Source organism: Bos indicus x Bos taurus, chromosome 11 (genome assembly GCF_003369695.1).
Source record: "Bos indicus x Bos taurus breed Angus x Brahman F1 hybrid chromosome 11, Bos_hybrid_MaternalHap_v2.0, whole genome shotgun sequence".
NCBI lineage: Eukaryota > Metazoa > Chordata > Mammalia > Artiodactyla > Bovidae > Bos > Bos indicus x Bos taurus.
The window spans coordinates 18,456,071-18,600,249 of record NC_040086.1 but is presented as its reverse complement, the minus strand read 5'-3'; the positions used below and the strand labels follow the sequence as shown (position 1 = coordinate 18,600,249).

General features: G+C 40.0%; 1 non-coding gene and 2 pseudogenes across 1 annotated transcript; 1 reads left to right on the top strand and 2 right to left on the bottom strand.

Annotated features, from left to right (window-relative positions):
- Positions 1–28,333: 28,333 nt before the first annotated feature.
- On the top strand, positions 28,334–34,217 carry LOC113900696 (annotated as a pseudogene).
- A 3,258-nt stretch (positions 34,218–37,475) lies between these two features.
- On the bottom strand, positions 37,476–142,581 carry LOC113900695 (annotated as a pseudogene).
- Positions 94,697–94,769, bottom strand: TRNAM-CAU. The gene has a single exon. It is a non-coding gene; the product is annotated as a tRNA-Met (tRNA).
- Positions 142,582–144,179: the final 1,598 nt, after the last annotated feature.

Genomic DNA, 144,179 nt, shown 5'->3' with positions numbered 1-144,179 from the left:
TTCAGAAAACAAAGATCATGGCATCCGGTCCCATCACTTCATGGGAAATACTTGGGGAAACAGTGTCAGACTTTACTTTTTTGGGATCCAAAATCACTGCAGATGGTGACTGCAGCCATGAAATTAAAAGATGCTTATTACTACTTGGAAGGAAAGTTATGACCAACCTGGATAGCATATTCAAAAGCAGAGACATTACTTTGCCAACAAAGGTCTGTCTAGTCAAGGCTATGGTTTTTCCAGTGGTCATGTATGGATGTGAGAGTTGGACTGTGAAGAAGGCTGAGCACCGAAGAATTGATGCTTTTGAACTGTGGTGTTGGAGAAGACTCTTGAGAGTCCCTTGGACTGCAAGGAGATCCAACCAGTCCATTCTGAAGGAGATGAGCCCTGGGATTTCTTTGGAAGGAATGATGCTGAAGCTGAAACTCCAGTACTTTGGCCACCTGATGCAAAGAGTTGACTCATTGGAAAAGACCCTGATGCTGGGAGGGATTGGGGGCAGGAGGAGAAGGGGAAGACAGAGGATGAGATGGCTGGATGGCATCACTGACTCGATGGATGTGAGTCTGAGTGAACTCTGGGAGTTGGTGATGGACAGGGAGGCCTGGCGTGCTGCGATTCATGGGGTCGCAAAGAGTCGGACACGACCTAGTGACTGAACTGAACTGAAAAGTTAATTTGGGTTTTTTCTGTAAGATCTTAGGGAAGAACCTGAATGAACATTTTGGTCAACCCAATATTTATATAATAAATAAAAATCTATCTATATATATATGAATCTCTAGCACTTAGCTTCTAGCAGAATGTATGTCATAAGCCATATATTAAATACTTAGATTGAGGTTGATTGACTATGTTATGAACTTGGTTACTAACTTATCATAGTAAAATTTTAAGCTATTATGTTTTCCAAATGAGTTTTTCTTTGTTAAGCACTGTAATTCTGTGTTTAGTTAAAATTATGCCAAAGCAAATTTATTTTCATGAACATGTATTTTTTTATTGGTAATCCAAACTCCATTCTTTAGCTTCAAATGAGTCAAAAGGATTGTATGAGATTTTCAAGATCTTAAACAAGGTCTGAAAGATTCAACAAAGATATTAATACAAAATAGCAGTTATAGGATAAAATTTCCTTTTGGGAAAACATAAAATAAAAATATATTTTTAAGGAAGTCATTTGATAATTTTACACAGTTGGTGATCAAACTTGTGGAAATGTTCTGAAAACCTCACAAATATGGTAAATAATGTAATATTTATCTGAAAGTTAAAGGAACTGATGTCAGAAAAAGAAAATGATAATTATGAAGCCATGAACTTTGCACACAGTTGCTCAGTTGTGTCTGACTCTTTGCAACATCATGGACTGTAGCCCTCCAGGCTTCTCTGTCCATGGGATTTCCCCAGCAAGAATACTCAAGTGGGTTGCCATGCCTTCCTCCAGGGGATCTTCCTGGCAGGGTTTGAACCCATGTCTCTGGCATCTCCTTCATTGGCAGGCAGATTCTTTACCACTGAGCCACCAGGGAAGCCCTTGTACATACAGTTGCTCTTAATGATCTAATATTATTTTAAGACAAATTAATTTTAACTTTGAACATATGGACCGTTATTTAATAAATTTTAGAAAAAATAAAAGAATTGAGGAAACAAAGGTGGTGGGGGATAGGGAAGTTCATAATACCTTTTGATTCTCAAAAATAATTTGTGGTGCATGAGGTTATGTTAAATGAATGAATGCAAATAGCATGTTTATTTTGTTACTATCAGAAAAAGAGCAAGTATTTCCAGTATAATCATAGAGTAGTCAATTCGAAATTCCATATACCAAGAGCCATGAGAACATCACTGTATTAAAACCAAGTATGTTATATTTGTTTTCTGAGACTGCCATAATGGTTTTTGAGGCCAGAAGTTGGCAGGGCTGAACTTCCTCTAGAGCCTCTAGGAGAGACTGTTCCTTGTCTCTCTCAGCTTCTAGTGCTATTGGCATTCCTTGGCTTGTGGCTGCATCATTTCGCATCATTTTTGCCCTGTGTGTCTCTAAATTCCATCTGCCTCTCTCTTGTAAGGATATTGGTGATGGCATTTGGTGTTTACCCAGATAATCCAGGATAAACTCCTTTTCTTCTCCCTCAAGAGTCTTAACATGATCACATCTTTTGCCATATTAAGTAATGTTCATTAACCTCAGATATGCAGATGACACCACCCTTATGGCAGAAAGTGAAGAGGAACTCAAAGCCTCTTGATGAAAGTGAAAGTGGAGAGTGAAAAAGTTGGCTTAAAGCTCAACATTCAGAAAACGAAGATCATGGCATCTGGTCCCACCACTACATGGGAAATAGATGGGGAAACAGTGGAAACAGTGTCAGATTTTATTTTTGGGGGCTCCAAAATCACTGCAGATGGTGACTGCAGCCATGAAATTAAAAGACGCTTACTCCTTGGAAGGAAAGTTATGACCAACCTGGATAGCATATTCAAAAGCAAAGACATTACTTTGCCAAAGGTCTGTCTAGTCAAGGCTATGGTTTTTCCATTGGTCATGTATGGATGTGAGAGTGGGACTGTGAAGAAGGCTGAGCGCCTAAGAATTGATGCTTTTGAACTGTGGTGTTGGAGAAGACTCTTGAGAGTCCCTTGGACTGCAAGGAGATCCAACCAGTCCATTCTGAAGGAGATCAGCCCTGGGATTTCTTTGGAAGGAATGACGCTAAAGCTGAAACTCCAGTACTTTGGCCACCTGATGCAAAGAGTTGACTCATTGGAAAAGACTCTGATGCTGGGAGGGATTGGGGGCAGGAGGAGAAGGGGACGACAGAGGATGAGATGGCTGGATGGCATCACTGACTCGATGGACGTGAGTCTGGGTGAACTCCGGGAGTTGGTGTTGGACAGGGAGGTCTGGCGTGCTGCGATTCATGGGGTCGCAAAGAGTCAGACATGACTGAGCAACTGATCTGATCTGATCTCTGATTCTTTTGCCATGTAAGGCGCTATTCACAGATTCTAGGGATTAGGATGTTGTATTGATTTACATCTAGGGTTGCCATATCAAAATATGGCAGATGACATAACATAAACAACAGAATTTTATTGTTTCATAGTCCTGGAGGCTAGCAGCCTAAGGTTAAGGTGTTGGCAGGTTTTTTCTTTGTTTGTTTTTATTTTGGCTTTGCCAGATATTAGGTTCAGCACTCCGTATCTTTTAGTTGCAGCATGTGGTATCTTAGTTCCCTGACCAGGGATGGAACCCACAGCCCCTGCACTGGGAGGTCTGAATATAACCACTGGACCACCAGGGAAGTTGCTGTTGGCAGATTCTGTGCCTCCCAAGGCCTCCCTCTTTCGCTTGCAGACAGCCCCCTTCTCATCGTATCCTCCTGTGTTCTTTCCTCTTTGCAGATGTGCCCCTGGTGTCTCTTGGTGTGTCTAAATTTCCTTTTGCTGTATAGATGCTAGTCTGATTGGCTCACCCTAAAGGCCTCATTTTAACTTATTTTCCTCCTTAAAGACCTTATCCCCACATATAGTCACATTCTGACATACTGGAAGTTTGGGCTTCAACATGTGAATGTGGGGGGGCCCAATTCAGCCCATACTATACATGAACATATCTTTTGGGGGCCACCATTCAGCCCATTACAAATGTGTAACTTTCAATAGAAATCATAAGGGAAAAAGCTAAATATAATCTACTATGCTCTATGCACCAGTGCAGGCAAGTGTAATACATTTATGAGGTAGTCTCATTAATATAGTTAAAATTTCAGAGAAAAACAACTCTATCAGGAGTTTCTGACAATTAACTAGAAAAATCACTTACATTTCTCAGTGAGGTAAGATTAAATGTTAGCATATTGCGAAACCTCATGCTGATATTTATTTGGGAATATAAAGAAAAGTTTCCTCTTTCATTTATGGGTTTATAGATATACTTGTGAAGATTGCAATTGAAAAGAATCCTCCCTTGGCTAAAGGAAAACATGTAATTTAAGTTGAGGTGTAATTTATACTATACACTGCAATTGCCTGACTTTAATGAGAAAATAAAGTAAATTTCAATATACTTTCTTGGGAATCATTCCAGCTCTCAATAATCTGTTACAGTGGGATGCCAGGAAGTGGCTGTTCACAGAGAGATGGCCCAAAGTCCATGTCCATACACACAAGGTAGCTGCTTTCTTGGTAGCACTATCTTTGATTATAAAGAAAGTGAACTACTGCCATTATATATATTTGCAGAGATATCTCATGCACATACCATGTACATGCTACCAGGACATTTAAGAACATAAAATTACAAATATAAAAAAATCATACTAATTTTATAGAAGGTCATTGTTTTTGTACTCTGCTTCCTTTATATTAATTTATTCCTGTCCAGACCTCAGGCTCTTCTGTTTTGCCTATATGCAGTTCCACTTTCCTTTTCATTTCTAATCTGTATGGTTCTTTTATTACCTTCAGAATTATGAGCACAGACTTGGGCTGCAAGTATAGAGCAAACCAATTTAGTGTGTTTCAGAATTCATGATAATTTAAACATGTACAGGGTTGAATAGTGTCCCCAACCCCCAACTGTCTACCTGGAACCTCAGACTGTAAAGGAAATAGAGTCGTTACAGGTGTAGTTGGTTAAATTAAGATGCAATCATACTGGATTACGGTAACTTCAGGGACTGGGGGCCTTGTAAGAAGAGTAGAAAGAGAGAGCCACACTGGAGAGAAGGCAGTGTGACGACTGAGGCAGGGATCTAAATGATGGACCAACAAGTCAAGGAATATGAAGGACTGACAGCAATGACAAGAAACAATCTTCCCTCAAGCCTTTGGAGGGAGGATGGGCCTGCTGATGCCTTGATTTCAGAATTCCAGCCTCTAGAACCGTGAGACAATAATATTCTGTTTTAAGCCACTCAGTCTGTGGTAGTTATGGGACACCTAGGAAACTAATATATGAGCATGATAATTTGAACTTATTAAGAAAGTGTACTCCAGATAAAATTTATTAGAGAGATGAGCTTAGACAAAATATAATTAGTATCAAACGGAAGCAGAAGCATTATTTTTGCAACTTATGGAAAAGAAATGCAAAAAAGCAAAATGGCTGTCTGGGGAGGCATTACAAATAGCTGTGAAAAGAAGAGAAGTGAAAAGCAAGGGAGAAAAGGAAAGATATAAGCATCTGAACGCAGAGTTCCAAAGAATAGCAAGGAGAGGTCAGAAAGCCTTCCTCAGCGATCAATGCAAAGAAATAGAGGAAAACAACAGAATGGGAAAGAATAGGGATCTCTTCAAGAAAATTAGAGATACCAAGGGAACATTTCATGCAAAGATGGGCTCGATAAAGGACAGAAATGTTATGGACCTAACAGAAGCAGAAGATATTAAGAAGAGGTGGCAAGAATACACAGAAGAACTGTACAAAAAAGGGCTTCACAACCCAGATAATCACGATGGTATGACCACTCACCTAGAGCCAGACATCCTAGAATGTGAAGTCAAGTGGGCCTTAGGAAGCATCACTATGAACAAAGCTAGTGGAGGTGATGGAATTCCAGTTGAGCCATTCCAAATCCTGGAAGATGATGCTGTGAAAGTGCTGCACTCAATATGCCAGCAAATTTGGAAAACTCAGCAGTGGCCACAGGGCTGGAAAAGGTCAGTTTTCATTCCAATCCCAAAGAAAGGCAATGCCAAAGAATGCTCAAACTACCACACAATTGCACTCACCTCACATGCTAGTAAAGTAATGCTCAAAATTCTCCAAGCCAAGCTTCAGCAATATGTGAACTGTGAACTTCCTGATGTTCAAGCTGGTTTTAGAAAAGGCAGAAGAACCAGAGACCAAATTGCCAACATCCACTGGATCATGGAAAAAGCAAGAGAGTTCCAGAAAAACATCTATTTCTGCTTTATTGACTATGCCAAAACCTTTGACTGTGTGGATCACAATAAACTGTGGAAAATTCTGAAAGAGATGGGAATACCAGACCACCTGATCTGCCTCTTGAGAAATTTGTATGCAGGTGAGGAAGCAACAGTTAGAACTGGACATGGAACAACACACTGGTTCCAAATAGGAAAAGGAGTACGTCAAGGCTGTGTATTGACACCCTGCTTATTTAACTTATATACAGAGTACATCATGAGAAACGCTGGACTGGAAGAAGCACAAGCTGGAATCAAGATTGCCGGGAGAAATATCAATCACCTCAGATATGCAGATGACACCACCCTTATGGCAGAAAGTGAAGAGGAACTCAAAGCCTCTTGATGAAAGTGAAAGTGGAGAGTGAAAAATTTGGCTTAAAGCTCAACATTCAGAAAACGAAGATCATGGCATCTGGTCCCACCACTTCATGGGAAATAGATGGGGAAACAGTGGAAACAGTGTCAGATTTTATTTTTGGGGGCTCCAAAATCACTGCAGATGGTGACTGCAGCCATGAAATTAAAAGACGCTTACTTCTTGGAAGGAAAGTTATGACCAACCTAGACAGCATGTTCAAAAGCAGAGACATTACTTTGCCAACAAAGGTCCATCTAGTCAAAGCTATGGTTTTTCCAGTGGTCATGTATGGATGTGAGAGTTGGACTGTGAAGAAGGCTGAGCGCCTAAGAATTGATGCTTTTGAACTGTGGTGTTGGAGAAGACTCTTGAGAGTCCCTTGGACTGCAAGGAGATCCAACCAGTCCATTCTGAAGGAGATCAGCCCTGGGATTTCTTTGGAGGGAATGATGCTGAAGCTGAAACTCCAGTACTTTGGCCACCTCATGCAAAGAGTTGACTCATTGGAAAAATCTCTGATGCTGGGAGGGATTGGGGGCTGGAGGAGAAGGGGACAACAGAGGATGAGATGGCTGGATGGCATCACCGACTCTATGGACGTGAGTCTGAGTGAACTCCGGGAGTTGGTGATGGCCAGGGAGGCTTGGTGTGCTTCAATTTATGGGGTTGCAAAGAGTCGGACACGACAGAGCGCCTTAACTGAACTGAATAGATGGTCACCTAACCCCATCCAGAAGTGAAAGCTTACATTTGGGTGAAGTTCTAATTGTTAGAATTAGTGACCTAATGTCTGCTTTCCTATACTTCTACTGATTCTAGTTGTTCCCTTTAGTTAAAATTCTTGACCCCTTTTTTAAAAAAAATTTAATGTGTGATATAATTCACATAACATAAAGCATATTATTTTAACCATACTTAACTATACAGTTCAGTGTATATTTCAGTGTTTTTGTTGTTATTTAGTCACTAAGTCATGTCCAGCTCTTTGTGATCCCATGGACTGCAGCATGCCAGGCTTCCCGGTCCTTCAGTATATATAATTGAGTGTATAGTGTAGTGTATAGTCCAGTGTATATTCATATTGTTGTGCAATTCTCATCATCATCTATCTCCTGATGGGTGTATAGCAAAAGATTAATTAACCAAGTATACAAGGTGCAGGGTTAAAAACTTTAAATTTCACCTTAAGCTTCAAGAAAAAAAAAAAATGTTATGCCCAAGTTACAGGAAGAAGTAGCTTCAAACTTCACTGGTCTAGTCAAACTGATCACAGAAAATGTATTTGCTCTTCAAAAGAATGTTAACCAAAATAAGGTGAACTGAAACAACTACCTTCTTAAACGGAAACTGTCCCCGTTAAACACTAACTCCTCATCCTTCCTCCTCACAGCCTCACCTCTCCAACCCTTGGCATCTACCAGTGTACTTTCTGACTCTTTGAATTTGAATATTCTAGGTACCTTGTATAAATGGAATTAATAAGCCTGTACCTAATGTTTGTTGGCCTGGAGAAGGGAATGTCAGCCCACTCCAGTATTCTAGTCTGGAGAATTCCATGGACAGAGGAGTCTGATGGGCTATAGCCTGTGGAGTCGCAAAGAATCAGACACAACTAAGTGACTAACACTAACACACTAATATTTATTGGAATGCATTTTTAAGGTTACCTTAAAAAGCATATTATAAGCAGAGACATTGCTTTGCTGACAAGGATCTGTATAGTCAAAGCTATGGTTTTTCCAGTGGTCATGTATGGATGTGAGAGTTGGACCATAAAGAAAGCTGAGCACTGAAGAATTGATGCCTTTGAACTGTGGTGCTTGAGAGTCCCTTGGACTGCATGGAGATCAAACCAGTCAATCTTAAAGGGAATCAACCCTGTATATTCACTGGAAGGACTAATGCTGAAGCTAAAGTTCCAATACTATGGCCACCTGATGCGATAAGCTGACTTATTAGAAAAGACCCTGATGCTAGGAAAGATTAAAGGCAGGAGGAGAAGGGGACAACAGAGGATGAGATGGTTGGATGACATCACCGACTCAATAGACATGACTTTGCGCAAGCTCCAGGAGATGGTGAAGGACAGGGAAAAGTGGCATGCTGCAGTCCATGGGGTCCCAAAGAGTTGGACACAACTGAGTGACTAATATCTGAGGTGATTGATATTTCTCCCGGCAATCTTGATTCCAGCTTGTGTTTCTTCCAGTCCGGCGTTTCTCATGATGTACTCTGCATATAAGTTAAATAAACAGGGTGACAATATACAGCCTGGACAAACTCCTTTTCCTATTTGGAACCAGTCTGTTGTTCCATGTCCAGTTCTAACTGTTGCTGCCTGACCTGCATACAGATTTCTCAAGAGGCAAATCAGGTGGTCTGGTATTCCATCTCTTTCAGAATTTTCCACAGTTTATTGTGATCCACACAGTCAAAGGTTTTGGCATAGTCAATAAAGCAGAAATAGATGTTTTTCTGGAACTCTCTTGCTTTTTCCATGATCCAGTGGATGTTGGCAATTTGGTCTCTGGTTCTTCTGCCTTTTCTAAAACCAGCTTGAACATCTGGAAGTTCACGGTTCACATATTGCTGAAGCCTGGCTTGGAGAATTTTAAGCATTACTTTACTAGCGTGTGAGATGAGTGCAATTGTGTGGTAGTTTGAGCATTCTTTGGCATTGCCTTTCTTTGGGATTGGAATGAAAACGGACCTTTTCCAGTCCTGTGGCCACTGCTGAGTTTTCCAAATTTGCTGGCATATTGAGTGCAGCACTTTCACAGCATCATCTTTCAGGATTTGAAATAGCTCAACTGGAATTCTATCATCTCCACTAGCTTTGTTCATAGTGATGCTTTCTAAGGCCCACTTGACTTCACATTCCAGATGAAGAGGAACTAAAAAGCCTCTTGATGAAGGTGAAAGTGGAGAGTGAAAAAGTTGGCTTAAAGCTCAACATTCAGAAAACAAAGATCATGGCATCCGGTCCCATCACTTCATGGGAAATAGATGGGGAAACAGTGGAAACAGTGTCAGACTTTATTTTTCTGGGCTCCAAAATCACTGCAGATGGTGACTGCAGCCATGAAATTAAAAGATGCTTACTCCTTGGAAGGAAAGTTATGACCAACCTAGATAGCATATTCAAAAGCAGAGACATTACTTTGCCAACACAGGTTCGTCTAGTCAAGGCTATGGTTTTTCCTGTGGTCATGTATGGATGTGAGATTTGGACTGTGAAGAAGGCTGAGCGCCTAAGAATTGATGCTTTTGAACTGTGGTGTTGGAGAAGACTCTTGAGAGTCCCTTGGACTGCAAGGAGATCCAACCAGTCCATTCTGAAGGAGATGAGCCCTGGGATTTCTTTGTAAGGAATGATGCTGAAGCTGAAACTCCAGTACTTTGGGCACCTCATGCGAAGAGTTGACTCATTGGAAAAGACTCTGATGCTGGGAGGGATTGGGGGCAGGAGGAGAAGGGGAAGACAGAGGATGAGATGGCTGGATGGCATTACTGACTCGATGGACGTGAGTCTGAGTGAACTCCGGGAGTTGGTGATGGACAGGGAGGCCTGGTGTGCTGCAATTCATGGGGTCGAGAAGAGTTGGACACGACTGAGCGACTGATCTGATCTGATCTGAGCGACTAATACTTTCACTTTCTTTCACTTTTAATATGTCTTGACCTCTTTTTTGATGTCTTTTGAAATATTTAAAAAAATGTTAAGTTGCCTCTTATTTTTCTTTCTTTATTGGTTAATCAGTTCAATCTCTTCCAATATATGAAATGGATATTAAACTACTAGCTACTATGTTTTTCCTCCCCTGTGTACACTTATTATGGTAAACATACTTTTGAGGATCAAATGCATTTTTTGTGATGCTGTTTGACTGGACTAGTGAGGCCTAGAACTAATTCTTCCTGTAATTTAGACATAAAAATTTTATCTTGAAGCCTAAGGTGAAATGCAAAGTTTTTAACCTGCCTTATATACTTGGTTAATTAATCTTTTATTATACAATTAATACATGAGTAGGTTATTTTGGTAAAAGTTCTATACCATAGATAAATATGTAGATTAAAATAAGAGAGATCCTTCTTTCCACTCCTCTCTCCTAAATACTCTTTCCAAGAGATAAACGTTCAACAGTTTAGGTCCTTATTTTATGTATTTAAGTATGCACACATACATACTTGTTTGTGTATATATGTATTAATATATATATACATTCGTAGTCTTATAAAAATAGGATATTGCTTTGGGTGTTTTTTTCTACATCTCAGTTAATTCCCTTATACTTTTCTGAGTTAAATGGTTTGCCTGGAACATTTTAAAGCCACATACATTCTTATTGAAAGTTTGGTACTAGAGTAAAAATTTTGGTACTAAATTCAAGACATTTTAAAATGCCATCTTTTTATGTTTTCATTTTGTCAATGAAGATGAAATGACAGCACTGGTTGGGCAATCAGTATCATTTAAAATTTTAACTTCTGTGTCTAACATATTGATTATCTCCTTTAGTTTTGTACTTGTTAAATTTGAAAAGCATACCTCCTACCCTTTGCAGAGGTCACTGAAGAGAAATATTGACCAGAATTAGACTAAGGGTAGTTCCACTATTAGAGATTTACTTCAGGTATTACTCCATCCTTAATCAATATTATTAACACACAGTTATTTAAATAGTGTCAAATCTAGGTATCATGTAGTTAGTTATATCAGTTCAAGGTTCTGAGATAATGTGATTTTACCTTTCTGGCCCTTGCCCTGTGAGCTAGTGCAGAAAGATCTATTTGTGCCATTCTTTCTCAAAATAGGACTAGAAGACCTGGGCCCCAAATACTCAACCACTTAAATGCCACAGCAAATTGTGAAAAGTGTAGTTTAGTTTCACAGATCTTTACCTGTGATTTGCTAAAGTCAAAGTAGGGAGGCAAATGTAGTAAAATTTTAGTTTATAAGAAATGGTTAAAAATTTGAAAAAGCAGGCATATTTTCTCTATCATGACAGTTCTGGGAAAAATCTCTCTTAACAGTAATGTCTCAAAATTTGCTTCTTGAACCATTGAGGAAGATGATTTTATACCTACATTCTGGATGGATGTAAATGATATATTTACATGTTTGTTTCCTGAATGATGAACAGTTTCTCCACACTGGGTTTTGCTGCCAAACTGATTTATTTAGTAGTGATAGAAAAACTTTCTATGTCAGTTAGGAATCCTGGATGAGCTGTCAGACCTGACTGTGAAATTATTGCAAGGCTATTGGAGGGGAGGGAAATACTCATGAGAAAAAGGGGCGAGTGCTAGGTAGGGATGCTCTCTAAAGAATCAAGGAGCATAGAATACTCTCCACAACACAGTGACCAGGGCAGAGCACTGCTTCTACTGCTAACCCTGCAGCTTGTATCATGAGCTTTCTCCCAGCTATATCCTGAAGAAGGATTCGTTCTTCTCTTCTTTCATAGTAGGAAGTAGAAACCTGATTACATGAATTTTCCAGGGCTGTAGTTATAAAATATTATAGCTTGGGGTAGGGGCTTAAGCAACAGAAATTAATTTTCTTGAAGTTTTTGAGGCTAGAAATCCAACATCAAGGTTTCAGCAGAGTTGATTCCTTCTGACGGCTGTAATAGAAGAATCTTTTCCAGGCCACTTTCCTTGGTTTGTAGATGACCAGGTAACTGAGTGCTTAAGAATTGATGCTTTCAAACTGTGATGCTGGAGGAGACTCTTGAGAGTCTCCTGGACAGCAAGGAGATCAAACCAGTCAATCCTGAAGGAAATCAACCTTGAATATCTATTGGAAGGCCTGATGTTGAAGCTGAAGCTCCAGTACTTTGACCACTTGAGGCGAAGAGCCAACTTACTGGAAAAGACTCTGATGCTGGAAAAGATTTAGGGCAAGAGGAGAAGAAGATGGCAGAGGCTGAGATGGTTGGATGGCATTACCGACTCAATGGACATGAGTTTGAGCAAACTCTGGGAGACACTGAGGGACAGGTAAGCCTGGTGTGCTGCAGTCCATGGGATTGCAATGTGTCGGAAATGACTGAGCGATTGAACAGCAAAGTTTCTCCCCATGTCTTCACATAGTCTCTGCTCTGTACATGTCTGTGTCTGAATGTCCTCTTCTTAGAAAACATCATATTGGATTAGGGCCAACTCTAATGACCTTATTTTAATTTATGTCTTTAAAGACCCTATCTCCAAATATAGTTACCTTCTAAAGTACTAGGAGTTTAAGACATCAACGTATGATTTTTGTGTGTATGTGTGGTGGAGGGGAGGTGCAGTATAGCCTATGACACTGGCATTGCCCTTCTACTGACAGTCCAGCGTGCAGGAGAAGTGACTCTCCCAGAATAAAATTGGGGCATTCTACAAAGAGGAATGGATTCAAGGCAGCAAAAAATGATAAATGTCTTTCTACCTTTTTTTTGGTAACCGTAGTTATGGAAGTTAATTTTTTTTAATTACAAGAAAATACTATGTACAGAAGACTTGAAAATCTAAAAAAGGAATCAACCACATGTAATATTCAGTGTTGGTAAAGGTACAAGAAAACGAGCATGTCTCTCTGCTGGTGGGAATGCAGGCTTTTATCCACCTGGCTATCATTCTGCTTTTATACGCTGCTGAAGTGGAGTTGTGCCACTTAAATCTCTCTTCAAGAAAAAATTTGCTATTCAGCTGCAAGGAGTGCAGTTAGCAGACCATTTCCTGCTGTTACTGACTTCAGGATTCAGTTCAGCTTTCATGCTATGGCTCTGCTCTTTCTGGGCAGCTTCTCGCCAATGAGTGATGTGGCAGGGTACTAGGGCGTGGCTATTTCTGTCCAACACTGACCTCCCCTAATAGGGGTTCAGTACTTTGGAGCTGCTTTTTGTGTCTCAGACCTGGTCAAATCTGCATGGTGATCTGAGCTTTACTTTGCCCAATCATGCTGCTTCCTTCTTTAATCTTTTATCTGCATTCATCCTGCCCCAAACGTCTTGAGCTCCCCATTTTGTCTGCCTGCATCCCAGAGTGCTCAGCTTACTCATGCATGGCACATATATTTAATAACATTTTATTTTTGCACTGTCCTTATTTTTCATAATTTTTTATTATTCCAGTCATGGGTTTGCAAATCTTTGTGCTTTTCAATGATACAAGCCCTGTGGTTTTATTGTAATATTTGTTTTCTTGCACTATATTATGCTTAATGACATCATGGAAATTTTGTTGTGTATCTACCTGAAATCAGTTAAATTATATTATTGGCAGTTCAATATCTTCAAGCCTAATTCAGCTTACTTTCTAAGGGAGAGAGATTGAGGCAAGCAGAAAACAGGGAGATGTCTCCCTCTGAGTATTTGTATGGTAGAATTTAAAACTGAGTAACTACTGGTGACTGTGGTCTGTACTGTGAACTCATGAGCAGAAGAATGACAGCAATGACAAAGAAGAATCAGGTAGACAGAGAAAAGCAGACTGAGAGATGGAGTCTCAGAATGATTCTCATTCCCTACAGGACTAAAGGACTCTGGTTCAGCCTTTGTCTCAGTCTGGGATAGGACACCCAGTGCCAGCTCCGTTCCTGAATCTAGGTTGATCTTCACTCTGGGTTTGGTGCAACCCTGCAGAAATCCTCTAATGAATTCCCTTTAAGTTGCATGAAAGTGAAAGTGTTAGTTGCTCAGTTGTGTCCAACTCTCTGGAACCTCATGGACTGTAGCCTGCTAGGCTCCTCTGTCCATGGAATTCTCCAAGCAAGAATACTGGAGTGAGTTGCCATTCCCTTCTCTAGAGGATCTTTCTGACCCCGGGGTTGAACCCGAGTCTCCTGCATTGCAAGCAGATTCTTTACTGTCTGAACTACCAGAGAAGTCCTAGCATTGCATATATTAGTTCAAATTAGTTGCCATGATTTGAAACTCAAACTATCAGAGCATGTCAGCACTTTGCATAATATACTAAGCATTCAGAAAATTTGAGTAAAATCTACATCTTGTAGCACTTTTTAGGTCTTTTAACTATTTCTTCTTATTGGCTTCTCAGTGGTCACAAAACCTCTTCTACTGCTTGAATTTTTACAGACTGAAGCTGTAGATATGTGATAATGCTAAGCATGGTATCCTGTAACCTGTTGTCACTTACATTAGCAAAAAGACTAACAGGGATGGGGGCAGAAGGAAAGAGTGAGTTTTTACTCTTGGTCTAAAGGAAACATTGCTTTTCATTAAAGAATCAGATTTTAGACAAAGAATTTTTGTTTTTCTGGAGGGTTCATTTCCCAGTTATTCTTTGGTAGGGTAAGGTTTTAGGTTTACAGTCAGGCAGGGGAACTAGACAGGCACAGCTTCCTTAACTGAGCTCTGAATATGTACATAAGAGCAGCAGAGAAATTGTCAAAGGAGTTTAAATTATCTGAGAAGGAGGATGGTATCCTTTTATTTGGATGAGGTCCCTAGGTCACCTGGGAACATAGGATTTTCCATATATTCCCAGAACAGACCATGATATTCCACAGAGAATGCTGGAGGCAAAAATCCATAGGGATTAAAATTGCTAGACATGGGTGAGTCCCTTTTTAACAATGATCCAAATATACTGAATACACTTAGGTCTCTGAGGATATAAGTGCTTAGTTTGATCTCAGATACCATGAGAGCATCTTTTGTCCTGGGCAGTAATCCAGGGTATCTTTCCTTCCCTAGCTGATATCATGCAAGATTTCCTCTTCACTTCAAAAATCAAAGCTCATCTCTTTGATTTTTGCCCTACTTTTTCCAGGTGTCCCACACTCATATGCCAATCTGGAGCCTTCATGTTGATCCCTGAGGGCAGGCTTCATCTTACATCTGATTTCGTGGATTGACTGGAAGTCCATGCTCTGACCATATGTCTTGGAGTCACCTTCCAAGTTCTTTGAGATGGCTCCTTAGCATCTTGGCAGCAATGTCTTATCCTTTTTAATCTTGTCACTTTTTGCAGCAAGGCACAGGGGTCCTGAACTTGTTCTCTCAATCATTTTGTTGCCATTAGGAAATGAGTGAGCTCTGTCTTTCTGCCTTTTTTTTTTTTTAAAAAGCTGTTGATTATAATGATTCCAGACTTCCTCTCTGATCCTGGAACCTGTCAGTGGAAAATGTAAGACTATGCAAAAATAAAAGCCAGCAGTGTTTTCCAAGTGTGTGTGCAGGCTGTATTTCATCCATTAATTCATGATGATGGTGCCTACAAAGCCAGAGGAATCTCCACATCATCTACAAGCCCTTTTAACAGCTGACAAAGATCAGATCTTCTAAGTAACAAAGAAGATAGTATTTTCCATATACAATCCATGCAGCTCATACCCAGTGTCTGTGAGATTTCAGCTGGCATTATCTTTCAGTTATTACATTGACACTACATATTAATACTGTCACTTGGACATTAATAGAAAAATGTGTACTTGATTAGACTCTGAAGTATAATGTCTAAGACAAAATTATTGCAAACAAATCTTACTAATTCTTGATTACATATTAATGGGAGAGAACAAGCAGATGGTTTATTTTGGGGAAAAAAGTGAATAATGCATCATTCTGTAGTGCCAATAGCTCATACAAGCAGTAAGAAAGAGTGCTGGACACAGGGCTTTGGAAATCCTTTCCCCTAACTTTCAGTTCCAGTTTTGATCCTGTCTGATTGCATGACTCAGCCCCTCTAAACTGGCAACAGTCATCCCTATCTCATAAGGTTTTTGCTAGAATTACATGTGATAATGCCTATAATTTAAAAATATTTATACTATTACATTAGATACCCAAATAATTATAAAATATCTTGCATATTGTTTGGTGCCTGATAGAGGGTAATTTGTTCATAAAAACTTCCTGAGCACATACACCGCATACACGTATTTTGTTGGTGCTGGGGATGAGAGGACAGGTGAGTCAAAGTTCTTGTTTCTAGAAGGTTCCAATCTAATCAGAGAGACAGGTATATAAATGGACATTTTTAGTGCAATGTGGTGAGGGCACTCACAGAGAGAGACATAAGGAAGTTAGAAGCACAGAGGAGAGACATGGAACAAGGCTTGAGATGGAGGTGTGATCAGGGAAGGCTCTGGGAATAAATGCCTGAGCTGAGAATGAGCCAGAAGATAATGAATCAAGATATGATGTGTACATTTTCAAGATGATATCACATTCATATGTATGTCTTCTTTACTTTTTAATTTTTTAAATTCATATTGAATCACCATCATTTTTCATTTTTTGGTCAATTATTGGTGGTTCCAGAGCCCTGTTTGTTGGTGTTAGGAAAGGAGGAATCGAATTTGTGGACCATTGTGGTAATTCTTCAGATTGGTCTCTGAAAGACCAGCCACTGAAAGACTAAGAAAGAAAAATAAGACTAGGAAGAATTAGAAGTGGGAAATACCAAGTGTTATGAAATTAGACTCTGGGAAGTATAAAGTGGAGGGAAAATATGACTCGTGTGTCCACATGTTTTCAATCTTGCTTTCCTGAGGTGGAAGCTGTCTAGAAACAGAGGCACCACTAGGCCCACTCTCTACAGCTGGTTAATCTTTTCTTTTAAGGATGGATTTGTTGAGATCAGGATTTACAGCTTAGGAGGACCCTGTCTTAGAGTAGGTTAGGAATTACTTATAACTAATGGCTTTAAAGTCCTGGAACATGCAGAGCCCAGAAGACTCAAGGTAGAACTCTGGAGTCAGTTAATAACATGCAGTTAAATAGACTTTTGTGGACTAAACTTGGAACTTTACCATCCTTTATAATTTTTGTTAATGGGTTGTTGTTCAGTCACCAAGTTGTATCCAACCCCATGCACCGCAGGGTGCCAGGTTTCCCTGTCCTTCCCTGTTTCCTGGAGTTTGCTCAAACTCATGTCCATCGGTGATGCTGTCTAACCATTTCATCCTCTACTGCTCCTTTCTTCTTTTGCCTTCAGTCTTTCCCAGCATCAGGGTCTTTTCCAATGAATGGGCTCTTTGCATCAGAGGGTCAAAGTATTGGAGCTTTGGCTTCAGCATTAGCCCTTCCAATGAATATCCAGGGTTGATTTCCTTTAGGACTGACTGTTTGGATCTCCTTGCAGTCCAAGGGACTCTCAAGAGTCTTCTCTGGAACCACAGTTTGAAAGCATCAATTCTTTGGTACTCAGCCTTCTTTATAGTCCAACACTCACATCCATCCATGACTACTTGAAAAACCATATCTTTGACTATATGGACCTTTGTTGGCAAAGTGATGTTTCTGCTTTTTAATATGCTGTCTAGGTTTCTCATAGCTTTCCTTCCAAGGAGCAAACATCTTTTAATTTCATGGCTGTAGTAAGACACTTACTCCTTGGAAGAAAAGTTATGACCAACCTAGATAGCATATTGAAAAGCAGAGACATTACTTTGCCAACACAGGTCCGTCTAGTCAAGCCTATGGTTTTTCCTGTGGTCATGTATGGATGTGAGAGTTGGACTGTGAAGAAGGCTGAGGGCCAAAGAATTGATGCTTTTGAACTGTGGTGTTGGAGAAGACTCTTGAGAGTCCCTTGGACTGCAAGGAGATCCAACCAGTCCATTCTGAAGGAGATCAGCCCTGGGTGTTCTTTGGAAGGAATGATGCTAAAGCTGAGACTCCAGTACTTTGGCCACCTCATGCGAAGAGTTGACTCACTGGAAAAGACTCTGATGCTGGGAGGGATTGGGGTCAGGAAGAGAAGGGGACGACAGAGGATGAGATGGCTGGATGGCATCACCGATTCGATGGACGTGAGTTTGAGTGAACTCCGGGAGTTGGTGATGGACAGGGAGGCCTGGCGTGCTGCCATTCATGGGGTCGCAGAGTCAGACACGACAGAGCTACTGAACTGAACTGAACTGAACTGAGTCACCATCTGCAGCGATTTTGGAGCCCAAGAAAATAAAATCTGCCACTGTTCCATTTTTTCCCCATCTATTTGCCATGAAGTGATGGGACCAGATGCCATGATGTTAGTTTTTGGAATGTTGAGTTTTAAGCCAGCTTTTTCAGTTTCCTCTTGTTAATGGGTAAATTCATTCTAACTACCAACAGGGCATTCAGAAAATTCACCCATAAGTTATAGTAACTTAACCACATATTTTCAGGCTAAGATATTAGTCTATGGAAGTCTGGAGTTTGTACCTAAAATGTATTAGTGCCCTTTAGTGATCATTTTTTTCATGTTTGTGTCCTATTGTTAACACATTTCCTGAATATTGCATCTCTAGTATCCTCTCAATGCTTTTTTTTTTCTTCCTTAAAAATACTTTTTATTTTGTATTGAGGTATAGCTGATTAAAAACATTGTGATAGTTTTTGGTGAATAGCAAAGGGACTCAGTGGTACAAATGCATGTATCCATTCTCCCCCCAAAATGCCTTTTCAATTAACAATTTGGTTGAATAACAAATCAAGTAGCATTTGTGGGATTAAGTGTATAGGGCACATTGCTGAATAGGTTTATAAAGTAGAGTTCTGAATTTTAAGATGTTTGCACTGTAATATCTTTCCAAGAACAAACCAACACTTGGGCCAGGCCTTCAGGAAATCCAAACATCTGGATTAAAAAATATGTCAGGAACAATCAGTCATCCAGTTTTGTCAACATAATGCCAAAGGCCTAGATTACTGAAAATATTTCCAACCAGATGTTATATAGTCTACGGATGTATCTAGAATCAAAACTGAAAATGTAGACCAAGGAGTGATGTGCATCAACAGTTTTCCATTTCAGTCCACTGCATGCATTTTTGCTTCTTGAATTGGAACAAGAAGAAAGTTCAGAATTTGTGGAGATGATGGAGGTTTTTCCTTACAGTATCCTGCAAGATAATCATTGAAGAATGGGTATGGAATATTTAGATATATGTTGAAAACATACTAGGTGCTAGTGGAAAGCTATAGAGAACTTTGGGACCTTGCATATAGATTATTTGGGATTGTGTAAGCATATTGAAAAGCAGAGACATTACTTTGCCAACAAAGGTTCGTCTAGTCAAGGCTATGGGTTTTCCTGTGGTCATGTATGGATGTGAGAGTTGGACTGTGAAGAAGGCTGAGCGCCAAAGAATTGATGCTTTTGAACTGTGGTGTTGGAGAAGACTCTTGAGAGTCCCTTGGACTGCAAGGAGATCCAACCAGTCCATTCTGAAGGAGATCAGCCCTGGGATTTCTTTGGAAGGAATGATGCTAAAGCTGAAACTCCAGTACTTTGGCCACCTCATGTGAAGAGTTGACTTATTGGAAAAGACTCTGATGCTGGGAGGGATTGGGGGCAGGAGGAGAAGGGGACGACAGAGGATGAGATGGCTGGATGGCATCACTGACTCGATGGATGTGAGTCTGAGTGAACTCCAGGAGTTGGTGATGGACAGGGAGGCCTGGCGTGCTACGATTCATGGGGTCATGAAGAGTTGGACATGACTGAGTGACTGAACTGAACTGAACTGAAGCTGTCTTTTTACATACAACAAATGGATTTTTTTTGTTTTATTCTAGTTTTAAACAACTATTTTTGAAATGTTTTTAAATAAAGTTAGTAATGTTATAATAAAGCAAAAATAATTTTAGTGAAAATAGGTATGGTTTATTGAGCACTTGCTAAGTGGCTGGCCCTGCACTAAATACCTTTCCTGAAATAAACCCAGGAAATAGGTATTGTTATTACCCTCCTTTTGTAGAGTAGAATGCTGAGGCACTGAGAAGTTCAATAATTACTCAAGTGTTCACAGCTTATAGATAGTAGAGTTGGGATTTGAAGTCAGGCAGTTCATTTCCAGAGCCTTATCCACTCAACCAGATGCTCTCTATTCTAGCAGCCCTGTCCTGGGGCAAATCTGAAGTAAATTAACAAGGTCTTCAATAGAAAAACAACTGACAGCAACAGTAATAATGCTTAATTAATCAGTTCATTTCAGTTGCTCAGTCGTGTCCAACCCTGGACACCATGGACTGCAACACGCCAGGCTTCTCTGTCCGTCACCAACTCCCGGAGCTTGCTCAAACTCAAGTCCATGAAGTTGGTGATGCCGTCTAGCTATCTCATCCTTTGCTGTCCCCTTTTCCTCCTTCCTTCAATCTTTCCCAGCATGAGAGTCTCTTCTAATGAGTCAGTTTTTTGGATCAGGTGGCCAAAGTATTGGAGTTTCAGATTCAGCATCAGTCCTCCAATGAATATTCAGGACTGATTTCCTTTAGGATTGACTGGTTTGATCTCCTTGCAGTCCAAGGGAGTCTGAAGAGTCCCAAAACTACAGTTCAAAAGCATCAATTCTTTGGTGCTCAGTTTTCTTTATAGACCAACTCTCGCATCCATACATGACTACTGGAAAAACCATAGCCTTGACTAGACAGCAAAGTAATGTCTCTGCTTTTTAGTATGTTATCTAGGTTGGTCATAGATTTTCTTCCAGGGAGCAAGTGTCGTTTAATTTCATGGCTGCAGTCACCATCTGCGGTGATATGGGAGCCTTAGAAAGTAAAGTCTGTCCCTGTTTCCATTGTTTCCCCATCTATTTGCCATGAAGCAATGGGACTGGATGCCATGATCTTCGTTCTTTGAATGTTGAGTTTTAAACCAGCTTTTTCACTTTCATCTTTCACTTTTATCAAGAGGCTCTTTAGTTCCTCTTCACCTTCTGCCATAAAGGTGATGTCATCTGCATATCTGAGGTTATTGATATTTCTCCCAACAATCTTGATTCCAGCTTGTGCTTCATCTAGTCCAGCATTTCTCATGAGGTACTCTGCATATAAGTTAAATAAACAGGGTTACAAATATACAGCCTTGAGGTACTCCTTTCCTAATTTGGAACCTGTCTGTGCTTCCATGTCTGGTTCTAGTTGTTGCTTCTTGACCTGCATGCAGATTTCTCAGGAGGCAGATCAGGTGGTCTGGTATTCTCTTTAAAAATTTTGCATAGTTTGTTGTGATCCACACAGACAAAGACTTTAGCATAGTCAGTAAAGTAGAAGTAGATGTTTTTCTGGAATTCTCTTGCTTTTTCTATGATCCAGTGAAAGAAAGAAAGAAAGAAAGAAAAGAAAGAAAAAGTCTCTCAGTCGTGTCTGACTCTTTTCGACCCCATGGAGTGTAGCCTGCCAGGCTCCTCTGTCCATTGGATTTTCCAGGCGAGAATACGGGAGTGGGTTACCATTTCATTCTCCAGCGGATCTTCCTGACCCAGGGATTGAACCTGGGTCTCCCATACTGCAGGCAGGCTCTTTACTGTCTGAGCCACCGGGGAAGTCTGGTGATCCAATGGATGTTGGCAATTTGATCTCTGGTTCCTCTGCCTTTTAAAATCCAGCTTGAACATCTGGAAGTTCATGGTTCATGTATTGTTGAAACCTGGCTTGTAGAATTTTGAGCATTACTTTGCTAGCTTGTGAGATGAGCGCAATTTGCAGTAGTTTGAGCCTTCTTTGGCGTTGCCTTTCTTTGGGATTGGAATGAAAACTGACCTTTTCCAGTCCCGTGGCCACTGCTGAGTTTTCCAGATGCTGGCATATTAAGTGCAGCTCTTTCACAGCATCATCTTTTAGGATTTGTTATAGCTCAACTGGAATACTATCACCTCCACTAGCTTTGTTCATAGTGATGCTTTCTAAGGCCCACTTGATTTCACATTCCAGGATGTCTGGCTCTAGGTGAGCAATCACACTATTGTGGTTATCTGGGTCATTAAGATCTCTTTTGCATAGTTCTTCTGTGTATTCTTGCCACCTCTTCTTCATATCTTCTGCTTCTGTTAGGTTTGTACAGTTTCTGTCCTTTATTGTGTCCATCTTTGCATGAAATGTTCCCTTGGTATCTCTAATTTTCTTGAAGAGACCCTTAGTCTTTCCCATTCTATTATTTTCCTCTATTTCTTTGCATTGATCACTGAGGAAGGCTTTTTTATTTCTCATTGCTACTCTTTGGAACTCTGTATTTGGATGGATAATATCTTTCCTTTTCTCCTTTGCCTTTTGCTTCTCTTATTTTAAGGCCTCCTCAGACAACCATTTTGCCTTTTTTCATTTCTTTTTCTTAGGGATGGTTTTGATCATGGCTTCCTGTACAATGTTATGAACCTTCTTCCATAGTTCTTCAGGCACTCTGTCTATCAGATCTAATCCCTTGAATCTGTTTATCACTTCTATAGTATAATCATAAAGGATTTTATTTAGGTCATACCTTAATTAATATTGAGCATTAATATGTTACAGTGATTTTATCATTATCTTTAACTTTCAATACTCCTCTTATGTTCATACATTGTACTGATAAGGAGGCTACAGTGTGGAGGGACTGGGTAATAACCAATGTCACCAGGCTCTTAAGTGGTAGAGTTAGGAGTGATTCCTGGTCTGGATTCAGATGATTGAAGCACTAGGTTCGTGTCTTCACATCCTGGGTTCTCACAGTCTTTTGGGTCCTCTGTGACTCAGGTGCTGGAGAGATGTTCTGGGTATCTCCTTTGATTACTCTTCCCAGTCCTCCTACATTCCTTTTAGGCAGCTCTTTCTCTGCCCCTGTTCATAGACTGAGTTTGAGGAGAGTCTTACCCCATTTCCTTAGGGCTTTGTGCTTGAAAAGACTTCAGTTGCCTGGGCTTGGATTTTCCTTCAAGGTAGAACTTGATGTTCAGCTATGGCGAGTGTGGTCAGTGATAGCCTCCAGCTGCTAATGACTATAGGATCCACTTCAGTTTTCTAGATGAAGCTATGCTCTTCCTGGGCAATGACTAGCCAGCTACTGAGCACAGAGGTACTAGAACCCAGCCTTTGGTACCCAATAAGTTATGTTCCACTGCTCCTCACTGGGTTGGCAAAACTTTGTCAGATCTGTGTGGTGATCTGATTTTCTTCCTGTCCCATCGTGCTCCCTCTCCTTTTTTATTTCTCATAATCATGACTCGACTCCTTCTCTAATCACAACCCAATAAACCTCTTATACTCCTAACTTCATCTCAGTGCCCACTTTCTAGGGGACCCGCTGGCACTACAACTAAACTGAGTGATCTATCCAAGGCAGAGATGAGTTTAAGGAGACTGGTGTGCTTCCCATCTGTGGTAACACATTACTCACTGACAGAAGGTTTCTGTCATTAAGCACAGAGTGGGAAATATGAACAGAAACATTAGGAGGGTGCTGGGGAAAGAGAGAGAAAGAGAGAATAAACACGTGTGGGTGGTGAGCTCAAATGAAGACTTTTAGGTAGATATCTTTTCTAATTATCCATGGGTCTGTCACTTAGCCCTTCTTTATTTACTCTTAAGCTATAATTTTGAAGAATATTGTAATTCATAGGTTGATATAAGCACAAAAAACCTTACCCAAAATACTAATTTTGGTTTTATTTTTAATATAGTGAGTTCTCGGAGAAGGCAATGGTACCCCACTCCAGTACTCTTGCCTGGAAAATCCCATGGATGGAGGAGCCTGGTAGGCTCCAGTCCATGGGATCGCTAAGAGTCAGGCATGACTAAGCAACTTCACTTTCACTTTTCACTTTCATGCATTGGAAAAGGAAATGGCAGCCCACTCCAGTATTCTTGCCTGGAGAATCCCAGGGACAGAGGAGCCTGGTGGGCTGCCGTCTCTGGGGTCGCACAGAGTCGGACATGACTGAAGCGACTTAGCAGCAGCAGCAGCAGTGAGTTCTCAGTAAATGGTTGTTGAATAAATGAAAGAATGAATCAAATTTAAAAAAATTCAACACATTATACTTTTGACCCAATAAAAAGAGTTATCCTGGATGGCCAATCATGACAGTTGTCCAGTAGGTAGAAAATTTTCAGGCTGAATAAAAGGCAGACTTTGTTTTTGCACAAAGTCACTTATCATAGCCAGACGGTATCCCACAGCATAGTTAACATCTGAAAGTCTGTATAAAGAAGTAAAGTCAATTCCCACACTCTGGAACTTTCATTGTAATAGGACTTCCTGGTTAAATGAAAAGTCAAGTCACTGTTGCAGCTGAGGAACCAAGGGATGTTTTAAAAGGAGGGGAACCCCCAAACAATCTGAATGTTCATATAATCTAAGAACAATAGCAAGCTTTCTATGTATGCTGGCCTCAAGTTGTACAACTACCTTCTCAAATCAGAGAGCTGCCCAGAACCCCTTCCTATTCAGAAAATCTGGGGGGCCCTTGCATTCTTCTAAGAAGTATATATTACCTGAATGGGTTGGGGGTTGTGCTGGCAGATTTGAGAACTATCAGGGAAGCACCTTGCATTCTCAAGGGGAGGCAATTATGAGATTGTGATTAAAGTCTGGAAGGGCTGTGATTGGCTCACTTGGGAGGCTCGGCTGACATTGCATTAAAGTTTGGAGACACAGCTGTTACTAATGTCCCTTGTAAATTATAACTGGTATAACTACTCCTATGCAAAATTTCTCATATAATCTCATTTTCTGTTAGTGCTTTGTGATTTGGTGATGCAGTAGAAGACATAAGTATATCTTATCCTACCTGAAAAAAAATTTGGGCAACAAATGGAAGCAAATTGCAGTTTGAGGAGGCCAATGAAAATGGTAGAGAGGATAAAAGATAATGGTAGAGAGGATAAAAGCTAATGGTGAGTCAGATAAGATGGAATAAATATGTTTTCATTGTATCAGATTGGAAATCACTAACATACTAGTCCTTACAGAATTAAATAGAATGTTCTTATATTAATTTATCAGATTGCAAAATTATTTTTTGCAGTTTGAATGAAACAAAGGTCTCATTGGTGAGGAAAAATGGGATATTTCAAAAGAAAAAACATTGGCTAAAGAATATTAAAAAAGGATATGTGAACAATAATGAGGGATAGTCAAGTATGGCAAAATTTCATTCCAATATAATATAGCAAAGTTGATTTAAAGGAAATTGATAAGAACAAAATAAATTTAAATCTGAGATGTCAATCTTTAACACTGTAATTTAAAAAGTAATGTCAACTAAATGATTTGTTACTGATGTCAGAACATTCAGGTATTTGGGGGAAATGTCATTTTAAAAATTATGCTTCTACTAGGTACTGGTTATGAATTATTCAGCAAATATGTGGGGGTGATATTGTTTACAACACATTTCCTGCCAACTTCTGTTTTTCACTAAATTTTTTTTTTCAAACTTGAGGCAGCTTTACAATGTAATCGGTAATAGAAGCAGATGGTACTTCTTTGACCCTTCTAGGCAATCAGTTATTATATGCAAGATATGGGAACAGACAATATGCATTAAAATTAGCCCCATTTTTTTAGCTGCCAAAGAGTAGACTTGGTCATAAAATTTGAGTAAAGACCCTGAGAGATTTAGTTCAGTTCCTGTATTTTACATGTGAGAAAATGATTGCTTAGAGAGGTAATAAATTGATCAGCTCAAGGTTGTATAAGAAGTAAATAGGACCACATCTCAGCCACTTCATCTAGTGTGAGAGGTTCTTTGCCCCCACTTCAAGTATCAAGGCTGTCTTTTCTATTTGGGAGATTAGAATAATTATATATTACATAATATATAAAAATTTAAAACATTTTACACATCTTGAAAATGAACAAGAATAATATAACTCTGGAGTACTTTCTCATGCAGTTGTCAAAACTTAAAACATTGCCATATTTGCATCAGCTTTTAAAATACATATCATAATATAGTTTGTCTTCTATTATGGATCAGAACCACTACATTTAATTTACACTGAAATGATAGCACATTAGCCATGGATTTTTTTGGTAACTCTTTAAAAATTGATTACATAAACACTATATGAAATATTATTACTGATATTAGTAACAAATAGACATTATCACTCTACTTCCTCTATGACAGGCACTTATTTACATGTATTATTTTATAAAAAGTCACATTCTGTTATTCCTCTAGGGCTCAACTCATTTTCTTCTAGACAAAATTATCTATCTTTTGTCATTATTCTTTCTCACTGAAATCAGTTCAGTTCAGTCGCTCAGTCGTGTCCAACTCTTTGCCATCCCATGAACCGCAGCACGCCAGGCCTCCCTGTCCATTACCAACTCCCGGAGTTTACCCAAACTCGCGACTTAGCAGCAGCAGCTGCAGCATGTCCATTGAGTTGCTGATGCCATCCAGCCATCTCATCCTCTGTTGTCCCCTTCTCCTCCCATCCCCAATCCTTCCCAGCATCAGGGTCTTTTCCAGTGAGTCAACTCTTTGCATTAGGTGGCCAAAGTATTAGAGTTTCAGCTTCAACATCAGTCCTTCCAATGAACACCCAGGACTGATCTCCCTTAGGATGGACTTGTTGGATCTCCTTGCAGTCCAAGGGACTCTCAAGAGTCTTCTCCAACACCACAGTTCAAAAGCATCAATTCTTCAGTGCTCAGCTTTCTTTATAGTCCAACTCTCACATCCATACATGACCACTGGAAAAACCATAGCCTTGACTACACGGACCTTTGTTGACAAAGTAATGTCTCTGCTTTTTAATATGCTGTCTAGGTTGGTCAAAACTTTCCTTCTGAGGTCCAAGCGTCTTTTAATTTCATGGCTGCAATCACCATCTGCAGTGATTTTGGATCCCAGAAAAATAAAGTCTGACACTGTTTCCACTGTTTCTCCATCTATTTGCCATGAAGTGATGGGACCAGATGCCATGATCTTAGTTTTCTGAATGTTGAGCTTTAAGCCAACTTTTTAACTCTCCTCTTTCACTTTCATCAACAGGCTCTTTAGTTCTTCACTTTCTGCCATAAAGGTAGTGTCATCTGCACATCTGAGATTATTGATATTTCTCCCGGCAATCTTGATTCCAGCTTGTGCTTCTTCCAGCCCAGCATTTCTCATGATGTACTCTGCATATAAGTTAAATAAGCAGGGTGACAATTACAGCCTTGATGTACTCCTTTGCCTACTTGGAACCAGTCTGTTGTTCCACGTCCAATTCTAACTCTTGCTTCCTGACCTCCATACAGGTTTCTCAAGACGTGGGTCTGGTGGTCTGGCATGCCCATCTCTTTCAGAATTTTCCACAGTTTATTGTGATCCACACAGTAATGTATTATATAGGCCTGTTTTTTTTTTTTTTTTTTCTGTTGCTACTAATAGCCTTAGTAATTTATTTGAATGGGAAAAACCAAGTGTTTTATTTTGAGGGTGATGCCACCTCCTACTGATCTCCTCAACTTTGAGAGCAGACTGGTGCTAGATTTCTGCTTCTACCTGTCCCCTCAGCCTGGTGCTCTTTGCAGGGCCAACCCATATACTTTATGGTGGTGACTCTGATGGCCAGAAAGAGAGGACTCTCTTTTTGGTAAGAAGTATCATAAACACTTGAACTTGATTTTCGATGGGCTTATTGAACTTATGTTTGAATACTGATTATACACAATGATATTCTGAAAATTCACATCAAAGAGAATGAGGAAAGCCCTGTGAATGAAGGTTGGATTGAGGAGAAACTGGGAATCCATCCTGATTTTTCTTGCAGAAATCAAGCTTTCCGTGGAACAGATGCTAAGTTAAAATGGTTAGATTTCAGAGCACATTACTCCTGAGAATGAGATGGACTGAGTGCTGAAGTGACTGAGACGAAAGGAGTATGATGTTATAGGGTAATAAAAGGTGTTATAAAGGACTGGATGTTACAAGGTTCTTATCCACCTCCAATTATTTCTCTATAATCTCCCTCCTGAAATTTCCCCCACAGAGTAAAATAAAGTTGTGACTGTCCTCATCGCCCACCACGTCCACTGTCTTGTATTTCACCCATCTTCTCATCTTTTCCCAAAGCAGTTAGAGACCTTTCACATTTCCAGTCATTTATTCATGCCACTTATTTCCTGGCCCGAATTTCCTTTCTTTACTTGAAAAACTTCTACTGCAGTGAAGTTTTAGGAAACACAACTCAGAGATAGAGTAGTTAAAAATAAGTGCAAATATGGAGAGATAAACAAAACTACATATTTTGACTACTCAAATTTGGACCTCAAAAGTCTAAACTCAAAAAAGTATCTGGTACCTAGTATGAGCTCAAGAAATGTTAGTAGCCTTTCCTTATGGTGACACATGGCAGCAAGACAGTGGTACAGATTTCCAATGTGGAGAAGTTTGTCACTGATAGCATCTTCAAAGCTGAACCAAATGGGTTTCACATTCAGCAACTGACTGAAGATGACTACTGTGGAATGGGAAGGTCTGAGTTACACCAACCAGGACAGAAATCATTATTCTGGCCACCAGGATGCAGAACGTTCTTGGTGAGAAGGGCCAGCACATCTGCAAATTGACTGCTGTGGTTCAGAAGAGATTCGGCTTCCCTGAGGGCAGTATTGAGCTCTAAACTGAAAATGTGACCACAAGAGTTCTGTGCACCATTGCTCAGGCAAAGTCTCTCCGTTACAGCCTCCGAGAAGAACTCGCTGTGCAGAGGAGGGTCTGCTATGATGTGCTGCCTATTATGAAGGGTGGGGTCAAAGCCTGTGAGGTCACACTACTAGGAAATTCTGAGGACATAGGGCTAAGTCCACAAAGTTTGTGGATGGCCTAATAATCCAGGACTCTGTTAAATACCATGGTGACACTGCTGTGTGCCATGTGCTACTCAGACAGGATATGCTGGGCATCAAAGTGAAGTCATGCTGCCTGAGGACCCAAGTGGTAAGACTGGCCCTAAGAAGCCCCTTCCACCCCCATCTCTGAACAGAAGAGTGGGAAGCTGGAGCCACCTACCATGCTCCAGCCAGTACTCAACTATAATAGGGTGTCCTTGGCAGGATCTGGAGTTTGGATGTTGCTCTGTAAAGACCCTTAATAAAATATTTTTTAAAAACTTGTGGCCTGACTAGGCTATATTATCCAGTGTTCAGACTGAGGGTTGGGTCGCTCCATGGGGGAACTACTTGATTGATTCTTAGGGCTACCTGGATCACAGCATTTCTTTGCTTTCCTTGAAATCCTCTTGGTTTCACCTGTACCTGTGAGGCAAGGGCCGGAATGGGAGGACCCAAGCAGAGTAACCAGAGAAGTACCCTGTTCAGGGGTAAATCTGGTGATGATGAAAACTGATTATAACAGGGAAGTATCTTGATTAATTCATCTGTAGTTCAGAATTATAGCTTTAGAAGAGGGATATGTTTAAAGTGTTATCTGTAGATAACAGATGCATGTATAAAATTAATACAATAGCCATCATATTTTGGGGTTGTATGAAAAATATGAGTAGAATGAATGAAGTAAATGATGTTTTGTATGTTTAAGAGTCTTGATAATTTTTGTTGGACTATCAGGTCTTCTTCTGAAACCTTTTATCTGCAGTTAGGTCCTTGTGTATGCTTCCATCCAAAAACTTTTGAGATGCCATGCTGCTGCTGCTGCTGCTAAGTCGCTTCAGTCGTGTCCGACCCTGTGCGACCCCATAGACGGCACCCCACCAGGCTCCCCCATCCCTGGGATTCTCCAGGCAAGAACACTGGAGTGGGTTGCCATTTCCTTCTCCAATGCATTAAAGTGAAAAGTGAAAGTGAAATCGCTCAGTCGTGTCCGACTCTTCGCGACCCCATGGACTGCAGCCTACCAGGCTCTTCCATCTATGGGATTCTCCAGGCAAGAGTACTAGAGTGGGGTGCCATCGCCTTCTCTGTGAGAACTGAAGTGAGCCTCATTGACTTATGTCACATGTATTAATAGTATGTGTATCAGGCCCTGGTATGCTTAGCTAAGCCTGGTCCCATGACCCTTTTCTATCTAGCCAGGAGCTAAAGGTCCTGCTTCCGCAGATGGGCACTGGGATTTGAGATGCCCATGGCTTCTCTGACCTGGAACACTCCTGGTCTGTACCATAGTTTGGTGGAGAAGGACACAGGCCCTGGAGTCAGATAAACCTGGGTGGATTCTAGTTCCTTTATATCTAAGTTTAGTGAAGGTTCTCAACATCTCATTTGTAAATTAGAGCCAACAGTAAATTCTCATATTGTGAGCACTATATAATAATCTAGAAGACACTCAGTATGGTGCACACAGAAGTGATTACTACCTCGTTGACTTCTAAGATTAGAAACACCATCCAAGCCAGCTGAACATTGGCTATTGGGATGGCCTACTAGGATTCTGGTTATTGATCTTTACGTGTCAGACCTACTGTTAAGTGAGCAATTCTTGCAGTCTATATTCCTTTTGTTTCTCTGTTCTCCTTTAGCGAGGTGCTAACAAGGAAGGGATGGGAGGAGCCGGAAGCATCTCTCCGTCTCATAATTTGCCTTGGCTTTGGCTTTGGTGAGGCAAAAGACATCGATTATTTTAGAGCACAGCAATTAAGTAGGCAGGGTACAAAATGCCAATAATATCAACAAGACAATTCATTAAGCAGAGTAGGTGCTATTGGTTAATAAACGGGCTTTAAACAAAGATTTGCCCTGGGTGAGCCAAAATCTTGCATAATATGTCTAAAAATAGCAAGAGTTGACTCTAATTGTCAAGTATTTTCATAACAGCATGAAATAAGTATTCTTGGAAATGAACCTAGGGTTTTTTTCTTATAAACTGTGACCATTAAAATGATGCTTAAATTCTGAGGAAGTTGCACTTGTGTTAAGCGTATTTCATTGACTCACTCCAGTGATGTGGTAAAATGACCATAGACTTTTGGAGTCAGACAGACATTGTTTTGAATTCTACTGTGATACTAACTTAATATCACTGAGACATAGTTTTCTCTTAGGTGAAATAGCTTTAGTTTCCTCTATTTTGCAAGATGGCTGTACAGATTAAATGTGATAATGCATGTCAAGTGCCTTGTGTCATGCCATGCCCAATTTCTGTCTTTATCTTTATCTTCCAGAGCTATATGGAGAGCATACTTATGTTAAATCAACTTAGTAAAAACACTCAACCTCTCATCTGCTAACTATTCGGCATTCATCCCCTCATACAAGAGACATCAGTGTGATATAATGCTCTAAGATAGAACTTGCTGACCATCTGATCTTTTTTTCATTTGGGCAGTGCAACTCAAATTATGGATAGGGAAGAGGGGAAGTGAATGATTGAATTTGTTGACTTAGATAAATAGGAAAGGGAGTGCTACTGAGCATATGTTATCATGAATGAAGTTACCATGTACTATTTTTATTTTTAGTTTAGGCTATATTTTTAATATTGTTAAGTTTCCTGGTTGTGTAATTATATATATACAAGAAATAGAAAATAATTTTATTTAATTTTAAATTTTTTTCAAAAATGAATTTGTTTTGCTGGGTTGTAGGAACCCCCAAAAGAATAATGACACCTCAAGTACATGATTAAATTGCTACATTTGGCAGATATGTGTGTGTGTGTATGCTCAGTCACTCAGTCATGTCTGACTCTTTGTATCCCTATGGACTGTAGCCCACTAGGCTCCTCTGTCCATGGGATTTCCAGGGCAAGAATACTGGAATGGGTTGCTATTTCCTATTCCAGGGAATCTTCCTGACCCAGGGATCGAACCTGTGTCTCCTGCATCTCTTGTATTGGCAGGCAGAGTCTTTACCACTGAGTCACCTGCAAAGTCTATAAATATACATATATCCCCTCTTTTTAGAGTCTTTTCCTATATGGGTTATTACAGAGTATTGAGTAGAGTTCCCTGTGCTCTACAGTGCATTCATATTAGTTATCTATTTTATATATTGTAGTATGTGTATGCCAGTCCCAATTTCTCAATTTATCCCTCCCACCATGTACTAGTCATGGCACAAATAACTATTAAATGGTTAGTACAAAGGGGCTGACTTAGGTGCTAGGGGTACAACAGTGAATGAAATAGGTCAAGTTCCTGGCCTCATGGTACTTAAGTGCTAGTGAGAGGATACAGAGAATAAATAACTCAGTAAAATATATAGTGCTATAGACAATGGTCATGATGTAGAAGAAAAATAAAGAAAAATAAGTATGGGACTTCTATCTTGTGTGGGGTGGCCATAAAAGGACTCTTCAATAAGGTGACATTTGGGCAGCGATCTTACGGGAGTGAAAGAGGGTTTGCAGATGTTAGCCTGACCTGACTGATATGGGCGTCCTCCATGAGAAACCAAATTAGGGCTTACTCCCGGTCCTGATCCTTCCCACCAGGGCACCATTCTCTGATACCCTCCCTATTCATCAAGGAATCTGCTAGGATCTGATATAGCACAACCACTTAAATCCCAGTTTGGAGGATGCTGTCTATCTATAGTTCCATTTACCTTTTGAAAATTTACAGACTAATAGAGCAAGCATATGGAGAAGGCAATGGCACCCCACTCCAGTACTCTTGCCTGGAAAATCCCATGGATGGAGGAGCCTAGTGGGCTACAGTCCATGGGGTTGCTAAGAGTCGGACACGATTGAGCGACTTCCCTTTCACTTTTCACTTTCATGCATTGGAGAAGGAAATGGCAACCCACTCCAGTGTTCTTGCCTGAAGAATCCCAGGGACGGGGCAGCCTGGTGGGCTGCCGTCTATAGGGTTGCACAGAGTCGGACACGACTGAAGCGACTTAGCAGCAGCAGCAGCAGAGCGAGCATATCAGTCTGTTCTGAAAGAAGAACACTCTTAACTGGATCTTTTAAAGACTACACAACTGATCCACACAGCAGCCAATGTGGATATAAAACAAATAAAATTCCACTGCTTTCCTCCACCTGAAATACCATGTCCAGTTCTTTCTGCATCTCCTGGTACCACTATTATTCTAATAGTTGGTAGAATTTCAGCTCGCCCTGTAATCTCTTTCATCTGACCCATGGATACCACCTGCCTGGGAGGAGAACAGTGGGATGTACTTGTGGCGATCCACTCCATCGTCTTCCTCACATGCCTGCATACCAGTCCTGGGCTCTCTGCTGAAATTCTGTCAACTACACTAGAACCTAATAACTAGTGCTGATTTTCCCAAGACAGCCAAAATGTGCTTTAAAGAGTTCCTCAGCTCCATTGGCTTCATTTTATGCATCAGCAGTAAAGGGTAGAGACTGCAGAACATACCTGAGAATGTACCTCTGATTTAGGAGTGTACCAGCCTGGACAACGGAGAAGGCAATGGCACCCCACTCCAGTACTCTTGCCTGGAAAATCCCATGGATGGAGGAGCCTGGTAGGCTGAGTCCATGGGGTGGCGAAGAGTCGGACACGACTGAGCGACTTCACTTTCACTTTTCACTTTCATGCATTGGAGAAGGAAATGGCAACCCACTCCAATGTTCTTGCCTGGAGAATCCTAGGGATGGGGGAGCCTGGTAGGGTGCCGTCTATGGGGTTGCACAGAGTCAGACACAACTGAAGCGAGTTAGCAGCAGCAGCAGCAGTAGCCTGGGCAAACGCACTCAGCCTGGCTAGGGGAGGGATTCTCCTGTAGTGAGTCAGCTCCATCTATGGACTTTAAAATAAATCCCACCATCCACCCAATACATTATGCAGTTTCCTCAAACACCTTCCTGCTTACCTTCAATTCAGGCCCTGCTTCCTACCTCTGGGTCTCTTTACATCAATATAAAGACCTATGCCAATGCATCTCTCTAGTTTTAACCAGAGTCATATTATTTAGGACAGGAGCTTAAATGACTCCTCTGGCTTTTGCACCTGCAGGTTTAGGTGAGAGGGGCTTCTGCCTCCAGCCATCACCCTGGGCAACCAGCTTGTGTGGACTCCCAGCCAGTGCATGCGTACTAGCTAGTCCCGAAGTCACTCTCCTCAGTGGTGTCAGAGCCGATCAGGGCTCACTAATAGGCCAAGCTTATATTTCTCACTTTTGTAGGTTAGCTCGACCTGAAGCCAAGAGTTCAGACATGTACTCAAGCTATACTCAGGACTATTTGCTTTTAAATGCATCCACTCTAAGCAAAATAACTCAGGACTTCCCTGAAAGACAGACAGGGAGACTAACACCTTTTGAGAACATTGAGGTCATGATGTTCATGTTTTAAACCATATTAGGGCAGCCAGGATTCTCCCAAATTAATGGCTAAGAAATTGCCCCACTTCTCAGTGACTTTTCAGTGCCTTTGTAAGGCAAGCGCATAGAGGTAATCACAGCTGTTGTGACCACCCAGCACAGTTGCATCTTCCTTACTTAATACAGCATTTCCATGCTAGGAGAGGGGGGCTAGAAGACCAAGATAGAGAGGCGAGCTTTCGTGTCCTTGAACACTTCCTGAGAGTAACTACCAACACACTGGATATAATTGCGATTAGGACACTTGGGAAATTGAACCAGGAAAGTTCATCCTCCGATATTGAATTTTAAGGTGATTTCCAGGCATGGGGCAAGAAAAAAGGTCATTCTGAAACTGTGATCACATAGGAATATTGGTATGAGGTTTTCTAGGGCAACTTATTTAATTGGGAGTTTATCTAGGAACCTTCTAATAAACAGTGGATTTTTAGAAGAGGGATATGTTTAAGATGGATTTCTGTCTTGCACGTAGAAAATGAATACAATAGTCATTATATTTTGGGGTTATGTGAAAAAAAGAAACATTAGAATGAATGAAGTAATGATGTTTTGTATGTTTGAGTCTTGATATTTTTTTTGGACTATCAGGTCTTCTTCAGCAGCCTTTTATCTGCAGTTAGGTCCTTGTGTCTGTACACAAAGACTAAAGAGAACAGGAAGTGCACTTTTCCTTCATTATCAGTCAATTATGGAGACAGAAACATTCAGATTCAGGAATTCTATATTCTTAATATCCAAAACTTAATATCCAGGATTTTGCTAGCTTCCAATTATAGAGAAAACAGATCAAATAAACTAAATCTCTAACTCGCCAATGACTTCTGTTTTATTTTGTGATTTGCCTGGACTCCAGCAAGCTGCTTCTTTCCCCACATTTTATGTATGTTGATCCAGAATCATTTTTTGATTATTGTTAGATTGACTGAAGATTTTCATTAAAAACATGAGGAAAAGAGAAGATGTGAGGCTGCAGCAGGAGTGATAATAGAAAGCTGTCTTCCTGCAGCTCAGGTATGTGGTACATTTTGTTTCAGTTTAAAATAAAAAATTGAAAATAATTTAATTCTAGTTCACATCTCTCATCTTTACTATGTGGGGTATAACTGAACAAATGAAGCGGAGATGCATTATTCATTAGTAAATGACATTTTGGCTAGATGAAACTCTATTTATAAATAACGTGTGTGTGTGTGTGTGTGTGTACACAGAATCCAGTGACTTTGCACCATATGACCATGATGACATCATCTCCCCCTCAAATTACTCAACAAGATGAATTTTTTGTTGATAATAATTTCAGCTCTAATGGAAAGAAATATTTATCTGACACACCATGGCACCTTAGAATTGCTAAAGGAGTAACAACTGGAGATCAGGACTTGTGAGTTCAAGTCCCAACTCTGATCTTGATTGCTGATAACCTTGCCCAAATCACTGAGAACACTGACCCTCAGTTTCTTTATCTGCAAATTGGATGTGATAACATTTCCCTTATCTGCTCCGGCCCTCCTGACTGGTTCAAGCTCTCACGTGTCCATCTCACATGCCTGGATTTTCCTGTGCTTGATGTCTGTTCACACAGAATGTCCTAAGTGCTCTCCTGCCTACTTCTGCTCAACAAACTCATTTGCAGCATTAAGACCCTGGTAAAGAAACTCTTTTTTTTTTTTTTTTACCCCAGCCTCCCAAGTGAACTTTCCTGTGCCTTTCTTAGAGACACTGTGTATCATCTGTAGAGGAGATTCCCTGACATCCAGCAACCGTCTTTACACGGTTGTCTCCTGGACTAATCCTCCACACTCCTGAGGTTAGGAGTCACACATTACCCTACTCTTGTCTCTCCGTAATGCCCAGCAAGGCACCTGGCCCACGGTGGCACTAGATACATGTTTGTGGGTTTAACCAATGCACACCCAGCTTGTCCCAGGGCCGCTGTTGGTTGTTTTAAAAACCACAAGAAAAGAGACAGAGGTTCACAGAAATAATACTAATACTTGGAAAATATCTTTGCCACTTCTGGATTTCTGCTTGCAGCGCTGTATGGACGGGTGATGGCAAATCTCACCCATCTTTCACTTTCAGATATAAGAATCTGGTGCAGTCATGTAGCTTTTTCTTTCAGGTTAAATAAGCCCCAGTTCCTGTACTCATGATTTATAGGCCCCATTTTCCAAGTCTTTAATCATTTTCATTGCTTTTCTCTGGAACTATTCCAAGTTCTCTATTCACTTAAGTTTCAGGCTCCAAACTGAACATGGTATTGAAATACTGTGTGAAAAAATCATCTGTGTATTCCTATAGTCAATATTCTTATTTATACATAAATATTCCCTCCCCCCCATCAGTCTATAAATATTAATTGGACACTTATGCTGTACCTGGCACTGGACTTCAAAGCTTTTGGTAATTTTAAACATTCTGATTTTTCTCTGTGAGACAGGATTTCTCTGGTGATGTTACATGAAAAGTGTTAGTTGCTCAGTCATGTCACAACCCCATGGACTGTAGCCTGCCAGGAGATCAAACCTGGTCTCCTGCATTACAGGCTCAGATGGTAAAGAATCTGCCAGCAATGTAAGAGACCTGGATTCAACCTCTGGGTCAGGAAGATCCTCTGGAGAAAGGAATCACTACCCACTCCAGTATTCTTGCCTGGAGAATTCCATGGACAGAGGAGCCTGGGGGGCCATAGTAAATGGGGTCATAAAGAGTTGGACGTGACTGAGTGACTAATACTTTCACTTCTTTTCATTGCATGGAAAACATATTTGTAAGTGTTTATAAAGTAGTTATTTATGTAACAGTGAAATGGCTTTCCATGTTAATAAGTATGCTACCTCTTATCTGGTTTTTTAATGTGACATTAATTTAATAACTCCTGTGTTCCATGAATATAGCAAGTTTATTAATCACCCCATATTACACTGTAAATTGAAGAAGCAGAAAATTATCTAGAGATATTTTTTCATTATACACTCTGTTTTTGGTTTTTATCTGATTTTATTTATTTGTTATGGGTGGCTCAGTGGTAAAGAATCTACGTGCCAGTGCAGGAGACCCATGTTCAATCCCTGGGTTGGGAAGATCCCCAGGGGGAGGGCATGGCAACTCACTCCAGTCTTCTTGCCTGGAAAATGCCATGGACAGAGGAGCCTGGTGGGCTACAGTCCATGGAGTTGCAAAGACACAACTTAGTGAAGAAACAACAATTTATTACTCTTAGAACATCTCATTTTTGACTGTACTCAGAAGTTCTCAGAGAAGACATTCTCCATCTCTTGGCAATCTGTTCCCCGTCTTTCTCTTTGGCTACCTTCATTCTCTTGGCCAAAAGTTTAGCATGTTCTGCAGCCTCTTTCTTATTTTGCTTGATGTGCTGTTTCTCCAGAGCGATACACCAATGTTTACATTGCATAACATGGCGTAACAAGACGGTGAATGTTGGGTCTTTGGTTGTAAGTTTCTTCTTTGTTTAGGGGCTTCCTCACAACACAGTGGTGGACATCATCCTCTTTAGAGAGATTAAAAAGTTTGTGGATTCTGTAGCTCTTTGGGGCCCCAGGTGATAAGGCACGAAAGCATCAGAGAGTCCAGAAATACCCTTCTTCCCTTCTTCATGCTGACAAAGTTGAGAACACTCAGGTGGGCATTTATAATGCAATCTCGCACAGACTTGCACTTTCTCCTTGGTCTGTACCGGGAATGCCTCTCCCTCAGAAGCAAGTGTGCTCTGCCATGGGTCAACACACCCTGCTTCATGGGGAAACCTTGTCAACACTTCTGATGCTCTGTCTTTTTATGATAGCCATCTCAGTGAGTGCTCAGTGGTTTCTCGTTGTTTTTCAAGTGAATGTCACTACGGGTAACCATGTTGAGCATGTTTTCACTTGCTATTGGTTACTTTTTTTTGAGCAATGACTGTTCAAATATTCTCTCCATTTTCATTCAGGTTATAAGTCGCTTTACTGTTGAGCTCTAAGAATTCTTTATGGGTGCTGAATATATCCCTTGTCATATACTGTATTGTTGTTCAATCGCTAAGTTGTGTCAGACTCTGCAATCTCATGGACCACAGCACACCAGGCTTCCCTGTCCTTCACTATCTCTCAGAGTTTGCTCAAACTTATGGCCATTGATTTGGTGATACCATCCAACCGTTTCATTCTCTGTCGCCCTCTTCTTTTGTCCTCAATCTTTCCTAGCATCAGGATTTTCTCCAATGAGTTGACTCCTCGCATCAGATGACCAAGGTAGTGGATTTTCAGCCTCATCATCAGTCCTTCCAGTGAATATTCAGGTTTGATTTCCTTTAGGATTGACTGGTTTGATCTCTTTGATCTCAAGAGTCTTCTCCAGCACACACACTGCATATGATTTAACAAATATTTTTTTCTCATGCTGTGGGTTGGTTTTGTTATTTACCCCAGGTCTGTGCTCTGAAGAGTATTCAGGGTTGTACACTTTCTCCCAGTCCTGTAACGTCAAGCCAACCTGGGATATCCGTGTGCTATCTGCAAGGGTTTGTAATGCCCTATGCAGAGGCTCCCATACACGGTCTGTGGAGGCTCACGTGCACCGTCTTGGGAGGATACAAGTAGCCTGCTGGGCCACATGCCATCCAGTTTGGGGGGTGGCTGCCAGTGGGGTGTCTGATGGGGTTTGGGGGCCAGCCTCTAGGGTCTGTGGTCAGTTTTTGAGATCTGCACAGTGGTTTCTGTGACCCCAGCCCTTTTGCCCTGCTCCTACTCCCCCCAAGACCATTCGGCCAGGCGGATCCCCTCGATGCTCTGGATAGGGTAAGGCAGAAGTGGGCTTTGGGGCCTATGTCCCACTAGGCTGGGGAAGATGGGTGCTCATTCTGCTCTTACTTTTCCTTGTGGGTAAAATCATGGGTTGAGGAGTCTCTCCTGGCATTGAGCTGTGAAGCTGTGGAGGATGGTTGACACAGGGAATGTGAAACTCTTCTATTCTTCAGTGCCTCTATCCTTGTTTGTTTGTTTATTTTATCCTCAAAGGAAGTGCTCTAAATTCTCCCCTGGACTTCCAGGTTCCCACAGGGGTATTCCTGTCCATGAACGGTGACTAAAATTGATGTTTCTTTGGGAGTATGAGGGCTTGAATCTCCTACTCTGCCATCTTGCTGACATCCTGCATCTGTATTTCCCCAGAGCAAATTTGATAGGCTTTTCCTCTCCCATGCTGGGAGGAGAGGCCTCTTAGTTCTTCCCATATGCATGTGGGCTCAGGGTGGGAAATAGTGGCCCTTTCTTTGGACACTCTTCATAACAGATGTGGCTGTAGTGAGATCTGGATTCTCTGCAGAATGCAGAGAGAAAAGGGGCCTTTCCCTCTGTCATGATACAAAGCGCAGATCTTTCTGGATGTAAGAAGCATGGTACAGACTTGCAGCAGTGTCCAATAGAACTTTCTGTGATGATAGAAATGTTCTATACTTATGTCATAGGATACTGTAGCTGCTAGGCACATGTGGTATTCAGCTCTTGAAATGTAGCCAGTATGAGCGCAGAACTAAATTTTTAATTTTAATTATGTTTGAATGATTTAAATTTATATAGCTACATATGGATAGTGGCTACTGTACTGAAGTGCTGGTCTAGAAAATCTCTTTCTCTGTGTGTATGTTGTAAGCAATGGGAAGCAGTTTGAATTGTTGAGCAAATATCTAGGTAAAATATTATCTCGGATAGTTAGTCCTTAGTGTCTTAAAAAAAAGTTCTGGTGGTTGATCTAAACAAAAAAAGGGTATGCTTGAAGGTGAAAGAATTTTAAAAGTTCAGATTGTTATAAATCTATAAGCTTGATTTAATCTAGCCATCAACTCTCAAAATAAATGAACATAGATTTAAAGCTTTTCAATTTAAACCATCTTGAGTTTTAGATGTGTTATCTTTGAGAGAGGGATGAAAGTCTGGAAATTTTGTCTTCTTTTTGACATTTAGAGGAGATAGTTGCTAATACTATTTTTTTCCATTTTGCCTTGAGAAAACTGTATATAAAACTTATTTTTAGTATTAGTTAGTGGTCTTTTAATAAATTTTGATTAAGTTTTTAGGGATTTTGGTAAGAGATTTTTTTGAATACTATCTTAGGGGGAATAAACATTGTGAGTTGATTTTTTTTTTTTCCCATTTCTGAATACCCTTGAGCATTTAAAGAGCAGCATTGCATGAGAAATGCCTCCCCCTTCACAGGCAGTTTTTAGTCACTGGCCAATATGAAGAGTTAAATGTCTACCTGACTTTGGCAGCACGAGGTGCAGTCTCCTCTGAATTCTGCTATTCTTTGATTTCATCAAAAGGCATATTTGCATATGGACTGATAAGGCACCTTGGCACTGAGATCCTGGATTTCATACAGGCACACACTTGGCACAAGACTGATGAAAACTCAATTATGATTTATGTCTATGCAACAGAATTTCCTATTGATTACCTGCCAGAACCATGATAAAGCAATGTTAGGCCTGAAGCCAATTCTTCCCAGCTGTAATCTCTTCTTAGGTTTTGTACTCTATGCCTTTGCTGGAGTTTTCTGAGCATTTGTGAACAAAAATGGTTCACAGCAATGATCTTTAGATATGCAAACTAGTCTGCAATAAAGGATCCTCTTCTTAGTGTCTTGGTTTACTTTGTATTTACCTTTCAACCATTTGGGGTTTATCCAGAACCTGCTTATATTCTTTATATTGTTCTGAGTTTTATAGGATGTAGAAGAAATGGAAAACATGGAACTTGTCTATAGTTACCTGGAGGAGGTCAGTTGTCCAGAGATGAAGATGTTATCCAAGAAGCAATTGCCTTCTATTATTGATACATTGGTGAAATCGAGCGACATGACAGAGTGATCAAAGTGGAGCCAAAACTAGACTGAGAGGCTTCTTGGTACATGATTATTAATGGAGAAAAGACATTAAAAATAAAAGAAATTACAACTAGGTAGAGAGAATATGGAATGAGGGTCATAAAGGGGGTTCTTGTGGGAAACCTAGCTTCCTTGATAGTTTTCTATTGAGACGTGAACATTTTATTCCTCATATTGAAAAATAATACATTTATTTTAAATATTTAACTTTGAAACAGCTTAAAATATCTAACATTAAAATAGTGCTCCTTGGGTGCTTGGCCCTGTTCTAAGCATTTCATACATATTGGCTCATTTGAATCTCAAAACATCTCCATGAGGAAGTTCTATTATTATCTCCATGTACAGGCTAGTTAACTGCAGACCAGAGACAGTAAAAGACTTGTCTAAGGTCCCACAGCTAGAGGTGGTGGTGCTAGAGTTTGAACCCAGGCAGTGGGGCCCCGGGCTCTGCGCAATCAACCACCAATCTGTACAGCCTCTCATCAGTGGAGAACAACAGAAAGACACACTCCATGGCTTATGTTGTGGCTCCTCAAACAATAAGAGAGGTGTCCCTTTCTCATGATGAGGAATAGAAAGGTCACTTCTTTAGGTACATGGTCACTTACAGTTGGATGGGCAAGGTATCCTCATTACTGCTTAAAGCTGCCAGTTTTAAAGAGCCTTCAATTCTGTAGAATAAGTTCAGGACTGTATAAGTTAGAATACGTTAGGACTGTATCGTGGGTTGAATTGTGTTCCCTTGAAAAGATGTGTTGAAATTGTAACCCCCAGTATCTCAGAATATGACCTTATTTGTAGATAGGGACATTGCTGAGGTAACAAATTTACTTTGTTATGGCAGGTCTAGGGAACAGGTTGAAAGTGGTTTTCAGATATTTGATGTGGCATCCTATTAGTTGAGAACTATTTAAACTCTCAAGAGGGGATCCACTTTCTGCATATAGAGAGTAGAACAACTTAAAACCTCCACAGGGAGATTAATGAGCTATCACATGTACTAAAAATCTCACGTGACAGATTAGAACTTCATACAGTTGAAAACTTATTTCAAATTTTATCACTACTTAAAAAACAGTTCACATCAGAATCTGTGTTAGGCTACTGTACTAAATAATGTATAGTTAGATTCTAGGGAAGTAATTTTTTTCCTCCAAAGATATTCAAGGGCCTTTCTCCTCAACTTTTCCACCATTATTTATGCTATAGGTACAGCTTCACTTGATTGGATGAACAGTATAGTTTATTTTGTACTCTAAGAGGATTGTATTTCCTGTCCTAAATTATGTTTTGTTATTGTTCAGTCGCTAAGTTGTATCTGATTCTCTGCACCCCCGTGGACTGGAGCACACAAGGCTCCTCTGTCCTCCACTATCTCCCAGAGTTTGCTCAAATTCATGTCCGCTGAGTCAGTGATGGTATCTAACCTTTTCATCCTCTGCCGTCTCCTTCTCCTTTTGCCTTCGATCTTTCCCAGAATCAGGGGTTTTCCAGTGAGTTGGCTCTTCACATCAGGTGGCCAAAGTATTAGAGCTTCTGCTTCAGCAACAATCCTTCAGATGAATATTCAGGGATGATTTCCTTTAGGACTGACGGGTTTGATCTTGCAATTCAAGAGACTCTCAAGGTCTTCTCTAGCACAACAATTCGAAAGCACCAATTCTTCAGCATTCAGCCTTCTTTATGGTCCAACTCTCACATCCGTATGTGACTACTGGAAAAACCATTTGCGGGCAAAGTGATGTCTCTGCTTTTTAATATGCTTTCTAGGTTTGTCATAGCTTTTTTTCCCCAGGAGCAAGCATCTTTTAATTTCATGGCTGCTGTCACCATCTACAGTGATTTTTGGAGCCCAAGAAAATAAAATCTGTCACTGCTTAATAAGTTATAGCTATCCTTTATTGGACAATAGCCCTAAACTGTATGCCAGGTATTTTATTATCAAATTAAGAGTTTAGTTTTCATAGACTAATGCTTTATATGTGGAACAGTAAACATTAAGCAAAGTTTATTCCTTTAAAGACCACCGCTAACCTCTTCAGTCTCTCCTAGATAAATAGATATGTTAGAGATATTGAATTGTTGGTGCACTTATTGAAAATCCCTTGCTCTTTATCCTTGTATATAAGATTTGGCTGTTTGAATAGCTCAGTGTAGACAGAGCCTCTCTGTATTGTGGCTGTGTGTGTACCACTAGCCTGTGTCAAGACTCATTTTAATAAGCAGTCCTGTGTATCTTGTTGTATGAGTGGTAACAAAGTTATAATGATTGCTAATTATACCATCTATTTTGAAGATCTCAGGGAAAGTTTCTGCCTGCTCTGAGTACAAGAGCAATTTTATAAAACTTCCCCTATTATGGTTCTGCTCAGATCAGAGCCAATAGGAACAGTCTTTCAACATGGCAGACGATAGCTTTTGGGATTATAAAGGATTGTATTTAGTTTTTCCTTCTTTAAAACTTGGCTCATAATGATCCGGTTAGGCTGACTTCAACCCCCCTCTCTCTTGGCTATAGAGAAAACAAGCAAACACTCTTACATGAATATTAAAGCTCTATTATTTCAAATAAGGAGTGGCCTGAACAAGCCTCTGACCCCACTGGCCAATTATTGTCCAAAAGAAAGGCCACTTGGCCTTTTCTTCTTTTTTCTCTTTCCAAACAAGTTACTGTCTTTGCTGGATAGTCTTATCTTTTTGCGGATTTATAAATAAATAATAATCCCCTACAACTTGTTTCTATTTCCTAGATGTGCATTTCATAATGGTTTGTCATGGAACACACAGAAGTAGTCTGCTCAAAGCTAAAAATGCTTTCAGGGCTTTGTGCATGTTTTATTTTGCCTGAAATGGGAGTCTGGTTATCTTCAACTAATTCAGACTAATGCTATTTTGTCCATGCTAATGGAACTGGGACATCATCTGCCTGTTCATCTGGCTCTACAATGGGTTCAGAAGAATTTTCTGGGAATCATCCTGGCCTGCCTTGCTAGCGCTTCCTCTGCTCACCTTTTTGGAGGGCAAGTGGCCTGGCTGTGCATCAGACATTTGTCTTGATGGCAAGTCTGCAGAGTCCCCACCTTCTGGAAAGGATACGAACTCTAGCCCCAGCTCTGGGCTCTGCTTGGATACCAGAGGATGACTCAATGGCACACAGAATGCTTCTCTCGATGCGTTTGCTGTCACCACACAACATTAATCAAAAGCTGGGAGGAACAACATTTAGAGAGGACTGCCAAGTTCATCCACCTCCTGAAACTCTAAATTAAATTCCTGAGTCAAAACTGATCAGTGAGTCTGGAACACTCTTTTGTTGGGTCGGCCATCCCTGCCTTCTCTTTCTACTTCTCAGAAGGGCAGCTTTTCTCTGTGTTGTGTCTGTGCATGTACCACTGGGCTTGCGTCAAGACTCATTTTAATAAGCAGTCCTGTGTATCTTGTTGTATGAATGGTAACAAAGTTATAATGATTGCTAATTACACCATCTATTTTGAAGATCCCCAGGAAAGTTTCTGACTGTTCTGAGCACCAAGAACAATTACACTTTGTTGGGAAATTTGGCATGGACACTGAATTGAGTGACTGATGAGGTTTCTCTTTTCATGTTGGCTGCCAGAAAATTTAGGGCTAGATTTATGTTCACCTATTGCACATGTGCAAGTTGCGGTGATATGCATTTTTAAACTCATTCCTTGCTGTGTTTCAGCTCCTCTCTGGTTTTACTTTCTTCTCTTGCCTTACTTTTAACTGTTGCTATTACATCTCCTGTGTGTCATTTTATAGGCTGTTTCAAATCTTTTCAAGAATAGAGAAAAATATGAAAATAAGCACATATACATAAGCAAGATAATATCAAATAAGGTTATGAAGGATGGTTGCAGATTGGTTAGTGGAGACAAAATGGGGATTTTCAGATGTAGGGAGCAACATGGACAGACATACAAAGGTAAAGTGAATGGTTTTGTCAAGGGATCTGATAAAAATCTTCGTTATTACAGTAAAAATGATGTAGCAAACCTGCTCAACTGAGCTCTCTAAACTAGAATATGGAAAAGAGATGCATGATATAAAAATGGAATTGCTCTTAAAATCTCTCAGCCTGATATATTTTATTTCAGAAATAAATTTGTGGAAATATTTCAGTTGCTATACACTGGAAAGAAACCTAGAAGCACTCAGAAAATAAAGCACATTGAGATAAGAAAATTGTATTGGTATCTTTTAGCTTAATACATCTTCCTTTTTTATTTAAATATTTCAGAAAGAGTTAGGTGATGACATTTTTCATTAATTATCCCTTCCAGAGATCCTGCCTACATCTATTTGAGAAACAACATGGGGAAACACTAAACATTTTAAGGTAAGATTAAGTGTAAATTGGAAATTCAGTTGAATAATGATGGCAATAATTTAAATACAGACAAGAAACATTATGGCTACTTTCTTTACCTAGGAATCTTCTAATATCAAAGTGTCATTTTCATTGATTAGTTCCATGAGGTTAAGGAATTTTTGTCTAGTTGATTACTGCTATATCCCAGGTATTCAACCCATTTACCAGAATGTGATAGATGATCAGTACATATTTGTTGAATGAGTGAATAAATGAAATGCAATATTTAGACTATATTTGTACAGTCAGGATGAAATTATTTTTAATAGGTGATTAAAAAATATATTTACTTATAATTGAAGGATAATTGCTTTACAGTATTGTGTTGGTTCCTGCTATCCATCAACATGAATCGGCCATTGGCCAGCATGTCCCCTCCCTCTTGAACGTCCCTCCCACCTCCCACCCCATCCTACCCCTCTAGGTTGTCACAGAGCAGTGAATTTGAGCCTCAATCGGGATAAAATTGATTTGAACTTGGGGAGGCAATGACAGGGACTTAACTTTTAACCCATTTGGGGAATATAGACTAAGGTAAAATTCCTTTTAGAGTTAATATACTGATAGCTATTCAAATGTTACCATTCAAGTGATTACTTGAAGGCGTTTTCCCTCCACAGTTTGGAGCCTACCCCAGAATGATTGTTTTGTGAAATAATTGTCCTGTTGGTGATAGAATAATGAATGCTGGTGATGTGAGGACCTTAAACACCAGGAACCCCTCCCTGCAGAGGTCAGGGGACAGTCATTGGGAGGTGATATCCCTGGTTCAGATCACTTAGCCATATTCCTAAGAGATTACATGGCTCTGCAGTGATGCACACTCACTCTGGAGATGGTCAAGTCCCTACTAGAATGCTATCTCATCTGTTAGATGAGAATAGTAGTTCCTACTTCATAGGATTTTTTTGAGAATGTGATGAAATAATGAATGTATTTAGAAGAGTGCCTGGTATAATTTAAATCAAGAGTTCAAAACTATGGCCAAATTATAGCATTAGAAAGTAAGGCACAATTTGCTTGAGAGTTCAAAGTCATCTTATATTAAATTTTCCCTGATGCCCAAGTCGAATGGATTACTTCCTTCTCTACAACACCTATTTAGTGTTTTACAGGCCTGTGACTACTCACCTCTCAAATAGTACCCCTTGTAAAGGCAGAGTGTGCCTGCATGGTAGGCAATTTGAAATTGTTAATTTTACTTGAATGCTTACCAGTATTATCCTTCAATGAAATTAATGCAGTGGTCTGAAACCAAGGCATTCTATACAGAGACACCTTTAATGATTAGTCCAATTATTCAAATGATGAATCTTTCAGAGAGGAATAATTTAGTCATACTGGCTATTTGTCTAGATAAGGGTTTTTCAAACTTGGCACTATTGACAGTTTGGGCTGGATAGTTTTTTGTTATGTGGCAGTGTCCTGTGCCTTGTAGAGGGGTTTAGTAGGATCCCTGACCTCTACCCACTAAACATCGGTAACTCCTGCCTGCCTCACCAGTTGTGACAATAAAACATGTCTCTAGACATTATAACAAGTGTCCCATTGAGCAAAATAATCCCCAGGTAAAGAACATTGGGATAGATCATAACAAATAGTTGCTTCTCTTTATTACATTTTATAATAATCTATGGAATATATTTTAAAATAAGATCATGGAGTCTTCCAGAGGCAATTAAAAATAAAGAATGGTAATTCTCCATTCTGTAATGTGCAGAGAGTTGGAAACTTTTGATGTAGCTCTCGGTTCTCTGGATTGAAGATACAGAAGTTCCACAAGCCTCTGGGGAAGCCCTGCTTTTGTGCCCATTTAAACAGTATATGAGCTTCATGTTTGCCCTTCTGTGATGTATTATATAAAGACTCTCCAGCCAAAATTGCTGGAGAATAGGTATAAATATTGCTTCCTTTCAAATTTTTTTTGCATTGTTTGTTCATTAATTTCCTGTGTACACATTTGCCTTGTCCTTTGCAGGTGTACAAAGCATTCTAGGTCATTTTCTGGGTCTATAGGATAGAGTAGGACAGGAGGTTTGAGGTGACCGTGACTCACATCTCAGGGCCTTTCTGCACATCGACAGTGGCTAACACACCTGGTGCTTGGAACATCTCCTAGCATGGCTGCTGGAGCAGACTTTCAGCACCCACTCCATTGCTCTCCAGCTGCCCTGCCCCACAGACAATCAGAGCATTGTGCAGAACAATCCTGGTGCTGTTCAGAGAACATAGCCCAGGGCCCAGGGGTTGCTGTTTATTTGTGGCACTAGATCAAGAATGATACGGTAGTAGCTTCGTGGATATGCTTAGGAAAGACTTGTATCAACAGCACCTGAGGCTCTGGCCTCTCTCTCAGCCCTCTGTTTCTGTTTCCACTGAAAACAATGCCATATGTATCCGAGGAGTTGGATCTGTTCTGAGAAAACATGCACTAGGAATACACCCAAGCCCACGGTGGGCTGTTGCCACATCCCTTGGTATTTCTCTGTCTCATGTGAGGGAGAGTAATGTTGTGCATGTTTTGTTAGGTGCCTGTTGACTTATAGATCAGGGTGGGGATGGGCAGTGATGGGAGGATAGAAGGAAGCTGAGATGGCTCTGAAAGAACCAGATGCCCCCTGTCTCCATAAAGTACCCCCTATCTTCAGCTGAAAAAGAGTTTATATGAAGACTGTTTCCATACTTTGGTCATGCTTCAATCATGCATGTGACCAGATTAAAAAAAATCACACTTAAGTGGTGGAGGTACAAACTTCAGTTTATCTGAACAGAAAATAAAGGTGGAAAAATATTAGTGACAAGGAAGATTGGCTAAAGGAAGGGCAACAATAAATGAACCATAACTTTTTCCAGATTTTTGTGAGAAGAAGGCTGAGCGCCAAAGAACTGATGCTTTTGAACTGTGGTGTTGGAGAAGAATCTTGAGAGTCCCTTGGACTGCAAGGAGATCAAACCAGTCAATCCTAAAGGAAATCAATCCTGAATATTCATTGTAGAAACTGATGTTGAAGTTGAAGCTCCAACACTTTTCCCACCTGATGTGAAGATTTGACTAATTAGAAAAGACCTTAATGCTGGAAAAGATTGAATGCAGAAGGAGAAGGGGATGACAGAGGACGAGATGGTTGGATGGCATCACCAACTCAATGGACATGAGTTTGAGCAAGCTCCAGGATTTGCTGATGGACAGGGAAGGCTTGTATGCTGCAGTCCTTGGGATCGCAAAGAGTCAGACGTGACTGACTGAACAACAACAACAAATAGTTCTGACTTAAATACAGATAAAGCAGAGTTGTGAACAGTGTTTAGGAAAAACATACAAAAGAAATGTTGTCACTTATTGAAGTGCTTTTTAACACTAAGTTTATATGAAGCATGGAAGAAAGCATAATTTGAACATTAGTGACTTGAGTTGGCACAATGTTTTTTATTGACTATTATTCAGAGCTATGGCCATTATATTTTCCTGTTCTGATTTTAATAAGAATATTTTCAAGCACATTTTTACTATTTTATGACCAGAGTGCTAACTCTGGCAACAGGAAATTTGTAAAACTGTACAATACAGCCCTTCCAACATGGTTCCATCAGTTATACACCAATAAATAACAGTGATTTCAAGGATGATTAATCATAATCATTATAAAGCACTTTGGCCAAGCCAACATCTGTTTCCATGGATACAGCAGCCAGCCATCTCTGTTCTGTAATTTATATGTTTCAGTTATTGTTCCCAGATGACTATGAGGACCATTCCACACAATATGACCTTTTAACTTCCGACCCCAATGGACTCTCTGGTTTACATGCAGCCTGTACTCCTTTTGAGAATTTTTTGTTGAGAATTTTGGAGCTCTGAGGAAATGAAGCAGGATTTCAAAGGTCTTCCCATTATTGCTTCCTTGAAGAGGCAAAGTGAAAAAGCACAGTCAGTAACAAGCAACCAGTAGCGCTGACGATGCTCTCAGCGAGTCAGGGGTACGAAGACTCACAGGCATCGGAATGGCCCACTCTATGTCATGCTGAAATTGAGTGCAAAGCTGGTTCACAACCGGGTGTCCTGACTCTCAGGCCAGGGCTCATTTTTCCCCTCAATTATTTTAGACAGATATGTTTTAGTCAGCTCTTTACTGAATGAATTTTTATTGAAACATACTATGTTCAAGGCTCAGTGCCGGTAAGATAATGGCAAGTCAACAAAAAGTCAAAACTTGTCCTAGTTCTGTCCTTGTGGCTCAGAAACAGGCTAGTGGGGGAGTCTTGCATTGAGCAAATAGTCAAAGAGGCCAATGCACAGTTAGCCTGTGACAAATGTCGAGGAGGTGAGAGTTATCATACCCTGAGGGCCTGTCGTTAGGCATTAGGCTCAGTCACAAAGTTAAGGACAGGCTTCTCTGTGGCAGTGTCACCTAAGCTGAGATCTGAAGAAGGAATGAACTATGTGAAAATTGGAGGAAATAATGTGTCAGGAGCCAACATGTGCAAATGCCCCACGGCAAGAGGAAGCAAGGTGAAGTCCAGCACTAAAAGAAGGTCACAACGGGAGTGTAGAAATATGGGAAAGAATCTGGATTATGCAGGTCTCGTGTAGCCCAGAATGAATATTCTGTCAATTCTAGTTACAGAAAGGACTCACCTGAAGTAGCCCAACTTGGTTGAGTTGCATCAGAATCGGAAAGAGTAGCTGGGGACTAGTGACTGGAGTCTCTCTAGCTTGAAGGGTAGAATCATGCTTTGGTTCTTTGCCCCTTTAAATACTCTACTTTGATTTTTTTCCCACTCACCTCTGCTGTGAAGCCCAGATGCTGAAGGTGACAGGAAAGCCTTGATGCTTGTCTGTCGTTGGCTACTCTGACTTAATACTCTTACGTATCCAGAGTTCTGATACGTCAGAACTCTGAGAGTTCTGGTTCTCTTCTCCTCAGCAGAGGAGAGAGGCCATGACCCGAACTGTTGTCATGGGGCAGAAAGAATTGGTTTCACGAAGACATTTCTCTTTCTGTACATACGATTCGAGATAGTTCTCCCGTGTACTGAATGTGTAAAACACCATATGAAGCATACCTGCCTGCATTAGTTTTACATGCTGTGTATCAAGTAACCATATACAAAGCAGATCAAAACAACACATATGTATTATCTCACAGCTTTTTTAGGTCAGGAGTCTGAACACGGCTTAGTTGAGTCCTCTGCAAGGATTTGATCAAGGTGTCGACCAGGGCTGCATTCTCATCAGGAGGCTTGACTGAGAAAAGGCTTGCTTCCATGCTCATGCTGGTTGTTGGAATAATTAATTTACTTGTGGCTGTAGGACTTAAAGCAGCTTGCTTTTTCATAGGCAGCAAGGTAGAGCAAGTTGCTTAGCAAGATAGAGTCTTGTCCAGAATAATATAATCCTGGGAATTAAATCATATCATCTTTGCCATATTCCACTGGTTAGAATAAAGTCACAGGTAACCAGTCCACAATCAGAGGGAGAGGATTATTACAAGGACATGAACACCGAGAGTCAGGGATCGTGAAACCATTCTATCTGCTATGCTATTCATGCTTTAACATCACACACATATTCTCAGGGATTGTCTGTGTAATGCCTGGGTGAATTTTGTATTCTCCCTGGCTCACTGGGTCAGAGAGACCTCTGGATATGGTTTGATTGCCACATAAGTGTAACATTGGAAGCCTGATAGAAAGTGAAATTCCCTTGGTAGAAATCCCCTAGCCTGGTTCCTTGTAGAACGAATGACAGATGGAGCACCAGCTACTTTGGGTGGTGAGGGGATGGATGAGGTTTTTCTCTAGTTCACCCTTCTTCCCTTAGAAAGGAATCAGCAATGAGGTCGATAGACTGACACCAAGGGAGGAGCAGGGGACCTGGCTCTAAAGACAGGAGAAAGCAGATTTGGGGTGGGAAAAGGCACTGGCTGAATTGGATGGAGTTCTGGCTCTGCTGCCTTTGGTGGGTCATCCCCCTCCTGTGGGATGTGCTAATAAAATGAAACAGGCAAATTGAAACAGTGATTTCTTAGTGTCTGTAGTGGTAGGGTGTATGTGTGCTTGTGTGAGAGAGAGACAGAGAGACAGAGATAGAGACAGACATGGGGACAGAGACAGACACAGAGACACCGAGATACAGACACAGAGGGATGGGGTAGAGATCTGTTCAGTTCAGTTCAGTCGCTCAATCACGTCTGACTCTTTGCGACCCCATGGGGTGCAGCACGCCTGGCTTCCATGTCTATCACCAACTCTCGGAGTTTACTCAAACTCATATCCATCGAGTCGGTGATGCCATCCAACCATCTCATCCTCTGTCATCCCCTTCTCCTCCCGCCTTCAATCTTTCCCAGCATCAGAGTCTTTTCTAATGAGTCAGTTCCTTGCATTGGGCGGCCAAAGTATTGGAGCTTCAGCTTCAGTGTCAGTGCTTCTAATGAATATTCAGCACTGATTTCCTTTAGGATGGACTGGTTGGATCTCCTTGCAGTCCAGGGGACTCTCAAGAGTCTTCTCCAACACCTCAGTTCAAAAGCATCAATTCTTTGGTGCTCAGCTTTCTTTATAGTCCAACTCTCACATTCATACATGACCACTGGAAAAACCATAGCCTTGACTACACGGACCTTTGTTGGCAAAGTAATGTCTCTGCTTTTTAATATGCTGTCTAGGTTTGTCATAACTTTTCTTTTGAGGAGCAAGTGTCTTTTAATTTCATGGCTGTAGTCACCATCTGAGGTGATTTTGGAGCCCATGAAAATAAAATCTGTCACTGTTTCTATTGTTTCTCCATCTATTTGCCATGAAATGGTGGGACCAGATGCCATGATCTTTGTTTTCTGAATGTTGAGTTTTAAGCCAACTTTTTCACTCTTCTCTTTCACTTTTATCAAGAGGCTCTTTAGTTCTTCTTTGCTTTCTGCCATAAAGGTTGTGTCATCTGTGTATCTGAGGTTATTGATATTTGTCCTGGCAAGCTTGAGTCCAGCTTGTGCTTCATCCAGTCCAGCATTTCTCATGATGTCCTCAGCATGTAAGTTAAATAAGCAGGGTGACATTACACAGCTTTGATGTACTCCTTTCCCGATTTGGAACTAGTCTATTGTTCCATGTCTGGTTCTAACTGTTGCTTCTTGACCTGCATACAGATTTCTCAGGAGGCAGGTCAGATGGTCTGGTATTCCCATCTCTTTAAGAATTTTCCACAGTTTGTTGTGATCCATACAGTCAAATAAATATGCTGTTTAGGTTGGTCAGATGGTAAAGTGTCTGCCTGCAATATGGGAGACCCAGGTTTGATTCCTGGGTCGGGAAGATCCCCTGGAGAAGGAAATGGCATTCCACTCCAGCACTCTTGCCTGGAAAATCCCATGGATGGAGGAGCCAGACAGGCTACAGTCCATGGGATTGCAAAGAGTCAGGCACGACTGAGTGACTTCACTTTCACTTTATACAGTCAAAGGCTTTGGCATAGTCAATAAAGCAGAAGTAGATGTTTGGCCACAGCAATCAGAGCAGAAAAAGAAATAAAAGGAATCCAAATTGGAAAAAAAGAAGTAAAACTCTCACTATTTGCAGATGACATGATCCTCTACATAGAAAACCCTAAAGACTCCACCAGAAAATTACTAGAACTAATCAATGATTATAGTAAAGTTGCAGGATATAAAATCAACACACAGAAATCCCTTGCATTCCTATACACTAATAATGAGAAAACAGAAAGAGAAATTAAGGAAACAATTCCATTCACCATTGCAATGGAAAGAATAAAATACTTAGGAATATATCTACCTAAAGAAACTAAAGACCTATATATAGTAAACTATAAAACACTGGTGAAAGAAATCAAAGAGGACACTAATAGATGGAGAAATATACCATGTTCATGGATTGGAAGAATCAATATAGTGAAAATGAGTATACTACCCAAAGCAATTTATAGATTCAATGCAATCCCTATCAAGCTACCAACGGTATTCTTCACAGAGCTAGAACAAATAATTTCACAATTTATATGGAAATACAAAAAACCTCGAATAGCCTAAGCTATCTTGAGAAAGAAGAATGGAACTGGAGGAATCAATCTACCTGACTTCAGGCTCTACTACAAAGCCACAGTCATCAAGACAGTATGGTACTGGCACAAAGACAGAAATATAGATCAATGGAACAAAATAGAAAGCCCAGAGATAAATCCACGCACCTATGGACACCTTATCTTTGACAAAGGAGGCAAGAATATACAATGGATTAAAGACAATCTCTTTAACAAGTGGCGCTGGGAAAACTGGTCAACCACTTGTAAAAGAATGAAACTAGAGCACTTTCTAACACCATACACAAAAATAAACTCAAAATGGATTAAAGATCTCAACATAAGACCAGAAACTATAAAACTCCTAGAGGAGAACATAGGCAAAACACTCTCTGACATACATCACAGCAGGATCCTCTATGACCCACCTCCCAGAATATTGGAAATAAAAGCAAAAATAAACAAATGGGACCTAATTAAACTTAAAAGCTTCTGCACATCAAAGGAAACTATTAGCAAGGTGAAAAGGCAGCCTTCAGAATGGGAGAAAATAATAGCAAATGAAGCAACTGACAGACAACTAATCTCAAAAATATACAAGCAACTCCTACAGCTCAACTCCAGAAAAATAAATGACCCAATCAAAAAATGGGCCAAAGAACTAAATAGACATTTCTCCAAAGAAGACATACAGATGGCTAACAAACACATGAAAAGATGCTCAACATCACTCATTATCAGAGAAATGCAAATCAAAACCACTATGAGGTACCATTTCACGCCAGTCAGAATGGCTGCGATCCAAAAGTCTACAAGCAATAAATGCTGGAGAGGGTGTGGAGAAAAGGGAACCCTCGTACACTGCTGGTGGGAATGCAAACTAGTACAGCCACTATGGAGAACAGTGTGGAGATTCCTTAAAAAACTGGAAATAGAACTGCCTTATGATCCAGCAATCTCACTGCTGGGCATACACACTGAGGAAACCAGAATTGAAAGAGACACATGTACCCCAATGTTCATCGCAGCACTGTTTATAATAGCCAGGACATGGAAGCAACCTAGATGTCCATCAGCAGATGAATGGATAAGAAAGCGGTGGTACATATACACAATGGAGTATTACTCAGCCATTAAAAAGAATACATTTGAATCAGTTCTAATGAGGTGGATGAAACTGGAGCCTATTATACAGAGTGAAGTAAGCCAGAAAGACAAACACCAATATAGTATACTAACACATATATATGGAATTTAGAAAGATGGTAACAAGAACCCTGTGTATGAGACAGCAAAAGAGACACTGATGTATAGAACAGTCTTATGGACTCTGTGGGAGAGGGAGAGGGTGGGAAGATTTGGGAGAATGGCATTGAAACATGTATAATATCATGTATGAAACGAGTTGCCAGTCCAGGTTCGATGCACGATACTGGATGCTTGGGGCTGGTGCACTGTGATGACCCAGAGGGATGGTATGGGGAGGGAGGAGGGAGGAAGGTTCAGGATGGGGAACACATGTATACCTGTGGCAGATTCATTTTGATATTTGGCAAAACTAATACAATATTGTAAAGTTTAAAAATAAAATAAAATTAAAAAATTAAAATGAATAAAAAAATAAAAAAGATGTTTTTCTGGAACTCTCTCATTTTTCGATGATCCAGTGAATATTGGCAATTTGATCTCTGGTTCCTCTGAAGGGAAAGCTAGAAAGTGAGAGGCTTTAAATCCTAGATTATGGCCTTTGGCATCACTTCATCCTCCCAAAAGAAAGATAAGACTCAGCAGAAAAATGATTTGCCCAAAGTGTTGTGTTAGTTTATCAACAGTGCTGGGCCCAGAGTTGACATTTTCTGATTTCCAGTTTGTGCTTTATTACTTTGCCATGAATTGCTAGACTAAGGTTGGAGGAGGACTCAGGAGCTTTCAGGAGGATAGAAAAATGGAAGAAGGGAGGAACTCGAGAAAGACAATGATAAGACCCCTAATTATAAACCTCACCCATTCAGTGGGGCGCTCAGTGGGCCTTACTGCTTTGAACAAAGTGTTTCTACTTTAAAAAATGTGACTCTCGGATAAACATTCTGTCACACTTAGGCTGCTCTTTACCATGTTACATAGGAAGCAAGGAGCATTTTGCTTTGTTTTATTGTGCAACACTGGAGGGCTTGCTAAGCATGGTGTACTGCAGGCCTTTTGCGGGGAGCTGATGACCTTACTCAGGCCTTTCTCTGAGCCTTGTAAGTGGTGGCTTGGAGCCCTAGCATAATATAAGACCCCTAAGGCAAGGCTGCTGACGGTGCTGTCACCTCTTGTACCCAAGGCCAGCAGCCACCCCTGCCCCATGTGTCACAGCCTGGAGAATTTCACTCGGCCTTCCTTGCTTGTAATCTTGAGGATGCAAATGGAAACAATAATTAGTCACAATTTTCACCACCAGATTGGTAAAAATTAAAAAGACTGAAATAATCAGAGGGGTATAAATGATATAGCCACTTCGGAGAGCAATTTGGCAGTTTCCCAAAAAACTAACAGTGCATACACATCTCATTTTTAAACCCCAAAGAGATAACTCTCCAACTGCATAAGCAGACCTGCTTGCTCAAAGCTACTTCTCATTCAGCATTGTTTATGAAAGTAAAATATTGGAAACAGCCCACATGAAAAAAAAGAATGAAATATCCAAATAGAAAAATACAATTGTGTTTGCTTACACAATGCAACACAATCCAGTGGTGAAAAAGAGTGGACACAATCAAAGAGGTTATATATTGATAGATCTCAAAAATATAATGCTAAGTGGAAATACTACAGAACAATATGATTTTATGATGCAATTTATTTAAATGTGAAAAGTAACACAAAATAGCAGTTTGTATTATTTATGGATGTTGTTGTCATTGCTTAGTCACTAAGTCATATACGACTCTTTTGTGACCTCATGAACTGTAGTCCATCAGGCTCCTCTGTCTATGGGATTTCCTAGGCAAGAATTCTGGAGTGGGTTGCCATTTCTTTCTCCCAACTATATTGAGATCTTCCCAACTGAGGGATTGAACCCGCATCTCTTGTGTCTCCTGCATTGGCACACCACTTTGCCACTGAGTGGCCGGCTCTTTGTCATTGAGCCACCAGGGAAGGTGTATATATATGTATCAAAGTATTATAATGGATTGGAAAGTTTAATAGCAAAGTGCTGGAATTGCTCCTGAGACAGAGCAAGAAAACGGGGTCAGAGGGTAAGAGACTAAGGAGATGTTAACTTGACTTATTTCTTTAGAAAACACAAAAATTTAGAATGTCAACATATGATCAATTTTTGTGTGTATGAGGTGGGAATAGGGTTTTTATTTTATCCTTTGAGATTTTCAGAAGTTTTCAAAAATATGAATGAAGTTCACCATTTCATAACAACTGGAGGAATTTGAAACATCATAAATCTACCTTCCTGTATTTGTGTGATGAGAGTACCCTGAGCTGAAAAGGGTGTCAGAGGGTTGGCTTCAGAAGAATTTGGGATAAGGGCATGTAAGGGTATATAATGTGGAGATATAAACGGGCAGCAATGTCCAGAAGTGACCCCTTTGCCAAACACATTCAAATGCATTTGGAACTGCAAAGCTTTTCAAAAAGCAGTGTGCCCAAAGAAGATTTTAAATAAACACTTGCTGAATTGGATATGCATGATGATCACAGCTAATTGCATTTTTAACAGAATTATCCTTTGGTGTCTAGGAAAAGGAAGTTGAAAAGCAGGAAATAAATTATTTTTTTACATTAAGTTTAGATTTCAGATTGATCCCAGTTGTGATGGAAATTGTCTTGTTGAAGGTTTTTCTGCTGTTCAAATGGGAGCCATGGAACAAAAGCACTTAATGAGTTAGAGGGGAACCAATACACTTATAATTTTGAAAACAAAGGCAAGATTTGCAGAAATAAGCATTTCTACTCAATAATGTTCAGAAAACCAGACCCCTTGTTGCTTCAGTTGCTAGAATAAAGAAATCCAGAGACTCTGCTGGACATTCTCTTTGATTTCTTTTAAACTGAAGTGATTGAGATAGTTAAATTATGATGTGATCATAGATTTTCTATCCAGGAATCCCTTATGGTTGCATATCAGTAAAGCTAAGTCTCGCTAGTAAATTATTCCAAAGGTTGTTGCAGTAATTCTGTGTGTGATTCTGTCTTTAGCGTACGTAACCGATGTATCAGTAGATTCAACACTTGCTGTTCAGTAAGGAGGTGTTAAATAGAATAGGATTACTTACTTCTTTTTCAACTATGTCTTCCTCCCCAGCTCTAATCCATTCCTCATTTTGGTTCTAGATTCTGTCTGTCAAGGAATCTCTGATGCCATCACTCCCTTTTTTGGAAATGTTCAAGGATGTCTCCCTTTCCACTAAGTTAAGGACAAATTTATCAGCCTGTGCTAATGTTCTTCCCTAGTGTTATTCTCCACCATTCTACAGATTGCCAGGCCAAGTGGTTTTGTTTTTGTTCTTATTCCAACTTTATTGAGACAGTCCAAATGTTTTACATTTGGCATCATTCCTGATTATTTTTTACTGTTTGCTCATTCTTTTTTTCCTAACCATTCATACTTCTGTTCCTTCTTCTGTTCACTTGCCAATATGATCTAGAGAGAATTATCTCAAAATTTGTGGCCTCTTCCAGTAGGAACACTTTGTATTTCCTATATAGGATTTAGAGAATAGGTTATCTGCATAATATCGATGAATTTTTTTTTTTGACATTCAAAGCCAAAATTTAATGGTTAGCTTGTAAAAAGTCATTTTGACTTGCGTAATTGGGTAAGATAGGCTGCTTTTCTAAGATCTGCAGAAGACCATTTTTCAAAGTTTAGGCTATTTTTTTTCTGAATTGGGACTTATTTTAATTTTTAAAATTTATTTTTAATTGGAGGATAATTGTTTTACAATGTTATGTTGGTTTCTGCCATACAACAATGTGAATCGGCCATAAGTATACATATGTCCCCTCCCTCTTGGACCTCCCTCCTACCACCTACCCCATCCCTTCCCTCTAGGACATCACAAAGCACCAGGTTGAGCTCCCAGTGTTATATAGCAACTTCCCACTAGCTATCTATTTTACATATGGTAATGTATGTTTCAATGCTACTCTCTCAATTCATCCCACCCGCTCCTTCCCCTGTTGTGTCTACAATCTGTTCTCTATATCTGGGTCTCTAGTCCTACCCTGCAAATAGGTTCATCAGTACCTTTTGTCCTAGATTCCATATGTATGTGTTAATATATAATATTTGTTTTTTCTCTTTTCTGACTTATTCTGACTCTTTTCTGACCTATAGCAGGCTCTAGGTTCATCCACCTCACTAGAACTGACTCACATTCATTCCTTTTTATGACTGAGTAATATCCCATTGTATATATGTACTACAACTTCTTTATCCATTCTTCTGTCAATGGACATCTAGGTTGATAGACTTTTGAGTATTAATTTAGTCTTTCTCACTTACTTGCATACTTCTCAGCCATAGGAATTTTCAATGCTTTCTAGCTTCTCAACATCGACTAATTCATATTTTGTCCTTATAGCAGCTAGTTTACAAATATTTGTTGCTTATTTAATTTTTTATTAATTATTAGCTGATTGAGTACACAGTTGTATGGCAAAGTTGGCCTTAGTCAGCTATTAACTGACTTGAATTCAGTTGCCAACTTTTCAGTTGTCTTTAACAAACTGAAAACTAAGCAAGTGACTTTATAATCTGCTACCTACATTGTATATGGCAACTTTCCTGGAATAAGCTCAGGTACAAATGTACTTGTTTTCTTGCTGCAGTGATGTGGTGAAGCCAGAGGTCAGTAACCTCCAAGAGCTCTATGGGATTCTGCCAGTTTCCTTGGGAGAAAAAGGGTTTTCTTTCTGGCTAATGTTTCTAATTCCATGGAGTCAGGGAGATTCTACCAACCATGTATTGTAGAGGATCTTATTTACTGTGGTTTGGGAAGAACATACGCCTTCAGGACTGGTGTAGCTGGCTAGGCAGGTGTGATGTAGAATGTCCTTAGAATACTTCAGGACATCCATTCTTTGCCTGAATTTGGACCCTTATTTATTAATTTAATTTATTATCTATTCTTTGTCTTCTTCTAGAACTCATCTTAAGTTGCTTATGGCCAACTCATATATCAAAGCAGTGAGCTATTGGAGGGAGAGAAAAGTGATAAGACCAGGGTGAATATGAATTGGAGTCAGAGGGAAGTTAAGTCTGGGGGGTTGGAACATGAGAGGAATGAGAAAAGCACAAGTGTTCACATTATGTGAGTTTTTTCATAGTTGCTAGAGATGAACATGGAGAAGGAAATGGCAACCCACTCCAGTATTCTTGCCTGGAGAATCCCAGGGACAGAGGAGGCTGGTGGGCTGCTGCCTACGGGATCGCACAGAGTCAGACACGACTGTTATGACTTAGCAGCAGCAGCAGAGATGAGCAAGAAATTGGGCTCACGTTGGCAACCAATGTAAAAACAAAAGTTGTTCTGGAACATAGGTTTGATGTCTAAGAAAAATAATCATATCAGTTTTGCTGAGAAATATTTCATTACATTAAAATCTAAACTAAACTGCTCACATGGGACGTCCATTAAGGGCAGTGGAAAAAATTCTCAACATTATATAAAGCTGTGTGACTTTAGCATCATTCCTCAGTAAATGGCAGGCATAATTCTATCCAAGGCTCATCTCAAGAACCAATATAACTCAGGACTAGTGTAGACCTTTCTGAGGGATTAGCTTAATTTGAGGGTAAAACCTGAAGTGCTAGGAAAAATGGAAAGACTATAAAAATTTCCTTCATAAATAGCTCCTTCTTCAAGTGAGCTTTGGACATGAGGTAAAACCATAGAGTTTATGATTGCAAGGATCCCATGAGGGATTCTTTATTATTAATTGAGGGTACATTATTAATTATTGAGTGGCCCTTAGTCATGTTGTATATTGAATTATTTTATTTTTACCACTTCTACCAACCTCACCCCCATCCTCAGAAAGTATCTTTTTAATGCCCACAGCAATATGTACATTTGTTGTTGTTCAGTCGCTAAGTTGTGTCTGACTCTTGCAGTCCATGGACTGCAGCACATTTGTCCTTTGTTATCTCCCAGAGCTGCTCAAATTGATGTCCATGGAGTCGGTGATGCTCACAGTTGGTGACTAATGAACATTTGAATTAACTGTGCTAGCAGCCAATTGAAAATAACCCCCAGGTTTATTTCTCTTTAGAAACTGACCATTAAGTATGAAAGATATATCACAGATAAAAGTTTTCCATAATCAAATGCATCAGCATGGAATTCCTAGTTTGGAAGCCAATGGTAAAATGATCCTAAGAATTGTATCCATGAGGTACAACTTCAGGAAGTTTTAAAATAAGGATGAAGGGATGGTCAGAAAATATTCTAATCTATCTCTCTCTCTATATATATGTGTATGTTTTGGAGAAGATTTAGTATGGAATAACAATTTTAACCTTATTTCCAGAAGCTTAAGCCCACAAAATGGCTAAAATGGACATTTCTATGATGATTATTTTATTTTAATTGAAACTGTCCCACGTAGTGGGTCCTTTATGTAGTAGAGGACCTCTACGTAGTAGAGGTTAGTATATAGCGATGTATGGAAAGAGACCAGAGTGGCTACATGAAGATCTCAGGTTCACAGGACTAGGACTAAGAATGTTTTCTGACTTCACATCCAAAGCTTTAAGAGACCTATCTTCTGCCTTTCAAGTCTGCTAAAGATGTATTTATAAGCTGATGAATGTTAGACAAGGAAGAGCAAACTTTCCGCTTGCCAACTCTCCTCCTCCTCACCATCTTATCCAGCTATATCATTTTTATTTGGCAGTTCCTTCTCATTTGTGTTTCCTTCTTGCCAGTCTGTAAAAGTAGAGCACAAGAGAGAATGTCTAGTGTGTGTAGGTACTTACAGATTCATTCTTCAATTTGGGGAATGAGGTAAGGAAGCCTATTTTTTGAAGAATGTTACAACAGTTCCTTACAAAGCAAGAAGCACGTGACATATACTTACCTGATATATCAGTTACAACTTAGGTATGGTTGTAAATATCGAACACCAGAAATAATTATAGCTTAGGTAGAAAGAAAATGTACAGGAAAGATAGAAAATGTACAATGGATATCTAGGACTGGCCCTCCAAAGCTGGGAGAGCAGACCCATGGTGTCATCAGATTCTAGATTCTTCCTGCTTCACCAGTCTAGTACTGGCTGCTAGTCTCTGTGTCAGCCTGTGAACTGAGATTGTTTTTGGGTGTCCAGGCCTTCATTATATCCTGTGAAACTGGCAGCAGAGGGAACTGAAGGAGGATGAAAATCTCATTTTTCTTTGTAAAGAATGGTCTTAAAGAGGAATCCAGTGTGTAGTATAAAGTGGGTAGCTTTGGTTTATATTGCGTTGCAGAGAGCTTGACCACAGGCTGCAGAGGAGCTGAAAAACTAAGGCTGTTCCTGGCTGGAGGTGGGAACTGTTTCTGGCTGTTTCTGCCCTACTGAAAATGGAAGTTCTGCTTCTCATGTGAGTAACAAAGGGAAGATACCACAAGTGATTTGGAGTCAATTATTGTAATTAGAATTTCTAGTTTCTGATGATTACATCAAAAGTAATCAGCAGAAAAAAAAGTTAGATGTTTTTTCCCAACTTACATTGATTTCTCACTTAAGTCATTCTTTTTGGGTTGCATCTACTCTTCATCTCAGATCTAAATAAATCTCATATGTTCTTATAGAAAAAAATAAAGGAAAAAGAACCAATGGACATCTCATTTCTTTTGTTAACTCTTTAATGATAGTTGTTTTAAAAATTCTCAGAATGCTTATAGTAAATTCTGCTTTTAGTATTATGATATTTATTTCTTTCCTAATATTGCTTCCCATTTTTTGCATTTATAATCATCACTATTTACTTGTATTTAGGAAAATGAGGACTCCTTCCAATCTCATGTGAATTTATATCACTGTTTTTTTTGCTTTTGGCAAGAATTTTTGTGTAAGATTAAAACTACTTACCTTCAAATTCTCCATGCCAAGTTTAATTATGTCTTAATTCAGAATAACTTTTAATGAAAGATGATAAGAAAGACAGCTACTTAGCTATTTTCAGTTTCTAAATTTTACTCCATGGCACCAAATTCCTGATCCTTTTGAAGTTAGACATAAAAGAAAACTGCATCCCACAAATCATAAGGTAGATTAGGAAACATTTTGAACCCCTTTCCCTTTCATTCCTTCATATTTACCAAAAAGTAGTTTCTTTCTGTCAGAGGTCCTTCCACAGTTTTCTTTCTTTATAAAAGATGGATTATTCATTGCATATGAAAATTCCTTATAGATGAATGTACTCTAGAAATTTTCCACCACTCATCAAAGCTCTTGTAATGTGTTGTTCTTTTAAAGTTATTATTGAAAAATAGTTTAATTTTGAACATAGGCAAAATGAAACACTTAGAATCTCTCCATGTTAGCACAATAGTTTCATACTGGCATATTTTTTTAAATTTCATATTTTATTGCATCTAAGATGTATCATTATTTTATGTACCTCTAAAAAAGGAGGGGCTTCTAATTGAATTGCAGGACAATATTGATTATAAGACACATCCTGATTTTATAGCTGTTGACATGTTAAAAATGTGCTTTTTAGAATTGAGAACATTCTAAATTTACTATTATAGTAACTATATTGTCTTCCATCAAGTTGATGTCCTATAATTTACTAAGTCATTTTGTTGTTGTTCTGCATTTAGGGTGTTTCTAGGTTTTTGTCAATAATTACCTTATGTGTGTGGGGCTTCCCAGGTGATGCTAGTGGTAAAGAATCCACCTGCCAATGCAGAAGACATAAGAGATGCGGGTTCCATCCCTGGGTTGAGAAGATCCCCTGGAGAAGAAAATGGCAACCCATTCCAGTATTCTTGCCTGGAGAATCCCATGGACAGAGGAGTCTGGTGGTCTACAGTCCATAGGGTCACAAGAGTTGAACACAGCTAAAGCGACTTAGCAGGGAACCTTGTGCATATAGATTTTCTATGGTGGTGGTGGTGGTGGTTTAGTTGTTAGCTGTATTCAATTCTTGTGACACCATGGACTGTATGTAGCCTTCCAGGCTCCTCTGTCCATGGGATTTCCCAGGCAAGAATACTGTAGTGAGTTGCCATTTCCTTCTCCGGGGGATCTTCCTACCCCAGGAATCAAACATGGGTCTTCTGCACTATAGGTAGATTCCTTAGCATTGAGTCACCAGGGAAGCCAGGTTTTCTATACTGCTGAGTAATTTATTTATTTTTTTAACTTCCTGGATTGTCTGGATCAAAAGATTAATGAAAATTCATGTGGTTCCTGCTATTTTTCCATTGCTTTCCAAAAACGTTGTACTAATTTCCATTGCCACTAGCAGTAAACGAAAATATCAGTTCCATGGGAAAATACTCCAAATGATGGGAGCTATTTTAAAAACCCCAACTTTTAAAAAATTCTAAAATGCTTGATAAATATTTCTGTAATTTATGTATATTTGAAATAGTAAGGGTAAATATTTTTTCTCCTGCTGTTTATTAAACTTTTCCTTATTAAAGCTTATTTACCAACCACCTATAGTTTCGGTTTCTCTAATTTATGTCCATTTATCACTAGAACAGGGCTTCCCTTGTGGCTAAGTGGTATAGAATCTGCCTGCAATGCAGGAGACCTGGGTTTGATCCTTGGGTTGGGAAGGTCCCCTGGAGGAGGGCATGGCAACCCACTCCAGTATCCTTGCCCGGAGAATCCCATTAATACAGGAGCCTGACAGGCTGTAGTCCACAGGGTTGCACAGAGTCAGACACGACTGAAGTGACTGAGCAGTAGCAGCATCATCACTAGAACAGTTGCTCTGTTGTGTGATAGAAAAAAAAATCTAGTCTTTATTTTGAATAAGGTTAAGATTATGGTGGTGGCATGGTGGGTGATGTGGAAAGAGAGGTGCTGAGGCTCCTGTTTTAGCAGTGATGTGCAGTGATGTGAAAGTCGCTTAGTCATGTCTGACTCTCTGTGACCCCCTGAACTGTATGTAGCCGGCCAGGTTCCTCTGTCCATGGGATTCTCTGAGCAAGAAGACTGGAGTAGGTTGCCAATCCTTTTAGCAGAAAGACCAAGAATTCCCCGAACCTGCATTTCCAGGCTCTGTAGGAGGCCAGTGTTTTTGCCTTCTTTTGTCTTTAAAGGACATAGGGTGATGGCTGTAAAGAGCACCCCTGCACTCTATAAAGAATAAAGACTTTGGTTTGGTGTTAGGTCTACCAGTTTAACTCTAATTTTGATATTCAGTAGTTGTATGGTGTTGGGCAAATGACTTGAAGTGTAATCTAAATTAAGTGTGATATTAATCCTCACCTAGCAGGGTATTGAGTTAGACAAGGCTGTGGTCCTAGTGTGATTAGATTGACTAGTTTTCTGTGAGTATGGTTTCAGTGTGTCTGCCCTCTGATGCCCACTTGCACTACCTACCGTCTTACTTGGGTTTCTCTTACCTTGGAGGTGGGGTATCTCTTCACGGCTGCTCCAGCAAAGCTCAGCCACTGCTCCTTACCTTGGACAAGGGGTATTTTCTCACCGCCGCCCTTTCTGACCTTGAATGTGAAATAGCTCCTCTAGGCCCTCCTGCACCTGCGCAGCCACCACTCCTTGGAGGTGGGGTTGCTCCTCCTGGCCGCCGCCCCTGGCCTCGGGCGTTGGGTAGCTCCTCCTGCCAGCTGCCCCTAACCTCAGACGCTGGGTAGCTCCTCTCGGCTGACGCCCCTGACCTCGGACGTGGGGTAACTCCTCTTGGCTCTCTCCTCTCGGGCATGGGATCCTCCCGGCTTCTGCTCCTGACCTCGGATGTTGGGTAGCCGCCCACACTAAATGTGCAGGTCGCAGTTTGGGCGGGTCATGGTGGAGAGGTCTGACAGAATGTGGTCCACTGGAGAAGGGAATGGCAAACCACTTCAGTATTCTTGCCTTGAGAACCCCATGAACAGTATGAAAAGGCAAAATGATAGGATACTGAAAGAGGAACTCCCCGGGTCAGTACATGCCCAATATGCTACTGGAGATCAGTGGAGAAATAACTCCAGAAAGAATGAAGGGATGGAGCCAAAGCAAAAACAATACCCAGCTGTGGATGTGACTGATGATAGAAGCAAGGTCCGATGCTGTAAAGAGCAATATTGCATAAGAACCTGGAATGTCAGGTCCATGAATCAAGGCAAATTGGAAGTGGTCAAACAAGAGATGGCAAGAGTGAACATTGACATTCTAGGAATCAGCGAACTAAAATGGACTGGAATGGGTGAATTTAACTCAGATGACCATTATATCTACTACTTCAGGCAGGAATCCCTCAGAAGAAATGGAGTAGCCATCATGGTCAACAAGAGTTCGAAATGCAGTACTTGGATGCAATCTCAAAAACGACAGAATGATCTCTGTTCATTTCCAAGGCAAACCATTCAATATCACAGTAATCCAAGTCTATGCCCCAACCAGTAATGCTGAAGAAGCTAAAGTTGAATGGTTTTATGAAGACCTACAAGACCTTTTAGAACTAACACCCAAAAAAGATGTCCTTTTCATTATAGGGGACTGGAATGCAAAAGTCGAATCAAGAAACACCTGGACTAAAAGGCAAATTTGGCCTTGGAATACAGAATGAAGCAGGGCAAAGACTAATAGAGTTTTGCCAAGAAAATGCACTGGTCATAGCAAACACCCTCTTCCAGCAACACAAGAGAAGACTCTATACATGGACATCACCAGATGGTCAACACCAAAATCAGATTGATTATATTCTTTGCAGCCAAAGATGGAGAAGCTCTATACAGTCAACAAAAACAAGACCAGAAGCTGACTGTGGCTCAGATCATGAACTTATTATTGCCAAATTCAGACTGAAATTGAAGAAAGTAGGGAAAACCACTAGACCATTCAGGTATGACCTAAATCAAATCCCTTATGATTATACAGTGGAAGTGAGAAATAGATTTAAGGGCCTAGATCTGATAGATAGAGTGCCTGATGAACTATGGACTGAGGTTTGTGACATTGTACAGGAGACAGGGATCAAGACCATACCCATAGAAAAGAAATGCAAAAAAGCAAAATGGCTGTCTGGGGAGGCCTTACAAATAGCTGTGAAAAGAAGAGAAGTGAAAAGCAAAGGAGAAAAGGAAAGATATAAGCCTCTGAATGCAGAGTTCCAAAGAATAGCAAGAAGACATAAGAAAGCCTTCCTCAATGATCAATACAAAGAAATAGAGGAAAACAACAGAATGGGAAAGACTAGAGATCTCTTCAAGAAAATTAGAGATACCAAGGGAACATTTCATGCAAAGATGGGCTAGATAAAGGACAGAAATGGTATGGACCTAACAGAAGCAGAAGATATTAAGAAGAGGTGGCAAGAATACACAGAAGAACTGTACAAAAAAGATCTTTATGACCCAGATAATCACGATGGTGTGATCATTGACCTAGAGCCAATGTGAGCTCTAGGAGCTCACATTCCTAGAGCATCCTGGAATGTGAAGTCAAGTGGGCCTTAGAAAGCATTACTATGAACCAAGCTAGTGGTGATGGAGTTCCAGTTGAGCTATTTCAAATCCTGAAAGATGATGCTGTGAAAGTGCTGCACTCAATATTCCAGCAAATTTGGAAAACTCAGCAGTGGCCACAGGACTGGAAAAGGTCAGTTTTCATTCCAATCCCAAAGAAAGGCAATGCCAAAGAATGCTCAAACTACCACACAATTCCACTCATCTCACACGCTAGTAAAGTAATACTCAAAATTCTCCAAGCCAGGCTTCAGCAATACGTGAACCATGAACTTCCAGTTGTTCAAGCTGGTTTTAGAAAAGGCAGAGGAACCAGAGACCAAATTGCCAACATCCGCTGGATCATGGAAAAAGCAAGAGAGTTCCAGAAAAACATCGATTTCTGCTTTATTGACTATGCCAAAGCCTTTGACTGTGTGGATCACAATAAACTGGAAAATTCTGAAAGAGATGGGAATACCAGACCACCTGACCTGCCTCCTGAGAAATCTGTATGCAGGTCTAGAAGCAACAGTTAGAACTGGACATGGAACAACAGACTGGTTCCAAATAGGAAAAGGAGTATGTCAAGGGTGTATATTGTCACCCTGCTTATTTAACTTATATGCAGAGTACATCATGAGAAATGCTGGACTGGAAGAAGCACAAGCTGGAATCAATATTGCTGGGAGAAATATCAATAACCTCAAATATGCAGATGACACCACCCTTATGGCAGAAAGTGAAGAGGAACTAAAAAGCCTCTTGATGAAGGTGAAAGAGGAGAGTGAAAAAGTTGGCTTAAAGCTCAACATTCAGAAAACGAAGATCATGGCGTCTGGTCCCATCACTTCATGGGAAATAGATGGGGAAACAGTGGAAACAGTGTCAGACTTTATTTTTCTGGGCTCCAAAATCACTACAGATGGTGACTGCAGCCATGAAATTAAAAGACGCCTACTCCTTGGAAGGAAAGTTATGACCAACCTAGATAGCATATTCAAAAGCAGAGACATTACTTTGCCAACAAAGGTCTGTCTAGTCAAGGCTATGGTTTTTTCTGTGGTCATGTATGGATGTGAGAGTTGGACTGTGAAGAAGGCTGAGTGCCGAAGAATTGATGCTTTTGAACTGTGGTGTTGGAGAAGACTCTTGAGAGTCTCTTGGACTGCAAGGAGATTCAACCAGTCCATTCTGAAGGAGATCAGCCCTGGGATTTCTTTGGAAGGAATGATGCTAAAGCTGAAACTCCAGTACTTTGGCCACCTGATGCGAAAAGTTGACTCATTGGAAAAGACTCTGATGCTGGGAGGGATTGGGGGCAGGAGGAGAAGGGGAAGACAGAGGATGAGATGGCTGGATGGCATCACTGACTCGATGGACGTGAGTCTCAGTGAACTCTGGGAGTTGGTGATGGACAGGGAGGCCTGGCGTGCTGCGATTCATGGGGTTGCAAAGAGTCAGACACGACTGAGCGACTGAACTGACTGTCAGATTGAGCAGGGTATTATAGAGAAGGCGATGGAACCCCACTCCAGTACACTTGCCTGGAAAATCCCATGGATGGAGGAGCCTGGTAGGCTGCAGTCCATGGTGTCGTGAAGAGTCGGACACGACTGAGCGACTTCACTTTCACTTATCATTTTCATGCATTGGAGAAGGAAATGGCAACCCACTCCAGTGTTCTTGCCTGGACAATCCCAGGGATGGCAGAGCCTGGTGGGCTGCCGTCTATGGGGTCACACAGAGTCAGACATGACTGAAGCGACTTAGCAGTGGCAGCAGCAGCAGCAGGGTATTAAGAACATTGGATGAGTTAATGTTTGAAAAGCATCTAATGTGGGGCCTGGTCTGCAATAGTCCTCTTAATTCTCTGCTAGCCCCTGTGGAGGTTGGAGCAGGTCATACACAGCATTAAGGTACCACATTTCAGGAGATGCCATTGGTGTAATAGTCATTGTGGATTTCTATATTTATTACAATTTGACAGACATTGTAGCTTTTTATATACTACTGTCTTGAAGTAACTAAATCAATATATTATGATAACATTTCATAGATGTTGAGAACTTTTTCTAATTTGCAGAGGTAAATAAAGCTACTGGTTAGATCAAAGTTTTATGAAACACTAATTTATCATTACTTTATGTGCTTTTCTTGTTACTAAACAATTCACATTTGTAGTAGGCAGAATAATCTTCCCTCAACTCCTTAAAAATGCCCAGGTTCCCAGAACCTGAGGATATGTTACCTTACATGGCAAAGGGGAATTGAGTTTGCAGATGGAATTAAGATGGCTAAAATCAACTGTCCTTAAAATAGGAAGATTTTCTTGGATTATCCAACTGTGCCCAGTGTAATCACAAGGGTCCTTAAAAGTGGAATAAGGAGGCAGAACAAGAGGTTGGAAAGTTGCAACATGACAGGAACCTACTCATTATTGCTGGCTTTGAAGATGAAGAAAGGAAGTGACAGCAATAAGCCTAGGAATGTAAGCATTTTCTATAAGCTGGAAAGGGCAAGAAAGTGGATTCTCTCTTTCCTAGAGTCTCCAGAAAGAAACACAAGCCCTCTTGACCCCTTGATTTTGACCAGTGAGACCCATTGGTGGTTGAGTTTTTTTCTAGGCAAGACTGGTGTGGGCTGCCATTTCCTTCTCCATTAGGTACTTATAAATTACAAAACTGTAAGATAAAAGTTTTGTATGTTTAAGGCACTCAGTTTGTGATAATTTGTCGCAATAGCAACAGAAAACTAATATAACGTTTTTAGCAGGAAATTTAGAAAATATGGACCTGAAAAATAAAACAAAGTAAAAGTCATTCATATTATTTCCCAACTCTATCTTCTGAGCAGGTCCAGAAGCAGTGACATCCCAAAAGCAATAAGCACCCCTGTCCCCAGACTTTGGTATGAAAAAGGAATAACAGTAACTTTATAATGGAGGTACCTGGCAGATTGCACTTTAACCAAAAGGTCTAGGTTGACATCACCAGTGAAAAGTCATGTTGTTGTCATATACACCCTGAGCTGATGCAACAAGAAAGGCACTTTTACCTCTGTGATATTTTTCTTAACAACCTATATTCTCAGTCTCAGCCTGAAAAACATAATCGGGAAAATCCTAATTGAGGCACAGTGTACAAACTGTCTGGCCAGTATACCTCAAAAATGTCAGATCAGATCAGATCATATCAGTCGCTCAGTCGTGTCCGACTCTTTGCGACCCCATGAATTGCAGCATGCCAGGCCTCCCTGTCCATCACCAACTCCCGGAGTTCACTCAAACTCACATCCATCGAGTCAGTGATGCCATCCAGCCATCTCATCCTCTGTCTTCCCCTTCTCCTCCTGCCCCCAATCCCTCCCAGCATCAGAGTCTTTTCCAATGAGTCAACTCTTTGCATCAGGTGGCCAAAGTACTGGAGTTTCAGCTTTAGCATCATTCCTTCCAAAGAAATCCCAGGGCTGATGTCCTTAAGAATGGACTGGCTGGATCTCCTTGCAGTCCAAGGGACTCTCAAGAGTCTTCTCCAACACCACAGTTCAAAAGCATCAATTCTTCGGCGCTTAGCCTTCTTCACAGTCCAACTCTCACATCCATACATGACCACAGGAAAAACCATAGCCTTGACTAGACGAACCTTTGTTGGCAAAGTAATGTCTCTGCTTTTCAATATGCTATCTAGGTTGGTCATAACTTTCCTTCCAAGGAGTAAGCGTCTTTTAATTTCATGGCTGCAGTCACCATCTGTAGTGATTTTGGAGCCCAGAAAAATAAAGTCTGACACTGTTTCCACTGTTTCCCCATCTATTTCCCATGAAGTGATGGGACCAGACGCCATGATCTTCGTTTTCTGAATGTTGAGCTTTAAGCCAACTTTTTCACTCTCCACTTTCACTTTCATCAAGAGGCTTTTTAGTTCCTCTTCACTTTCTGCCATAAGGGTGGTGTCATCTGCATATCTGAGGTTACTGATATTTCTCCCGGCAATCTTTATTCCAGCTTGTGTTTCTTTCAGTCCAGCATTTCTCATGATGTACTCTGCATATAAGTTAAATTCTGATAAACAAGAAAAAACCAAGAAACTGTCATAGACCAGAGAAACTCAGGAGACATGATACCTAAGGGCAAAGTGGAATCCTGGAAAAGAAAAAAAACATCATTAGAAAAACCTAGTAGAATCTAAATGAAGTCTGGACTGTAGTTAATAGTAAGGTAACAATATCAATCTCTCAGTTTTAACAAATGTGCCAGTTACAAAAGATGTTGACAGTAGGGGAAGCTGGGTGACAGGTACATGGGACTATCTTTCCAACTTTTCTACAAATTTAAAGTTGTCCCAAAATTAAAAAAAAAAAAGTGCCTTTCACATAATCCCATTGCTTGAAAATGGCTATTAATATTTTGTAAAAATGAGGGACTTCCCTGGCGTTCCAGTGGTAAAGACTTCACCTTCCAATGCAGGAGGTATGGGTTCGATCCCTGGTTGGTGAGCTAATATCCCACATGCCTCATGGCCAAAAAAATCAAAGCGTCAAACAGAAGAAATATTGTAAAAAATTGAATAAAGACTTTAGAGATGGTCCACATTAAAAAATATTTTATAAAAGTGAGATTAAATCCTATAATTTTGGTTCACCAGGTTTTTTACTTGTCAGCATATTAGGACATTATTCCATTGGAAGAACCATGAAAGACACCTGCCTCTTCCTAGTCACTGTGGTTCTTTGAGATCCTTTGGTTACTTAGAGGGACACTGATTGGTCAGCAGAATCTCAAACTGTATTGGCCATATGACATTTATCATATCATGAGAGGGAGGCTCTGCCTAGCCTTGGTTTGGTCCAAACCTCATTCCACTTGTGAAAGAGAGAAGCTTTAATAAGGATTTCATGATCTTTAAAAGGTCTGTCTAGTCAAGGCTATGGTTTTTCCAGTGGTCATGTATGGATGTGAGAGTTGGACTATGAAGAATGCTGAGCGCTGAAAAATTGATGCTTTTGAACTGTGGTGTTGGAGAAGACTCTTGAGAGTCCCTTGGACTGCAAGGAGATCCAACCAGTCCATTCTTAAGGACATCAGCCCTGGGATTTCTTTGGAAGGAATGATGCTAAAGCTGAAACTCCAGTACTTTGGCCACCTGATGCGAAGAGTTGATTCATTGGAAAAGACTCTGATGCTGGGAGGGATTGGGGGCAGGAGGAGAAGGGGACGACAGAGGATGAGATGGCTGGATGGCATCACTGACTTGATGGATGTGAGTCTGAGTGAACTCCGGGAGTTGGTGATGGACAGAGAGGCCTGGCGTGCTGTGATTCATGGGGTCGCAAAGAGTCAGACATGACTGAGTGACTGAACTGAACTGAACTGGAATGTTCATGACACTTCCATTTATTCCTAACTCTGTGCAATTGTGCCCCTCCTAAACACACCCAGAACAAGAAGGACTTGGGGAGAGGTTCCTTGTTGCTTTAACAGAAGAGCACTGTCTGTCTTTATAATCCATGATTTATGAGGCCACCAACAGATTTGACATTGTACTTTGAAGGAAAGAAAAATCCCAAATGACTATTTATTATTTTCCAGTCACTAAATATTTTATGTGCATCATTTTATTTAATACTCTAAGCGATCCACTGAGGAAGGAAATATTCTCATCCCCATTTCAAATATTTATAGAGAGAGGTTAAGTAACTTGCCCAAGGATACACAGTAAGTGGTAGAGCTAAGTTTCAACTCAGGCATCATGGCTCTAGCTGGAATACGTGATCATTGTACTATGCTGTCTCCTCAAGGAACAGTTACCTAAATTGTGAGTTTGGGGAGAAATCACAGAATTTACTCTATGAAAACTAGTTGAGGAACAACAATAACAGCAAACGCAACAACAAAACTCTTCTGCAATTGTCTTGTGTTGCCTTGTCATTCTTCTTAGAGAAGATACTGTCAGGGCAGGCAGCAGAAAAAGCTGGGAAAGAGTCAACTAAAGAGCTCTCTGCCACTCTACAATATCATCCCTACTCCAATTAATATTAAACCTCTGTGCTGTGCTTTGTTAAGTCTCTTCAGTCATGTCTGACTCTTTGCGATCCTATGAACTGTAGCCCCACCAGGCTTCTCTGTCCATGGGATTCTCCAGGCAAGAAAACTGGAGTGGGCTGCCGTGCCCTCCTCCAGGGGATCTTCCCCACCCAGAATCAAACCTGCATCTCTTACTTCTGCATTGGCAGGTGGATTCTTTACCACTAGCGCTACCTGGAAAGCCCCAAACCTCTGTGTGATTGACTTTAATTTCAATATCTGCCCTAACTATTTTTCACAACGTCCTTTTTGATGAATCATCATGTCTCATATCAGAGTAATAGACTTTAAAACTTCTGCAAGTTCATAAAAGAGAATGTGGCAATATCTTTAAAATGCTTATATAAACTGCAAAATGCAATGTTAACATTAAACATCCTATTATAACCTATTTTTAAAATTATAATTCTTTTTTATACAAATGTTCGGGTGTATCTGTCTAGTTAGTTAATGTTAAAACTAAACAGAACATAGACATAATTTTCTCTTATCATTGTTTTCTGTCTTGCACATTTCTTTGTGAGTAGAATTAAATTACAACCAAAAATAGAAATGCATTTGTTAGCACCTGGTACCATTGTTCTGAAAGAAAGATTTTTTTTTTCCCCTGATGGCAAACCTTCCCCACACCGAATAATATACAGTTGAATTTGCATGTTAAAAAAATGTGTGCACTGCTTTTTTATAATTAAAGATAAGATTAACCTGTGTGTTGAATTTTCCTCCAACAACAACCTGAAACATTTTCATGTTAATTTTACTGAAAATATAGTGAAAGTAATGGGTAATTATTTTCTGCTGATATTTTCTCCTATTAGATTGAATGTGCATTTTGGGACTGAGCTGTCAGTTTTGATTTCAGCTTAGTTTTCATGTAGAGTTGGTGCATTGAGATTATTTTCCCATTATTGTTTAATATGTGCTTTTTTATGGGAGTAGAAGTAATTTGAGGCCATCCTGTCAATCATTTTTCTCAAAGTTCAGACACATATACGAGAAATATCTAAAGTCTTGAACCATCTGTTTCAAGCAGTCTAACTTATTTACGTATATAAAGCTCCTGCTTTTGTACCCTTTTTAGAAATAACCATGGTTTTAATTTAAATAATTTAATGAAAATCTATATAGTGCTAGCTAGTGTCATCGCCTAAAAAGTTGAGGCTATTACGATGGGGCCCGGCAGCTCTGTGGCGCTGCGACTCTGGGTGCAGCTGTACCGCAGGGCCGTTTTCCCTCGCGCGTCGCCCACGTCTAGTGCCGCACCCCGTCTTCGGCTGCTGGCCGTGGGAAGGCCTACGGCGAGGGCAACACTCGGCAGGGCCTGAAAAAAAAAAAAGTCATTTTATTTGTTTATACAAATGAATCCATTTGCTCATTTTTAAAGCCATGCTCCTATGTATATTACATTAATTGGATGGCATTTATCTAGTTAGTTCAGAATATAATGTCAACTGATCTCATCTTTTTTTTTTTAGCATTTATGAAAATGAAGTTTTGGATCACATAAAGAAATTCTGATTAATATAATTATTAATTAATAATTAATGAAGAGAGCTTTATTTTCATTTTATGCACTGATGGTTTAGTAGCAATGTTTTTTATTTGTTATTCATTCTTCAAACACTTATTACGTACCTACTCTATAATCACCCTGTTAGGTGGAAAGAAGGGTCCTAAAATCTATGAGAAGGTCTGAGCTCCAGGTACTAACAATTCAACAGCCTGTAAAGGTGTATTAGAGTTTTATTTGATAAGTTTTGGGGAACTAATGAATGTTTTTCATCAGCGACATCAACATGGTGATTTAGAGAATTTAATTGACCATGGTATATAGCTTGTACAACTTAAGGGACAGGTAGGAACACCTCACGTGAGGATGTTACAGCCGTGCTGGAGGCAAATGAGGATGGTGGCATTTAGATGTGTGGATAAAAGAGAAACAGCTGGAGTTGAGGAGAGTCTAAATATCCTGACAGTTGACTAGCTCCTCTGAAGGTTTGTATCTCACTGAATGGATGGATTAATTTAGAGATAATTAAGTCTGGGAGAGACTCTGGGGCAGAGTGAAGGTTGTAGGTTTTTTTTTTCTTCCAATTTTACTAGGATGTAATTGACATACAACAGGGTATAAGTTTAAGGTGTATAGCATAATGATTTGACTTACAAATATCATGAAATGATTATCACAATAAATTTGCTCAACATCCACCATCTCATACAAACACATAGATACAAAATGAAAAAATATAACATTTTTTTTCCTGATGAGAACTCTGTCCCACCTGGTATGTTGGAGCTGTGTACTCTCATCCACCCAAGGTGTGGCCCTTGTGGTTATATCTTCCCTCAACATGAACCCCTCTTCTAGATTACTTACTTCACACACAAGCATGTTGAAATGTTTCCCATCTTTAAAAATAGTCCATTTCCTTAATAGAGTGGCCAGTATTTGCTATCTTCACTTCTTAATCTCTTCTCTCTTAAATTCATTCCAATCACGTTTTCTTCCCCACTCCTGAACCAAAACTGTTCCTGGCAATATTATCAGTGACCTCCATCAATTAAAATCCACTGGTCAGTTCTGAGATCTCTACTCTCCAATACTTTAGCCACCTGATGTCAAGAGCCAACTCATTGGAAAAGATTTTGAGTCTGGGAAAGATTGAGGGCAGGAGGAGAAGGAGAGGATGGTTGGATGGCATCACTGACTCAATGAACACGAGTCTGAGCAAACTCCAGGAGATGGTGAAGGACAGGGAGGCCTGATATGCTGCACTCCATGGGGTCATGAGTCGGACATGACTTAGTGATTAAATAACAACTTACTAAAATGCCTACAAACTTTTGCATCATTAATTCTTCTGGAAACCCTTTCTTCACTTGGCTTCTAGGTTACACAGTATCCAGATTGTTCTCTCTCCGTGGATACTCTCTGTCAGGCTCTTTGCTGGACCTTCCTCTTCTCCAGCCCTCTAAACATTGTCGAGTCCTGGGACTCGTTCCTTGTGTATTCTATGTGGAATTGTCTCGCTACTCCTTTGGCTTTAAGAATTAAGTAAATGCTAATGATGTTAAAATTAATATTTCTAGACTCAAATTCTTCCTTTAGTTCAACATCTATGTCTCTCTTTAGATATTTAGCAGTCATTGCAAACTTACTATGTCCAAAAAAGTATTCTGTACTTTGTGCTCTTATAAACTGCCTCTTCCTCAGTTTTCCTCATCCAACTAATAGCATAATAAACAAAGGGAATCAGGCCAAGAATGAGGAGTTATCTTTGAGTCCTCCTTTCCCTGGTGGCTCAGACAATAAAGAATCTTGTTGTAATAGGGGAGACCTGAGTTCAATCCTTGGGTTGAGAAGATCCCCTGGAGGATGAAATGGCACCCCACTCCAGTATTCTTGCCTGAAGAATCCCATGGACAGAGGAGCCCGACAAGCTACAGTCCATGGGGTTGCAAAGAATCAGAAATGACCGAGCAACTAACACTTCAAACACCTTCCCTAAAATCCCACATCTGGTCTACCAGAAAGCACTGCTAGCAATACTCCAGAATTTATCCTGAATTCAACCAGTTTTCATCATCTCCACCACAGCTGTCCAAGACACCATCATCTCTCAACTGGATCACAGCTGTAGCTGGAAAAATTGCCTTCCTGCTTCAACTCTTAGCTTTAAGGTTTAGTACTTACACAATGGCTAGAATAACCTTTAAAAATTTAATCATGGACTTCCCTGGTGGTCCAGTGGTTAAGAGTCCACCTTCCAATGCAGGGGATGTGGGTTCCATCCCTAGTCAGGGAACCAAGATCCTACATGTTGAGGGGCAACTGAACCCATGCGCCACAACTGGAGATGGCCAGATGCTGCAATGAAGACCCGATGCAGCCAACATTAAAAAAAAATGTAATCAAGTCACTTTCTTTGCTCAAAAGCATTCAAAGCTTGCCATCATAATTAGAAGAAAATCCAAAACAAATTCCCATGGCAAGGCTAATCCTTCATGATTCTCATTTCTTACTATCTTTTCCTCAGCCCCTCCCATGTTCCTCAAACACAACCACCTTGTTTCTATCATGCTTAATTTTTCCCTCACAGGGATGCTTCTTTTCTTTCAGGTCTTGCCCAGAAGGTCATTTCCTTAGAAAGGTCTTTTTTCCCCCCTGACTTCTGTATCAAATAGCAGCCCCTCCACCTCCTGCCATTGCTCTCTTTCTCTTTACTCGGATTCTCTCTTTTTCCTAGCATCTATTTGCTGCAACTGTAAGATATATTATTAATCATTTTTTTGTTCTTCTCACTCTCCACACCCACCCCAACCCAGAAAGCAAGTTCATGAAGGCAAGAGCTTTATTTATCCATCTGTATTTGTAGCATCTAGAAAAGTGGTGTCTGCATATAAAGATGCTCTCATATTTGCAGAGGGCTTCCCAGGTGGCTCAGTGGTAAAGAATCTGCCTGCCAATGCAGGAGACATGGATTTGATCTCTGGGTCAGGAAGATCCCCTGGTGGAGGAAATGGCAACCCACTCCAGGATTCTTGCCTGGGAAATCTCATGGACAGAGGAACCTGGCAGGCTACAGTCCATGGGGTCACAAAAGAGTCAGACATGACTTAGCCACTAAACAACAATATTTGTAGAATTAAAACAAGTTTATTTTTTGAAAAATAATATCAATATATTGGAGTCTGCTCATAGTTTGGTCTTGCCTATAAGTCCCTTCCACATGTGCTTATCTTTAAAGAGGAACCCATTCTGTTTATACCCAGAGCTTCTCTTTAAGGTTCATCATCCCTATAGGGTTGTCCCAAGGCCGGTCTTGGAGCTAAGTCCATATGTGAGCATTTGGGGAAAATCTTGATTTATTAAAAATAATTATTTTTGCATTGTGTTTCCTTCAAGTGAATAGAAAGGTGAATTGCAGCAAGTAAGTACAGATTCCCCCTCTGTCTTTGAGTTTTATGGCTGAATGGCTGAGACTGCATAAGTTTTGCTGGCAGGGGAAGCAGAATAAAGACAGGAGTCAAGGAGATGTGCTTTCTAATCCTAGCACTGCTAGAAAAAAAAAGGAGGAAGGTGACTGTTTACCTAATTTCATAATCCTTGCTAAGTCGCTTTAGTCATGTCTGACTCTGTGTGACCCCATAGATGGCAGCCCACCAGGCTCCCCCATCTCTGGGATTCTCCAGGCAAGAACACTGGATTGGGTTGCCATTTCCTTCTCCAATGCATGAAAGTGAAAAGTGAAAGTGAAGTCACTCAGTCCTGTCCGACTCTTAGCGACTCCATGGACTGCAGCCTTCCAGGCTCCTCCATCCATGGGATTTTCCAGGCAAGAGTACAGAGTGGGGTGCCATTGCTTTCTCTATCATAATCCTTAGTTCTCACATTTCCTTTTCAAAATTAGGAATTGCACCAGGACTGGATAATATCTCTGGTGCCTTCCTTCTCTAATATTATCACACAGTTCTTCTGTCAAAAAAGACACTCCAAGATGAGCCTTGGGATTCCCTGGTGGCTCAGATGGTAAAGCGTCTGCTCGCAATGCCGGAGACCTGGGTTTGATCCCTGGGTCAGGAAAATCCCCTGGAGAAGGGAATAGCAACCCACTCCAGTATTCTTGCCTGGGAAATCCCATGGGCAGAGGAACCTGGTGGGCTACAGTCCATGGGGTCACAAAGAGTCAGACATGACTGAGAGACATCACTTCACTTAAGATGAGCCTTAGCTATCGTTGTCAGATATTCTATTCAATTGCTTCATGTATAATGCAAACATGGACACAGTTAATCCCTGTGAACCATCTGGCTTCTTCTGAAAAACAGAAATCTTTGGCACACTGAACGACCCCCTTGCTGCTGATTCCAAGAGCTGTTGGATAAATGGAGCTGAGAGCTGGAGCTAGTGTCTGAAAGCCAGTCGTGTGTCTCTTCTCAACTTTTTGTTCAGTCACATCATGCTGTGTTGGTACATTGAAATTGGCCATGGTGGTATTTAATAGTATTTACACCAAGGAAGTGCTACAAGTCAGAGTTTTTCTCTCCTACTCCACTTCCTGCCAAGAGCCAGTTGTTCAATTTATTTCTCACCATACCACCAGGTAAGTGTGAATGGGTATCACCATCATTAGATGAATAAATCAAGGGATGTCTGACGTAGAGTGGTACACGGGGGTACATGCCCCAACTAAGGTGCATAGAAAACCCACATGTGCAACCACCACCACTACGATCCCTCTAACAAACTTGATAGAGAAGTTACTTATTGAGGCACAAGAATACGGATTTTATGTGACATTGAACACTGCAACAGTTCATGAAGTTATTATTATTACTATAATTTTTCTAGACAAGGAAGCAAGACTGGAGAGGGGTTAAATAATGTACCCAAGATCATACAACTGGCAGGTGACAGAATGTGAACTTGTGCCCAGGTTTCTCTGATTCTATCCTGAGGCTACACTGTTTCCCTGACACATAATATACATACAGACACATTCTTATCTATATGTACATTTGTGGGTTTAAAGATATTTCTTTTCTCTCTGCTGTGGTAATTGTTTCTCTCTTTCTTCACAAAGGGCAAAAATATCATAAATACCAGTATCACACCAGAGGTTTGTTTGTTCTCCAAAACACTTAGCACATTCCCTAAGGATTAGTTCAGAAGTCGGCCTGAGGATCCTATCTGAGTTGATGTCATCAGAAAGGCACAGTGATATGGAAGATGCCCACATTTTTGATCTTGAAAGTTTTATCTCTTCTTGCTGGAAAAATAGCTGAAAAGGAAGCTGCTTAACCTTAGGCAGATCACTTTATCCTCAAAATAAATTGCTTCTTAAAAAGTGGTTGCATAATCTTTAAATTAAAACTCCAGACCCACAGAGGAAAAACGTTACCAGCACTGTGTTAGGTTTAAAGGAAAGTGTCCATTAGCTTCCAGGACATGCTAAGGAAGCTAATCTCGGAATAGGATGAAAGTCGTGGGAGTAACGATTATGCCTTTGATCCACTACCCATATGGCATTCTCGACAGGATTATGTAAATGACCTTTAAAAAGTATTTTGGAGCAGTCAGACCTGGAAACATTTATAGATTTTCACATCTGAGTATCTGATCAGATCAAAAGGAAATTAAGCTTTTCTCCATTAACTTCAACCAGAAGCTCCCTTTTCTAATTTTTCCTTACATAAGCGTCTTTAGAGATGACGGTGGCAATGCTGCTAGAGAGGCCTGCAGTAGGTAAAGAAGGGGAGGAGAGAACACTTGCTATAGAAATAGTTGGTTTAAGCATATTGATCAGCTTTTTCTCCTGGGGTATTTGGTTGAAGTAGATGGCAAGGGCTTTGAGAAATTAGGTCAGGGATTTCCACCAGGTGGTAGCACTTGGACCAACTGTAACATCTGTGTCAAAGGGTTTATAAGAAATTAAATATGCTAATAACTTTGGCTATTGTTCTGTGGAAATATGTGAAGTATTCCTCTGTAAGGAATCTGTCTACTCTGTAAGATGGAGGAGGGCCATTTTCAGTCTGTGTGTGTGTGTGTGTGTTTAATTCGTTTGGCTGCCTCTGGTCTTAGTTGCAGCATGAGAGGATCTTTGTTGCATCATTGCTATTGCTATTGCTAAGTCACTTCAGTCGTGTCCGACTCTGTGTGACCCCATAGACGGCAGCCCACTAGGCTCCCCCGTCCCTGGGATTCTCCAGGCAAGAACACTGGAGTGGGTTGCCATTTCCTTCTCCAACGCATGAAAGTGAAAAGTGAAAGTGAAGTCGCTCAGTCATGTTCGACCCCCAGCAACCCCATGGACTGCAGCCTACCAGGCTTCTCCATCCATGGGATTTTCCAGGCAAGAGTACTGGAGTGGGGTGCCATTGCCTTTGCAGGATCATTATTTCAGCTTGCAGACTCTCGAGCTGTGGCATATGGGCTCAGCAGTTGCAGCACACCGGCTTAGGTGCTCTTTGGCACGTGGGATCTTAGTTCCCTAATCAAGGATTGGACCCATGTACCCTGCATTGTGAAGCAGATTCTTAACCACTGGACCACTAGGGAAGGCCCTTCAGTGTGATCTTGAGTTGTTTGTAGACTGATTCTGCTGGTCCAGACAACAAACTTTTGAGAAACACTGGTCTATGGTTTTCAACTTCAACTTTACGTTAGAATCATTGCAGCTGAGAGAAAGAGATTGCCAGAGAGAGAGAGAGAAGCAACGCTTGGAACCCACTTCAGGCCAAAATCTCTGGGTTGGAGTTGGAACATCTGTGCTTTTTACAAGCTTCCTAGGTGATGTTCATGTGCAGCCAGGGTTGAAAACTACAAATCTAGATCGACCTCTTCACTTTCAGTCTTAAGAGATGTAACTTGTGCCAGGTTACACTTAATTTAGTTCAATTCAATGAATGTTTATTTGCACAGTTGTGTGTTGGACTCTGCCTCTGACCTCAGAGGCATGAAGATGAAGGCACTGTTTACATGGAAAAGAAGTAGGTTTGTTCTGCCCCAACCTGGCTGTCCCTGAATTCCTTGCAGACCTCCTAGGGCTTTGTAGGATAGTTCCATTATTTCAAAAATGCTATAGAAGACTCCATGTTTTCCCATGATAAGTTGACACAGACTAACTGCATGATCTGATTTATTTGCTATTCATTGGAATTCTATTAACTAGATGTGTGGCAACTCTGGTGTTGTGCTCAGCAGGAGCTCCAAATCTGGGAGCAGATATCACAGTAGTGGTTTTGAGTATTGGCTTATAGAATCAATCAGCTGCGTCAAGTCTCCAGCTCCTCCACTGACTTGTTTGATTATGATCAAAATAATTTTCTTCCTCTGTGCCTCAGTTTCCTCAAATGGGATGGTGATAGCTTCTGAGACGTGTGTAGTATGTGTGTATGTCTGTGTGTATGTTAGTCATTCAGTCATGTCTGACTCTTTGCGACCCATGAACTGTAGCCCACCAGGCTCCCCTGTCCATGGAATTTTCCAGGCAAGAATACTAGAGCGGGTTGCTATTTCCTACTGCAGGGGAGCTTCCTTATCCAGGGCTCAAACCCAGTTCTCCGGCATTGCAGGCTGATTCTTTACCATCTGAGCCACCAGAGAAGCTCTTAGATGTAGGGTTGTTTTGAGAGTATCTGTAAAGAGCTTACATTTTCAGAAAACAGCACAGCATCAACGTCAGCTATTGTTAACTATTCCTTTCTTCTGAGCTTTTACTAAGCTGTCTACCGGTCCTATTGCTAGGGAATGAATGCATCGAATTGCCAATCACTGCACATCTCTAACTTTCAATGCTGGTAATTATCAGGTGGGCTAGGAAAATATAAGCCACACATTGTACTTTTTCTCTTTGTTGAATGCAGTCAATTAACTGAAGCGACAAGAACTTTCTGATGTTTGGGTGGAATTGCGCTGGGACTCAGCAACTGGGGAAGGGAGAATTGCAGGGAGAAACACTGGATTCAGTGACAGTAAGAGTGAATGTACTTTCCTTACTTTAAAGAAATGTTTGGTAATAGACATCTCCAATGGAGTATAATTAGCATAAATGGACGCCAACACAATAAACTGATATTTGTAATCAGTGTGCCCATCCTATTGGACAAATTAAAAAAAAATTATTACTTAGAATTTTGTAATCAGGAAGGAAATCTGGTAAAAAGGTTAACAAAAATTGGATCATTTCATGCAGGATACGTTTATAATATTTGCTGATCCTTTTTCAAATTGATGTTAAAATCACACAATATTCTTAACTCATATTCTTAACTCATGTCTTAACAGATGCATATTCTTAACCCAAATAGTTCTCATCAATAATTAGTGATTGATAATAATTCATACCTTCAGGATGAGAAAGTATAGTATCAAGTGAGAAATCTTTTATGTGCTGTGCTCTGGGTGTGTGTAGGAACAATTGAATTCTCTCTCTTCCAGAACCCATGGAGTAGTAACTTTTAACCTTTTCTTTGTCTGGATATTTGACAATCTTGTGAAGCCATAGAGCTTATTCCAAGGAAAACATGTTTCTAGGTGTATATTTATGATTTTCATGTGTCTATAGCTATTTCATGCAAAGATGGGCTCAATAAAGGACAGAAATGTATGGACCTAACAGAAGCAGAAGATATTGAGAAGAGGTGGCAAGAATACACAGAAGAACTGTACAAAAAAGAGCTTCATGACCAAGATAATCACAATGGTGTGATCACTCACCTAGAGCCAGACATCCTGGAATGTGAAGTCAACTGGGCCTTAGAAAGCATCACTACAAACAAAGCTAGTGGAGGAGATGGAATTCCAGTTGAGCTATTTCAAATCCTGAAAGATGATGCTGTGAAAGTGCTGCACTCAATATGCCAGCAAATTTGGAAAACAGCAGTGGCCACAGGACTGGAAAAGGTCAGTTTTCATTCCAATCCCAAAGAAAGGCAATGCCAAAGAATGCTCAAACTACCACACAATTGCACTCATCTCACACGCTAGTAAAGTAATGCTCAAAATTCTTCAAGCCAGGCTTCAGCAGTATGTGAACTGTGAAGTTCCAGATGTTCAAGCTGGTTTTAGAAAAGGCAGAGGAACCAGAGACCAAATTGCCAACATCTGCTGGATCATGGAAAAAGCAAGAGAGTTCCAGAAAAACATCTATTTCTGCTTTATTGACTATGCCAAAGCCTTTGACTGTGTGGATCACAATAAACTGTGGACAATTCTGAAAGAGATGGGAATACCAGACCACCTGACCTGGCTCTTGGGAAACCTATATGCAGGTCAGGAAGCAACAGTTAGAACTGGACATGGAACAACAGACTGGTTCCAAATAGGAAAAGGAGTACATCAAGGCTGTATATTGTCACCCTGCTTATTTAACTTATATGCAGAGTATATCATGAGAAACGCTGGACTGGAAGAAACACAAGCTGGAATCAAGATTGCCAGGAGAAATATCAATAACCTCAGATATGCAGATGACACCACCCTTATGGCAGAAAGTGAAGAGGAACTAAAAAGCCTCTTGATGAAAGTGAAAGAGGAGCATGAAAAAGTTGGCTTAAAGCTCAACATTCAGAAAACTAAGATCATGGTGTCTGGTCCCATCACTTCATGGGAAATAGATGGGGAAACAGTGGAAACAGTGTCAGACTTTATTTTTTAGGGCTCCAAAATCACTGCAGATGGTGATTGCAGCCATGAAATTAAAAGACGCTTACTCCTTGGAAGGAAAGTTACGGCCAACCTAGATAGCATATTGAAAAGCAGAGATATTACTTTGCCAACAAAGGTTTGTCTAGTCAAGGCTATGGTTTTTCCTGTGGTCATGTATGGATATGAGAGTTGGACTGTGAAGAAGGCTGAACACCGAAGAATTGATGCTTTTGAACTGTGGTGTTGGAGAAGACTCTTGAGAGTCCCTTGGACTGCAAGGAGATCCAACCAGTCCATCCTAAAGGAGATCAGTTCGGGGTGTTCTTTGGAAGGACTGATGCTGAAGCTGAAACTCCAATACTTTCACCACCTCATGTGAAGAGTTGATTCATTTGAAAAGACTCTGATGCTGGGAGGGATTGGGGGCAAGAGGAGAAGGGGACGACAGAGGATGAGATGGCTGGATGGCGTTACCGACTCAATGGACATGAGTTTGAGTGAACTCCGGGAGTTGGTGATGGACAGGGAGGCCTGGCATGCTGTGATTCATGGGGTCACAAAGAGTTGGACACTACTGAGCGACTGAACTGAACTGAACTGATAGCTCTTTCAAGGTAAAAGAAACTATGAGGTTTTACCTACCAAAGTTTATGTTTCCTAAATTCCAGTCTACATAAAAAAGGGGAGTGCTAGATGGCACCCCACTCCAGTACTCCTGCCTGGAAAATCCCATGGATGGAGGAGCCTGGTAGGCTGCCGTCCATGGGGTCGCTAAGAGTCGGACACGACAGAGAGACTTCACTTTCACTTTTCACTTTCATGCTTTGGAGAGGGATATGGCAACCCACTCCAGTGTGCTTGCCTGGAGAATCCCAGGGATGGCAGGGCCTGATGGGCTGCCATCTATGGGGTCGCACAGGGTCGGACACGACTGAAGTGACTTAGCAACAGCAGCAGCAGACATTTCCTAGATGAGAACCCACCCATATAACTTTAGGGCCGTCTGGCTTCTCTGAAGATTTGAGCAGGTACTGCTTCTTTGCAGTTGTCATAATAGACATGAAATGCTCATTTGAACCATCATTCTTTCTCATCAAAAATAATTTATTGAAATTCTGTTAACCCTGAAGATATAGTTAGTTCATGACCATGAGCAGGGAACTATGGGAGTGAATTCCCTAGAAATTGTGGTTTTGTTAGTTTGGGATAACTTGGTGATCTGACACCAAATGTGGAAGCCAGACTTGGAGATGGTACAGGAACACTGGCTACATGATTTTCAAGATGGTGACCACAGAGCATTGAATCATGTGGGGGGACCTTCTGAACATGATGTCCTGTGCAGTTACACAGGACAGTCACCTATGAATCTGGCTATGACCACAGAGACATAGAGACGATGATGGGTCTCAGTAACTGATACAAAATTGAACTTTGTTTAGAGGGGAAGAAGTCTTATTTTTGGATGGAGAGCAGAGTCTGGAGATGGAAAGAAGGATGGAGGATAAAACTTATAATTCCGTCTCTTTTCTTTCCCCCGTGTTTTTTTAAGGTAGGCCTGAAACTGGAAGTTCAGAGTGTGGGGATCACAGCAGTTTCCTACCCCTGCTCACACAGCCCAGGTGAATAGGAGCCCGTGGGAATGAGGTGGGCAGTGGTTCTCTGTGGTGGAGAACTCACTGGGAGGTGTACAGGCAGACAAGCTGGAGTCTCCTTGTACCCTTCATTCCTTCCCAGTCTTCCTGCACTTGGCATATAGGAAAAGGTGGCTGCCCCATGACTGCTTAGAGCAGTGCCCAGGGCACAGGTCCCCTAAGATCAGGACCAAGGGGGCTGGAATTGGTGAAGGCAGGCTGCAGCAATAAAATTTTTCAGCTTCAAGGTAGACTTTTTCTCCACTCCCTGAAGATTGGGACTGGGGCCAAGGCCATTGCCCTAAAGGAATGAAGAACTGCTCTCAAGAAAAAAAGATTAGATGTTGGAGGAACATAAGCTTCAAATGAGAAAGAGAACCGAAATTAAAAGCCTTTCCAGAAGAAGCAGAGCTAATGAAACAGACTATGACTTTAAAATGGCCTTAATAAATATTCTCACAGAGAGATAAGGGAAAATTTTGAAATCACGGAGCAGGAAAAAGAACTAATTTCAAATTGGGGGTATTAAAACAACTGTTGAGATTGAAAAAAGGAAAAAACCAGCTAGTGAGATGGGAACAGCTGAAGTACAAACTAGTGAATCAAAAAGTTGAGTCACAAATCTTTTCTGGAAGACATTGGAGAGAGATGGCACCCATGAAAAATATTGAGAATGAAATACAGAAATGAAAGTGTCAAAATCTATAAGAGAGAATTTCCAAAAGATCATAAAGGAGCCAACAGAGAGGAGGAAGCATGAATCAGAATGTCCCAGGGTTAAAGAAAGATAAAGCTAAGGATGAAAAGGCTAATGGGGTGCTGAACAGAACAGATAAGAAAACTAAAATCAATATTCAGACAGCCAATTGTTAAATTTAAGAACATTAAGACAAAGAGAAAAATGTTAAAGATTCCAGAGAGCAAGAAAGACCTGAGCTAGTATTAGTTGATGTCTGGATTCTCAACAGCAGCAGTGGATAATGTCTTCAAAGTTTTAAAGGCAAAGAACTTTGAACTTAGAATTTTATATCCAGATAAACTACCATTTTAATAAAGAAATTCTCTGCCTTATAAAATTTAAAAAATTTCACCACTCAAAGACTCTCTTCAAAATGCTCTCAAGAGGTGCTCTGAAAAAGAAAGGTCAGTCTGGAGGGAGGGATAAATGAGAATGGGAGAGAAAGCATTTGCAAAGAAGTTGATCACATTTATAATGTATACAGAAGCAATAATTTAAAATATTTTTCTTATAATTTTAACAATGAATCAATGGCCTAGATGACATACCACCAAGACAAGTACAAAGTGAGTAGAAGTAAAAGTGTGCTCAAGTTTTTGCCTTGTTTGGGAGACATGGATATTGATCATTTTAAACACTGAGAAGGAAAACTAAGCATATCCATACATTTTTAAAAATTAGGAATAATCTTCAGAAAACTAAAGAAAAAGTGGATAAGTTTAAACGGCAGAGGGAAATTTTAATCTAAGCAAAGACTTGCTGTAGGTCATGGAGATGAAAACACAGACAAAGATAAAAACACTTGTGTTCAAACATTGATTGTGTTACTAATCATTGTGAGATGACAGGCAAATAACCTTTGTGAATCTTGGTTTCCTATCTGCAAAACAGAATGGTAATGCCTTCCAGGAAGCATTGATGTGGGGATAGAATAAGATACTGTTAGTATTGGGTTTAGTGTTAGGCCAGGTGATAGTAAATGCTCAACAAAAGGCAGCTAGTACAACCTATGTTCATATTTCCAGTGCCAACCTAGCCCTTCCTGACCCTTGATGCCAAGGACACTAAGTTCATTGCTGAGATTTTTTTCCCCCTAAGACCTCTGGGCTCCACCAATTAGAAAGATTGACTACCTTTCAGTTTTGTTAATTATAATGAAGGACTAAAAGTGCTATTTCTTATAGTTATTATGAGAATTAACTAAATTAATACATATAAAATACTTATGACCTATTAAGTGCTTTAAATATTAATCATTATAATTATCTTCATGCTTAGTCTTAGATGGAAACTTCCAGAACATACCACCTGCTCCTTAAAGAGTTCCCTCAATAGAGTTGTAGTACAGTTGTAATCAGTCTTAAAACATTTAAGGCACAAGGGCAGTGAACCTCTTGAACACTTACCTAGTGTGGTCTCTCTGACATGGAAGTCATTCATCAATGAAACAATGGCTAGGCCCACTTTTTTGAAGGAGTATTCTTCATCTTGGAGAGGGCAATGGCACCCCACTCCAGTACTCTTGCCTGGAAAATCCCATGGGCGGAGGAGCCTGGTAGGCTGCAGTCCATGCTAAGGCTCGGACACGACTGAGCGACTTCACTTTCACTTTTCACTTTCATGCATTGGAGAAGGAAATGGCAACCCACTCCAATCTTGAACTTTGGCATATGCTTCACTGGACAGAAGAATAAAATAGCCTTTAAAGATAATTTACCAGTCGATTAAAATCACCAGTTCCAACATGTCTGCCTTGCACAGTACCATATCATAGTAGGATTCTCACTGATAGCTCACTTTGACGTAGCCTTCGGCCTGTTTACATGGTGTTCTCCATGAATTCAAGGTGTTTCTACTGATTTGCTGTTTGTAAACACATACTTCGAGGACTTCTCCCAGGTACAGTGAATCCATCCTTTCCCTGAGAAAGACACAGATATGATAACTTAGCAGTTAAGGCGAATGTTGGATCCAACCTGATCTGGTTTTATGTTCCAGTTCACTGACCTTGGCAAAGTCATTTAATGTTAATACACCTCTGTTTCCTTCTACTGTGGCCTGTACTATGACACTACTGAAAGATCCTCTCTGATTGTTTGATTTTTATGATTAAATGAGATGAGACATGTGAAATGCCAGAAGCAGAATAAATATTCAGTAATTGTTAGTGTTGATGACAATAAGATGGTGAGAACCATGGTCACAGAGACAGGGTGTGGTCTATGGATGTAGGGACCTTTCTCCTTTATCCTCCTTGTCATTTCTGTGAAGTTAAGAATAAGATACTATAATTAAACCTAATACCTTAATCAGTTAATGTAAATATACCAAACACTTATGAGCACAGCATACTTCTTTCTTTTTTTTTCTCTAATGTTCTCATAAATACTTTCAACTTTGCAGTTGCTAATACCTGCTAAGAGATTAGAACAGGTATTTTTTTCTGCTTTCAGATGCCTTGGATAAGGCACCTCAATACACAGGAAGAATGAAGGTCATGTTCCTTATGAGACCTGGGAAGCACACTTTCCCCACAATTTCTTTGACAAAAGGTGGCTCCATGTCAGTTTTCATGCAAGATTTATTAAATTGTCACAAAGCCATGCATATTCTAGCAGAAGATACTAATGATGATTCTCAAGATGCAATTCTTTTGTAACCTTCAGGCAGTAAGAGGCTAGAAACCAATGCCTGACATCAAACTCCCAAGAAGATATGAGACAGAGTGATGTGTCAGTAAACGTGAAGTTGCAGATTCATTTTGTCTGCTCTTTAGCACTTTATTGTATAGAAGTGACTTTGAATAGTGAAAGAGTCCTCAACGTATTTGGCTGGAGGCAACTATATGGATATACTGAAACTAAAAAGGAACCAGCATATGAAGAATAATGGGGGGACAAAAATGCCTAGGCAATCACCAGGGCATAAAAAAAGAACAGTCACATAAGCCTAGAGTGCTTAGATAGAAAGACGTGTGACACACAAACGGGATGGCAGAGTACTAACAGGCAGGCAAGGCTGGAAGGCGCATTCCCGGGTGTATAATCTCATGAAGAAAAAGGGTTACTGCTGAAACAGCCAACAGGTAATTGAGTGCTTATGATGTACCAGACTTTCTAATAATTATTTTATAGCTGTTAACTCATTTTATTTATTTGTTTTGGCTGCAACAAGTCTTAGTTGCGGCACGTGGGATCTTTGGTTGGGGCATGCAGGATCTTGTTCCCCGACCAGGGCTGTAACCCCAGACCCCTGCACTGGGAGCATAGAGTCTTGCTACTGGGCCACAAAGAAGTCCCAATAGCTACTAACTCATTTTGTTTTACAGAACCTTATGAGTCATTTTCAAATATTATCATCATTTTATAGATGAAGAAACTGAGACCCAGAAGTGTCTTTGCAAAGGCAACCCTGACTATTCATTGGAAAGACTGATGCTGAAGCTCCAATACTTTGACCACTTGATGTAAAGATCTGACTCATTGGAAAAGACCCTGATTCTGGGAAAGATTGAGGGCAGGTGGAGAAGGGGGCGACAGATGTAGAGATGATTGTATGGCATCGCTGACGCATTGGGCATGAGTATGAGCAAACTCTGGGAGATAGTGAAGGACAGGGAAGCCTGGCGTGCTGTGGCCCACGGGGTTTCAAAGAGTCAGACACGACTGAGTGACTCAACAACGACAACACGTGTTTTCGAAAACAAAGTGCTGGGATCTGAGCCCAGGATATCTGGTTCTAGGGCTGAGATGCAGTAAGATATCATTCAAAGACGGGGAGCAGGAGGTGGAGGAAAGCCAGAGCCCTTGTGCTCAACCAGTATGCTATATCGCCTCCAGCTGACACAACATTGATGGGCCTGTTTTGTCAGTCCTCCAAGAGAAATGAATGTCCTGTGGGAGATTTTATAGTATCTGAGACACAGGAGCACGCTACTCTGTTTTCAATTCCCAATAGTGTTATCATATGTCCTGGTTTGTCCAAGATTGTCTGGTTTATGCTGGCTGTCAAGGTGTAATCAATAAGAGTGCTTTAAAAAGTGTCCCAATTTGGAAGATAAAGTATACAGTAACCCTGTGTGTCACCAGTCAAATGGTTAATCCCTGGGCAAGGCTGAACCCACTAGAAAGCCAAAGTGCTTGGCTAATGATTTCTTATATACACAGGAGATGGATGAGGGTCAGGGAGGGCTTGTTCTGCAGGAGGAATACTAAGGAATTAACACCCCTCACACCCAAGAAAAAAATAAAATGGAAACAAACACTCAATAGAAAGTAGCAGAATCCTCAAAATAGGCAGCATAATTAGATTTCATAAAAAGTACTCCAAAGAGGGCATTTTCATCTAGCTTACTCTGCCAAAGGCATAACTAGGATAAAAGACTGATTTCCTCAGAGAAAATTTGAGGTGAATTCCAATCATGTCTGAGTAGTTTTAATATCTACCCAGGCTTTAGAACCCAGCTTTAAAAATCAGGAATTGGGGAATTTGCTGTATGACTCAGGGAGCTCAAGTTGGAGCTCTGCAACAACCTAGAGGAATGGGAAGGGGAGGGAGAGGGGAGGAGGGGACATGTGTATATCTATGGCTGATTCATGTTGATGTATGGCAGAAACCAAACAGTACATAAAGCAATTATCCTTCAATTTGTTGCTGCTGTTGTTCAGTTGCTCAGTCATGTCTGACTCTTTGCATCCCAATGACTGCAGCACGCCAGGCTTCCCTGTCCTTTACCGTCTTTCAGAGTTTGCTCAAACTCATGTCCATTGAGTGATGCCATCCAACCCATCTCATCCTCTGTCGTCCGCTTCTCCTCCTGCCTTCAATTTTTCACAGCATCAGGTCTCTTCCAGTGAGTCGGCTCTTCGCATCAGGTGGCCAATGTATTGGAGCTTCAGCTTCAGCATCAGTCCTTCTGATGAATATTCACGGTTGATTTCCTTTAGGATTGACTGGTTTTATCTCTTTGCTGTCCAAGGGACTCTCAGGAGTTTTCTCCAGCACCACAGTTTGAAAACATCAATTCTTCGGCACTCAGCCCTCTTTATGGTCCAACTCTCATATCTGTTATATGACTACTGGAAAAACCATAGCTTTGATTACATGGACCTTTGTTGGCAAAGTGATGTTTCTGCTTTATAATAAGCTGTCTAGGTTTGTTACAACTTTTCTTCCAAGGAGCAGTGTCAATTTTTTTTAAAATTTTATTTTATTTTTAAACTTTACATAATTGTATTAGTTTTGCCAAATATCAAAATGAATCCGCCACAGGTATACATGTGTTCCCCATCCTGAACCCTCCTCCCTCCTCCCTCCCCATACCATCCCTCTGGGTCGTCCCAGTGCACTAGCCCCAAGCATCCAGTATCGTGCATCGAACCTGGACTGGCATCTCGTTTCATACATGATATTTTACATGTTTAAATGCCATTCTCCCAAATCTTCCCACCCTCTCCCTCTCCCACAGAGTCCATAAGACTGTTCTATACATCACTGTCTCTTTTGCTGTCTCGTACACAGGGTTATTGTTACCATCTTTCTAAATTCCATATATATGCGTTAGTATAATTTTTTAAAAATCTGGAATTGGAAGATATGGGGTGGAGTTAATTTATTAAAGTTTGTCCCCAGCTTAGTGCTGTGAACTGACTTCATCTTACCAAAGTTAATATGTTAATTCTTTGAGGCAGTTCACATGTGGGCTTTGTCATCCCTAAATTTGTGTACAGCAGCTATTAAATTAATAAACTGATTATTGTATTACCTCTTATGGAGGAGTTAGTTCCTCCTTATTTATGCATATCCTCCATGTTTTTAAACTTAAAATGACTACGGATAACATATTTGAAGATGAGTTCTTCTCACTATCAGTGAACTATATTCTAAACCGTAAAGCTCAACTTTTCTTGGCCTGTCCCCTGGGTCCCAGACTAGAGTAGGCTGGAAGCCACAGACTTCCTCACATAACTTGCTTTGGTGACTATGGTAGCATTTCTCCTCTAGGCCACTAAAGACTACTCAATCAGCAGCTGTAACATGCAGAACCACTAAATGGGGGCACTTTAGCTGATAGATCCAGAAGTTTTTGGCAAATCCATTTTCTTTGCTACGTAAATGTGCCAAGAGTTCTTAAGGCCAGAGTAGGAAGCTTGAGTCTTTGGGACCCCCTTGAGCAGACTGGGGGGAAGGGATGCTGGAAGAGATCTCTGTATTGTCCACACATGAAATCTCACAGTAATAGATTCTTCATAAATCTCACTTATTTATGTGAGACTCACTCTTTGCACTGAAAGTTTGGAAAAGAATATACTCAGCGAATTATAAAATGAGGTTTGATCACAAAAATTGAGGTCCTATTGTTTCTATAGCAGAATGGGGCTTTGGGGGGATATATTGCAATGAAAAAGCATCACATTTTGGTAAGTGATAGACACGTGAGACTTCATTCCTTCACAATTACCAGGGGGGAAGTTTCTTAGAAAGTTATAGAAAACTGGTCAATTATCCCTATTTATTCGCACTGTTTGATTATGCTTTATTTCCCATTTAACTTTCTATTAATAAACTTGGTGCTGAGACAAAAGGATTTTTATGCTACTAATGTACACTGTGGTCTAGTTTCCAGAATATTTTAATTACTTGCTCTTACATTGGCTTAAAATTGTGAACCAGAAACCTTTTGGGACCTTTCACTTAATCTGAGCTGTTTCCAAGTCTATTGCTTTTGCTACCATTCCCAGTAGAATTTTTTCACCCTCCTCTTTTTTTCCCAGGTAATCCTTGTGAAATCTTTGTAGGAAAACAGGTGCATTTAGCTGTACTATTCTTGCAAATTAGGTTACTCCCTGTAGCTCCATGCCATCTTTCATTCTCTTCTTCACCATCTTCAAAAGCATTTAGGTTCCCATCTGTACATAGGACTGTGCTAGACCCTAGGCAAACAATTTAATGGAAATAAATCCTGCCCCTTTGGGACTTCATGTCTATGTTGATCAGAAAAACCTGATGGCTATAACACACAACTTCCAAATCTCAGTGGGTTAACACAATAGAAGTTTTTTGTTTTTTGTTTTTTTCCCATTTATTTCACAATCTAGCAAAAGTTGGTAGGGGTTGGGGTCCATGCATACATTTAGGGATCCACATTCCATCCATTTAGTACCAGCTGTGTCCCGTAAGGCTTCAGAGGCTTCTACTGCAAGCCCTGACTACAGCCAGCAGAAAGGAGGAAAGACAGCATGGATGGAGCACACAAGAGGCTTTTAAGAGATCAGGTCTGGAATTTACAGTCTTATCTAACTAGTCAAAATAATAAATAACCCTAGCTAGTCAAAATAACCGTTCCTGTATTGTTTGTTGTTGTTTAGTCACTGAGTTGTGCCTGACTCTGTGACCACATGGACTGTAGCCTGCCAAGATCCTCTGTCCATGAGATTCTCCAGGCAATAGCACCAGAGTGGGTTGCCATTTCTTTCTCCGGGGGATATTCCTGATCCAGGGATTGAACCCATGTCTCCTGCGTCTCCTGAATTGCAGGTGAATTCCTTGCCACTGAGCCACCAGGAAAACCCCTGCTATATACTGGTAGGCATATGGCAAATCTGATTTGATCAAGTTATAGAATCTCAGTGAAGGGAATATGGGAAATATCATTTTTGAAGTTTCCTGTAAATATAAAATTATTTAATTATAATAGTTAAATAAAACTTGAAAAAATGAGATGATAGCCTGAATGGGGAAGCAAAGTTAATGGCAGAGACAGAATGTCAAGGGTAGAAAAGATATTTTATTTTATTTATTTAAAATATTTATTTATTTATTTGGCTACACCAGGTCTTAATTGCAGCATGTGGGATATTCAGTCTTCATTGCAGCATACAGGATTTTTTAGTTGCAGCATGTGGGATCTATTTCCCTGACCAGGGCTCGAACCGGGGCCCCCTGCGTTATGAGTGCAGAGTCTTAGCCACTGGACCACCAGGGAAGTCCCTAGAAAAGATATTTTAGATCATCTTAATTTAACAAAGCATTTGGAAGAAAAAGATAAAGGCACAGAGAGACAAATCAAATAGTCAAATATTCAGACAAAATAAACCGTACCTGCCTCAAAATGAAAGGTTTATTGTTCTTAATCCAATACTTCTGTCCCAGATTATTCTTGGAGCATTTTTTTTTCCCGTGAATTGAAGAGAGGGGGAGAATTCAGACATAGATGTGGTAACAACTCTATAATAAATTTATGTAACACATCCCAGGGCTATTAATCTTAATTTTCTGGTTAATTCCTAATCCATTATCTACAATTCCCCCATATACTACACACACACACACACACTCTCTCTCTCTCTCTCTCTCTCACACACAAACATCTTGCCCTTTTCTCCTCAACATGCTATCCACAATCTTCCAAAATAAGTAGAATGAAACTCAATAAATTAAGTAGCCTGCAAAAGTTTCATGGCCAACAATCGGCAAAGTCTGACTTGAAACCTCCATCCATTTAATAGCAAAACTCAAGCTCTTTCCATTACACTCTGGTGCTTTCTTCTCTGAGGAGTGGGAAAGCCCCTGAGAAAGGTGAGAGAAGGAATATCTAGAAGCAGTCAGCTGAGTGAGTGCAAAATATTTCTCAGGGCACCAAAGAATTGTAATTTATGCCCATAAATTTCTGTAGAGCTGCAGTTCTTAAGTGAGTGAATCTGAGGTACAGTGGGCTTTCTGTCTGTAGTTTTAGGATCTGTCCTTTGGTAAAAGGATTTAAATTGCTTATTTTATTCCCTTGGCTAACTTTTTGCATGATCAAAATATTCAGTTAAATGATATGTTAATTTGATGAGACCATGGCACTCTATCTTGCTTCAGCCCTCAATGTATGTAATAGTATCACTGACCATTGTATCCTTCCTCTGCGCCTAGTAGTATAATACATTACATTTATTATTTCTATTTCACACCACAACTTTGGAAAGGAAATATCTCCATTTTACAAAAGAGGAGTCTAAGGACCTTTTACCTGTCCCATACCTTCAAAGTCAAATGTAAAATGGATACAATTTATAAGATGTAGTTAGTATAAAAACATATTTATATTAAATAGCACTGCCAAAGGTAGGCGTGTCTCTTCTAACGGATTTCCATCACCATTTCATTTCATACACTTGTGCAACCATTTCCGGGTACCATATAGGAAAATGTCTGTTAAGTTAGAGACCTTTGCAATAATCTATTTAGTTACTACAAACCTAGTAGAAATATAAAGAAGGAAATGAACTGCAGTTGACCTTGTGGAATTCTTCACCTTTCCATTCTTCCCTCCATTTCCTCTCGATGTTGAAACTGTGGTTTCCTGGTTTTCTTAGTGTCTCTGTGAGTCCACTCTGACCCACCTGATGGTCCCTGGTGATACAAAGAGCCCTCACAGAAGGACCCTGAGGCAGTAGCTCTTTCATTTCAAGTGAAGGCCTTAACAGCACCTAGTTGGACTCAGGTCTTTGGTCCATTAGCATTGAAGGCACTTTGCCTTCTCCTTACCAATCAGAACTCCATCAGTTATCAGTGGAACTGAATAAGATCATAGCTGATCGCCACATGCTCCTTACTGGGCCTATATTGTTAAAAGCATCTCTGAATCCACAAGTCTGTTGATTCATTTATGCATTGAGAATGCAGAGTCTTAGCCAGTGGACCACCGCGGAAGTCCCTTGTTGATTCATTTGTATCTACAAATACTTCTCTCTTTGGCAGAGTATTAGTTGACAGGATTTCCTGTATGATGAGGACGATGATTTGCAAAATGCTCTTCATACTCATATGTATATCACTGTTCTTTACCATAGGGAAGTAACGGAGGGCACTCTTCCCAGTCCAGTGTCGAATAGAAATAAAACAATCTATTGTAATGAAATGCAGACTATTATTTTGTTTTGCCTCCTGGTCGACTATTCAGGCTGAGTTAATTTCTTACTGATAACAGCTGATGTAGTGTCTTCAGTATTTCATTGGCACAATTTGAAAGGGAGCACACCAAATGAGAGAAATTAAGGCATAACCAAGTTGACTGTTCTAAGTGCTTTAATGAAACTGTCTAGTATATGTAAGTTGGAATCAAGTTCGGTACAGTAGTGAGACTCATATATTCCATTCCTTCAGAGTTATTTAGTGAAAAAGAAGCTACAGTTCAGGAAAAAGGTAAAGACTGCTTCCCATGTAGTGACTAATATTCTTCTCCATTCCCCATGGTGTGGCTCATGCTTATAAATATTAAAAATCTGGTACAACCAAGCATAATCAACCAACACTTACTCAGCTTCTACCAAGTACCAATCATAAATGCTAGGGAAGTGAATTAGACACAGTCCCTGTCCCGTTTAAAAGCAAGAAGCAGGTAAATAGAGACTTTATACATAAATAGAAATTCATAAAACTACAGAGAGGGAGCGGTTATCTATAGACACTGGAATTTGAAAATTGGATAGGATTTCACCTAGAAGAAGGGCAATTGAGTACATTATTTATGCAAGAAGTACAGAATCTATAGAGGCATAATGGTGAACCAACAGGGTATGTTCAGGGAACTCTAAAAATTAGCTGTCTTTTTTTTGAAGTTATGAAAAATATTTATACAATTCATATTTAAAAATAAAAATTTGGACTCAGAAGACAAACCTATAAGCATCATTATTTTAAAACTTCTTTTTCAATAATTAATAGGAACAAGAAACAGTCTCTCGGGATATAGATATTTGAAAAACTTCTCAAGTTAACCAACATGACTTACTTGACATTTCTAAAGCTCTATACTTAACAGTAACAAAAACACTTTCAGTTGCAGTATACATAGAACTTCTATCAAAATAAACCATATGAAGATAGCTTCTTTTAATTACTAGAGGGAAAAGGGCTGAAGTGAGTGTGGAGATATGGTAGGAAACATTGCTGAAGAGATAACCAGAAACTAGACGGTATGGAAACAGACAGAATTCACTGGCTACTCAGCACTATGTTAGGTACCATGTGGGATACAAAAACATCTTTAGACTTTTTGCTGCTCTTGAAGAATTTATGATCAAATTGAGATGAGAAACCAACACACATGAAGAAATGAAGAAGAAGTCAATGATGAGTTACAGACTCTAACTGCAGTTGGGATTCAAAGAAGGTACAGAGATCAATACAGTCTGGAATAACCAAAGAATTAAGAGAAAGTTGAATTTGAGCTGCTCTTTGAAGAATGGGAAGACTTAGCTCAACAGCTCTTAACCAACCAGTACTACCCCCTAGCGGACATTTGGAAAGGTGTAGGTTGATTTTTAGATGTCACAGTGGGAGGGTGAGAGGGTCATTTTAGGAATTGCCTTGTGATGCATAGAAGAGACCTACTCAACAAAGAATTGTCCCTCTCAGAAGTCTAGTAGTGCTCCCACCCAGAAGCACTAACTTCATAAATAGGGGGCAGAGAGGGTAGATTCCAAATGGTGAAAACAAAACAAATATAAGAATTATGGAGATGTATCACTCTGGGTCATTAACAAGATTAATTAATTCAGAAATAAATCCTACTCAATTTTAAAAATTGATTAATTTTTGCAACTTATATCAGAAATTACATGGTTAAATAGGGCTTTTTATGGGATTGCAATCTCAAATATCATTAGGGATTAGAGAGTAGAAACAGTATCTCAGGGATTTAACCAGCACTCATCCCTCAGTCCCATCACTTCCCTGGTGGCTCAGGAGGTAAAGTGTCTGCTTACAATGTGGAAGACCCAGGTTCAATCCCTGGGTTGGGAAGATCTCCTGGAGAAGGAAATGGCAACCCACTCCAGTATTCTTGCCTGGAAAATCCCATGGATGGAGGAGCCTGGTAGACTACAGTCCATGGGGTGGCAAAGAGTCAGGCATGACTGAGCAACTTCACTTCACTTCACTGCATCCTTCAGTGCTGCAAGGTCACTCTGGATGCACGCAGCTCAGCACTGTGGCTGTGTTATCCCCTCTCCAAGCAGTATGTGCCTACTTTCTGTTTCTGGCCATCCACCCGGGGGTGCATCAAACTGTCTAAGTCAACTGTCTGTGTCATTCTGATCTTAAGGCTTCTGCCTGCCCTTGGCTTCTGTTTACTGCCTTTACTGTTTACTCTCAGATTTCTCCTGCCTTCCTAACTGTCATGTATCTACATCTCCCTTTCACATGCCCCTAGACTGGGTATCTGATCACTTTGTTCCATGACTCTGTCCCTGAGAGGCAAGCCCTTAGGCTCCATGGGCTTGTGGGTCATTGGCTGACTTGTGGTTTGCTTGCTCTAGAGCCTCTATAGTCAGGTCGTCCCCCATCAGTTTGCTGTGAAGGATCAAGATGGTCATAAGCACAGGGAAACTCATGTACAAGTGACAGGGCCCCAGCCTTATCGACAAAGGCAATGGCTTTCCAACAAGGACTCTGGCTATGCTGAAATAAGGTTCAATGAAAGTGGAATTACAGGATCTGCTACTCGCAGTTAAAAAAAATCAAGTGCCAACTTTGCTGAGCACATGGTATGGAATAAACTGTTCACCATTTAGAACTCTTCCGTCCCATTTATGCATATAGATTATGGTTACTCTCAAGTTCAGGTGACACTACTTTCAAAATAAGGGTCATGCATTTACTTCATTTCAAAGTCAACAACTACAAAATTTATCTCATAGATTTCTACCAACACTAAATTGCCCTCCAAACTTCTCTATTTCCAACCATTGTAGTAGGAATTTTATAGGGAGTATAGAATTAATTGTTGAGGGAAATATATCATGGCTGTGAACTGCAAGTATTCTATGCTTCACTTACTAAGAGTGCCCCCGGGTCAAGTCTGATGGAAAGAAACACCTTAATAACCACATAAAACAAATTTTATAACCTGATGGCCCACCAGCCAAATTGGGCCGAGAAATATTTTTCATTTTGATGAACACTGTCTATTATAAATATTTGAATTAGAATGACATGTGAATTAGGATTTCAGTGGTCTCAACCAGTCCAGAAAGGTGTAGCTAAAAAAGAAGCCATAAACAAGTTCCAATTTGCAAGAGATGAAGTACAGGTATGTAACACTGGACAAGGCCAGATGATGAGGTCAGGTGGGTGACATTTTATTTGGCCTATGATTTTAAATACTAACACTTCACTCCTTTTAAGGTGATCATGCTCACCAGCCACTGTCTGACACCTACAGTCACACACTGTCTCTTTCGCCTGCATGTAAGCCTGGTCTAGTGGGAAAAATAAATGTGCACTTAGAAGTCTAATTAAAACACACACTATCAGCAACACAGTACTGAAAGCCCCATTAAGCATCTTATGAATGCCCAAGAGTGCCCCTGACCATGTTTGGAGTGACACATTTTGGCTCGGTTGGTGAAAATTAGGATCAGGCCCTGGACACTGGAGAATACACACTGCATCCCATATGGCCTGGTGTGTAGGTGGACTGCTCCCTGGGTGCCTGAAACTCAGTGAAAAAGCTTTGGGTAGGAATTAGAGGAAAATGATGGAGAATGCAAATTAGCACACTATGGATGGATCTGCATCATGTATGGCCACATTATGGATTGGATTCAACTGTCAGATGGCTATGTATTATTCATGATCAAATTCAGGGTAAAGATACCAGATGGCAAAGGCATATTCATGGTCAGATCTTAGTTGTTAGATTAATTATAAATCTACATAAGAATTGGATAATAATAATTTAGACTGCTCTCAAAAGAATACTCTGTAGGTCATCTAATCAAAAGTATTTTTAAAATAAGGCATATAGGTTATTAGGTGACATTAAACATTTTATGTTGCCATAAGTTATTTTCCAAAAAGACTTTCCAGTAACATACAACTTTTTTCAGATTTCACTAACCTGTGGCTTTGGTCTTAATTTTTGATAGAGCTGGTGGTAGCAGTGCCATTTTGTTAAAGGACTGCAGATGATTTACGTGAACCAGAATGTCAAGGGAGCAGCAAAACTCTGTAGACAAGAGAAATGTTTTGTCTGCGTAGCTACGACTCATCATGTACAAAAAGGCTGTGTGATTTCAGGTTCTGCCTAAGTGTCATCAGCATTATGTGGGCTGGACATTTTTGGATTCCCTCTCTAACCTTCCACATCTTGCTTTGTGCCCAGTGAGGCTCACCTGGAAGCCTTGCATCAGTGAGCTCACTTGTCCTCTGGATTTCAGCTGCTTGGCCAATGACGGGTATCAGTGGGAGATGGGGTGGGGCGGAGTGGATATTCTGTTTAAATCCCTCCCTGTATTATCTCCTCTGCAAAGGACACTGCTCCTGTTAAGGGGTCCTCTCCACACAACTTTCTCTCTGAATTCTGGAAGCTTCGGTTGTGGTTTTCTGTTGTTACCAGCCTTGGGGTTGTTTGATATTATCCTCTGTGGTTTCTCTATATTCTGCCCACAGCCTTGTGAACAGTTCTTTTATTAAGTTCTTCTTAAATATCCATCTATACAAAAAAGAAGTAATACCTATAGTGAGTGGGAAAAAAGCCCCAGAGGAGACAGAGTTCAAGACACATGGAGAACACAGTTATGGTGGCAAAAAAGATCACAGAATGTTTGTTGTTGTCCATCACTGAGTCAGGTGCTGAGAATGAATGAGAACTGAAGACCGAGAAAGAAGCACTATGAATTAGAGAGACTTAGTTGCTGCCATGGGTCTGTGCCGTATGGGCTGTGGGGCTATGGGCATAGGAGAACGTGCAGATGACTAGGATTTAGCTTAAAAAGTGTTATGATGGGGAAGTACAGGGTTCCATGGGACCCAGTGGAGGGGCAAGCATCACAGTCTGGTGAGAGAACAGGGCAATGAAGGTTTCACAGAGAAGTGACCTGTGAGTCTTATGAGGGATGCATAGGAATTGGCACATTAAGTGGTAGGAAAATGTGGTTCAGGTAGTGTAACATGTGCAAAGGCCTGCTGCTAAGAGAATTCCTGGAAAAGAGGTTCACTGGTGTTGATCATAGTAGTTAGAGGGAACTAGAAGGCTGAAAAGCTAAGTCAAGGTCATATAAGCTGAGTTTGTAAATCCTGTTAAGGAATTCAGATTTTTCCTCCCATCAGAGCATTAGAGAGACACTGAGAGCTTCAAATATGGAGAAGAGGTGACCCAGTTTCAGGGGTCACTGATCCTTGGTCAGAGATTGCTGTCTGCTCTGGTTTTCCTGCATGAATGAAAAGACTGCTCTCTGTTTCGAGTGAGTCTCTAAGGCAGTCAGCATGAGGTGGAACTCACACGGGCCTGTGGGTGTTGTTCATGATCCCTGATTAAGAGCCAGGCCCTCCAGGGATCTCAGTAGTTCCTGTCACTTACAGTGCTTGGCTGTTGTTTGTCAGTATATTTACACTTTTTGCCCAAATCAAAGTAATTTGTATTCACTTTTTCATCTTGCTCCCTTCAGAGTTTTGCCCTGTTTTGAAAAGAACCCAAGATACTGTTCAATGGAGATGGTAAATTTTCCCTGTGTGACAGTATAAGTAACTGGCATTTCTTTTTAACCAACCTCTATGCTTTGTTTCCTTTGCGTTTTCCATTCTATACATTCCAGCCCTGAGCTGAGATAGTGGCTCAGGATATTTAGCTGCCTTGGATAGATCTGGAAAACTTGACTTTGAATTTCACCATGTGATGTAATGGGCTTCCCTGGTGGCTCAGTGGTAAAGAATTCACCTGCAATGCAGATGTGGGTTCGATCTGATCCTTGGGTTGGGAAGATCCGCTGGAGAGGGAAATGGCAGCCCACTCCAGTATTCTTGCCTGAGAAAAACCATGGACAGAGGAGCCTGGCGGATTACAGTCCATGTGGTTGAAAAGAGTCAGACATGACTTAGCACTGAACAACATCGATATAATTAGGCCTTGCTGAACTCGGGGACCCACAACGTTCATAAGAAAGATATTTCCAGGCAGGAGGAAAGCAGGAGAGATCGCCTTGTAAAATGTGAATGAATACAGAGCTCAGACCTAGGCTGTATCTGTATGTGCAACTGTCTAGAGAAGTTACTTAAAATATGCTTACTGTATAAAAGAGGAAGGTGCTTGGCTATTATTTATAACTGAAGCAAAATGTTCATGAAGTAATAGCTACTCTTATATGTTCATCTTCTTCTTTCTTTTCTTTCCCTCTCTTTTTTTTTTTCCAAGTCACTCTGTTGAAAAAGTATGCTGGTTACATAACACTAAAATGATTTCAGAACTCACTAATGATTGGGTTTTTAACTTGCAGTTGGAGAAACATTGTTATAGAGGATTTAACCAAAATGTACTTTTCCTATCTCTCACTGTGGCAAAGAAACTATTTCTACCTGACTATGGAGTTACGAAGTTCTACCTAATTGTTGGGGTGTCTGAAAATTGGTGAAGATTTATGCAGAGACTCTTGCCTCATTGGAAAGGTAGCAATTTAATTTTTTTTGAAGCTCTATCTTTTCTTATTTTCGCATACATTGACACATTTTATTCTTAAGAGGAAAACATTTTAATTACTGCCGTTTTTCAGGGAGACAGTAATCTACCTAGTGTCACACAACGCAATGTTGGAGATAAAACAAAATTCAGGTTTGACGGATTCCAAAGCCCAGATTTTGGAACTTCCTGGTGGTTCAGTGGTTAGGATGATGGTTCCACTGCAGGGGGCACAGGTTCAATCCCTGGTTGGGGAACTAGAATACCACATGCTGTGTGGTGTGGCCAAGAAATAAAAACAAAAATACTAAAAAACAAAGCTCATATCCTTTTATATTCTGCCTTCTAGTGAGTTATCTACTTTCCACCTTCCATGCATAGGCTTGAAACCTTATCTTTATGTGATTATGAGATGGAAAGCTCTTGAATCCCACTGTATTCAGGAGATATTTTGTTCTGTTTGATAGCTACCTATGGGTTCCTTCCCATGAGGAATCTATTTTCAGTTCACATTCGAGTCAGAGAGTTATTCCTCTCAATTGTTATGGTGGACATATTGCTGGTCTAACTCTGAAACAGCTTGCTAGAATTCAGAATGCTGAGATGAGAGAGAGAAAGCTGCAGGACTAGGCACATAGAAAAAACTGCCATTCCTGTGTTCTAAAGTAATTGGAAGCACGAATTTTAAAGATTCTATTGAAAGGAGCTGTTCCACTTAGCATTTTTGTTAATTGTATCTTAGACTTCAAAATAAGTGAATGAGTAGAGACTTGAGAATTTTTCATGTGCCATGGTGGAAACATAAAAACCTTTTCAGTCCCAGCTGTTGTGGAGTAAAACCATGGAAATGAGGGAACCTGGGAAGAGGATTGGAACCATAAGGCAAGAAGAAAATAAACCTGGGAGAACAGATCAGAACAAAGACATCTTTCCTTAGCTTTCTGGGCTAAGAGGTTTCCTCCAATTCCTTTTTTTTTTTTTTTTTTAAGATTTATTTATTTATTTTGGCCACACCAGGTTTTAGTTGTGGCATGTGGGTTCTTTAGTTACAGCGCGTGAACTCTTAGTTGCAGAGTCCTAGTCACTGGACCATCAGGGAAGTTCCTCCTCCAGTTTTTTAGTGAAGGAAGAATTAGAAATTGATAGGAGAACCTCAGGGGCTTCCCAAGTGGTTCTAGTGGTAAAGAACACATCTGCCGATGCAGGAGACTTAGACACAGGTTTGATCCCTGGGTCAGGAAGATCCCCGGGGGGAGGACACAGCAACTCACTCTAGTGTTCTTGCCTGGAGAATCCCACGGACAGAGGCGCGACAGGCTACAGTCCACAGTGTCGTGCAGTGCTGGACATGACTGAAGCGACATAGCACACACCCCAGGAGAAGCTCAGTGTAGGTGTCGGTCATGTCTGATCATACTTCAATAAGTGAGCATTCAGTGTCACATGCCTCTCCTGCACAGTGGACTCAGCCTTTCTCTCAAGGTATTTGTGTGGCATTTTTAAATCATAAGTCTAGGACCCAAATCAAAATAGACAAACCTATTCTGAACAGATTCTGTCTTGTTCTAGATGAATATAGGTTGTCCTTGGCAATCAGCAACTCTAACTTTAAAACGTTTCCCTTCCTATTGTCGTCTGAACATATTTGTACCCCTACAATTCATGTTGAAATCCTAATCTCCAGAGGTGGTGGTTTGTACAGATGTCTTTGGAGAGTACTTCAGTGAAACTCTCATGATTGGAAGTGGTGTCTTATAAAAGAGACTCTTATAAAAGAGCCCTACACCTTCTACTATATGAGGACACAGTGAGAGTGTGTGATCTGGGCAAGGATCCTACCTACCCATGCTTGGACTTCCAGCCTCTAGAACTATGAACAATCAATTTCTATTGTTGATAAGCTACCTAGTCTCTGATGATTTTTCACAGCACCCAGACTGAGATACTTCCCTTAGAACTTGAATTATTTGAGATTCTCAGCATCAGCCTTCAGGAGGGAAACTCATAAATGTATGTTTTTCATGCTTGTTCTCTGCAACATTGTGAAGTGGGCATTGTGTGTTGCTTGCTAGGTCTCCTCGTTCTCTTTCTCCAGGAATCTCTTTTATTTCAATCTTATCTTTCTGAGGAGCCTCAATTCTTGAGGAGCTACTTTTTCCTCTGTGCTGGCTTTTGACTATTATTTTCCTCCAAAAGCATAGCTGTGTATGTTGTAGTGTCTCAGAAATAGGGTTAATCTCTTTAGGACTTTTGTAAAGATATTCATGCATTTAGAATAACATTTCTTGTGAAAAACATCTTCACTTTAACTGACGCCTTCTATGCCCTAACCCATGGGTTAGACATAATTAAGCCAATGCTTTCATTTCTCAATCCTGATGAAGGATCTCAGGCTCAAAGAAGTTGTTAACTTGTCCTAGTTCCTCCTCAGAAGGAATATCCTACCAGCCAAAATTTTAAGTTTCTTGTTCCATCATTAAGACACATTTTTCTAGGAGGAAAAAAGGACAAGATATTGTTCTGAGCTTCCTGTATTTTCATAGGGATTGTTAGTGAATTTATTCTGGTTTGTATTGGAGCACTGAAACTTGGTTTGCCATGTATTGTGAGGATTAAAAGGACACAAGACTGGAACACTTCAGTTAAATATATTAAGTTTTGTTGCTGCTCCATGTTCATTACTTATCTGGAGATTCTGTGAGATAGACAGATTAAATATAAGAAGAAAATGGGAAAAGAAACAAACCAACATCTTCCAAAAGCTTACCTATTTCACGGGCTTATGCACACAGTCTCACTTAATTCTCAGTCAATATTTTAGTTGAGTATTATCTACATTTTATAGAAGAGGAAATTAAGGCTCACGTAGTATTTTGTTCATGGCCACATAGATCATAGAAGTAGGATTTAAGTTTGGTTTTTGCTGTCTCTAAAGTTCATACTCTTTCCATTAATCCATGAAAACCTCTAACTTTCACAAACTTACAATTCAGATGGGGAGTATTTCTGACACTAAAAAGGAAATAACATATATTATGAAGCAATATATATTAGATGTCTAAGAAATGAGGGATCAGTTATATTGAGATAAGATGGGATAAGTAAACCGGAGTTGATTTCACAAATAAAACTCTTCTAGTATTCTTGCCTGGAAAATCCCATGGATGGAGAAGCCTGGTAGGCTACACAGTCCATGGGGTCTCAAAGAGTCGGACACGACTGAGCGACTTCACTTTGACTTTGACTTTAGGTTCCCACTTAGGGAACTAGAAAGAGCATCTCTCAGATTCTTACAATAAAAAAAAAAAATACACAAATTGGAAATTCATGACTTTTTTTTTTAATCTATTAGAGAATTTGTCACAGGGTAACCACCTGGCCCAGCATCTAAGGAGAGAGAGACCATGACAGGGAGAGACCAGACGTGCGCACCAGCTTACTTGCTATAGACACAAGTGGACACTGGCTAGAATATCTCCACTAGGGGAACAGAGAATTGGTGGAGGCCAAGGATGTGCAGGTGAGAGAGTTCTGAGCCCTAGTGGCCACAGAAATTGGGTGAACCTACAGTCTTTTCCCTGGTAGTTCAGCTGATAAAGAATCCGCCTGCAATACAGGAGACCCTGGTTCCATTCTTGAGTCAGGAAGATCCCCTGGAGAAGGATAGGCTACCTACTCCAGTATTCTTGGATTTCCCTAGTGGCTCAGACAGTAAAATTTCTACCTGCATTGTGGGAGACCTGGGTTTGGCCCCTGGGTTGGGAAGATCCCCTGGAGGAGGGCATGGCCACCCACTCCAGTGTTCTTGCCTGGAGAATTCCCATGGACAGAGGAGCCTGGCTGGCTACAGTCCATGAAGTTACAAAGAGTTGGACACGCCTAAGCGACTAAGTACTGCACAGTCTTTTCAGGATTTTTCTCCACAAACCTACTGAACACTTGCAGAAAAGATTCAAAAGAATCCTAAGAAAGTGTCCAAATATGGAGAGGGAACTGGGAGCTGCTGAAGGATGAGGGATGAACGATGAAGGATGAAGGAGCTGCTGAAGGATGGCCCCAGGATTCCACCTGGACCCCTCTCACCACATTTTCCCCTGGAAATGAAAACTTTAATCTGTAGGGGAAAGGGCAACAAACAGAGGGGCTTATAGTACACTAGGGAAAATCCACTGCAGCTGAGGGAAAGGAAAAAACACCATGCCATTGGGGGAGGGGCAGAAATAGTAGAGATGATGGGCCTGTGACTATATCAGGGGAGGAGCAGAAGTATGGAGATGACCATATCCTTGAGAAGCTACTTTGCTGAGAGTAACTACCAGCCATGACACCCCAGTAACAATGAGCATCCACCTGATGCTAATGCTCAGATGCCATTCTTCAATGAGAGAAATCAGAGTTCCTTAGAAAGGTGGTCCATTCCAGAGCAGAAGCAAGGAAAATACAGGATGATCCTGGAGCATTTTGAGGTGTCAAAAAGCACAGAAGTGAGACAAAAATTAGTTTCATTTCAAAAGGGCACCAGAGCCAAAAGAGCTCCTATTGGCCAAATTTGCAGTAACTTAAAAAAATATTTATTTCTATTTGGCTGTGCCGGGTCTTCGTTGCTGTGTAGGCTTTTCTCTGTTGTGGTGAGTGGGGCTACTCTTCGTTGCAGTGCACGGACTTCCCACTGTGGTGGCTTCTCCTGTTGTCGAGCACGGGCTTTAGGACTTTCAGGCTTCAGTAGCTGCGTGAGTGGGCTCAGCAGTTGCGGTTCCCAGGCTCTCCAGCATAGGCTCAATAGTTGTGGTGCACGGGCTCAGTTGCTCTGTGGCACATGGGATCTTCCTGGATCAGGGATCAAACTGGCATCTCCTGCATTAACAGGTGGATTCTTTACTACTGAGCTATCAGGGAAGCCCCACATTTGTAATAATTTGAGAAATGAAATAAATAATGATAGTATTGGATCATAACCCAAAGAATGAAGTAAATATCCGTGAGTCTATACTGATATAAATAAATAACTGAATAAGTATATAAAGGGAGAAGGCATAAATTGTCCTTTTAGAACAATTTGAAATAATAAATGTTGAAGGATTAAGGGAAGTAGAAAAATCACCATTAGAACACAAAAAATTCACAGTAAAAATTGTTGCAGTCAAGTTTCACTGATGGGTAGTAAAAATCAGTGAATGAATGTTTAAGGAGAAACAGAATATTTATTGCATCTCAAAATATCTTCCTCTAAATGTTTTTTACTTTAAAGGGAAAGATAGTAACTTTAGAGTGCAGATATCTGGAAAATCCACCTTAGCCAAGTGATCTCCAGTAATTTGCACCAACATCACGCGGTCCCTGATATGATTCACTGAAAGGAGCACCTTTTCTTAAGTGGTATTCTTCCAAATGGAGCACGGCCTCAATCTAATCATACTGTATATCTTAGCATCTCTGTCTACATAAAATGTATGTCTAAGCCTCTTACAAGCTATTTGAAGATAAGGATGCCAAGGGTTTTTGTTGTTTTCAGTGCTTCTAAAAAGGACATAAAATGCAATATAGGCAAAGCTTTAGAAGGAAAAAAGGACTATCCATAATGCTAATATAATGCTACTTTTTGAATATGACATGCAGTTCTGAGTGTCCTTGCTCCCAAGATAAAAGAGAATCACAAGGAATAAACACCAAACTTCATGAGGCCAAAATTTCTAACCAATATTTTTTCTTTTGCACTACTCTAACCATTTTTTTTTTTTGAAAGATGGGAAAAAGGCACCTATAATTCCACTCCTAATCCCTCTTTGAATGTTCATTCTTGCCCTGTTTATATATTTTATGGGCTTCCCTGGTGGCTCAGATGGTAAAGCGTCTGTCTGCAATGCAGGAGACCTGGGTTTGATTCCTGGGTTGGGAAGATACCCTGGAGAAGGAAATGGCAGCCCACTCCAGTATTCTTGCCTGGAAAATCCCATGGACGGCGGAGCCTGGTAGGCTACTGTCCATGGGGTTGCAAAGAGTGAGACACGACTGAGCGAAGGGAACGGAAGGGAAGATACATTTTATACACCTGCAATCACAGTGTAGATGTCATTTTGTGTTGTTTTACTCACTTATATTGTAAACATTTTCTGTATTTCTATGTAGTTTTCAGAGTTATTATTTTAATGCTTGTATAATGCTCTGTCATGTGAAAATGTCATAATTTACTCATACATTTCCCTATTGTTGAACATTTAGGCACTTAATGTCTCTTGATGCTAAGTACTGGAAGATTTTTTTATGTAGGGGTTCCCAAAAGGGACATGGGGCAATGAAACAGATAATGTCACTAATGCACTTTTATACAATACAGAAAAGAATTTCATGTGGACATTGCACATAATCATTCTCCATCAGAGGTAAGGACAGGGTCTGAAAATGTAAACCGATGAAGTAAATTTACTGATGGTTCAACTATTGCAGGACGGATTTGCGGGAATTGTGTATTTCTGTTCGCCTTTCAGTGTTTAACACTCCATCTTTCACGTAACTGATGCTGAGTACTTGCATCGGTGTAAATGTACTCCCATCCTCATTATTCCATCTCTGTGTCTGTCTTCACTTTGGAGGAAAATCCACCTCAAAATGACCAAAATGGGTGGGATGGGAGAGGAGGGAGCTCCCAGAGGGAGGGGATATATGTATGCATATAGCTGATTCACTTCATTGTGCAGCAGAAATATACTCCAACAGCAGTAAAAAATGTATTATTTCTAGGCTTTAACAATAGAGTTGTATGGTGGTAAGAAGCAAAGTACTTATAAGCAACAAAGGAAATATGGAAGTGCCTTTGGTTGTAGAGAAGAGGAAAACAAAAACAATCTCAGAGCTACAGCCACAAAGAATAAAAATACTTTTCATTGTGGGGCAAGTAATTCTTTAAGAATCCATGCTTTTCCAGTCCTTCATTCAAAACTAGATGCAAAATAAGCAAGCTTTTCAATATTTTCAAGTTGTTTATGGGGATAATTAGAAATTATTTTAATCTGTTGGGATATGAGAAACTCTCTCAAGTCTAGCAAAAAAAATCTTTGTAAAGAAATCAAGCTTTCTAAAGGGCCAGGTGTCTGCTCATTTATATAAAACTACATGTTTTAAACTCTGAGTTCATCAAGGAGTTTTTAATCTTCACTGGTATGTTTTCCTTTTAAGTATCTTTCCCCTTTCTTTTTGATTATGTTCTTCATGGTTGGAGTGGTGATTAAAATTTTTTTAACAATATTCCAGTTTGGTAAATATTTTCATTTTTTGGTGTTCTAGCCATGAAATTATATTTTCCCCTTCTTTGAAAGTTTTATTTTGCTAAGTCCTAGAATTCACCTGTGAGTCAACTCAAAATTTACATTTCTTTAATATATCCCGAGATGATATGATAATGTCTTGGGCATTCTGTAGTTTCAGTGCTATATGTTTGGTGTAAAACTGGTATGAATTCTTTCCATTTATCCTTCGTGTGAGTATGTGAGTTGTTCCATCTAATTACTGATCTTTCATCAACTCTGAAAAATTATCAGCTATTATGCCTTCAAATATTGCTTCTTTATTATTATTTATGTTCCCTCCGTCTGGAACTCTGAGTAAATAAGCATAGAACTTTATCTACTTACTTACTTTTGGCTGCACCGGGTCTTCATTGCCTTGCCCAGTCTTTCTCTAGTTGCAGTGGCTTCCCTTGTTGCAGAGCACAGGCTCTGGGTGCGCCGGCTCCCTTAGTAGCATGCAGGCTCCTCAGTAGGTGCAGCCTGGGGCTCTAGGGTGCATGGGCTTCAGTAGTTTTGGCATACAGGCTCAGTAGTTGTGCCTCCTGGGCCCCAGTCGCTCAGTCATGTCTGACTCTTTGCGGCCCCATGAACTGCAGCATGCCAGGCCTCCCTGTCCATCACCAACTGGCATTGTATACCCAAACCCATGTCCATTGAGTCAGTGATGCCATCCAACCATCTCATCCTCTGTCATCCACTTCTTCTCCTGCCCTCACTCTTTCCCAGCATCAGGGTCTTTTCAAATGAGTCAGCTCTTCGCATCAGGTGGCCAAAGTATTGGAGTTTCAGCTTCAACATCAGTCCTTCCAATGAACAGTCAGGACTGCTCTCCTTTAGGATGGACTGGTTGGCTCTCCTTACAGTCCAAGGGACTCTCAAGAGTCTTCTCCAGCACCACAGCTCAAAACCATCAATTTTTCAGCGCTCAGCTTTCTTTATAGGCCAACTCTCACATCCATACATGACTACTGGAAAAACCATAGCCTTGACTAGATGGACCTTTGTTGAAAAAGTAATGTCTCTGCTTTTGAATATGCTATCTAGGTTGGTCATAACTTTCCTTCCAAGGAGTAAGTGTCTTTTAATTTTGTGGCTGCAGTCACCATCTCCAGTGATTTTGGAGCCCAATAAAAAAAAAAATAAAAATTTTGTTTCCACTGTTTCCCCATCTATTTGCCATGAAGTGATGGGACCGGATGCCATGATCTTAGTTTTCTGAATGTTGAACTTTAAGTCAAGTTTTTCACTCTCCTCTTTCACTTTCATCCAGAGGCTCTTTAGTTCTTCACTTTCTGTCATAAGGGTTGTGCCATCTGCATATCTGAGGTTATTGATATTTCTCTCTACAATCTTGATTCCAGCTTGTGCTTCTTCCAGCCCAGCATTTCTCATGATGTACTCTGCATATAAGTTAAATAAGCAGGGTGACAATATACAGCCTTGATGTACTCCTTTTCCTATTTGGAACCAGTCTGTTGTTCCATGTCCAGTTCTAACTGTTGCTTCCTGACCTGCATATAGGTTTCTCAAGAGGCAGGTCAGGTGGTCTGGTATTCCATCTCTTTCAGAATTTTCCATAGTTTATTGTGATCCACACAGTCAAAGGCTTTTGGCATAGTCAATAAAGCAGAAATAGATGTTTTTCTGGAACTCTCTTGCTTTTTTGATGATCAAACGGATTTTGGCAATTTGATCTCTGGTTCCTCTACCTTTTCTAAAACCAGCTTGAACACCTGGAAGTTCACGGTTCACATATTGCTGAAGCCTGGCTTGGAAAATGTTAAGCATTACTTTACTAGCATGTGAGATGAGTGCAATTGTGTGGTAGTTTGAGCAATCTTTGGCATTGCCTTTCTTTGGGATTGGAATGAAAACTGACCTTTTCCAGTCCTGTGGCCACTGCTGTTTTCCAAATTTGCTGGCATATTGAGTGCAGCACTTTCACAGCATCATCTTTCAGGTTTTGAAATAGCTCAACTGGAATTCCATCACCTTCACTAGCTTTGTTCATAGTGATGCTTCCTAAAGGCCATTTGACTTCACATTCCAAGATGTCTGGCTCTAGGTGAGTGTGAGCGATCACACCATCATGATTATCTGAGTCATGAAGATCTTTTTTGTACAGTTCTTCTGTGTATTCTTGCCACCTCTTCTTATTATCTGCTGCTTTAGCACATGGGCTTCAGTGGCTGGAGCATGTAGGCCGTGTATTTGAGATTCGTGTCCTCTCTAGAGCATGGACTCAATAGTTGTAGTGCACAGGCTTAGTTGCTCTGTGGCATGTGGAATCCTCCTGGACCAGGGATTGAACCCATGTCCCCTGCATTGGCGGGTAAATTCTTATCCACTGTGCCACCAGGGAAGTCCAAGCGTAGAACATTTTTATCTGCCCTTTATGTCTTTGAACTCTTCTTTCAAATTTCCCAACTCTTTTATCTGTGGATAATTTCTTGACATCTATATTCTAGGCCACCAATTCTTTTCTCAGTTGTGTATATTGTGCTAATCTTTCCACACAATTTTATTATTTTTAAAAAATTTTATTCTTAATTATTATATTTTATTATTTACTTATGTATAATTATAATTTATGTTTATCTTGTTTTGCCATTTTCCTGAACCAATTTGTTTGAAAAATCTCTGTGTGTGGGCTATGTTATTACTTTAACTATTAATAATCTGGCTTCCTAAGTAAGTGTATATAAAATAAAAATATTTTAAGAAAATGAGAACAAATAATTCTTTAGTCTTGAGCCATGAAATATCTAGAATATATTTGTAAAAAGAAAAGCATTTGTTGTTTATCTGAAGTTCAAATTAAACTGGGTATTTCATATTTTCATTTGTTAAATCTGGCAACCCTAGGAAATGTTGAGGAATAATATGCTGAGTAATGTGACATTCCTTACAATAAAATCAAGGGCATACTTTGCCAGTTTGCAGTACTCAGGTCCTGTAGAATCTAGATATTTTGCCAATAGTATGTCCCAGTTCTTCAGGTATCCCTTGATTCATAAGCATGGAAATGTTAGGCCAGGTACCTGACTTTCTCCCAAATCATACACTTGTCATAAATCATGTATAACCTGAACATATTCTCATGCTTCTAAAGAACTCACTTGCCTTTTTTTTTTAATTTTTTTATAAAAATTAATTTTTATAAAATTATTTATATATTTTTTATTTTTATTTAAAAAATAAAAAAAAATAAAAAAAAAAAGAATAAGAAGACAATACAAAGCAAAAGTAGGCAAAGGACCTAAACAGACATCCTCCCTACAAAAGATATCCAAATGGCCAATAAGCACAAAAAGATGGTCAATGTAATTAGCCATTAGGAAAAAGAAAATCTAACCCACAAATTTGAGCTCACTGGGGTGACTATAACTAAAATGACAGGTAATACCAAGTGTTGGTAAGAATGTGGAGAAACTGGAACTCTGATACATTACTAGTGGGAATGTAAAATTGGGCAGTCATTTTGGAAAATGGACTGACATTTCCTCAAGTGGTTACACATAGGGTTACTATAGGACCCAGCAATTCTATTCCTTAGGTATATACCCAAGAGGAAGGAAAACATATGTCCATGTGAAAACTTGTATATGAATGTTTATAGCATTGTTATTCATAGTAGTCAAAAGGTAGAAACAATCCAGATGCCTTTCAACTGTTGAATGGATAAGCAAAATAAGATACATCTATACATGGACTAGTATTCAGCCATAAAAAGAAATGAAGTACTGATTCACGTTACAACTTGGATGTACCTTAAAAACAGTATGTTAAATGAAAGAAGCCAGTCACAAAAGACCAAAAAAAAAAAAAAAGAACTCACTTGCCAGCTTAATGGCTTGTTTCCGACAGTTTTGCAATGCAAGATTCAATTAATACCTTATTAGAAACATGACAAATTATTACTTGTCATAGATCTTTCCAGTGGGTTGCAAACTGTCACAGTCATAAATGTGAAAAAGCTGTGATCCTTGTAGCACTGACTTTCATGCTGTGGTTTTTTGAGTCCCAGGGATCCGGTGAGATGTTTCTAAGCCCACCATGAGGGTAAAGATTCAGTCTCTGAATCCAGGTTGCTCAGTTTTTATCTGTAATCTACACCTGGGTTCTCTACATATTGCATTTGAATAAAGTGTTCTGATGTTAATACACGATTTGAAAACTGATAATTTGGAGGCATATAGGCTTTGTTGTGAGAAAAACTTGCATTTACTCTGGTTTTGGCACTTATATTCTATGCAAACAGTGACTGTTTACTTAACCTCTTTAAACCTATTTCTCAAATGAGAAGAATGATAATAAAAACTTTCCTCATTGGTCTTTTTATTTTTTTTTTCTTTTTGTTGCTTTAAGAACACTTAGCATGAGGTCTACCTCTTTAAAAACTTTTAAATGCACAATACGGTATTGTCAACTACAGACATTATGGTGTACAATGGATCTCTAGAACTTACTCATCTTGCATGTAGGAGACATCACACTTACTCCCAATGAAGAGTGATTCCCCACTTTTCTCTCCCCCAGCCTCTGACAGCGGCCATTGTACTCTCTGTTTCTGTGGGTCTATTTTAGATATCTCGTATAAGTGGAATCATGCAGGGTATGTCTTCTGCGACTGGTTTATTTCACTTAGTATGTCCTTCACGTTCACCCATGTTGTTGCATAAGGCAGAATTTCCTTTTTTTTTAAAGACTGAATGATATTCTATTGTATATATATGCCATATCTTATTTATCCGTGCATTCGTTGATGAACATTTAGGTTGTTTCTGTATCATGGCTCTTGCGAAATAGTGTTGCAATGGACATGGAAGTGCAGATAGCTCTTCACGATCTTGATTTTAATTCCTTTGACTGTGTACCCAGAAGTGGGGTTGCTAGACTATATGGTAGAAAAAATGAGATAATTCATTTAAAATATTTAGAATAGCAGCTGGTACATAGTAAATAAATAATAAATATTAGCTACTATAATTATTTTATGTTAAAAGTAATCTTTGATTCATTTAATAATTTGTTGAACTAATATTCAATTAATTATAGTGTCTATTTTGAGCCAGTAATGAATATACTTTTTCTCATGTAGTCTTCACAAATGCATGCTGAGGTAATTTCATCCTCATCCTATGGGGAGGAAATTGAGACCTGGGCAGACTGGTGAGCTGGCATGTTCATTCAGCTGTAAGTAGCAGACTGGAGTTTTAAAACTGGGTGGCCTGAGTTCAAGTATAATATTTTTCTTATTAAACCCTAACTATCTCCTCCAGAGTCAACAGGGAGCACACTAATCATGTGATTTATGATGTCATTTAGATTTTTAGATCTATGGATTTTGTAGTCTTGCGGAGAAGTTGTATTATTAAATGATTGCCCAGTGTCTTCTTTCTAAGCATCAATATTAATGTGATTAATATAAGTCATCAGAAAAATTTTGAGGGCCTTGGTGTCAGGTGCTCTCTGATTACTTCCTTCCTGGATTCTGGAGGACTGTTATTTGCTGCATTAATTCATGCAGACTTCAGGAGTGGAAAACAAATTCTTTGTTACCTCACCATTTGAATGGCCTTGCTTTTCTTTCCACAGTTATTTCTGTAGGTTAATGATATCAAAGAGCATTTTGTAGTAGAAAAATAAACTGCTTCTGATAAATATATCATCACGGCAAATCATACCTTCTTTTTATACTGCTGAAATACACAAATGCCTTTTTTCCAAATATAAAAATATTTTCCAATTATCTAATACCATAACAGGTTATTTCAGTCATTAGGAATGGCAACCCAGAGTCACTTCATCAGGGATTTTTTGTCTGCTGGTGAACTGGCATCAATTTGAAATTTTCTTTCTTCCACTGAATTTGCATATCCCAATGAGTGGTTAATATAACAGTCGTCTCCTCTCTCTTTAGTTCCTATAACATTGTTGCAGTGCATGAAGCGTCATTTGTGTCTGGTGCTTTACACAGATTAATTCACTTAACTTTTATTACAACTCAGCAAGGTAGGTCTTATTCCATCTTAAAGATGAGGAAACTCAAGCTGAGGGAGTTAAAACTGCTCACTTAAAGTTTCACTACCTGTACATGAAGCAGTTAGAATTGATTCTCAGACTTTTTTCAGTTCTAAAGCTGAAGGTCCTTCCTGATGTAAATACAAATGAACTCGAATATTAAACAATTTCACAAATGATATACATGGCCACAAGTATATAGGAAAGCACCACTTAGGTGCAGTGGAAATCAGTGTGATAAACATAGTAACAGTGAACAGTTTTTGAGGGTTTATCATGAGCTAAGCATTGCGTAACATAGTACAGATACTAACTAACCTTAAAAGCCCGTAAGGTATTTTTTTATACCCAAATTACATGTGAGACAACTGAGGTGTAGATAATTAGGTCACTGTGATGACATTCTGGGCTTCCCTGGTGGCTCAGGTGGTAAAGAATCTGCCTGCAGTACAGGAAACCTGGATTCTATCCCTGGCTCTGGAAGATCCCCTCGGGAAGGGAGTGGCTACCCACTCCACTGTTCTTGCCTGGAGAATTCCATGGACAGAGGAGCCTGGTGAGGTATAGTCTATGGGGTTGCAGAGGGTTGGACATGACTGAACAATAAACACACACACACAACATTCCACATTTATTAAGTGCAGGAAACCTTGGGTTTTGATGTGATTCTGTGTCATCAAAGGCCTTGTTTTCACTCCTGGATGATCCTAAATTTTGGTTCTAATAATTCTTGTCCTTAATTAATATCTTGCCAGGTCCTGAATCTATGCCATATTTTATATATTGACAGAAACTGTGTATTGATTTAGCCTGAAGGGTGAAGTCTGGTTTCTAATTGAGGCTTCCCTTGTATCTCCTGGAAATAAGAAAATTATTCTATGCTTAACCCATTATCTTTGCTGCATGGCTTGTAAATAAGGCTTAGTTTTAGCTTGGAAAATGTATTTTTCTATCATTTTAAAATAATCTTGATTATATTTTTAGAAATACAGGTTATTTTCCAAATACTTTTAATTTTATTACTATGCATTATTTATAATTTTTTTTTGGAAAAAGCTCTTTGTGGGAAACCTATATTTTAAAACTAGATTTTTGTCATGATTTTTTAAAATACAAACCATTAAATTCCTATTCTATTACAAATCTTTTAACCACTTTCTATATCTTATTTTCAATTTTCTTTTGTTTTAGCTATTAAAAAATTGAATGTCTTTATGTATTAAATACTGTGTCAGGTATTTTTAATGAGCTTTTAACAACACTGTCCACAGTTGATGCTTTCACTGTACTTTAAATTACTTATCTTTGGGATCTACCCCTAATGATCAAGGGATTTCATAATAGCAAGGCTCTTGTTTAAATAAAAATATCTCAAAATAACAATAACTCTGACTTATGTAGTGTTTCTGTAAGTTGTGCCAGGTACTATTCTAAGTGGTTTATACATACTGACTCATCCTCAACACAGAATATGACAGATGGAGAAAGAAAGGTACAGGGAAGTTAGTGGCTGCCAAGGCATGTGGTGAATGAGGGTAGGCTGAGTTTGAAACAAGACGGGCATCCTCAGGACTCTGCCCTCAACCATTCATCCTATAGTAATGAAACCAAGTAATTGAAAGCATTAAAATCTGTTCATGATGTTTCCAGATTGTCAAAGGATAAATCTTGTAGAATCCAGTTTATCATTATAGCACCAATAAATCATTCATCCATTGAACGAATGTTTATTGAGCTCCTGCTGTGTGCTTGTTGCTGTGTGAGGCATGTGTGCATGTCAAACCCATGTCTCTTATGTCTCCTGCGTTGGCAGGTGGGTTCTTTATCACTAGCAACACTTGGGAAGCCCTGTGTGAGTCATAGATGGTGTAAATGAATAGAATCCCTGATTTCATGGAAGACTCAGCCTGTTTAGGGACACTGACTTTTAAATAAGTTGTTGCAGCCTGATGTGTGATAAGACAAGGATGTTCCCAGGGATGGAAGACTTAGCCATGTCGATGCATCAGGAGGGCTTCTTTGAGGAGGTAACATTCCCACTGAAACTTGAAGGATGAGTTAGAAGTAAGCCAAAGTGAAAGTCTCTCAGTCATGTCCAACTTTTGTGACCCCATGACTATATAGTCTATGGAATTCTCCAGGCCAGAATGCTGGAGTGGTAGCCTCTCCCTTTGCCAGGGGGTCTTCCTAACCCAGGGATTGAACCCAGGCCTCCTACATTTTTTACCAGCTGAGCCACCAAGGAAGCCACCAGGGAAGTAAATCAAGCAAGAGGCAATAGCAACAGTATTTATAGGTGAAGGTAGCAAGCATTGGGAGTAGTTATAAGCTGGAGAGAACCATCTGGAACCAGCGGACAAGGCTCTGTGTGGAGAAACAGGAGAAGTGAGGTTGAAGAGCAGAGCAAGCCAGCTCGTGGGCAGCTCTGAAGCCATGTTGGCAAGCTTCCTCTTTATCTCAGATGCAAAAGGAATTCCCATGGAAGTGTTAAAATGTGGGGAGTGACCTGTTTAGATTTGCATCAGAGAAAGAATGTTCTGGCCAACATGGAGAGTAGATAGAAAGCCTGTGTGTGTGAGGGTCACGTCTCTAGTCAGAGAAGCCAGTTAGGAGGCTGTAGTCTAGTAACAGTGGTGGTCAGGTCTAGAGCATTAGTGGACATGTAGAGAATTGGAGGAGCTTCCCTGGTGACACAGATGGTAAAGAATCTGCCTGCAATGTGGGAGACCTGGGTTTGATCCCTGGGTCAGAGATATCCTCTGGAGAAGGGAATGGCTGCCCACTCCAATATTCTTGCCTGGAGAATTCCATGGACAGAGGAGTCTGGCAGGCTACAGTCTACGAGGTTGTCAAGAGTTGGACATGACTGAGTGCCTTTCACTTTCACACTTTCACTCAGAGAATTGGAAAGATTTAAGAGATACATAGAAGGAAAAATTGGTAGGACTTAACAAATGACTGGATGTGAGAATAAGGAGTTGAGGGTCAGATGTTTCTGGCTCTGGCCAAGAAAATGATGTTCATGCCATTTCCAGAGATAAAGAACCATGCATGCATAGGGTGTGTGCACAGGCTATGGAAGAGGGGTGAAGAAAATTGCATTATCTCCATGTGCTGAGTGTTAGGTGCCTCAGACATCTGAATGTAGATGGTAAGAGCCTACATCAGTGCACAAATGCACAATAGGTGCTTAATAAATATTACTGAGTTGAATGAATGTATGGTTGGCAGTGGGGTGTATGCATTTGGAGCTCAAAATCAGACTTGCAGAGAGAGATAAAATTTCTAAAATGATAGCATATAGATGACAACCAAAGCCTAGATAGTACTGAGATGTGGGAGTGTGACAAGTGAGAAGAGCAGAAGGCTTGGGATTGAGCCTTGGGCAGTGCTAACATTCAATCAAGCACTAGGCTGAGGAAGAGGAGGCTGTGAAGAAGTAGCCAGCAAGAGAGGAGGAATATCACGGGAATGCTGTGCCCAAAAGCAGAGGGAATGGACTGTTTCCGGATGTTAGAGTGTCAAATGCCTCCAGCAGATCAAGCAGCATAAAGATTGAAAAACATCTCTTAGATTTAGAAATAAGAAAGTCACTGATGACCTAGTAGCATCAGAGAGTGATAAAGGCCGAAGCCAGATGGGAGTGGGTTGAGAAAATGAAGACGGAAAATATGGACAACTTGTAAGAGAATATTGGCTTGAATGGAAGAAGAGGTGATAAGAAATAAGATCAGTAAAAATGTTACAACACTTTCATGTTCTTTTCCCCTTTCCCTTCTTGAATAATTCAGTTTTAAAGCTATTGGGTGGGGCTAAAGCAAGAGAGCTACTCACATGAGCGGGTGGCTGGTGGGGGATGCTGGAGCCCAAGTAGGTTGAGGTGTGCACACTTGTGGGGAGTGGGGGTGGAGATGCCTCATTTGTGATGTCCTAAGTTTTCCAGTAGTCATGTATGGATGTGAGAGTTGGACCATAAAGAAGGCTGAGTGCCGAAGAATAGATGCTTTCAAATTATGGTGCTAGAGAAGATAGCAAGGAGATCAAACCAGTCAATCCTAAAGGAAATCAACCCTGAATATTCATTGGAAGGACTAATGCTGAAGCTGAAGCTCCAATACTTTGGCCACCTGATGTGAAGAGATGACTCATTGGAAAGATTGAAGGCAAAAGGAGAAGAGAGTGGCAAACGGTGAGATGGCTAGATAGCATCACCAACTCAATGGACATGAATTTGAATAAAACCCAGGAGATAGTGAAGGACAGGGAAGCCTGGAATCCTGCAGTCCATGGGGTTGCAAAGGGCCAGACACAGCTTAGGGACTGAACAACAACAAAGCCCAGAGAGAAGAGAGGGCTGAACAGGACGAATTTGCTGAGGAGCGGGCTTCATGGGCTATTGGAACCTGAGCGAGGTTAAGTGGGCATCTTAGTCTGGATTCTCCAGAAAAATGGAATCAATAGGAGATAGAGAAGTAGAGTTGCTGAGAGATATTTACTATAAGGAATCGGTTCATGTAATTAGGAAGCTGAGAAGTCCAAGACATGCAATCAGCAAGCTGGAGACCCAGAAGAGCCAATTGGTATAAGTTTCAGTCCAAGTGTGAATGCAAATCCGGGAGAAGTCCAATGTGCCAGCTAAAAGACAGGGAGGCAGAAAGCAAGAAGTTTTTGCTCAGCCTTTGATTTCATTCAGGCCTTTGACAAACTGGGTGAAGTCCTCCCACAGGGAGGAGGGCAATATGCTTTACTTAGTGAATGAATTCAGTGTTAATCTCATCCAGAAACTCCCTCACAGACACACCCAGGAATAATGTTTAAACAAGTATCTGGGCACCCCAGGGCCCCGTCAAATTCATACGTTAAATCAACATCACAGTTGGTATATCCTCATATATGAGAATATGTCATTATATGTCAATATATGAGGAATTTGAGAGTCCAAGTCAGGTGAGGAGTGTGACTATGTGAGGGGTTGGGGAGAGAAGGCCTAATGTTAGGTGCAGGAACCCACATGAGGTAAGAAGGGCATCTATGAAGTGGGGAGTCTGGTGTAAGTGTCACAGCATGGCAAGGTGAGCATGCTGTCCGCACAGAGGAGTGACTTATGAGTGGGATCAGGGCCCAAGCAGGAGAAGTGGAGTGTTGACACCGGGAAAGGCTCAGCATGTGGTATAGGAACACAGTGATGTGGGGTATGAGGAGGGTGTCATAGAGAGGAGAAGATGGCTGTGGTGCTGGTTTATTGGTTGCACTCAGGAAAGTTTATCAAATGTGTAACATCTCAAACTGGGCCTTTCCCAGTGTGGACATGCTCTTCAGACTTATTTAGCTTCTGATGTCCTATACCAGGCCAGCCATCTGTGCAGACAGCTTTCTTGCTTTGCCTCACCCAATGGTTTTAGGAATGAGCTATTACAAAGGAAAAGGGAAAAGGAAAAGGAAGAAGAAAAGGAAAAGAAAGAATTGAGTTTTTTAAATCAATCTTATTTTTTGTTAACTCTTCACAAATATCCTCCTACAAGCTGTCCATATTTGATGTAAATATGTGTATATGTGTGTTGTTGTTTTTGTTTAGTAGCTAAGTCATGTCCAGCTCTTTGTGACCCCATGGACTGTAGCACAGTAGGCTCCTCTTTGCATGGAATTTTCCAGGCAAGAACACTGGAGTGGGGTGCCATTTCCTACTCCAGCAGATCTTTCCTACTCAAGGGTCAAACCTGTGTCTCTTGCATGTCTTAGGTTGGCAGCTGGGTTCTTTACCACTGGTGCCATACAGGGATTCATCCCCTAGCTCTCTCCAGGGGAAAGTCTTGGAGCAACAACCCCTACCAGAGCAAGGGGAACATCCAGAATCTGCATCTTGGTCTCTAATACTAGGAACCTGGAAGTGTGGCAGGCTTGGCAGAAAAATCTTTTTTAGAATGGTAGAATCTACATGTAGTAGTCTGCACACAGAAACAAAGACCAGTAAAGGGGAAAAGGCTGAGAACAAAAGAGTAGGAGGTGGGGAATTATACTTAAAAGTCCTCTGAATGCTTTTATGGGGAGACTGGTTTTAAGTTGATGACTGATTGGCAACTCTTGAAACTGATGAAGGCCATATTTAGGTAGTGGAATAGAGTGGTAAAGAACTTGGGCCATGAAGTCAGGATGCCTGAATTTCTGTTCTGGTTCTGTTATGTTTAGACATGATATTGGGAAAGTAACTCAATTTCTCTGCCCCGATTCTTTATATTTAAAATGAGGGATAATAAAAATATCACTTATCAAATGATTAAATGAATCAATACACATAGGAACCCTGGAAAGTGCCTGACTCATGGTATCAATAAATGTTGGCTATTATTTTTTAATGGGCTAATCTATTAATCCAACCAGTCCATCCTAAAGGAGAGCAGTCCCGGGTGTTCATTGGAAGGACTGATGCTGAAGCTGAAACTCCAATACTTTGGCCACCTCATGCGAAGAGTTGACTCATTGGAAAAGACCCTGATGCTGGGAGGGATTGGGGGCAGGAGGAGAAGGGGATGACAGAGGATGAGATGGCTGGATGGCATCACTGACTTGATGGACGTGAGTTTGGGTAAACTCTGGGAGTTGGTGATGGACAGGGAGGCCTGGCGTGCTGAGATTCATGGGGTTGCAAAGAGTCGGACACAACTGAGTGACTGAACTGAATTGAATCTATTAATAGAGGGGTCTGAAAAGCCTTTTCAGTAGTTAAAGTGAGAGACAATGAGCACTTGAACCAAGATGGGGACTAAATTTTTGTGCTAAGAAGGGGCTAAATTTGAGATGTATGAGGAGCTGAACATGGGGAGACTTGGTAATTGGATTGGAGTAAGGGAGCGGTTTTGTGGAACCTGATGTGTGGCATTGCCACTCGTTAAAATGGGAGATGGTGAGCTGAAGACCCAAATTCAATTTGATGTGTTAAGACTCAAGTGTAAAGGTAGAGATGCCCCACAAATAGTTGTGTATCTGAGTCTGAATTCTGGAGAGAAGTAATGAGCTATGGCCTATAGCTAAACCATGAGACTTGAGGGCATTGGGCAGAAAGTAGAGCTGAAGATTTGAGGTATGTGAGATCAGTTTGGCACAGATTCTGTAAAAAAGAAAACTCCAAAATAAACAAAAAAGCCGTGTAGGGGGCAGTTGTGGGTTAGGATGAGTTAGAACTCTAATTCATGCCAAAGGACAGATGGTGTTCCAATTCTGATGATGGTAAGGTAGCCTGAGAGTGAAAAGGAACGTCTTCAATACATAGTGAGAGAGTTTAGGAAAGTTAGATACAGTTTTCATCAGCTTATCCCAAACACTAAGGCTTTATAATTGATTATGTTCACACAAGATGGCCATAATGTTTTTCATTGACTCATTTTGCCCAGAGTTAGACAGAAAGTCAGACTGGGCAGACCCATTGTTGCAATCAACATGGCTAATGTTTGATCCCATCTTTGGTTGATAGTTATGCCTCAAAAGTCCTGGCCAGGCACCCCTATGTGGCACTGTGCCTTCCTAGTAGATGGGAATGAGGGTAGTTATTCAATGACTTGGTATATGCATCAATTTTAATGATTAAAACAGGATTTTCTGTGCAGAGTGTCTAGGCATGAGGTTGAAAGGATAAAATGTCATTATATCTGCAGCATGGAAATGGATTAGTGCTGAAAACTTAACCATTACTTGTGCAAGTTAAAAGTTTGTTAAATTTCACTCTGGGTTTGTGTTCATCTGGGAACTTATGATAATGAATCCTTTTCGTCCCAATTTGGCTCTCTAGAGTAAGAATACTTACAAATCCGTTTAATAACCCAGACTGACTTTTATCTTTGAACTGATGAATCAGGTGCAAAAAAGTGGAATGTAGGTCTTTGTGTATGCCTTTCATTACACTGCTTTTGCAGAAGACAGCATAATTTTGGAGCTGTTCTAAATGTAAGGAAGATCTAATGTACAGCATGGTGACTAATAAAACTGTATTATAAAGTTGAAATTTGCTAAAAGGGTAGATCTCAAGTATTCTCATGTCACACCAAAATAATGGTCATTGTGAGTGATGCGTGTGTTAATTAACTTGATTTTGGTAATCATTTCACAATATATACATGCAGTAAGGACCACATTGTATACCTTAAACATATACAGTTTTGTCAAGTATACCTCAATAAAGCTGGAAAATAAAATACAGGTAAGGGGAAATACAAAATTAAAGGAAATATATCAAGGATTTCACTATATAAAACATTTTAAAGCTTAAAATATATAAACAATAATAAAAATTTTCCCACAGAGTGAGAATGCTATGGCCATGTTTACACGTTTAAGGTAAAAATGAGAATTCAAGAAAATTCACAGATAATTTCAGGAAAAGGAATTTTACTAAATTACAGTGATTTTTGGTTAAAATTCTTTATGCATAAGGTTTTCAATGCTTTATTTTGCTTTCAGTATAGTATACTAGCATATATGTGTATATATATATATATAATATATATAACTATATGCATGCATGTTGAGTTGCTTCATTGTGTCCAACTTTTTGTGACCCTATGGACTGTAGCCTGCCAGGTCCCTCTGTCCATGGGATTCTCTGGCAAGAATACTGGAGTGGACCGACATGCCCTCCTCCAGGGGAGCTTCCTGACCCCAGGAATTGAACCTGCATCTCTTACGTCTCCTACATTGACAGGCAGATTCTTTGCCACTAGCGCCACCTGGGAAGCCCAGGCATATAGTTATAATGGTGTGTGTGGTAGTGTATATTACTCTGTAACAAATGACTTCATAACTTAGGGCTTGACATAATTGTTTCTTTTGCTCATGACTCTGTGGGTCAGGAAGGACTCTGCTTGGTGGTTCATCTCTGCTGCGTGTGTTGTCTGGCAGGGTGGTTGGGGCTAAGGTATTCACTTCCAAGGTGGCATCATCTCTCATGTCTCATGTCCTCTCTCAGTCTCAGCTTCTTTCTCTCTCTTTCATTACATGGTGGAATTACAGGCTTCAGAGCCTTTCCATGTGACTTGGACTTCTCACAGCATGGTGATGTCACTGTAGTCTCTTGGTTTAAAGAGGCAGGAAACAAATAATTCCTACTTAAGGGTGACACCCGTGCCTGGCACAGCATCAAATCTGTGTTCTATTGGTTGAGGCAGATACAAGGCCTAGTGGATGTAAGACAACTGAGAAATAAATTCCACCTCCTTGCGGGATTGTGACAAGGAAGGAGCATGCATGCATGGGTGATATTGCTGCTGTCATCTTTAAAATATGCAGTAGGCCACAGAGCAGAGCCAGGGAGATGCTGCAAGGATCCAGTGCTGCTCCTAAAGTGTGAGCCACAGACCATCCGTGTTAGAATCTCCTGGAGGGGTGATGATTTAATATGTAGAGATCTGAGCCCCATTCCAGACTTTCCAGATCAGAATCAGAATCTCTGTGAGTGGGATTCTGTGGCTTCAACAAGCCCCCCAGGTGACAGTTACATGTACTAAGGCAGTGGAGAGTATTTCTGAGCCTGCCTCTGGAGACTGAAAGACCTGGATGCAATGTGCCTCCCATCGACTAGCTGTGTGGCCTTGAAAGTGCCTTCATTCTCTTAGGGACAGATTCCTCATCTGAAAATCGTGCCAAGAGATAGTACCCACTTCCTGTGTTGTTTCTGAGAACAAAATACATACCACAGAGTCTGGAACATTGTCAGTACATTATTAGTGAATCTTTAGTGAGTTAGTGGGTTTCATTCTCCAAACATGATTCTTCTTTAGTGTGTACTGAGGTTTTATCCACCTAAATGACCTGGACCTGATGTGTGTACGCTTTCTCACTAGAAGCCAACAGATGAACAAGTATGGACTTTCCTGTCTGTTTAGAGTTGAACTGATTCATTTATAATAAAGAACTAACTTACTGAACTGTAAGAAGCATACTAGTTGACAATAACCTTGAAATTGTTTGAAAATTGTTCAGTGAAATAAGTGGGTGCAGTTTGGACAGTAAAACACTCTTGGCATGCCATAATTGGATGAATTTCAAATATGTGTTGACATAGTCCCTGCAAACTCAAGACCTGGTGCTAACATGATGCTAGGACTGAAGCATTTGGTGAGAGAAAAAGGAGGGCTGATGTGACAATTAGCTAGATAAAGAAACCAAAGGCTCAATTTCATATGTTTGTTGACACTTTGTAATAATAGAATTGTAATTTAAAATATTAGGCATGGGCAATTATGAATAAGTTTTGAAAAACCTAATATGTTGTTGGAAAGCGTCATGCTTAGAATGTCAACTGAAGCCTCAGAAAAGGCTCAACATATCTGATTCTCTTCTAGATGTCAGCTGCAATAGATACAAGGCTGTAGCCTCTGAAAACGGGGCACCGTGTGTTCATGACAGGGCAAGAAGTGTTCAGAAGAAGATGGAAAGCACCCAGGGTCTGTTTCCTGTCCCTGCAGAGCACCTGAGGTAAGGGTCTTCTTGAAAAGTCAACATCCTTAAACTCTTGTCCTTAAATGTGTTTTGTATGACTAAGAACAAAATAAGAAAGTGGTCCTGGGAGAGGTCCATTTAGAATGATAGACGGAAATTTCACACACCCTGTGAATGTTCTGTGTGCTGTTGGTTCTTTTAAAAAAAAATAACCCTCTTATGTATGCAGCATCTGTTCTTCTAAAGCACTTTAGGCTTTGTGGCTAATAGGGATCTATATATACCTATATAACAAATTTCCAAAGTATTCCCAATTTCTATTTCTTTTTTCCCCCCCTAATTTCTATTTCGTTATGGTCCATCATTTGTTTATTCCTTCTCTTCCTTTTCTAATTTTCTGAAACTGCTCCTTATATTTGTGTATTTATCTTCTCTATCCATTTTGTTTTGACCTCCACCCATCCAATTTATTCAACATTTGCCCTCGGAAACAATGACAGTCCGACAACAACCAAAACAATGACGACAAAATCAGTTAATTTTGTTGAGCATTTACAGTGTATCAGATGCTACAACTTCCTTTCTTCCTCTCCTTCCACCAGTGCTTCTCTCCCCATACAGACAAGTATGTCTTTTTTTTTTTTTTTTAAATGAGGAAATTCATTTTTTTTAAAAAAGTGTATTTATTTTTGGCTGCACTGGGCCTTTGCTGCTGCACTCAGGTTTTCTCTAGCTGGGACAAGGACGGGCTTCAAGTTGCTGTGCTCAGGCTTCTCACTGTGGTGGCTTCTCTTGTGTGGAACACGGACGCTAGGTGTTCAGGCTTTGATGGTTGTGGCTCCTGGACTCTAGGGGCTCAGCAGTTGTGACACATGGGCTTAGTTGCCCCACAGCATGTGGAATCTTCCCAGAATAGAGATTGAACCCATGTCCCCTGCATTGGCTGGGGGATTCTTAACCACGGATCACCAGGGAAGTCCCAGACACTTTTGTCTTTTACTTTTAACTGTGGAAGTAAATTTTCCTCCTTTTGTGATATATCATATCCTCATCAGAGCCATGAACACAAGTCATGAGTGCACTCTATTATTCTGCTTCAGTATTTAAAATATAGGAGCAAGAAGCCATCTTGTAGCAAAGAACAAATCTGCTTGCTATGTACACATCTAATCCCAGGCATCATATCTAACAGTGTCTCTACTTTATTGTTTATTTTATTGTTAATATCTTGTGGCCAGGAAAGGGAGAAGTTTTTTCTTTGGCTTTCTTCCTGCAGAAACAGAGGACCAGAGGCATTAACTAGATAAAATGAAGCTCCTTTTACTTTGCTGAAGCTGAGATGAACGCTCCACGTGCCAGGAAAAGAGGACGTCCAAGTAGTTACAAGATGAAGTGGCCTCAATGAGCACTTGAGCAAAGAGCTCCCTGATGGCCTGTCTGCCATCTCCTGGGCATCCCCAGCTGTCGAGAATTTGTGGGAGGAGAAACTGTGCAGGGAGATGCCCTTCCTTTGTGCCATGTGTCTGAGTGTGGTTGTTTTCATTCCTCCCAAATCAGGCATAACCTGAGAATCATATTGAAGTGCAAATTGCAGAAGTGAGCAGAATGTTGATTCTCTCTGAGAGAGTCCATCCTTGATAATTCTTTCATGTCTAATATTTTTATGAAATCATTGTAGAGCTCGACCATCAAAGTGTATCCTAAAGAAATTTATTTAGATTTCTTCTGTGCAAGTACAAGTTATGAGACTAACAAGAGGTCTTTGTTTACCGAGGTTTTGAAAAATGAAACAGAGGAGGAAATATTTTCAATGATTTTGGATAATGATAAAACTAAACCTATCTAAGAAGTTGTGTTTTCTGTACTGTTGCTGAAGAACCTCCCACTTCTCCACGAAACTTTGATCCTGACTGTCAGGACATGACATAAGCATGACTCAAGCAATTTGTGTTTCAAGAAGACACATAAATTCATCTCTAAAGAGTCAGAAAATGGAAGGAAGCTGCAATGATGGTGGCTTGAATGAAATGAACAAGGAATGATATGGGATGCCTCATAATAGAGTCTAGCTCAGGACTCACCGCTGCCATAATCGATTCCTTTGGAAGCCTTTGAAAGAGCCTTGACTTCAGAGGGAAAGGGAGAAGGAAGGGAGACATAAATTAGCATGAATTACATCAGTTGTTTCCCACCTGTTACCTTGACTCTAGTCAATGAAGCCAATAGTATTACCCAAAATTTGTAGTCAGTGAAGTCACATTGTTGCTAAGTGGTAGAGACAGGATTTGAACTTGCCTCTCTTAAGTGTGTGCTTATTCCACTGCTTGCTGCTTCCCTGAGAAACTATGTGCTTAGAATTTCTTCCTTAAATAATTGGAGCTACTAATAATGTCGAGACAGGTAATTTTCTAGCTCCGATTTGAGCCTAGAGTAGTTCCCCTATCCTTTTTATGTGTGTGACCCAGTGTACCAGGCTTACTCATTATTAGATAAACATTTAAACTGCAGTATATCTTGCCTAATAATGCTAACCCAAACAAACCTGAACTTTTTCCCCCTATGTCTCTAGATGATTATTCTGCTATAGAACTTTCATATGTCTTAAAGACATTATTGGAAGTGGGTATTTGTTGTGCTATTGTTCTAGATATTTTGTTTCACTGGAAATTCCCACCTAGTGGAAACTTAATGGCTCCATCATGTCCTGCAGAAACTGTCAGCTTGCCTATGCAGCCTTCTGCTCTCATGTCAGCGTGGAGTTTCTACTCTTAAAGAGGGGTCATCTTCATTTTGGTCCATTCTGATTCATGATGTAACACCTCAAATAAAGGAGTGTAGCTGTTCATTAGAATCTATGCCAGCCCCTATCCATATCATGTGGATACTTCATAATGATGCTCTGTCACTTAAAATGGGATTTTGCATGAGTGCATCATAGAACTGCATTAACCTGTTGCAAACAGATTATTTTCCTCCAGATTCACAGCCCCCCCCACCCAAAAAAAAGACACAATAAATGACATATTAGATGCCTCGGTACCTTGATTTCATTTTTGGCTTTGTCACAGCTTGCATATGATTATAGATGGCAGAAAATTAAGGTGCCGAGCATTCAATTTTTTGACAGTTATAATCTTACTTGTGTAAGAAAGGCACTTACCAAGAAACCAGCACAGGTCGTTCATTTTCCTTTCCTCTGCATGTCCTGAGAATGAATCAAAGCCCTGGGAGCTAATCTGCAAGGGTAAGAAAACCTGGGCAGCTAAACCTGTTTGCCACATCTATGGAATCTGGACTCTTTGCAGCACCTGATTCTGGAGCTGTAGACGAGTTAATATTAAAAATATGGTGTGATCTGTCAGCCTATGTTGTGATATACTGCTGCTGGAGGAATTGACACACACTCTGAGAGCTTCTTTTCAGGATAAATTCCAGTGACTCTCCTCTATTTTAGCAACTCAACATTCTGCATTTGGACTTAACTGCATCCTTAACCCTCTGCTCTAAATCTTCCTCTTTTCGTGTATTGATACTGTTTCTATTAGGAAAGCATTTCTATCAGATTTTTCTCTCTGGAGGAGATTGTTTTTTTTTTTGCTTCTGCATTATTTCAAACTCATAGATGGGCAGATTCAGAGTCCAGGGAACAATTTGCAGGACTCACTTTCTCTCCTGGTATTAGGTATGATCTAGCTGTGGTTGTATCTACTGCTTTTCTGTAGGTGGTAATAGACACACACCATGAAAAAGTCTAATAAATTTTTGTTTTCAAAAAGATTTCCTGAAAGCTAGTTTCTTACAATATACACAGGGGATCATTCCCTAAATTCAAGGAATCAACATGCTGCCTTTCAAAAACACTTAACCATCTGACCTCTAGTCTCCATCTTTACTCTTTCTTTCCCAATACCCCAATATCTTAATTCAGTATTTGCTGGATCATTGCCATAGCTCCTTATACCTCACTCCTCTTTCAATACTAATTCATTTTCCCTTATTGAAGGTAACTTTCTAAGAAACAAACATGATCACATTAGTTCCCTTGCCTGAAATACTCATGAGTATCCCCTTTGCCTGTAGGATATATTGTGATTTTCATAGCATGACTGTCATCATCTGACCACAGCTTACCTTTCTCTGATTGGTTTATTTGTATTTTTATACCATTTCCTTTAGGTAGCTCTTAGAAATGCATACAATCTAACAAACTAAAAAGGAAAAAAAGGAATCAAATCAAAGGGATTAATGACATTTTATTTTCCTTTTTGCTTTGCCAAGTTTAAGAAATTGCCCTGTTAAAGCAGTGGGAAAATCATTGCTCTATTGATGGAGGCAGCTAAAGGAAATTTTACATGAGTGTTCCATAATGAAGTAGATAGCAGAATTTACTTGTCCATTCTCCCTTCTCAAATCCTATCTTTTCTGACTTGGAATCTATTGATGTTATAACATAGTTTACATACAAATGTTTGTTTTTGTTAGTATAATGTCAACATTAATATGCAGACATTGCTTTTCTAGCAAATGAGGAAAGATATTTTAAAACTTGAAAAGTTTAAAAAGAATTTAGGCAGTGTATTGTTTCCCTTGATCTGGGTTAAGGCAGAACCAGAAATTAGATTAAAGCTTGTGGGTCTGATATAGATGCAGAGAAAATTAAGATGCAGTATTTGATGGGTAGGCATAATCCATATGGAGCAGGGAATTTTAAGTAAAAAGGGAACAGGGAACAGCACAAGCAAATGCATAAAAATTGAAAAACACATTATATGTTTAAATTATGGTGAATAAAAATGTTTGGATAAAAAGGAAATTATATGTCTGGAAATAGAAAGCAATATGGACTGAAAAGGTTTTGAGGACAGGACTGAGGATCTGAAGTGCCAGAGAAACGGGTCTGAACATGACTCAATAGGCAATAGGGTGCTACTGGAAGAGTTTCTACAAATTTTGTTTGAGCTATTTGTACATACAGGGCGAGGTTCTGGGTAGGTTATTGGATATACGGGTTTGTCCTTTCTAGGTTAAATCAAAAAATTTCAAAGTCACCATTTTTGAATTTTGGGGACTTTCCACTATGGAGAGACGTGAAATCTGCAGTTAGACTCCTGAATGAACAAGGTTGGTAACTAAGTGATAAACTTTTAAATTCCAGCTGAGATGATGTGCCCGTGTGACCTTCACCCTCAATCTTGTCTGTGTTTTCATTCATAAAATGAACGGGCGGGAGGGACGTGAGTGGAATATGTGAGCAGGTCACAAAACTACAACTGAGGGGCTTTGCACAACACGAGAAGCTGGTGTCAGAGGCTTCCTGGGAGCTTTCACAGGCAAGCAGAAAAACAAGCCCTTAGAAGCGAGAATATTCTGAAGAAGGAGGAGATCACCAAAGGTGGGAGGCTGAGCAACACTGTGCTCAGGACCTTGACAGCTTTTATAATATATACTGTGTTAACTGGTTAAAAAATAAAAATAATCACTTGTGTTGAAAATTTGGAAATTATAGAATAAGTGTTTAAAAAGAAAATAAAAATCATTTGCAATGTAACCCTCCTATGGTAGCCACTATGAACATTTTGATGTATATATAGACAAGCTTTTTTTCCCTTCCACGCATTGAATGGCATAATCCTGTACATATGCAGGACTTTATAACCTGTCCTCTTCTTTAAAATGTACGAGGATATTTTTCCAGGTAAAACATTTTTTTTTTCCTCTCAGAAATAATGGAATGGAAATCTGAAGTCAGTTTACTTCTGGCATAGGCAACTTAGGGCAAAATGCCATATGATTGCCATTGAGTATTTCATGAAAATTTTACCTTATTATAAAATCACAAGCTGGGGCATACTAACTACACGGATAGAAATCACACTGTGATAAACATAAATTCTTTCACATATTTATTTGCTTCTTTGAGATGAATTCCCAAAAGTAGAATTTATAGGTCAAAAAGTTGTAAACAATTTTAAGTATGTTAATGAATATTTCCAAAATGTTCCCCAGGAGATTTTTGCAATTTACATTCCCCTCTTTCCTATGTACAGGTCAATCTTGAGATTTAAAGGATGATGTCTTAATGGGTTGTTTGATTAACAAGTTCTGTGAATGTGCAATAGCACTGAAATAAACATCAGGCTGAGCTGTTTGCAGTTGCTGGATGTAGATTGCACTCTCATTGATAGCTTAGAAACATTTAAGCAGGTGCTTAATAGATGATAAATAGCATATATCATATCTTTTGATTAAACATAAAATATTTATTATAACTCCTGAAGGTATTGGAAAAATCAGCAAAACATATGAAAATACTTAATCTGGCTAGTTACACATTTATAATGTAAGAGGTACTTTTCATGTGTTTATTAAAGTGGAATCAGATTGCAGAATTCTCAATAATTTAAATGAAATGTTCCCAGGGAAGGTGCCATATGCTACCATCTGCATTTCGTATGTTTTATTAATTCAAGGGGAAAAAAGTCTTAAGAGCTACAGGAAAAACATAGTCAAATTTAACTGAAGCGTTTATTTGGTCAAGTCATTAAGGGGATATATCCTTATGGGTGCAAAATAAATATTATTGAATTAAGTTTTTAAATCCATAAAGGACCCAAAAAGGCAAGACCTATTTTCCAAATTAGAAAGAAATGCAAAGAGAACTTACTCTCTTTATCAAAAGAGAGAGAGAGATTGATTCTATGGGGATATGATTAAGTCTTAGAACTTTTTATATGCTATTTTATGCATTTGTCAAGAATCAGTTCAGTTCAGTTCAGTTCAGTCGCTCAGTTGTGTCCGACTCTTTGCGACACCATGAGTCGCAGCACACCAGGCCTCCCTACCATCACCAACTCCTGGAGTTCACTCAAACTCATGTCCATCGAGTCGGTGATGCCATCCAGCCATCTCGTCCTCTGTTTTCCCCTTCTCCTCTTGCCCCCAATCCCTCCCAGAATCAGAGTCTTTTCCAATGAGTCAACTCTTTGCATGAAGTGGCCAAAGTATTGGAGTTTCAGCCTCAGCATTACTCCTTCCAATGAACACCCAGGACTGGTCTCCTTTAGGATGGACTGGTTGGATCTCCTTGCAGTCCAAGAGTCCTTGCTCTCAAGAGTCTTGTCCAGCACCACAGTTCAAAAGCATCAATTCTTCGGCACTCAGCTTTCTTCACAGTCTAACTCTCACATACATACATGACCACTGGAAAAACCATAGCCTTGACTAGACGGACCTTTGTTGGCAAAGTAATATCTCTGCTTTTTAATATGCTATCTAGGTTGGTCATAAGTTTCCTTCCAAGGAGTAAGCGTCTTTTAATTTCATGGCTGCAATCACCATCTGCAGTGATTTTGGAGCCCCACAAAATAAAGTCTGACACTTTCTATTGTTTCCTCATCTATTTGCTATGAAGTGATGGGACCAGATGCCATGATCTTCGTTTTCTGAATGTTGAGCTTTAAGCCAACTTTTTCACTCTCCTCTTGTCAAGAATAACTCATGAGAAAATTCATGAATTTATTCAGAAAAATTTCTACCAATTTTGATGATACACTACCGTTCTAGAGATCCCTAAAGCTTTTGAGAGAGCAAAAAATACTTTCCTTCTCTGCACTGACAGCTTTTGGTAACAGTTTCTAGGAGTTGTGATCTGGTAGAGAGAGTCTCATTAGTTTAAATACCAGATTTTAAACAACTGTTACCTGTCCAAGTGTTGGGTTAATTGGCATGCAGAATTTTAGTAAATGAGCCTTGCTGGACTTTAAGGGTCTTAAGAATATATACCTCATTTGGAAATTGAATTCTCATCATTATTTGATAATGGAAGTAGAGTGACCATATGTACATAAAAATTCTAGAGCTATACCTGTGTATTGCAAACTCTTAACAAATGTTAAGCTGTTTTTATATTAGTATGGAAGTAATAATACTTGTTTTGCTGTTGCTATGGCTGTTTCATCTTGATTGCTATTATTATTACAATCAGGAAACCAGAGTCAACTTTTCCACCTTTTCAGAGAATTGCTGATTGATATAAACTCCTGAAAGTCAGGAAAATTCTTCAGATGAGGGCAAGTATCTGCTGAGCACTGTTCTAGGAAGTGTCGTTGCATTGAGATCCACACAATAGGCCTCTTCTGTTCTTTCACTTCTCAAAACAACACAAACAACAACCAGGCACAAGACTGTCTCAAATGCTGATTCCTATGCTGATTGTTGAAGCATGAATGATGCTTCTCTGGGTGGTGTGACCAAGAGCTCCATACTCTCTTTCATAGTCTATCTTCCTAGAATTGTGATGAAGCAGATATCAGTGACACAACCTGTCCCTGTTCCTGCTTTACCCTCATGACAAGATAAAGTTAGGCCCACCATGTCAAGAAAGGTCAAATGAACATAGGCGTGTTGTCTCTAAAAGTAGTTCAAATGTCCTCATTCTTTTTCCTATTTTAACTTGCATAAACTAAAGAAATGCTCTGTCTTTAACCTACATCTGTTGTTTTTGTCTTCTTCTTTAAGGGGTAAAATAGTCTTTGGTACAAGGTGACATTGAGAGTGAATGCGGAAAGGGCAGCTATGGAATTGTCTCTTTAGCAGCACCCTCTCTTGTCTGCTCTCTTCTCCGTAAGATTCCATATGGCTATTTCAGGGGTGGTCATTTTTTCACACGACCCTGTTCTCCTAGCTAGATTTCTTAATGTTTGGAGAAAGGTGGTCTGTGGTGGGAGAGAAGGAATCCAGTATGAGACGAGTACAAAGAAAAGGGAGAAAGAGAAAGGGGGAGAGAGAGAGAGAGAAAGAATGAGGGAGATATTCATCACCTGGGTCCTAGTCTTAATTCTTCCTGAGGCTCATTTACATCCTTCTGTTTTTTGTTTTGTTTTGATAATTCAACTGTAACTTGAATTTCTTGAGCCAACCAATTTATCTTTGATGTTTAAGATGGTTTGGGTTTGCCTTGGGTTTCCAGTAGTGTAACAAAATAAGTTCTGATTTCTCACTGTTACCAGCTTCTCTGACTTCTCATTGTCATTCAAGCTCTTGAAATTCTCCAGCCCAGAATACTGGAGTGGGCAGCCTTTCCCTTCTCCAGGGGATCTTACCAACCCAGGGATCGAACCTAAGTCTCCCGCATTGCAGGCAGATTCTTTACAAGCTAAGCCACAGGAAAGCCCGGGAGACTCAGGATCATCCATCAAATTGGCTGTACTTATTGTGCCAAGCATTAGATGCAACAGTCTCAGCCTGAGCATCATTTCATTGCAACATAAAGATGGGTACCATTGATCAGCCCTTGGTGCTGGCACAGTCAAGTGCCCTAATTCAAACACCATTATTTATCCAAAAGAGAAGCCACATTCTTATCTAGTCTATCTTTCAAAAGCTGAAAAACTTCATGTTCTAGCAAATGATCGTATGTGACATGTCTCCCACTCATATATGCCAGTTCTCCCACTTATTTTCCTCCTCCATTTGTCATGTGGGAATATCACTGTGAGCTTTTTTAAAGACAGTTAGCAACTTTCATAACTTAGAGAGTAAGTTGTATTTCCAATTAAATTATAAACCCATAGGAAAGATATTGATGTCTGGACACATCTCAAATCAGTCTGTTGGAGATATTATGATTATTTGGGGTTTGGAATCCTTTAACACACTAACATTAACTTTATATACTCTGTCTTGTTAATGTAACCATTATGCAGGAAAGAATCATGAATTCAGATAACCATTCATTTTATGTGGCTTTTTTTTTGGGGGGGGCTGATTGTCTGGATAACAGGCTCCCTGATTCTCTATCTCAACCTGTGTTATAAATAAATCAGGCAACACAGTCAACATTGTTGGAGTTGTTGAGATTCGGGGCTGGGTCTAAAGTGAAACGAATGAGGCAGTGAGGGTGCAAAATGAAGGAGACACTCACTCTCGAGACTGGACCAAGCATCTCTCTTACCTCACCTCACCTCATCCTGGCCCTGTTGAAAGGCTAGAGGCTAGTTTAGCAGATATTCGCATGTATCAAATTAGAAACCTAGCCAGCAGTATATTTGTACCAACTGTGGGATTAATAAAAGTCAGGAAAAAAAGAGAATTGATTTATTAGCAGATCTGCCAAGTTTACCTTCTTCTTTCTTCCATTAGGAAAGGCATCCCCCACAGCTTTCAGCACCCGTCTGTCCCAGGAAGCATCACGTGGCATTTGGAAAAGCACCTGGGACTCAAGTTCATGTCTTTGAGTTACTCTTGACTATCAAAAATCAAAATAGCCAGATGATACCTAATGTTCTTTCCAGCTAGGAAGTTCTGGGTCTAAAATACTTTCTCATTGGTGATTCCACAATAGGTTCTTGATTAGTTGTTGGCAGAAAGTAGGCCCAGGCCCAGAGACTGCCTTGGGCCGTGAGGATGTGGGTGACATTTGTTTTCAGCTGCCCTAACATCTTTATTGTGTCCTCCTTTTTCTTCTTGATGGTTCATCTTTCCAGCTCTTTTGAGTTCCTAGTGCCCTCTTGGGCTCTCCCATTGTCTTACTCAAAGACCTGAGTCCTGTCTTCACAGCGTGGGAATGACTAATGACAATTTGAAATAGAGTTCCTCTACAGGGGATGTGCAACTGGAAAGGCATGAGTAACACCTGAGTTCTTAATAAGTAGGCAGAGAAGTGGGCTGCATGTACTCAGAGGCGAGCAAATTGGACGTGAGTTTAGGACAGGTGAGCCAGGAAAGGTAAGTTCAAGGTTCAGCTCTAAAAGTGATAATCTTTAATCTAAGGACAAAGACCAGATCCTCTCTGACAGTATTCCAAGGTTTGGCAAAGGGGAGCTGATAGTGAGAGAGGCAATGCGTGCAATGATCAGTCCAACTCTTTGTGACTCTATGGACTGTAGCCTGCCAGGCTCCTCTGTCCATGGGATTCTGCAGGCAAGAATACTGTACTGAGTTGCCATTTCCTCCTCCAGGGGATCTTCCCGACCCAGGGATCAAGTCAGATCTTGGGAGTCTCCTACACTGGTGGGCAGATTCTTTACCACTGAGAGAGACAAGGCTCACCTCAAATCTCTGTAAGGACTTACAGCAACTCATTTGGATAGAGCTGCTAAGATTACCCCCAATTATTTCATATTTTGGCAATATAATGTTCAATTTTAGCTCTGTTTTATGCATTTAAAATTTGATTCCTCCAACTAAGATTATAATCGAGGTCGTGTATCTTTCATTTCACCTGGCATAATGTGAAGAAGGTAGCAGGTGGTCAATATTTGCTCACTTTAATTGAATTCTGTAACAGGCAGGGTCTAGTTCTCTCACATGCATATATGACCCTAATGTCATATACTATTAATGTTGGTACTGCTTGTAAATATCACAGTGTCATTATTTTAACATTTATTTTTCTTTTAAGGAGGTTATACTTGAATGTCCCTCTCCTTTTGCTTCAATAACTGTATTAAAAGAACTCTCCCAGCACTTAATCCTATGTGATTAAACTGAATAATCAAGAGACTTCATTCTTCATCCTGAGACAATCCAATGTGTCTTTTCTGGCTCATTCTATCTGCATTAGCTGATAGGATTTTTTTAAAAATAGCAATCTGAGTTCTTTAAAAGCTTTACTTAGGCCAGACTTCAGACATTACCACCACTTGACAGTTTCAGTTACCAGCTCTGATTCTTAGTAACTACCCGATCTGCACCCCTCCCTTGCCAAAACAAATTAAAAAAAAACACAAAAAACACTGAGGAAGTCATCTCCAATGTAGGACTTGGTGTGCATGCTAAGTCTCTCAGTCGTGTCTGACTCTGTGTGGCCCCATGGACTGTAGCCCTCCAGGCTCCTCTGTCCTTGGGATTCTCCAGGCAAGAATACTGAAGTGGGTTGCCATTTCCTCCTCCAGGGGATCATCCTGACCCAGGGATTGAACCCACTTGTCTTATGTCTCCTGCATTGGCAGGTGAGTTCTTTACCACTAGTGCTACCTGGGAAGCCCAACTTAGGACTTTGATTGCTTTTAAAGCACACGTGCTGATAATATAAACATGTGACCAAATGTTCCCTCCAGTAAAGTGCCTGCCACAGAAGTGCGTTCTGCATGTTTGTTTTAACCATGCAGTGCCTATGCCATCTGGCAGATTCCTCATGAAAATGAAACTGCTTTCGTGGCTGAGTAGATGTCAAATGGAATTGTATAACAGTAATAAGGCCTTTTCTGGTTCATGAATATAGCTTAGGTGCTGTTTCAAGCATGAAACTGTAGATGCTGCTAAAATAGTCACTTTTTTTTTCTCTTAGAGGTAAAGAATATACTAAGAGTGGAGTCACTTCTATGAATTTAGAACCTAGCCATGATTTTTAATGTTGAGAAAAGTAGTTGCAAATTCTTCGTCTATGATTTTTGAAATATAATTCCAGACTTTAATTTAGCTCTGGGTTTATGCCTTTCCAAAATAACAAATTCAGAAGAAGAGACTGGATCTTTTTGCCTTCAAAATGAAGAAAAAGTGAGGTCTGGGGCTTCTAGAATATATCAAATACACCGATGCCAGACAGAATTCCCTCCTCCTTTTCCATCAAGCCACACCCCCTTTCCACCTTCCCCAGGTACTCTATACACCTTAAAAAATGGATCTTACCCATGCCACCCTCCAGGGGGCTGATGCAGGTTTAAGGAATTTTAGAACACTCCATCAGTTCCAGTGGAACATACTGCCTTGGTTGAGGAGGTGTCAGGGATGGAAATAATCCTTCATGATTAAAGGTATTTGTAAAAAATTTTTTGCATGTCTGCCATATTGTACAACCTGATAGTATATTCTCTTCTGTCTATACTAATTTATTTTCTGGCAGGCTTGGGACTCAACATTTGTCATGCTTGGTATTCAGCTTCACACAAAAAGTTTCTCTTAATGCAGCTTTATGCATCTCATACATGTTTGTATCTTTTCCCAGCATAATTTTAGGCTCAGTAGAGTTTAGTAATAACCGTCTCCTCTGTTATTAGGGCCTGTATCTATTGCATCAATGCAGGTTTCAAGTCTTTCAAGTGATATGCCTCAAGAACTTGCTGCAGCACAAGTGCAAGTGCCATCAGAAATGAGGCAGGCATCTGGTTTTCTGGTCAGTGTACCCCCAATGTGTATGCGTCCCTTTGCATGCACCTATGCAGTCATTATATCTCAAATGGCACATTGTTATAAGACACAATATAACTTTATGTTGAACAGCTATGAGAGATGCTTGGAAACTTGTGCTTGCAAACTAGGTCTCTTATTTGCTTTATAATCTAACATTTAAGTGAAAGAGGAGTGAAAAAATTGACTTAAAACTCAAAGTTCAAAAGACTATGATCATGGCATCTGGTCCCATCATTTCATGGCAAATAGGTGAGGAAACAACGGAAACAGTGAGAGACTTTATTTTTTGGGCTCCAAAATCACTACAGATGATGACTGCAGCCATTAAATTAAAAGACGCTTGCTCATTGGAAGAAAAGCTATGATCAACCTAGACACCATATTAAAAAGCAGAGGCATTACTTTGCCAACGAAGGTCCATCTAGGCAAACTATGGTCTTTCTAGTAGTCATGTATGGATGTGAGAGTTGGACTATAAAGAAAGCTGAGTGCCGAAGAATTGATGCTTTTGAACTGTGGTGTTGGAAGAGACTCTTGAGAGTCCCTTGGACTGCAAGGAGATCCAACCAGTCCATCCTAAAGGAAATCAGTCCTGAATATTCATTGGAAGGACTGATGCTGAATCTGAAACTCCAATACTTTGGCCACCTGATGTGAAGAACTGACTCATTGGAAAAGACCCTGCTGCTGGGAAAGATTGAGGGCAGGAGGAGAAGGGGATGACAGAGGATGAGATGGTTAATGGGATCACCGACTCTATGGACATGAGTTTCAGTAAGCTCTGGGAGTTGATGATGGACAAGGAAGCCTGGCGTGCTGCAGTCCATGGGGTCGCAAAGAGTCTGACATGACTGAGTGACTGCACTGAACGGAACTGAATCTAACACTGGGAAGCTGGTGGAGAGATCGCCCCACTGTCCTCATCTATTGTTTTCAAGAGGGGATATCTCACCTCCAGGCCTACAGGCTTTTTCTGATAGCTATTGATGAAGAAAGTGCCACATGTTGGCATAGGGTTTTTGTTCAGGGCTTGTGATTATAATTGTTATTAAAAATAAGTGTCTCTGAGGCATATGGCAGCTTCCCTTCACTTGTGATCAAACTGCAAACGGTGTGAGGCAACTGGGCTGTAGATGAATGAGGGGCTGGAATTTAGTTAGTATTCTATAGGAACTGGTTTCAACCTCAGAGGCCTTTGATGAACTATCATTTGGATTCTAGAATACCTATTCTTTCTTCCAAAACATTTTATGCAGGAAACAGCATTCTCCTGCCTCTAGTACCTAGAAAAGGATGGGACATTGTGTAGGTTTCTTGCACAGGTTTTTATAGCTGGAGATGAAAGCTTATAGCAATACTAACCTTTTAGTTATTTAGTTACAAGCTTGTCATTCACATAGGACTTCTGATTATTACTTTGAGTTTTATAGTTCAATTAGGCTTTCAGGGTATAAAGATTATAGCTGACTGGCAGCTCCTAGTCATTACCCTGTTTTGCTAGGCTTCTATCCATTTTAGAAAATCCATTTCACTCCTGTGAACAGAAATGACCCTGCTTAAAAGGAGCAGCCCCAAGATCCAAGTGAGACGTGTGCGTGGAGCTGACATTTTGTCCCTTTCACAACTTGTAGATGGTCTCTTTGATGAGATGCCCAGTTTGAAGGTGATCCTGTGGGGATGGCATCATATCTCTGGATGTGTAGATTGCCTTGTAGATCAAACAGCTGCTTTTTCAGCTGATTTTGCATTGGATGGAATCACATCTGTCTGAGAGCCAGAAAAAAGTCATCGTGAGCAGGGGAGAATACACATGTGATATGCAGTGTGGCATAGGCTGAAAGAGATTTAGCAGTGAAAATTATTTACTTATGTTTTTCCCCTGCTGCTTCCTCAACTGATATGCTGCATTAAAGATAAGCTTGGGATTATCCATGAAGATTGATAAAGAGTTTTAAAATTCTGAAGACTACATCAGCACCTCATTGGCTGGCATTTAAAAGTTTTTAATTCACTATCTAAAATGTGTGGAGAGAGTGGAAAATGGAACAGAGATTGTGAAGATGCTTGGGTTTTGTCAGCACAACATACAAATAAGAGGATGCTAAGCGAGAACCGTTGTCACGTATCCAATGTTGTACAGAAACCCAGATGTCTCTGTAGATGGCAAAATCTGGGCATTCAGCATTGGGCACAAAAATATTTTCTAATGAACTGAATTGTGTATTTATTTCTTCAGATACTTTAGTAGTATCTGTAGTCCCAGAGTTAGACTAAAACTTCCAAATAGCTTTGCAGGATTTCTACCAATTATTATTAGATACACTATTATTCTTTCAAGTCAGTTAACAAATGTGTATTGAGCACTTACCAGGAATTATTTCAAATTCTGTAGATCCAGTGGTGAGTAAGTTACACCGGGTCCTTCTTTCTTGGAGCTCACACTTGTCTTTGATAGGAGGCTGCCCTGAGAGGATGCCTGATAGGGTCATGTCTCCTTTCTCTAATACTTTATTGGCACTAATCAGGGATAGCTAGCTTTATATGCATAATCTGTAGATCTCTAATTTTATCAAGTATTTTGTGTTTAGTCCTACAAGGTACTTTTACATTGTTTTTCCAATTGTGTCTAATCTGTTTAGTCCAACAGGGCCACCGAGACATCTGTTTTTCCAACTTCTTTATTAAAAACTTATTTTATTTTTTCTATAAGCTCTAATTCTTACCCAAGTTTATTTCATTTCTTTCATAGTCTTCCATCTCTTTTTAGTATTTAGACAAATACTCTTATTCCTGTAATCATACTAAACATAATTTTTTAGGCTAAACATTTGATACTTCTAATGTTTGCAGTCTTCCTGGGTCTATATCATTTTTTAAATTATGAGCACATATTTTTTGAAGTATAATTTGTGGAAATTCTTTTGAGCACCAGTTTTAGGATGTTTTTCTCTAGAAAAGAGCTGTAGCCTGGCCCTGTTGCAGATGTCTGTCCTCAAGGAGGTTAAGGTAGGATATGGTGCTAACCCTACTCTTTGGCTATAGGTCTTGGTTTAGTTCATTTCTGAGTCAGAGGGTACAGGAAAAATAGAGAGTATGGGAAAAACAGAGAGTATGGGACTCCAGTAATTATACATTAGATGTTGCATGATATGTCAGAGTATTGCTACCTGTCCCTCTGTACATTTTCCTGGCTTTAAATCTGGATTTCTTTTCCTCTTTCCTTCTCTAGATGGACTAATTCCGGTTTGTAACTTTGACTCTTAACAATAGACCTGCAACTGTGCCTGGTTGATTTCTTACCTCTTTATAATAGCTTCCATACCCCATTGCAAGTCCCCAGCTCAAATCTGTGCTTCCTGTTGTTATTATTTTTAAAAATTACTTGTTTTTTATTTTATATTTATTTACTTATACCACTGATATGATTTGCCTTTGTCCTCTCATTTGAAAAAACAAAAAGATGAATTTAGGTGGAAAAGTATAAACAAAATCATCTTCTTAATAAATACTTTGAAATATAAACATCCTCTGTTTAAATAACATAACCTTATTAGCAAATGTTGAAAGCAAATAGAAAAATAGAAGAAAAAATCACCTATAATCAAGCCACTCAGTCTCAGTTCTGCTATTATAGATTTTGATCCTTTTATAAATGCCTAATTTTGTTTTTTCTTATTATATATTTACATGCAATTTTAAATTCTTTTAAATTTAAAAGGCTTTAAAATTTTTTATTATATTATTTATTACTATTATATAATATATATTATCTCTTATATATATATTATCTATAATATTATCTATATTATACAGATAATATAGAAGATTAAAAAATTAAATGAAATTTAAATTGCTTTTTCATTATTATCATTATATGTTTAGAAACACTTTTGAATATAGTCTGTCATGGCTGCATAGTAGTCCAGTTAATGGATATACTTGTTTCCTTAGAAATTCACCTGCTATGAACATTTGCATTGTTTCACAAGTCATATGTTCATATAAATATTTTTAATAATTAGTAATGTTGAACATTTTAACCTGGCTATCTGTATGTCTTCTTTGGAGAAATGTCTATTTAGATCTT